This window comes from Calypte anna, chromosome 4A (genome assembly GCF_003957555.1).
Source record: "Calypte anna isolate BGI_N300 chromosome 4A, bCalAnn1_v1.p, whole genome shotgun sequence".
Lineage (NCBI taxonomy): Eukaryota > Metazoa > Chordata > Aves > Apodiformes > Trochilidae > Calypte > Calypte anna.
The window spans coordinates 3,821,911-3,938,553 of NC_044248.1; the positions used below are offsets into that span (position 1 = coordinate 3,821,911).

Below are 116,643 nucleotides of genomic sequence, written 5' to 3' on the forward strand. Positions count from 1 at the left end.
CCTTTTTTTTTGTTTCTTCTGGGAAGTTTGTCCTGCTGTAGAAGCAGGAATTCCAATCAAACAAGAGTTTTGCTAAAAAGCTGAAAATTATCACTGCTTTACACCTTCAAAGCCACAAGCTACAGAAGCATTCCACTAACTGAGATGGAATGAAGTATTCTATGCAGTATCAGCAGAGTTTTTGGGCCCTGTCATGGTTTGGGCCAGGATCAAGGTGATTCTCTGTCTTGTACTTTTGCTTTTAGCTGAGCCTCTTTAAGTAGTTGCTGAAATGAACAGCAAGCCCCTCAGACAGTGTGTGCTTCTAGGACTGATAACACTTGATGTTTAGAGTTACTGCCAGGGACTGGTGTGCAGAGCCAAGGACACTGCTCAGCTCTGAGGAAAACATTTTACCATCTAGGAGCTCTCCTTTAGGGGAGGAACAGACAAGATAGATGCCAGAATTGACCAAACAGAGGATTGCATCCCATATACATCACACTCAGTATGAATTTGATTGATTTTCTGGATTTCTCTCTCTTCCTGCTTCTCTTCCTTCACCCAGCATCCTGGAAGGATTCCATCCCTTCCTCTGCCTGTGCTCCTGATCCATCCCAGCCCATATCTGTGTGTTTCTGCCTCCAGTTCCCAACTACTGCCGACTCCAGGATTCCAGCCTGGACTTTCCCAGGGCTGCCCTGCAGCCTCGGTGGTGACGTGAGAGTTACTGGGGGAAAAGGGGGGAGGAATGTGGTTCTCATTTTCCTGTAGATTTGTATATATTTACTAATTTGTCCTATCATTACTGTTTCATTAAAGCTGTGTAGTTTAGTCTCCAACCCATCAGTCTCTCTCCCTTATTCTCTCTCCTTTCTTCATCAAGGAGGAGAGAGAGATTAATAGAGAGCATCTGTTTCGGTTTAATTGCCAGGCCAGTGTTAAACCCTGACAAGCCCATTCTGATATATTATTCTATCAGTAATCTCTAGTTTTGGGCTCCAAGCCCACAGACACTCATGACTGTGCACAACTGTGAATATTCTGTGGTTTTCCATCAGCTTACTGGTAAACACAAAGGCAAAAAAATATCCATCACCAAGATTTGTATTATTTATGAGTTGAGTAAGTAACTGTGACTATGGCAGCTGCCAGAATGGCAAAAAAAAACCCCTTTACATGACTGAAGATTAGCTCAAGGTCCTGATCTCTACAAATCTGTGTCCAGGGAAATAATTTTCAATGGACATGAGAAGCATCTGCTGGCATCAGACCCACTGGAGGGTGACTGATGAGTAAACGCCTTGGATGTTTTTCTGTTCCTAACTCTGGAGAAATCTAAAGTTAAAATTGCAAAAGAAACTTGACTACAAAGGTACCATTGCTACCAGGACTTCAGCTGTAAAGTGAAAGGCACAGAGAGTCCCAAGAAAGCTTCAGACTTTAAAAATGTGAACTCCTCTATGAAAAAGGCCCAAGGCTGAGATGCTGGGCTGCTCAGCTCAGGGTGAAGTCAATCAGTGCAGAGCCATCACTCTGACTGTTCAGCCTCATTTTCATCAGCAGGGAATTTGTTCACATCTCAAAAACAGGACTGGGGAGAAGAATACCTTCCAAATTACTCAGTTTACTGGAAAAAAAAAAAATATGTGGAATATTAACCTTCAGTTTCCTACCCTGCAAGCTATTTGGACACAGTGGCAAAAAAAAAAACCAACCCAAAAACCAACCCAAAACTTCCACTTTGAGAATCAAATGCCTGGTTTCAAGCTATTTCACTGAAGAAAAAACCATGCAAATGTGTTACTATGTGCTAAGGCAAAGTGTTTTGCTCAAGTAACAAAGCAAAGCATGCTAAAACATAATTATTTTCTTAGTAATTATTTCACCTTTAAAATGTTTTATAATCTCTTATTACTCTCTTAGTCAGTTGAAGAAAACAAGATGTTAGTATAATATTCCTAAACACCAGACTATATATATATATATATACTTCCATATATATAATTTTACCATCTGAGAAGCAATGGACATTTCTCAGTGTGAGAAGCTCCCCAAAAGGATCTGGAAATCCTCTGCTGGAGCAATATAAAAATATTTTCAGGACTAACACACATCTGATGTACTAATTGTGGACCAGTCAACACAACAGTTAAAAAAAAAAAACAACAAAAAAACATTCCCCATCCAAAAAATAACATTACAATAAAATGAAATAGGAGAGAAAAATTAGAAAGGTACATTATCTATTATGTGCTCAGAATATTCTCTTTCTTTCCTTTCTACATCTTCTAGAGTCTGGTATTCTGAATTATGGGATCCTGACATCTCAGTACTCTGGAGTCTGGAGTGAAGTTGTTTCTGTAATTCTTCAAAATCCTGAGGGAAAAAGAAAATAAATTGCTAAACAGAAAACTAAACAGAAAAAGAGACACAGTTTCTAAATTTGGGAGTGAATCTGTATCAATTGGGGCTCATGGCCAAGGAAACTCAACAAGAGTGTTCAGAAAGTTCTGTCTCTGGGTAATGGACATCCTGCAGCAAAGGAAATTAAAGGTAAATAAGGCAGCTCTAAAGCACTCAGTACAAATACAGGGATGTATTGTCCATCTCTACTCAATTAAAATTTTAGTGAACACTGTTCCTTAATGTTTAATACTAATAAGCCTCTGAATCTTTTTTATTTTAAATATTTTTATTTTAATAAGTGGCTCAAAGCACAGAGAAAGAGCCAGACATGATCAGCAGGCAGTGTTCCCTGCCAAGTGCTACCACAGAGATGAATCCACCTGTAATGCTCAGAGGGACAAATCACAGGCTACACCATTTTAGGGCTTTTTACCTTTTTTTTTTTAATTTTTTGAAGCCAGGATGCTTTTCCCTGAAAGCTGATGATGCTTGGACAGGAGCACCCTGTGCTGGGTTAGGAACTGGCTGGAGGGCCGGGCCCAGAGAGTGGTGCTGAACGGGGCTGCATCAAAATGGCGGCCGGTCACTAGTGGTGTCCCCCAGGGATCAGTGTTGGGCCCAGTTCTGTTTAATATCTTTATCGACGACTTAGACGAAGGGATTGAGTCCATCATCAGCAAATTCGCAGATGACACTAATCTGGGGGGAAGTGTGGATCAGCTGGAAGGCAGGAGGGCTCTGCAGAGGGACCTGGAGAGACTGGAGAGTTGGGCTGATCCCAACGGGATGAGGTTCAACACGGCCAAGTGCCGGGTCCTGCACTTTGGCCACAAGAACCCCATGGGGAGCTCCAGGCTGGGCACAGAGTGGCAGAAAGGGAGCTGGGAGTCTGGATTGCCAGGAAGCTGAACAGGAGCCAGCAGTGTGCCCAGGTGGCCAAGAAGGCCAATGGCATCCTGGGCTGGCTCAGGAACAGCGTGGCCAGCAGGTCCAGGGAAGGGATTCTGCCCCTGTGCTCAGCCCTGGTGAGGCCACAGCTTGAGTACTGTGTCCAGTTCTGGGCCCCTCAGGAAGTTCAGGAAGGAGATTGAGGTGCTGGAGCAGGTCCAGAGAAGAGCAAGGAGGCTGTGAAGGGATCCAGCAGAATTCCTGTGAGGAAGGGCTGAGGGAGCTGGGGGTGTTGAGGCTGGAGAAGAGGAGGCTCAGGGGAGACCTCATCACTCTCTGCAACTCCCTGAAAGGAGGTTGGAGCCAGGGGGGGGTTGGGCTCTTTTCCCAGGCAACTCTCAGCAAGACAAGAGGGCAGGGTCTCAAGTTGTGCCAGGGGAGGTTTAGGTTGGAGATGAGAAAGAATTTCTTTCTGGAGAGGGTGATCAGGCATTGGAATGGGCTGCCCAGGGAAGTAGTGGATTCTCCGTGTCTGGAGATCTTTCCAAAGAGCCTGGATGTGGCACTGAGTGCCATGGGCTGGGAACTGCAGCGGGAGTGGATCAAGGGTTGGACTTGATGATCTCTGAGGTCCCTTCCAACCCAGTCAATTCTATGATTCCATGCTGACAAACAGCAGGCTTCTGATTTACTTGGTAGCTTGGTACTGAAATGGATGATGCTTCAATAGCTGAAACATGCCTTAGATATTACACAAGTTGGTGTTGCTTCATTGGGGCCAGGAGGTCCAGGAGGAGGGATTCTCCCCCTCTGCTCTTGGGAGACCCCACCTGGAATATTGGATCCAGTTCTGGAGCCCCTAAAAGGGACGTGGAGGGGCTGGAATGTGTCCAGGAGGATGTTCAGAGGGCTGGAGCACTGAGAAGACACAGAAAGAGTTGGGGTTGTTCAGTCTGCAGAGGAGAAGGCTCTGAGGAGACCTCATTGTGGCCTTCCAGTGTCTGCAGGGGCTACAAGAAAGCTGGGGAGGGACTTTTTAGGATGTCAGGGAGTGATAGGAAATGGGGGAATGGATTCAAAATAGAGATTTAGATTGAAGTTAGGAAGAAATGCTTCACCATGGGGATGCTGAGACACTGGCACAGGTTGCCCAGAGAGGTGGTGGAAGCCCCATCCATCCCTGGAAGTTTTTATGGACAGGGCTCTGAGCAACCTGACCTGTGGGAGGTGTCCCTGCCCATGGCAGAGGGGTTGGAACTAAATGATCTTAAAAGTCCCTTCCAACCTTGAAAATTCTATGATTAATTTGCTGCCCTGTGCCTTAAGGAAACCTACCCAGATTTTGACAGGCTTCCCAAACCATTTCACTGAAATCCCATTAACTTCTTCTAGAAGGCATAAATGAAAGAGAAAAATGCAGTCTGTGATAACCCTCAGCCTACCAATGCCCTGTTGCCTGCAGTACTTCCCAGTGCTCATCCTTTTGCTTATTGCCAATCCCTCTTTTTACATGGAATCCATCATCAGCCTCATCCCTTCCCTGATATCCCAGCCCTGAGGTTGTCATATTTCCAAGGCTTTTCTCTCCAGAATATAGGACATAAGAACCCTGGAAATCCATCACAAAAAAAAAAGGGATTCACATACCAAATCTCACTGTTCCTTTAGGAAAAAACAATCAACTTTAATACTAAGCCAGAGGATTTCATGCAGAGGAGTGGGTTTAATGCAAATTCCATTCTGAAATAAATTACTAGGTCCAGGCACAGATATTCTTGATATTAATTCACCAATTGGGTGACTGAATGAAAAAAATCAATCTCAACAATGTCTAAATGTCAAATTCCATCTGGATATAAGGAAAAAAAATTATTATGAGATGAATTAAATACTGGACTAGGTTGCCCAGAGAAATGGGGGAGTCTCCTACGGTGCAGACATTCAGGAACTGACTTGGTAGGGCATTTGATATCCTCCTGTTGTTCCTTGTTTCCCACAGAAAATTGGACCAATGATCTCCAGAAGTGGCTCTCAAACCAGACTCTTCTCTGACTCTAATCTGGAAAAAAGTGGAACCAGTAGCTCTCCCATTTTGTCCAGTTGTGTAAAGCTTTTTTCCCTTCAAACAATCTTAAAAATTGTATTTTAACTCCACCTGGATTACAGAAGGACTATCAACTTCAGGAAAATGGATTTTGATCCAAGGATATGGAAAATAAAAGGATAAGGATAAAGATAACAATATTTTCCCTTTATAAAAAAAAAGCCCTGAGTTTCCTCATGGTACTTATTCCCTGCTATCTTCTCATCAGCAATGATACATGGAAAAAAACCTGATAATTAGGATTTTTTTTTCATCTGAGTGAATAAAGTTCATACTGTTGGTTCTTAACAGATCAGATACATCCCTGTCCTGAACACCTCACCCAACAAGAAGGGAGAAATGTGGGCAAGGTCATGATGAGAATCAAGTAACCAGGGAGCTCCTTTTCCTTTTATTCTCAAATGGTTTACAGGTGGCATTGCTGTTTAAAAAGAGCAGTTGAGATATAATACCAAATAATTCTTATTTCTCTTGTCTGAAACAAACATTAACCAACAAACCCACTCACATTTTCCTGAGTTAAAAGGATCTTCTTGAACAAATCATCAGCAATCTTCTTTTTATGGCAAAACTCTGTGAGGTAGATTTTGAGAACCTGAACCACCATCTATTGAAAAGGAAAGAAACAGAACCCATGTTAAGTGCTTGCTCAACATTATAAGGTCATCTTTCTGATAACTTTTCTTAATTTAAATCAATTTAATATAGAGAATCATAAGCTAAATAACAGAAACTCTACAGTACTTCCATGATGAAAAATTCTTCATTTTGGCTCCAGAAAGATGGAAGATGGTGTTACATTCTACCAAGGACATAATCTCCTATATTCTTCTGTTCAGACTGACAGATTTGAAACTCTTACTGGACAATATCACTTAAAAATAAGTGACCATATAAGCTGAAAGATATAAATGTACTCATTACTATGATTTCAACTGCAGTCAGCCAAACGAAGTACCAATCATTTTTGTACAAAAGCAACCATCTCAAGTTCTAGGTACCTTCTCCTCCACAAAATCCACCTATTTATGATTTGCTTGGTTTTTTAGAGTGCAACATCACTGCTTTCAAAAAGATGGTTTTGAACACTGGGGTAATTTTTGCTTAACCTCTTCTCTTGCCTTGATAAAAGTGCCAGTGTACAGACAACTCATTATTAACTGATTTTCCATTATTTTCCCAGGTGAGGATAAAATAGAGAAATTTAACACATAACCTGCTTATTACTCAGCTACTTGAAAACAGGTGGTGCAGAAGTCGCCCACTTTAAACATGTATAAACATAAATAAATTGACATGTGCAAATAGATTTCAAAGCTTGCATTTCAGCTGGCCAGGAAAATAGATTATCCTTAGAGATGAGGATGGAAAAGCAACCATGTTTTGGACTTCACCAGCCAGTGTTCTCAATAGGAATTTGGCAAGTTTTGAACAGACAACACTAAGATACCATATACTGTAAAAAAAACCTTTCCCCTGTTATTCAAAGTACTCAATTCAAAGTCATCTGTCTTTTATGGTAACTTCTGACAGGCCACAATGTACATTAAATCCTCATTTTCTCAGTGTTTCTGTGATTTCATCACCAGGTTGTTCTACTCATTTACAAATAGATGATTCAATTTGAGATCAAGTTCAACCTTCTTTACTCAAACTAAATCTCCTCCTTGAATACGAGCCAGCAGTGTGCCCAGGTGGCCAAGAAGGCCAATGGCATCCTGGCCTGTATCAGAAACAGCGTCACCAGCAGGTCCAAGGAAGTGATTCTGCCCCTGTACTCAGCGCTGGTTAGGCCACACCTCGAGTACTGTGTCCAGTTCTGGGCCCCTCAGTTTAAGAAGGATGTAGAGGTCCTGGAACAGGTCCAAAGGAGGGCAACCAGGCTGGTGAAGGGACTCGAGCACAGACCCTATGAGGAGAGGCTGAGAGAGCTGGGGCTGTTCAGCCTGAAGAAGAGGAGGCTCAGGGGAGACCTCATTGCTGTCTACAACTCCCTGAAAGGAGGCTGTAGCGAGGTGGGAACTGGACTCTTTTCACAGACGACCTTCAACAAGACAAGAGGACACAGTCTTAAGTTGTGCCAGGGGAGGTTTAGGTTAGATATTAGAAAGAATTTCTTCACGGAGAGGGTGATTAGGCTATGGAATGGACTGCCCGGTGAGGTGGTAGATTCTCCATCCCTGGAGACATTTAAAAAAAGACTGGATGTGGCACTCAGTGCCATGGTCTAGCAACTGCTCCGGTGGGTCAAGGGTTGGACTAGATGATCTCTGAGGTCCCTTCCAACCCGGCTAATTCTATGATTCTATGATTCTATGATCCCAAGTTCCCTTCCTCATCTGCTCAGATAGGAAGAAATCCCCCCTAGAATAGAAGCTGCTTTCCAGGTGTACTTCCACACTTTTTCTTTTGGATTGTGTAGAAATCTATTCAGAGAATCCCAGAACAGAATTACTCTCACTGCATTTAATAAACAAATAACAGAAATAACCAATCTGTTTAAAAAGAGGTTGAGAAAGAAGGGGAGGAGAAAGCTCCCTCCTTTGTGACCACATTTATATTAGCTAAAACTTAGTGATGGTGATTCCTCTATACTTGATCATATCTATATATATATATGTATATATAGATCAGATTTTTGGGTTGTGGTTGGTTTTTTTCACAGCTTTAAATGCTGTGACTTGATCTAGTTGGTCATCTATGGTTTAAATTAGTACCTTAATTCCTCTGTCATACAAAATCAGGACTATTGTATATGTGACAATGGTGCTGATTCAGTCGACCTGAGTTTGGAGCTGTAATGCAGAAATATTGTCCTTCAAACATAAACTGCTCTATTAAATACTTTTTTTTTTCTGTTTTTATGACATTCAGGTACTGCATGTTAGTCTCTGGAGGGAAGCTTAAAACCAGATTTTTAGATTATCCAATCTGACCTCCTGTATTTCTGTATATTATTCTCCTTTGTGAAGCTCATCTATATGCACAATAGAGAGGGGAAAAAAAGAGACAACTGGAGAGATGCAACTCTGCTCCACAACCTCCCAGCTAGTCAGTAATTTATGTTATTTCCTGAACTGATATTCAGCTACCAAGTTGAAAACAAATGAGGTATAAATGAGACATAGGTACCTACCACATGTTTTTCTCTTCTGAGTTCAGCATCAAGATGCATCAGATCTTTTAAAAGAAGACTGCAGAGGCAGAGCTTAACATCAAAGCTGGAAAAAAAACATTTAAAAAGTGTTAATATCCATCTAAATGAATGTCACATAAAAGAGTAACACCATACAATAGTTTCATTTAATCACTAAATTCTCCTGAAAGCATTCTCTCTAGAACAGCAGTTAAATCACTTTACTTCTGTGTTGCCTTCTCTTTCAGATAAACTATCTCTATGTGAAAGCAGGCAAATAAAATAGTGCTTTTGCCAAAGCTGGAATTGTAGTTCCTTTTAGAAAAAGACAAGGTAAAAATAAGCATGAGTGGCAGCAACAAAGCTTTAAATTAAAACAGATAAGAGTGAGCACTTTCAAAATATTCTTCATTGCTGGTACCTTCCTCTGTCCCCATAGTGGCACAAATAATATTTTCTTTATTCTTGCTAATGAGAATAAAGACACAAATGTATTCATTTAGGGCTATCTTGCTGCTGTGCAACTAAAAAAAAAAATCCAAGCTGATAATCCATTTTCATTAGCTCTACCTGCTCATTATTGGAATCTCTGGGAAAGGAAGACTTTTCCTACAATGCCATTAATAGCTCTCATTAAAAAGCAGAGGGCAGGCCTTGATGGTTCCAAGGCAGCTCTTGTGTGCCTTGATGCTCTGCTGGGGACTCCATGCCCAGCCAGACAGGGATGTGTCAACTCAGCACCCAAAAGCAAGGGATGTCCTTTTCCTAACAGTGAGAGCCCTTTCACAAGGCTGCTTTTACCCAAGTTTTGATCCCCAGAAATTCATAAAGAAGAATCTGACTTTGAATAGACAACACAATGCATTCATAGAATCCTAGAATTGGCTGGGTTGGAAGGGACCTCAGAGATCATCAAGTCCAACCCTTGATCCACTCCCGCTGCAGTTCCCAGCCCATGGCACTCAGTGCCACATCCAGGCTCTTTGGAAATATCTCCAGACACGGAGAATCCACTACTTCCCTGGGCAGCCCATTCCAATGCCTGATCACCCTCTCCAGAAAGAAATTCTAATCTCCAACCTAAACCTCCCCTGGCACAACTTGAGACCCTGCCCTCTTGTCTTGCTGAGAGTTGCCTGGGAAAAGAGCCCAACCCCCCCCTGGCTCCAACCTCCTTTCAGGGAGTTGTAGAGAGTGATGAGGTCTCCCCTGAGCCTCCTCTTCTCCAGCCTCAACACCCCCAGCTCCCTCAGCTCTTCCTCATAGGGTCTGTGCTCGAGTCCCTTCACCAGCCTGGTTGCCCTCCTTTGGACCTGCTCCAGGACCTCAATCTCCTTCCTGAACTGAGGGGCCCAGAACTGGACACAGGACTCGAGGTGTGGCCTCACCAGGACTGAGCACAGGGGCAAACATCAGTACAGGGCATTTCTTCAGCTTCCCCAACCACTTTTTAGGCTTTAAGTAAGTACAGGGTATTGACTTTTAGGGTCAATTATAGGGTGTGTGTATATATATATATATATATATATATGTATATCAATTATAGGGTCAATTGTAGGGTATTGACTGTCCCTGCGTGCTGAATGCATCTGAGCAAGTTCAGCCTTGGATTTACAGCAAACTTTCAGTGACTGTCCTGCAAAGCCCTGAGGTGTGATGCCCAAAGAGAAGGGTGGGTTACAGCTCACCTCTCACACATCAGCACTTCAGGGAAACTGGAAACCTTGAGGAAAGCTCGAGCCTGGAATCTCTCATCACTGGTGGTGGAATGAATTGTTGTGGAGGAACTGCAATCTTCTTTGTCTGCCTGGCTCAGGGAACCCAAGCTGCCTGAAGTGGAGGTCTCCATGACCTGGTTAGGCAGAACTCCCTGCTTTGGGTTCTCGTGCAAAGATGGGTTGGATGAACCATCTGCCAAAGGCTGGGGTCAAAGAAAATTCACAAGGTCCATTCATACAGCAAAATCAGGAGATAAGCATCTCATAAATTTGCAGGGTTTAATGAAAAAATTAAACAATATACACTTCAAAAGTGTTTCCACATTAATGAAGATTCCTCATCCTGGAAAAGAATTTATCTCTTGTGGTTATTGTTTGGGGCATGTTTTCTTACTGATAGATCCTTGTGGGGGTTTTCTTATGTCTCTTTGGCCAGACCAAACTTCCATTAATGTTAATGGGATGAAAAGGTCTCTTGACTTCAGTGAACACTGAACAGACCCCATGTAAAGCACTGCAGGATTCAGGAGGAACTGATAAACCCTAAGCCAATGGACTATGCACAAAGACAGATCCCTGTTAAGCACACTGGCAGTAAGTTTTCTTCCCTTATTGACTATGCAGTTTATTCTGATGCAGAATGACCATAGATAACGACAGACAGAATCTAAAACCTTACCCTAAATTTCTGATTGATGGGATAGATCACTTTTGCCTTTAATGCAAATGTTGTGATGTTGCTGTTGAGAGGAGACTCACTTTCCTGGATGGGAAAGAACAGAAAAACATTTGGGATTAGCAGCAGAGCTGATGTTTAGTTACACAACTTAGAAATCTCTATTGATAACCAACTCCATATTAATTTGGTATAAGAAGTCCTCCCATAACCCTCAGTATGAAACCCAGAAGAGAGAAGGCTCTCATACCCACTGCTTCCAAATGTTTTTACTCCTGTAAAACAGGCAATAGATGGTATTAAAGTCACAGAATCACTAAGGTTGGAAAAGACCCCTAACATCATGAAATCCAACCACCAACCCAACACCACACTGACTAAACCATGTTATGAAGCACCACACGTGGGATTTGAACATCTCCAGGGATGCTGATCCACCACTTCCCTGGGCAGCCTGTTCCAGTGCCTGACCACTCTTTCAGTAGAAAGATCTTTTCCTAGGACTCAACCTGAAGAAGAGGAGGCTCAGGGGAGACCTCATCACTCTCTACAACTCCCTGAAAGGAGGTTGGAGCCAGGGGGGGGGTGGGCTCTTTTCCCAGGCAACTCTCAGCAAGACAAGAGGGCAGGGTCTCAAGTTGTGCCAGGGGAGGTTTAGGTTGGAGATGAGAAAGAATTTCTTTCTGGAGAGGGTGATCAGGCATTGGAATGGGCTGCCCAGGGAAGTAGTGGATTCTCCGTGTCTGGAGATATTTCCAAAGAGCCTGGATGTGGCACTGAGTGCCATGGGCTGGGAACTGCAGCGGGAGTGGATCAAGGGTTGGACTTGATGATCTCTGAGGTCCCTTCCAACCCAGCCAATTCTAGGATTCTATGATCATCCCTGGTGCAACTTGAGGTCATTTCCTCTCATCCTGTCTCTGGTTACATGGGAGAAGTCACCACCCACCCTTCCTCCCTCCCCACCACAACCCCTTCCCAGGTGCTTGTAGTGAGCAATAACCATAAGGTCTCCCCTCAGCCTCCTTTTCTCCAGGCTAAACAACCCCAATTCCCTCAGCTGCTATTCTCCAGACCCCTCACCACCTTCCTTCCTCTTCTCTGGAGATGCCACAGCAGCTCAACATCCTTTGTGTTGGGGGGGACCCAAAAGTGAACACAGGACTTGACGTGCTGCCTCCCCAGAGCTGAGTACAGGGGAATAACCACCTCCCTACCCCTACTCTCCATACCATTCCTGATCCAAGCCAGGATGCTCTTGGCCTTCTTGGCCACCTGGGCACTCTGCTGGCTCATTTTCTACCAGGTATCAACCAGCAGCCCCAGGTCCTTTTCAGCTGGATGGCTTTCCAGCCATCCTAAACCTGTAGTGTAGCTTGGTGTTCTTGTGACCCAAGTGCAGGACCCAACACTTGATCTTTCAACTCTCACCCAACTGATCTCAGCCCATCCATCCTGGCTGCCCAGGTTCCACTATTCACAAGTTATCTTCATTTTGGTTTGGGTTTTTTTTTTTCCCTTTAGTAGCAACTAAAGATCTCATATGAAAGACTGGATTTATCTTAATGATAGAAACCACTAAAGGATTAGCTCCACTGGTATCATCATGGCTATAAATTCTGATTTTCTATTAGAATAAAGAAACAATAGATTAAATAAAATTAGTCATCATTTTTTCCAGGAAGAACTTTTATACAACAACCTTTACCTATGATCTAGAGAAAATATCAGTGTTCTTCCAAACAGCTTTTTCTAATGTATTCTTTTCACACAATCTGCTATATCATATAATCTGATTCTCTGCTTCTCCTCTTTCCTAACCACTGCTTTATGCACTGGAACAATGAGAAAATTGAAAAATGAAATGAAAAAAAAACCCACGAGCTTGAAAAATGAAAAAATGAGCTTTGTTTTGTGAGGTTCTGGATGGCTATAAGCAACAGATAGAATGTTTCAATCCAAGATTTAGGAGATATCCTATTCTAAATTTTGGGGCTTCTCATATGAAATGAAAAAACCTGATTTCTCAAAAGACAATTTTCTTCAGAGAGATTTCAGAGTCTGAAAATAGAGACAGGAAGAGAAGAGCAAACTAAGTCTAATGAATCTTTTACCACTGCACCTTTTCATCTCCATTTCATTTCTTTCTGATTCCAGAAGTATTTACTGATGAAGCTAAAACCATGGGGTCAGATTATAAAACAGGGAGCAGTCCCACTGTTCTAGGACAAATTCAGGGATAAAAGCAGCAAAACTCCTGCTCTGCAGTGCCTGGAGGCAGAGAAGCTCCTGTCCAAAGCCATAAAACCCTATCCCAGTGAGCCAGAACTAACAGATTCTGCCTCTCAGCAGGCATAAGTAATACACAGTTATTGTTAATATGATAATTATGATATTATTGCAGTGGGGAAGGTTTCAGAATGAAAATATCTATTTTGTCTGAAGTGCTCCAACCAAACTAAAACCATTTTCCATCTGTGTGTCTTCATGAACTGCCAATAACAGCAAAAGCCTCTGGGAATTTGAACCAATTAATAGGAAAAAAATGTTACTTCAGTAATTAAACAGGAGGGAGAAAACCCCTTCAAATAACAAGATTATTTCTTAATGTGTTATAAATGAGCTAACATGTTGAGGAAATTCATACAGTTACAAATGATCACCTTTAAGACTGTGGTCCTATTTCAAAAGGATTGGTAAGACACATGAAGTTGTATCATTTCACAAGTTCTCCCATAGGATTTACACTCCAAAACAGAATCTAATTCATGCTGTATTTTTACTGAAGCAAAATGACCAGCCATGGTTTGTCACCATTCCTAATCACAAAACTGAAATGAAGATTAATTATCTGTCAGTATCTAAACCAGCAGGAAAATGTTGGCAGTATCATCCATCTTCTCTTGGCCTTGGAAAGCTAAGGACAAGTCTGGCTGGCTTTAACCAACAATTTCTGTGTGCATTTCATTTTACAATAGATTGAAGAATTTACTTGAACTGCACATTTTTAAAATATAAAGTTTAACTCCAAACCTTCAGTTTCACAGAGCAGTCAAATCAGCTTTGGGCTAAAGGCAGGGATCTACCAACTACATGGGAGGGCTGGTTCTGAAGTTATTTTGAGATGATTACCTATTAAAAGGTGATACATTTCACTTCATTTCACTACACTTCATTTATTCCTTCTCCCTCCAACAATTTACTCAGCTTGACCAAGAACTGGAGCTTCAAAGGAGGCTCAGAAAAAATAAAATTATTACAATTTGCACCTGATGAGTGAACTTTGTTGCTGTCAGAATTTCTCTAATATATCTTTTTCTTCAGGAAAGAGTCCACTATGAGCACTGGGTTTTATACTGAAGAACTTTTTCTTGTATCAAGTGTGAAGTTTTCCCATCAGTCTTTTGAAATTAAGGTAGAGACAAAAACAAAGTAGCCCCTGGCCAAAAAGAACTCAGGATTTTGGTTGAAATAACCAAAAAGATTCTCCCAAGAGAAATGGAATCATAGAATCATAGAATAGGCTGGGTTGGAAGGGACCTCAGAGATCATCAAGTCCAACCCTTGATCAACTACCGCCACAGTCACTAGACTATGGCACTGAGTGCCATATCGAGTTGCTTTTTAAATGTCTCCAGGGACGAAGAGTCCACCACCTCCCCAGGCAGCCCATTCCAATGTCTGATCACCCTTTCCATGAAAAAATTCTTTCTAATATCCAATCTGAACTTCCCCCGGCACAATTTAAGACCCTGCCCTCTTGTCTTGCTGAGAGTTGCCTGGGAAAAGAGCCCAACCCCCCCCTGGCTCCAACCTCCTTTCAGGGAGTTGGAGAGAGTGATGAGGTCTCCCCTGAGCCTCCTCTTCTCCAGGCTGAACACCCCCAGCTCCCTCAGCCTCTCCTCACAGGATCTGTGTTCAAGTCCCTTCACCAGCCTGGTTGCCCTCCTTTGGACCTGTTCGAGGACCTCAATCTCCTTCTTGAACTGAGGGGCCCAGAACTGAACACAGTACTCAAGCTGTGGCCTCACCAGGGCTGAGTATAGGGGCAGAATCCCTTCCCTGGACCTGCTGGCCACGCTGTTCCTGAGCCAGCCCAGGATGCCATTGGCCTTCTTGGCCACCTGGGCACACTGCTGGCTCATGTTCAGCTTCTTGTCAATCCAGACTCCCAGGTCCCTTTCTGCCACTCTGTGCCCAGCCTGGAGCTCCCCATGGGGTTGTTGTGGCCAAAGTGCAGGACCCGGCACTTGGCCGTGTTGAAGCTCATCCCATTGGAGTCAGCCCATCTCTCCAGTCTGTCCAGGTCCCTCTGCAGAATCCTCCTGCCTTCCAGCTGATCAACACTTCTCCCCAGCTTGATGTCATCAGCAAACTTGCTGATGATGGACTCAATCCCCTCATCCAAGTCATCAATGAAGATATTGAACAGAACTGGGCCCAGCACTGATCCCTGGGGACACCGCTGGTGACCGGCCGCCAACTGGAAGCAGCCCCATTCAGTACCAGAATGGAATTCATAAGGGAATGAGTGTTTGAAATTAGTGTCTTTATAAGCAGCCAGCAAGTCCCACTCTCTTTGTTATGTTTTTTCTGAACTTTTTAAGGATTCAACTCCAAACTAAATAAAATTAGTAGAGGTTGCATCAGGGTGTCAATGTTCTCATGGCTCCGTGCAGCAAAATGGGAATCCCCCAACAAGAACAGTTTTACCTCCAGCAGAATCTCCTCTTTTGATGTATAGGGCTCTGCTTTACTTTTTGTGAGTGTCTGCTCCCTTTCATCAGAGTTGAAGCTTTCCAGAAGTCTCTGGGCATCATCCTTCTGAAATTCCAAGATAAAACAGAGAAAATGGCACACTGAGATCACACAGATTCACTGGAAACATCCCTGACAGCAGCCTGGATACACCCACATCTCCACCCTGAAGATGATGCCACTACCAGTTGAAAAGGATACCTTAGGAAAAACACAACACATGAAAAATTCTGCATACAAAGGAAGCATTTTTGGCCTTCAATTCTCCAACAAACACAGACACAAGCTGCTGCTATGGACACAGACTCCATGGGAGTTGCAAACACCTTCCTCCTGCTGCAAAATGCTCTTCCCAGTGCATTAAACAAAAAAAATCCTACAAATGTTGGTCAAACACAGCACTGCAAGGAATTCTTTTAGTGAAGGAAAAGAAGGCAGCCACCCTAACTTGACTATTAAATTGTTTTTCAGGTTTTCATTCCACTAACTGCTTTTTCATACATTGAAAAAAAAAAGCCATATGCTTTTTCTCAGCTTATCCAGCACATGGCTGCAGCCATTCTGCAGGTAATTATCTTAAGGAAAGATTCTCCTTGAATTATTTGGCCACTTGGTATATAAAGTAGTCCATTTTCTTAGAATCTAGAAAACTGCCCAGCCTTTGAATTCATTTCAGTCCTTATGAGTTGCTTCTGATGTCTCCCAGGAACTCAGATGCTCAATAATATACCTATACCCTTGAGTTAGTTTCCAAGAGGTGCTGAATTGCAGTTTCTGGCTCCTAAAAATCCAGTAATGACAAAAAAACAGGTAAAAATCTCCCTCAAGCAATCATGCAATCAATGCAGTCAACTATTTATCCCAGAAGCTCACAAAACTTCAGTGGAGTGATTGGGATTTGTGGAAGCAACCACAGAGGATTCAATGCTGTACCTCACACCATGGCCACTCTCAAGTTACAATCTGCTTTTCTCATCTTATTTCTCTGTTTCTATCACTTTATATTCACTTTTGCTTCTGTTTATCTCCATCACTAAAATCTGAAAAGTGTCTGGATCAATCCAGGATTCAATTCTGCTGACATTTCTAAACTTATCTCCTTCCTCTCCATTTGGTTTTTGTTATTTTTGCCACTTTAGTGCTACTGAGCTCTAGAAGAGCATTAAAGAGATGAAAAAAACAAGTGTAGCTGCAATAATTCATCAAACTAATCTGCCTATACACCAAAACAAGACAAGCTCCAGCCCAAAGGGTCACAGGAGAGTCTTATTGATAGAAATGTGTTATGTACAACCCCTACCCCAAAGGTAAAGGTTTTTTCTTAAATTTATCCCACTGCATCCTATGGACAGATCATCAAACCAGTCAGGCACTTAACTGCATGCATCCAAGGGTCAGGCTGAGATCAACAGAATATTGATGAAATTGGGACTGATTGACAAATGCCAGCAGCTTATTGAGACTCCAGGCATTTGCCCTGCTCCCACTGCAAGGAAAACTCAGCTGCCTGGGAAGTAAACTTCAGTAATTATCCCTGCTTTTTGGATTAGACCCATGGGATACAACCTACCCACCCTGCAGCAAGCCCTGGCCCTGCCAGCAGGTAGCTAATTTTTCTTGCAAAATAAACAACAACTTAAAACAGCAGCAGTGATTTTAATGGCATCTAAGCACCTTAAGAGATCTGGTCCAGTGACAAGTGACAGCTTCTATTCCCTACTGAAATAAATGATATAAAGGATCAAATTGTGCATGGCTGCATTCGAGTTGGTAGTGACAGCACAATAAAGATACCATTGATTAAGGCAGGGAAAATGAGCAATGGAATCAGAGGGGCTTGCACTGACACAGGATGCATTGGTCCAGCATTTAAAGAGCTTCTATTATGAGGCCAAAGCACAGCTTCAAACAGAGCTTCAAATCCTGTACTTAAAAGCAGTTGGGAGCTGATAAAAGGGGGGGGGTGGAAAACTAAGGCAAAGCAGAACACTCCACAGGGCTCTGACTATTCCAGCTGTGCCAGTGCCAAGCATTGCTACATCCAGCCAATCCAGCAGGACTCAGAACTAAATGTGATGGAATAAAGAACAAGAAGTTGATGGCAACTCTCAGAAAATAAATCTGCCTGGCAGCAATTCTGTGGGTGTGCAATCCTGATGTCCAAACAATCACTTGATGCAATAAAAAGAGATGAACCATCCAAAACAGTCCTTAGAACAGCAAGATAAGCATGTTACTAACAAAATAGCAACTGTGTCAGTCAGATGTGTTCTGCCTCCTTTTATCATAGAATCCTAGAACTGGCTGGGTTGGAAGGGACCTCAGAGATCATCAAGTCCAACCCTTGATCCACTCCCGCTGCAGTTCCCAGCCCATGGCACTCAGTGCCACATCCAGGCTCTTTGGAAAGATCTCCAGACACGGAGAATCCACTACTTCCCTGGGCAGCCCATTCCAATGCCTGATCACCCTCTCCAGAAAGAAATTCTTTCTCATCTCCAACCTAAACCTCCCCTGGCACAACTTGAGACCCTGCCCTCTTGTCTTGCTGAGAGTTGCCTGGGAAAAGAGCCCAACCCCCCCCTGGCTCCAACCTCCTTTCAGGGAGTTGGAGAGAGTGATGAGGTCTCCCCTGAGCCTCCTCTTCTCCAGCCTCAACACCCCCAGCTCCCTCAGCCCTTCCTCACAGCAATTCTGCTGGATCCCTTCACAGCCTCCTTGCTCTTCTCTGGACCTGCTCCACCACCTCAAGCTCCTTCCTGAGCTTCCTGAGGGGCCCAGAACTGGACACAGGACTCAAGCTGTGGCCTCACCAGGGCTGAGCACAGGGGCAGAATCCCTTCCCTGGACCTGCTGGCCACGCTGTTCCTGATCCAGCCCAGGATGCCATTGGCCTTCTTGGCCACCTGGGCACACTGCTGGCTCCTCTTCAGCTTCCTCTCAATCCAAATTTTAGACCTCCTTGTGGCCTCCAGTATCCTAAAGAGGTCTACAGGAAAGCTGGTGAGGAACTTTTTAGGATCTCAGGCAGGGGTAGGACATGGGGGAATGGATTCAAACTAGAGGAGGTAGATTCAGATGAGATGTTAGGAAAAAGCTCTTCACCATGAGGGTGCTGAGCCCCTGGCCCAGGTTGCCCAAGGAAGCTGTGGCTGCCCCATCCCTGGCAGTGTCCAAGTCCAGGTTGGTTGGGGCTTGGAGCAACCTGGGCTGGTGGGAGGTGTCCCTGCCCATGCAGGGGGTTGGGACTGGAGGAGCTTTAAGGTCCCTTCCAATCCTGACAACTCTATGAATTTATTCTATGGTTCTATTTCCTGGGGATACGTGTGCTCAGGGCAAAGTTATTGCTGTGGTTTAGTATTAATGTTCTGCTTGTGATATTTCTAAAACAAACTTTGGGAAAGTTAATAAAATACTTTGAAGATCAGATTACTCTTCCTGGTTTGGAACAGAAATTGGTGTTTACTTTCAATTATCACACCAAGTTTCTGCTACTCAGATCCATCTTTCACTGTCCCCAAAAAGCAACACAGCCTCATACAAGAGGTGATGGCTGCAAGAGGCAAGCAGTGGGGTCACTGATGTAAAAGGATACAGGCTGGTAGGGCCAATATTCAGAACAGATAAATCAGAATGGTTTGGGTTGGGGGGGACCTTAAAGCACATCCAGTTCCACCCCCCCTACACGGGCAGGGACACCTCCCCCTAAACTAGAAATCCAAATTCACATAGCAGAAAACTGAACCACAAACCAACAGTCCCTTAATTTCTTCAATGAATATTATTCAGCATATTAAAGAAGTTGTAAAATGCATATTTCAACAGACACTTTAAAATGTTCACATTTACACCCTCAGTGTGGGTGCAATTTAGCTCCTATCCAGAAGAAAATCATCTCTGCTAAGCAGTACTGTGTGGGGTGAGGTTATGCAGCTGCTAGACAGGAAGGGACTTGAATCACTAAAAATAGAATTTGTGTAAAAGTATTTCCATTTTTCTAGAGATGATGGAATCATAGCATGGTTTGGGTTGGAAGGGAACTCAAAGCTCATCCAGTCCCAACCCCTGCATGGGCAGGGACACCTCCCACCAGCCCAGGTTGCTCCAAGCCCCATCCAACCTGGACTTGGACACTGCCAGGGATGGGGCAGCCACAACCTCCCTGGAAAACCTGTGCCAGGGGCTCAGCACCCTCACAGCGAAGAATTTTCTTTTTTCGGCCGAGTAGATTTTTAAAACGAGGAAAAACACTTTTCAACTTTCTAACAGAGGGATTTCAGGAATTACGGCCGTTTCCCCACCTCCCACCGAGCTCTCCCGGACCCCACGCAGCTTCCCCGGACACTCCCTACCCTGGGGTATCCCCGACTTTCCCTACCCAGCTCCGCGGGCAGCGGGACCCCCAATCCCTTACAAACCATCCCGGACCCCTCCAAGCTCCTTATCCCCAGCCCAGACCGAGGGGGCATGCGGACTGCCAACCCCCCATCCCTTCTTTCCTCCCTCCCTTCCACCCTCCGACCCCGCGTACCTCTCTCCGCCGGCGCGGCCCCAGCGCGCAGCGGCAGAGGAGAGCGGCGGCGGCGGTGCCCAGGAGCAGCCCCAGCAGCACGGCGGGGACCAGCAGGGCGGGCAATGCCTGCAGCGAACGGACCCAGAACTGCAGCCCCACAGCCCGCAAACAACCCCCGACGGCCGCCATGCCCGGAGAAACACGGAGAGAAGGAGGGGGGAGGTCCCGTTGCTCGGGGCCCCTCCACCGCCCGCCCTCGATGGGAGGAGACCGATGGCGGATGGATGAGGAGGCTGAGGCCCGGCCTGGCTCGGGAGGAAGGCTTGGAAAATCTCCGTGGTGCCCTAAAAGCCGCCCGCCCGCCCGCCATGCGGGGGCTGCTGGCCGGGCTGCTGCTGGCGCTACTCCCGGGCGGACCCTGCGCGGCCGCTCAGCCCCTCGGAGGGGTCAGCAAACGCGCAAGGGCCGGGGGCCGTGTTCCGCCGAGCCCCGCTGAAGGGCTTGGGGTGCCGGGCAAACCCCGCAAACCTTGCGGGCAGACGGCGGCTGGGGTAAGGCGGTGTTGCCCGCTGGGCGCTGCGGGGGAAAAAGGGACAGCCCGGTATGGAGGGAGAAAGAGCGGCCCTGGCTTGAGCCGTGACCTGGTAGAGCTGCGGGAGGTTCCGAAGGGAACGGCCCCGAGGAGGAGGAGGAGATGCCCAAGGGTCGGTTTGGTGGGGTTCCGGCAGCTTGGGAGATTTTCTCCCTCCTGGCCGCATGCCCGATGTTGGGGTGGTTCCTAAGTCCTCTTTTGCCCTCCAGGAATCGGCCCGCTGTTAGGAACACCATTAGCCCTTGTGGGTACAGCTTCGTTTTTCTCTTTTTTTCCTGTTAAATCTGTGTCAGAATGTATTTTGTTTTCTGGTCGTGTGGAGAATTAGGTGAAGCTGTGAGGAGGGCAGTGGGGGGAGCCCGGGGTGGTAGTTTGGAGCTGTGATTTAAGACTCCAAGGAGTCTTCAACAGCCTTGAAGGAAAACGAAAACCACACCAAAACAACCTCATTTTTCCACCAGGAAAAACTAAATTAACCTAAAGCTTGGGAAAACACCTGCTGAGAGTATCACCTTGTTAAAGTGATTACTTTTGAAAGATGGGGTGGGTGCTGACCCCTGGAACTGGCACTGTTTGCTGATGTGGATCCCCTCCCAATGCCCCCTGCAGCAGAGTGGAAGAATTATGCTGAATATCCAGGCTATATTTGCCATTGTAGACTGCTGGGAACTGAATGTCAGAGGAGGCAGAAGGAAAAAACAAGGAGTGCTGAATTGTCATCCCTGTGTGCACGAAGAGCAGGGATTTTTGTGTGTGAGCTGTTGTAAAGACACGGATGGATGGATGGATGGATGGATGCCTGAAGTCTGTGGGAATCAGGAGCCATTTCATAGAATGGTAGAAAATTAGGGGGTTGGAAGGGACCTCTGGACATCATCTTGTCCTGCTCTGGCAGGAGGGGGGTTGAACAAGCAGGGTCACCTACAGCAGGTTGCACAGGATGGCATCCAGGTGGGTTTTGGATGGCTCTAGGGTAGGAGACTCCACAACCTCCCTGGGAAGCCTCTCCCAGTGCTAAAAATACAGAAGATGTGTAAAATCCTGGTGTCCAAGCTTTTGTAAAAATGTACATTGCATAGCCACAGAACTGCTACTGGGCAGATACAAGATATTGTAAAGTTGATGTCCTTACACTGGTTTCCTAAGATGTCTGAAATAAAGCTTGTTAGGTAGCAAGCCACATTTTCTTCATGCCTTTAGGGGTGCTTAGACCACTGTGCTTTTGTAACAGGCTCATTTACAAAGGAGCTGTTGGCATTTAGCACTCAAATTTGTGTATATGCTGGTACAATGCACAAGAGCAGTATGGAATGAACAGCAGCTGAACATGAGCCAGCAGTGTGCCCAGGTGGCCAAGAAGGCCAATGGCATCCTGGGCTGGATCTGGAACAGCGTGGCCAGCAGGTCCAGGGAAGGGATTCTGCCCCTGTGCTCAGCCCTGGTGAGGCCACAGCTTGAGTCCTGTGTCCAGTTCTGGGCCCCTCAGCTCAGGCAGGAGATTGAGGTGCTGGAGCAGGTCCAGAGAAGAGCAAGGAGGCTGTGAAGGGATCCAGCAGAATTCCTGTGAGGAAGGGCTGAGGGAGCTGGGGGTGTTGAGGCTGGAGAAGAGGAGGCTCAGGGGAGACCTCATTGCTGTCTACAACTCCCTGAAAGGAGGTTGTAACCGGGTGGACGTTGGTCTCTTTTGCCAGATGACTTTCAACAAGACAAGAGGGCAGGGTCTCAAGTTGTGCCAGGGGAGGTTTAGGTTGGAGATGAGAAAGAATTTCTTTCTGGAGAGGGTGATCAGGCATTGGAATGGGCTGCCCAGGGAAGTAGTGGATTCTCCGTGTCTGGAGATATTTCAAAAGAGCCTGGATGTGGCACTGAGTGCCATGGGCTGGGAACTGCAGCGGGAGTGGATCAAGGGTTGGACTTGATGATCTCTGAGGTCCCTTCCAACCCAGCCAATTCTAGGATTCTATGAATTAGAGAACTTTGGCATAACACAGTTTTTGTGCAAGAATTGTGGAGTACAGGGAGAGGTGTTCAATGATGTGTTTGCAAAAAGCTCCTTGTGAAGATCTCAGTGCCTGGAGTCTCCCAGAGCTGCATCCCAGAGTGCCCTGCATGTTCCTGCTTGTGTTCATTTTTCTATCATTTTATTCTTTATTCTGGAAGAGCTTCCTCCAGTCCCAGAGGTGCTTGTGCCCAATTCGAATCCAGGGCTGCTGGTACATTGTAACTTGTGAGCTGCTCATTTTCTATCATTTTGAAGGAAAGTGACCTGTCTGAAGAGAGAACTATTTTCACACAAGCTTAACTAAAGTTCCAGCTTTAGCATTAATCAAAGGGATGGTGTCCCTGAGCAGGAAAAGAAGAAAATTGCCCCCAACTTGCTGTACTTTAACAGTGGTGTTGACATAAATCAGTACTTAACATTACTCACACGCAGGGTTTGGGAGCAAACAGAAACAGCAAGTGCAGGTCATGCCTTGGCTGATTGCTGTTAATCAAGCCAGCATTCCCAGCTCTGGATTATCTGATTATCTCCTGCAAGGAAACATTTTTATTAAATGAAAACTTGTTTATATGACAATAAAAATCACTTGATTAAAAATCACTGGGCATTAACACTACTTAAAAAAACACTTTTTTTTTTTTGTTTGTTTGTGGGCATTTTGGAGCTGTGATTTCTGTGGCAAGCTCTGTGGTCTGGGCACAGGCAGGAGCCCATCAGATTTTTCTGGGAAGCTGCAGTTTTTAGCCTGTGGTCTCTTTGCAATGTGCTCTGAAGGAAAAAATGAGTATAATGGCAGGAGATTTGATCAGCCAGTACAGACACATTCTTGCTGACTCCTAGAGATCAGATTTTCCAATGTCCTCAGTTCTGCCTTTGCAAATGGCAAGAGAAATTACTGTATGAGAACAAACTAAGACTTTGCAGTAAAACTTTCTACTCCACTACTGTACAGAGGCTCAGGCTGATATTAAGTGTAGGTACAGCTTGAGCACCAAAGCATCCATAGCCATACTGGGAAATAACAGAGCCTCATTCTTCTTGACAAGCTATGGAAGCCTCTGGAGCTGTGTTGTATCTCTTCTGGTAGTGAATTTTGGGAAACTTGAAGCTTTATGGAACAGGATTCTGTCTAAATGTGAAGGATACAGCGTAAGGGCTTGATGTTAGGTGTTCATGAAAATAGTTACTGTTTTGTAATTGCTCTCTTCTGTGTTAACTTTTAGGTGGTTAAAGATAATCTGTGGCTTCCAAGAGACCTGGGAATGACAGGTATGTAACTGTTTGCTTTGTTTTCAGCCCTTTTGGGTGTCCCAGACTCCCAAGGCAGGGGTGCAAAGGTGATGGAGGGGGACTGAAGCTGTGTTTTACCAGCCCCCTGATTTGGAAAAGCAAGGGAGGGGATTTTTGATCCTGGGCTACAGTAGGAACAAGGATGCTCTCTAAACAGCTCAGCTACAGTGGGACTGCTGTGGGAAGAGCTTAGTTTTGCCCTGGTCTGAATCATTTTCAGGAGGAGCCCTCTTTCCTCATTAGCAATAACGAGGTAGCAGAGGGATCATCCTCTGATGCCCAGTTTGTCTTGCAGAAAACCTCTTAAAGCTGATCAAGATCTTGTTCCTTTTCAGAAGCTAATTTAACCTCTGCATTTCCTGACAATGTTGTGATACCTCCTCTTGAAGGTATTTTCAGAGACCTCTTCAATTACAGTAATAACAGACTTTGTCCTGCACTAAGGTGTTAAAGACTCAGAGACTTAGGGACTCTGAAAATGTTGCTGGAATGCTGCTGTTCTTTACAGAAGGTATCAAGTACCTTCTGTATATGATCTCATATATATATATGATCTCATATACACTGAATATTTCCAGGGGTAGTTGCCTCATCTGATCCAAACGGGATATTCCAAGACTTGGAGATGTCATAGCTTGGAGGAGCTGTGTCTGGGACTGCTACAGGCTCATTGTGGACCTTTCAACAAATCACTTAGTTTCTCTGAGCCTCAGGTTTTTATTTTCTTGATATTTGTATAATAAATACTGTGCTACCTCACCCAAATAAAGCAGAGATGAAGTAGATTCCCCCCTCCTTGAGATTCCCCAAGGGATGATATCATGACATGCATTTGCCAAGAAATTCCATGCTCTGAACCAGACATCTAGTCTGATACCTCTAATTTCTTTCCCCTGAGCTATGGCTAATTCACAAATGAGTTTATTGATTTAAATATGATAGCAAATAATTCAGATTTGCTGAGCTTTCTTGGTGGGTTTGGTTGTTTGGGTTTTTTTTCCCCTTTGTATTTATTCAACATAATTGCTGCTTTCTGATGGTTTGCAAATTATAGATGTACCATCCATGGAGGGGAAATGCACATGGGTTTGTAGAAGAACTTTCTGAAAAAGTGGGGTAATTAGGGAATTTTGACAAACAGCAGCTTTTTGTTAGGGGTAAAATCTTCCATTTTGTTACTAGGTAAATAAACCTGGATGCCTGAATTTCTAGCAGAACACCGTCTCTCACAGCATCCTTGTAGATAAGTTGATCAAGTATGGGTTTGGTGATCAGGTAGTGAGGTGGATCAGGAGCTGGTTGAAAGGAAGGAGTCAGAGAGTTGTAGTCAATGGGGCAGAATCTGGTTGGAGGTGTGTGACTAGTGGAGTCCCTCAGGGGTCGGTACTGGGACCGGTGTTGTTCAATATCTTCATCAACGACTTGGATGAGGGTATAGAATGTACCCTCAGCAAGTTTGCTGATGACACTAAGCTGGGAGGAGTGGCTGACACACCAGAAGGCTGTGCTGCCATTCAGAGAGACTTAGACAGGCTGGAGAGTTGGGCAGGGAGAAACATGATGAAATTCAACAAGGGGAAGTGTAGAGTTTTGCATTTGGGGAAGAACAACACGATGTCCCAGTATAGGTTGGGGGCTGACCTGCTGGAGAGCAGTGTAGGTGAAAGAGACCTGGGGGTCCTGGTAGACAAGAGGATGACCATGAGCCAGCAATGTGCCCTTGTGGCCAAGAAGGCCAATGGCATCCTGGGGTGCATTAGAAAGGGTGTGGTTAGTAGGTCAAGAGAGGTTCTCCTCCCCCTCTATTCTGCATTGGTGAGGCCGCACCTGGAGTATTGTGTCCAGTTCTGGGCCCCTCAGTTCAAGAAGGACAGGGAAGTGCTTGAAAGAGTCCAGTGCAGAGCTACTAAGATGATTAAGGGAGTGGAACATCTCCCTTCTGAGGAAAGGCTGAGGGAGCTGGGTCTCTTTAGTTTGGAGAAAAGGAGACTGAGGGGTGACCTCATCAATGTTGTCAAATATGTAAGGGGTGAGTGTCAGGGAGATGGAGTTAGGCTCTTCTCAGTGGTGACCAGTGATAGGACAAGGGGTAATGGGTGTAAATTGGAGCACAGGAGGTTCAAGTTGAATATTCGAGGGAATTTTTTTCCTGTAAGGGTGACAGAGCCCTGGAACAGGCTGCCCAGGGGGGTCGTGGAGTCTCCTTCACTGGAGACATTCAAAACCCGCCTGGACACGTTCCTATGCGAAGTGCTCTAGGTGGCCCTGCTCTGGCAGGGGGGGTTGGACTAGATGATCTTTCGAGGTCCCTTTCAACCCCTAGGATTCTGTGATTCTATGATTCTAATAAACAAGATTTTAAAAGGTTTTTAAAGCTGAGTTTTTAGTAGATTGCTTAATCAGGGTGCTAGACCACTTCTTACTGACGAAGTTATGAATTAAAGCAGTCAGATGGTAACTTTGCATAAAACCTTTGGAAATAGCAGGAAAGTGAAACAGTTTGTGACAGAACACTGGTTTTGAGTCCTTTCTGGATGAGAAAAAAAATCCCAGAATAACTCTGGGGTTGGGGTACACTGTGGATGTTTGCAAGTTATCTTCAATCTGCTCTGACTTACTCAAAACAGGTCTGGAAGTAAGATTTACTTTTTTTGTTTATGTCTTCCTGGTGCCCATGTTTTCTTTGAAACGACAAGAAAAGCTCATGGCAACATTCAAAACTGAAATACAGTAAATTACTGCCTTTGCCTGGTCGTTGTTGTGTGTCATTGAAAGGACTGAAAATGGGATTTGGATCCTGGGTGGTTGTCAGGACAGGAAATAATTCAGAACAACACCACCAATACAGTGAGCAAGGATTTTGCTCCTTTCATCTCCACTGAAATAAAGCAAAATTATTCAAAATTTAGTGATAAATTTACAAGCAAATCAGTCTGCCAGGCTGGGACCTGAAGTATGCAGCTCTTGAAAGCTGAGAATTAGAATTATAGTCTTATTCAGATGGCTTTTTTCCTTTTTGCCTTTATTTTTGTGTTGTAAAGGCAGGGGAGCCTTAAGGTCATACTGGAGTCTTTACAACAAACCTGTGATTGAGTAATGGGAGTGTTAAAATGTTGCACCAATGTTATGCCATCTGTTTCAGCTATATTATGATTTATTTTCCTATTTTTGTTTGCCATTCGATACAAAGTCATCTTTCCAGACCTGGTAATTGAAGACTGGGTTCTGGCAAATCTGTTTATATTGGCTTTAAATCCTGGGGAAACATTTTAGTAAAGTGCTAATTGAAAGTGAGACAAAGTATTTAACAGCTTAATTTGTGTCCTGAAGGAAAACAAAACAAGTTTTTTTTCCTTAAAGGTGCCTGGCATCTCAAAAGAAGGTGAAATTACTGCCTTTTGATGAGTTATTTAAGACTGGGTCCTGGTGTATCTGGTTATGGAAGTGCAGGGCATGCAGTTCTGATAATGGTTTTTCTGAAAAGAGTCAGAAAAATGGCAGAAATCCAAATTGTAAGAAGAGGGGAAGGAGCAAGGAGGTGGCAGAGTCAGTGTCAGAATGGGGATGTGGCTCTGAGGGGACTTTGGCAATGATGCCCTTGGGAGCATCAGGGTATCCAAAAGAAAGTCAGAGCTTGTTACTGAGAGACCTAGGGAGTCAAATATTAGTGCTTTCCAACCTCAGATGGATCTATTTGCTAAAAAAGAAAAAAAAGAAAAAAAAGAAGAAGAGAAAAAAGAAGAAAAAAGAAGAAAAAAGAAGAAAAAAAGAAGAAAAAAAGAAAAAAAGAAGAAAAAAAGAAAAAAAGAAGAAAAAAAGGGGGGAAGAAAAGAAGAAAAAAAAGGGGGAAAAAGAAAAAGAAGAAGAAAAAAAAGGGGGGAAAAAGAAAAGAAAAGAAAAAAAGGGGAAAAAGAAAAGGAAAGAAAAAAGGGGAAAAAGAAAAGAAGAGAAGAAGAAAAAAGGGGGAAAAAGAAAAGAAAAGAAGAAGAAAAAAAAGGGGGAAAAAGAAAAAAGAAGAAAAAAAGGGGGAAAATAAAAGAAAAGAAGAAGAAAAAAAAGGGGGAAAGAAAAGAAAAGAAGAAGAAGAAAAAGGGGAAAAGAGAAGAAAAGAAGAAGAAAAAAAAAGGGGGAAGAAATGAAGAAGAAAAAAGGGGGGAAAGAAAAGAAAAGAAAAGAAGAAGAAAAAAAAAGGGGGAAAGAAAAGAAAAGAAGAAGAAAAAAGGGGGAAAAGAAAAGAAGAAGAAAAAAAAAGGGGAAAGAAAAGAAGAAGAAGAAAAAGGGGGAAAAGAGAAGAAAAGAAGAAGGAAAAAAAAGGGGGGAAAAAAAGAAAAGAAGAAGAAGAAAAAACCCAATTTCAGAATGGAAATCTGGAGCTGACATGGAAACCACAGAATGTGTTATGCCTGTACTGTCCTTTCTCAGTTCCTTGGGGTTTTTCAAGCAATCCTCAGCCATCTACAATCCCTGTAGGTATCTTATCTGAAAAGAGACAGCAGATGAACTGAAAATGCAGTGGTGTTGTTTGAAGCTGTTCTGTTCTTGTAGGTCAGCTGGGCTGAGCTCTGTGCTACTGACAGATAAATAGATGTGAAGCCAGAAAAAGTTATTTTGTGTAGCTGAAAATCTACCCCACAAAAAGTAATGAGAGGGAAAATTGCTGCATAAGTGGCAGGGGAAAATAGGGTTTTATAGAACAGCCTAAATGGGTGGAAATTAATAGGAAGGATGGGGAGAAACCTGGAGAAAGGCAGTGGCTCATGTTGCTGTATGCACATGCATCCCACTAACTTAATCTATTTAAACAAAACCTTCCAGTGGGTGCTGGGAAGATACAAGAGACTTTGCAGGAGGCTTCTCAGCTCCTCATTCTCTTAGGAGCATCATCAACATGGAAGGAACCTGCAGAATCCCCAGGCTCCAATTCCCAGTCCTGGGAATGCCAAATGTGATCTTGGGATTGTCAGTAATGCCACAGCACAACTTGCCAACAGACTCATGTGTGTAATTAGTAATCCAGAGATGTATTCAGAGTCAGGGGACATGAGCAGTTAATTCCATTACTTACTGTGGACTTGATACTCTCCAGAGGGGAGTATCAGGATTTGCTGTCACCCAAAACGTGCAGTTAAACGTCCTGCTGGAGGTGCCATGCTGCACAGGGGACAAGAAGAGAAGGTATTTGATGGAGAAGTCACCCTCATCTTTTTTTAACTGATTTCCCTCATCCAAAATACAGAAGGAAATGATCTGCTAAACTAGAAGCACTTCCCAGGCAGTGGCTGCCCAACCCAGCTCATACCTGTTGCTGGTTGGACTTCTGACTCTTAGAAAGCTTTACATAAAAAAAAATATCTTTAATCTTCCATTAAAGAAGGTCCATGCCAAGGGTTTCTGCTGTGAAGTGCATCTCCAGTAACCTGGCAAGAAAACTAAAAGGAGAACTGGTGTTCCACCTCCAGAGAATTGGGGCAGCAAGGGCATCAATGGGTAGGAGAAACAGCAGATATAAAATAAATCTTTTTCACTGTTTGGATGGACCCATACAAAACTCAGAAGGTGCCAGAACAGGGGTTTAGAGCCATGGGAGGTGGGATGGAGTGTGATATTTGGGTTTGCCATGGCCAAGTGGGCTCCTGGCAGGGTCTGAACTGTACTTGGGGTGATCCTGAGGGATTTGGGCTGTTGCTTAGTCCTGAGACAGAAATATGCCATGCATGACTACCCTGAAAGAATTCTAACCCCAGAGATATGCAGACATTTGGTGTTGTAATTCTACATATTACTGTGGGCACCAAGTTTACCTTGTTATTTTCACACTCTGAGTCTTTTGCCTTGTTTAACAGTGGTTCAGGTATTTAAGTGAAACTTAGAGAAGTGAATGAAAGCTGACCATAAAATAGAAGCAACTAATTTTCCTGGCCCATATATCACTAATTTTGCCCAATGTAAGCCAAATAAAAAGCTTTTATTCCAGTGTGAGAAGGCAGTGAAGCTCCCCAAGGTGCTACAAGCAGCCAGGCTGCATCTCATTCATTAATAGAAATCTTTTCAGTGATTTATGTGCATCAATGCTTCAAGGCCCTTTGTAGGACCTCTTTTTAAGGGTCAGACTCTGAATGCTCAGTGAATTTCTTCTCTGTTTACAGCTACCAGTATTTCTCTATATTATCCTTTCAGCAAACCAGAGTCTTTTCAGAAAAATGCTCTTTCTCCCATTAATGAGATTTTAGTATTCTCAGCTCTTCACAGTTTGTTAACATGTAATAGGATTTCTTTATGAAGACCAGAGAAATGGAATTTGCCAAAAATCTTTGCTTTTCACTGAGAGGTTTTTCATCTGAATACATATTGCTAATTATTAAAAGAGATTGAAAATTAAGTTTTAAATGAGAACTATTATGCAAAGGGTAAAAAGAGTTCTTTAAACGTAGCCAACTATTTTTTTGAAACTTTTATGACTTTCCATTTAGTGGCTTTGCCTTTTGACAGTTTGGTAGATTAAATGATTGATTTCTAGTATAAACTCCTTTTAGTGGTGTTACAGGTGCTTTTAGTGATACGTTATGATTTCAAAACTCTTCTTGGCATTTTGTCTGATAACAGGGACTCATCTTTCAGAAAAATACAGGAGTGGAATGGGCTAGAATTGACATTGCTAATTACAAAGTTGAGGAGCAGCTGATTTGATTCAAACCAGTTAATTCAGCTGAAGTGTGACTGAGCCCCTTCCTCAGCTGAGAAGTATTTAGTTCTGAGTATGTTTGGCACTGTTAATGATTAATTAGCAGAATTTATCTTTGAAACAGAACACCCTTGGTACTCGTGGAGAGTGCCTCAGTTATTTACTCTTTGCTGAATATTTCTCTGTGCTGAAAATACCAGCAGTTGCTTTAAGGCTGAAACCTCTTAGTTCATGCATTAGATGCTTTATATTTAAATGGGAAGTTTTCTCTGGGGTAAGAAAAAGGGTTTTATTCCAACTACTGCCAGTTTTTTTAAGGCAAATCCCATCTCTGTTTGCTGCCTGGCTTTATGTCTCTTTCTTATATTGATTTTAAGTGCTTTGAGGGAGAGGATGCTGGGTGTTCACAGAGCCCTGGGTGCCACAAGCCCCATCCACCCCAAATGCAGGATGCAGCTTTAGCTCAAATGGAGTTTTTTTTCTTAATTTTGGTTTTCAGCAGTGCCCTTACCTCTGATTGTTCAAGCCAATGAAGCCCCCCAGCAACTCTTGACTTCTGCAGCCTCAGGAACCCAGTGGAGCCATTCCCTGTTTGCTTTGGTCCCCTCCTGGACCAAGAAGATTTTGTTTAAACGAGAAACTTCTGGGAAGCACCAACTGGTCAGTTTGCCACTTTTATTTGTAAGGATTGCAGCAATTACATCTAATCTTAACTCACTGTTAATGTTAATTACTACCTAATTAATATCTTTATATATCTCAGGTGATTACAGTCACTTGAGATGGCTTCAGCAACACTTAGCTGGCTGTGGGGCTTCCCAAGAATTGTGATAGATCCAGCTGTGTGCTTGCTGTGTAAATTCTGATGGACAAATTAATAAGGAAATGTGTCTATAATTTGATGAATTCTGTGGGTGGCCCATTTTGCTAGGGGGTTGGGGTATCTAAAAGATTAATAGAACAATTCAAGTGCTAGTAATTACGTGGGGGAATAAATTCATACAGTTTGGACTAGAAGGGTGGAATTAAAATAAAGCTCTGAAATTTGAGGGCAATTAATACCTCTAATTTTTTTTTATATTGTTTACATAAATAAGTTTTGTAAATGATGATATTTTCATCCCCTGTGTGGACTTTTCCCCTTCCTCCACAGCCTGAAGATGCACTCAATATGTCAGCGTCCTCTGGATTTGGAATAACCCTTCAGAAATGTGGTGCTGTAAGTTCTGTTTTTATATTTGTCTTGTTAATTTGATAGGAGTTTTATACCCCAGTGTCCTTTAAAAAATGGGGACAGAATTGTTCCCAGGATAAATATTTGGGAGAATTTCTGGAGTGATGTTAAGACAGTTGTAAGAGGCACAGATTTTCAAGGTTGATTCCAAACTGATTTTTTTTTTACATTTGTCCTGTTAATTTTATTTTTACTTTATGTAGCAAAGGTTGATAGATAGACCTAGACAGTTATTTTTCGTTTTTACTCCCCTGCTTTATTTTTCTGTGTTGTTTATTTTTTCCACTGTATGAAACAAGTCTGATTTTTTATAATTAGACACAGTTTCTCTAACCTGTCCCTTGGAGAGTGGAAGCACATACAACTTTGTGATAAGTCTGAATTCAGACACTGAAATGCTACATTTGACACCGTCTCCCACAGCATCCTCCTGAAAAAGCTGTCAGCCCACAGCTTGGACAGGAGCACCCTGTGCTGGGTTAGGAACTGGCTGGAGGGCCGGGCCCAGAGAGTGGTGCTGAACGGGGCTGCATCAAAATGGCGGCCGGTCACTAGTGGTGTCCCCCAGGGATCAGTGTTGGGCCCAGTGCTGTTCAATATCTTCATTGATGATTTAGATGAGGGGATTGAGTCCATCATCAGCAAATTCTCAGATGACACTAAGCTGGGGGGGAGTGTGGATCAGCTGGAAGGCAGGAGGGCTCTGCAGAGGGACCTGGACAGACTGGAGAGTTGGGCTGATCCCAAGGGGATGAGTTTCAACACGGCCAAGTGCCGGGTCCTGCACTTTGGCCACAACAACCCCATGGGGAGCTCCAGGCTGGGCACAGAGTGGCAGAAAGGGAGCTGGGAGTCTGGATTGCCAGGAAGCTGAAGAGGAGCCAGCAGTGTGCCCAGGTGGCCAAGAAGGCCAATGGCATCCTGGGCTGGCTCAGGAACAGCGTGGCCAGCAGGTCCAGGGAAGGGATTCTGCCCCTGTGCTCAGCCCTGGGGAGGCCACAGCTTGAGTCCTGTGTCCAGTTCTGGGCCCCTCAGGAAGTTCAGGAAGGAGATTGAGGTGCTGGAGCAGGTGCAGAGAAGAGCAAGGAGGCTGTGAAGGGATGCAGCACAAGTCCTGTGAGGAGAGGCTGAGGGAGCTGGGGGTGTTGAGGCTGGAGAAGAGGAGGCTCAGGGGAGACCTCATCACTCTCTCCAACTCCCTGAAAGGAGGTTGGAGCCAGGGGGGGGGTTGGGCTCTTTTCCCAGGCAACTCATGCAGGACAAGAGGGCAGGGTCTCAAGTTGTGCCAGGGGAGGTTTAGGTTGGAGATGAGAAAGAATTTCTTTCTGGAGAGGGTGATCAGCCATTGGAATGGGCTGCCCAGGGAAGTAGTGGATTCTCCGTGTCTGGAGATCTTTCCAAAGAGCCTGGATGTGGCACTGAGTGCCATGGGCTGGGAACTGCAGCGGGAGTGGATCAAGGGTTGGACTTGATGATCTCTGAGGTCCCTTCCAAGCCAGTCGATTCTATGATTCTATGATACGAGGGTAGAGAATTAAGCAACAGAAGAGGTGACATTATAACCTTCACCAGATCATTAGCATAGTGAGGAATGAATATGCATAACATCTCCTGGCATTAATTACCTATAATGCTGGTATTGAAATAGCTGCACATCAGAATTAACAAGGCTGAACAGTCAGCATTTCTGGCTTAAGGAAAAGATAACACTCCATCTTCTGCTTTTCTGGATGTATATTCCCAGTTTAAAAATTGGGAATAAATATCAGAGCTTCTCAGAAAGAGAATTTCAGACAGTTAGATGTTATTTTTTTCCTGCTGCTCACAGCACAGCCTCACAGAGGGTCATTAAAAACTGTGAAGTCCTGCTGACCAAACTCAGAAGATCAAAGGGAGTCTTTTGTAGGAGCTTGGATTATCAGCAAATAATTTTGCAGTGCTGTTAGTTGTAAATTACTGAAAGCTGTGATTGTGTGTGCTATCTCCCACCTTCCAATGCAATTCACATTTTATTTTCCCTTTCTTTACCTTCTCATCTACTTCAACCCTAATTCATCTGAACAGATGCTTTCTTCCTAAGAGACAGACTGGCCATATGGTACTCTTTAGCTGTTTAAATGGGAAAAAGAGGGAATTTTGCCCATTTTCCTCCTCCCTACCACGAGTGGCTCCTCAGAGCATGAAGATGGCATATGTTTGCTTCTTGGAGGGAGGATTTTCCTAACACCCTGTGCAGAAATACTTCAATATTTTTTAAATTTTACCTCTGCTTCCAGCACCCAATCCCTTCTTTCTTTCCAGAAATAAATTGGCTCCTTTAAGAGCTTCATTCCATAGCATGAGATGAACTTTTCCATGCTGGTACTTCATACTGACAGCAGAGGTGAAGTGCATCTTTAAATTTGACTCAGGCTTTTAACCCATTTTAATACATAAATAATACAGTGACAACTCGTGCAGTTTCAACCTTGAATCTTTCAAGTTATGGTGTTTGTTTGGTCTGTTTTGGTGACTAGGTCTGGGTCTCTGTGGTTTTGGATTTTCGTTATTTGGCTTTGAGGCTTTTTTTTCCTTTTTGGAAAAAGGAAAGGAAAGGAAAAAGGAAAGGAAAGGGGAAAAAAAAGGAAAGGGGAAAGGAAAGGAGAAAGGAAAGGGAAGGAGAAAGGAAAGGGGAAAGGAAAGGGGAAAGGAAAGAAAAGGGGAAAGGAAAGGGGAAAGGAAAAAGGAAAGGGAAGGGGAAAGGAAAGGGAAATGGGGAAAGGAAAAAGGAAAGGAAAGGAAAAATCATGTTGACTGCAGCATTGACTGCATCATACATGAAGGGGCTGCAGGAAAGCTGGAGAGGGACTTTTTACAAGTGTGTGGAGTGATGGGAAAAGGGGGAATGGTTTTAAGCTGGAAGAGGGAAGATATAGGTTAAACATTAGGAAGAATTCTTTAGTGGGAGGGCGCTGAGCCCCTGGCCCAGGTTGCCCAAGGAAGCTGTGGCTGCCCCATCCCTGGCAGTGTCCAAGTCCAGGTTGGATGGGGCTTGGAGCAACCTGGGCTGGTGGGAGGTGTCCCTGCCCATGCAGATATTTTGGAATGAGGTTGATCTTTAAGGTCCCTTCCAACCCAAACTGTTCTATGTTTCTATGAAAATGCCAAGAAACCTAAATCCAAAATGGTGCCCTATCAACATCTTCTTGGTTCTAGGGTTCATTCAGGGCTGCCATGTGGGGTTTGTGAACCAAAGGATCTGGGCTGGTACCTGTGGAGGAGAAGCAGCAAAGGTGGTAGTGGTGTGGCAGAAGGAACTGGGATGGGGATGAGGGTTGGGACACAGCCAAGAGATGGGAAAGGTGGGGAATGTGAGACAGATCTGGGGCAGAGAGGCTACAGAAAAGCTGGGAAGAGGCATTTTTCAAGGGCAGGGTGTGATAGGACAAGGGGGGATGGTTTTAAGCTGGAAGAGGGGAGATTTAGGTCAGACATTAGGAAGAAATTCTTCACTGTGAGGGTGCTGAGCCCCTGGCCCAGGTTGCCCAAGGAAGCTGTGGCTGCCCCATCCCTGGCAGTGTCCAAGTCCAGGTTGGATGGGGCTTGGAGCAACCTGGGCTGGTGGGAGGTGTCCCTGCCCATGCAGGGGGTTGGGACTGGATGAGATTTAAGGTCCCTTCCAACCCAACCCATTCTGTGATTCTACAATGAGCTTTATTTAGCAATCAAGGCTCTGAATTTTGATGGGAAGATGCACATACACCTTGCCCAATTAATATTCTTTTTCTGTTTTCAGGTGGATGTTGAACATGACCCTCAAACTGCATACATTACCCTGCTGATTAATAACACCAATACACTGCTCTCAGCAAACATTACAGATCTTATCCTCCTGGACAATATCACTGGTCTAGATGTTCAGAAAAACAGTGGTAACAGGACCACAGATGGTTTACAGATTTACAGGAAAAGATTCTTGCAAGGTAAGAAAATCTGCAGGGAATTCTCTCTGCTTCCACACATGGAAGAGCATCTGTTGAAAAGACAACATTTATTTCTTTATTTCGTCTTGATAATTTAAATTATGAATTTTCACGGGTGAAGAAAATCTGTGAAAGGTTTTGTGCTGCAGTTTATGTTTCTGTTAACTCAGATTTTGACTCTTACATTGGAGCTCCCAGGCACAGAAGTTGCCATCAAAATGAAACAGAATCTTTCATGGGGGGGAATGTTTCTGGGGGGGAGTGTGGATCAGCTGGAAGGCAGGAGGGCTCTGCAGAGGGACCTGGACAGACTGGAGAGTTGGGCTGATCCCAACGGGATGAGGTTCAACACGGCCAAGTGCCGGGTCCTGCACTTTGGCCACAACAACCCCATGGGGAGCTCCAGGCTGGGCACAGAGTGGCAGAAAGGGACCTGGGAGTCTGGATTGCCAGGAAGCTGAAGAGGAGCCAGCAGTGTGCCCAGGTGGCCAAGAAGGCCAATGGCATCCTGGGCTGGCTCAGGAACAGCGTGGCCAGCAGGTCCAGGGAAGGGATTCTGCCCCTGTGCTCAGCCCTGGGGAGGCCACAGCTTGAGTCCTGTGTCCAGTTCTGGGCCCCTCAGGAAGTTCAGGAAGGAGATTGAGGTGCTGGAGCAGGTGCAGAGAAGAGCAAGGAGGCTGTGAAGGGATGCAGCACAAGTCCTGTGAGGAAGGGCTGAGGGAGCTGGGGGTGTTGAGGCTGGAGAAGAGGAGGCTCAGGGGAGACCTCATCACTCTCTGCAACTCCCTGAAAGGAGGTTGGAGCCAGGGGGGGGTTGGGCTCTTTTCCCAGGCAACTCTCAGCAAGACAAGAGGGCAGGGTCTCAAGTTGTGCCAGGGGAGGTTTAGGTTGGAGATGAGAAAGAATTTCTTTCTGGAGAGGGTGATCAGGCATTGGAATGGGCTGCCCAGGGAAGTAGTGGATTCTCCGTGTCTGGAGATCTTTCCAAAGAGCCTGGATGTGGCACTGAGTGCCATGGGCTGGGAACTGCAGCGGGAGTGGATCAAGGGTTGGACTTGATGATCTCTGAGGTCCCTTCCAACCCAGCCAATTCTAGGATTCTAGGATTCTACAGTAGTGTATGTTTATTTGGGATACCTTTAAAAGCTGCTGCATGTGCCATTTTAGTCCTTCTTGAGCCAAACAAGCAGATTTGTTTGCTGAGGAGTTGAGGTTGGAGTTTCAAAAGACTGTGGGTGCTGGCAACATTATTCATTAGAAATCAGGCAGTTCTTCTCATATCTGTTCATAAACTGAGAAAATTACAAAATCAAAGCAAGTACTATGGAGATTCAGTCTTGGAGTTAGCCTGGTCCTTTGGAAGCAATTGGATCTCTGCACATTCTCCCCAAAAATCACATTTCTTCATTGTGAAGTATGAAGAAATCTCCCTTTTTCTAAAGAAAAAGGGAAGGAAAAAGGGAAAGAAAAAGAAAAGGAAAAAAGAGAGAAAAGGAAAGGAAAAGGGAAAGGGGAAAAGGAAAAAGGAAAGGGGAAAAGGAAAGGAAAAAGGAAAAGAAAAAGGAAAAAGGAAAAGAAAAAGGAAAAAGGAAAAGAAAAAGGAAAAAGGAAAAGAAAAAGGAAAAAGGAAAAGAAAAAGGAAAGGAAAAAGGAAAGGAAAAAAAAAAAAAAAGGAAAGGAAAAAGGAGAGGAAAAAGAAAAGGAAATTAAAAAGGAAAGGGTAAAAGGAAAGGGAAAAGAAAAGGAAAGGGAAGAAGGAAAAAAGAAAGGAAACAAAAAAAAGGAAAGGAAAAAGGAAAGGGAAGAAGGAAAAAGGGAAGGAAACAAAAAAAGAAAAGGTAAGGAAAAAAGAAAAGGAAAGGAAAAAGGAAAAGAAACAAAAAAAGAAAGGAAAGGAAAAAGAAAAGAAACCGGAAAGGAAAAAGGAAAGGAAAAAGGAGACGAAAAAGAAAAGGAAATTAAAAAGGAAAAAGGAAAGGAAAAATATGAATAAGAGAAATGAGATATTTGCAGAATCTGTCAGTGCAGCTGAGCACAAGAGGGTGCTGAGCTTTTCAGAGATTCACACCCATTCTTGTGTTAAAAAAAAACCCAAACTCAGAACTGTGTTGAGTTGTGTTCCAGCCAGTGTAGCTGCTGTCCTGTTTAAGGAAATGCAAATAAAATTAATTAGAGGCCATGACTGCATGGGTAGACACTTAATCTACACACTTGGGGTTTTTTCTCTGCCAGGGGGAGAGTATTTTGCTATCAACTACTCTGCACTTCTTGACACAACCGAAATGTGGGATGGCAGGGTGCTGGCACTGCCTGTGAAGCTGACTTTCAAGAGTTCATCCCAGGTACTTCCTTTGCAACTCTATTTTGCTCTTCATCAGTTTGGGAAGAAGTTTCCAAGGTGGTTTTGTCTGCCCAAGCCATGAGATGTAATGACATGAGGTCCTGATCTCTTCAATGGTTTACAATGAATTTATAAATCCACGAGTTATCCCTGCTAAGTTAGAAAATCCTGGACTTAAATGAAGTATTGTTGGGTGTTCTGTACCTTTTCTTCCTGCTTTTTGTGTCTATTTTTCTATCATATGGAAATAATGGTATTCCAGGGATTTTTGTGTGTATTCCTGTAGTCTGTGAGAGATTAAAAGTTTTGCCACCTCTTTATTGAAAAATAATTTATTTTAACCAAAAATCAAGCTGGAGCAAAGGAATTTCTTGCTCATAGTGAAGACATTTCTTAGCATGAGAGTTGTGAAGCTCTGAAAGAGATTTTTTCATAGAAACTGAGAAACCTCCATCCTTGGGGATTTTGGGGTTGTACCAGGCTCCAAGACTTTCCTAAGGATGGTTTGTTATTTTTCCTGTGGTTTTCCCAAGTGCAGGTAACCAGACCTATAGATGTCTTTCCATTCCAGCTTCTGTCTCTCCCTTGTTATGGAGGAAAAACTGTTCAGTGTGTGTGAAAGTGATGGGGGGAGAGAGTAAGACTTAAAAAACCCAGGGAATTATGAGACTAGAGCCATAGCCACTGACTTTGCTTCCTGTTCTCTGTATTTTCAGTCAGCTCAGATTGTAAAGCCACAAAAAATAGAATTCTGTGGGCACTGGATTTTGCCTCTCTGTGATTAGGAAGGGAGTGTTTCCAGCTGTCAGTGGATGTACTCTGCATTTTCTTATCAGATTTCTTTCAGCTTTAAGCTTCATGAGAAATATAACTTCCAAGGGGAAGCTTTTCTAGAGAGCCTGGGCTGCTTGCCAGTGAGTTCTGGCTCATTTTAAAAAAATACATGGAATATTTTTTTCTCTCTCTCACAGAACACAACACATCTCATATCCCTGACAGCATCCTTCACCATAACTGAAGAAGAAAAGACTGAGGTAAATTCTGGGATTTTTGAATTCTATTGACTCTGCTTGAACTTCTGGACAATCTAAACTGGATTTATGGATTTAGGGACCTACATCTTGTAACTCAGCTGTTGGCTGTTAATCATACACAAGTTCTGCCTTCTGATTTTAAGAGAAATAAACAGGGGGTCTCTTTTATCTCAAGCAGCAATACTTAGTATGGAAAATCCACATTATATTCCTAGCCATGTTTTTTTTCATTGGAAGAGTTGTCCAGACACAGAGAACTGTGGTGAGGAATATGTTCACCTGCTCCTGGGCAAAGGCACCATGAGAAAGATTTATTTTCTTTTCCAAAAGGGTGGAATTATCCTTCATCTATTGAGAAAATGTTTCTGTATAATGCTGATAAAAAAGAAAAAAAACAACCAGCTGTGTGAGAAGCCTGAGAAATGAAACTGCAGTAAGAGAAGCACAGTTTATGTTTGCCTTTAGGTTTTTTTAGCATTTTTTTAGCATTTTAGGTTTTTTTGTTTTATTTTTTTAGTCTTTTTAGGTTTTTTTATGTTTTAGTTTTTTATGTTTTCCCAATATGACTCCCTCTTCTTGGCTTCTGAATTAACGTGGCTTCAGAGAGGCCAAATAGACCTTCGAACTACATGAATTGCAGAAAACAGTTTTATTCTTCTAGATCCCAGCATGCTCAAGGTTAGATAATTTATTAGAGAACTTGCACTGCAATCCATCACTTTCCTTGCTAGAATAAGTTCTGTAATTCCTTCACTAAAGCTCTTTTTTCTCCCCCAGCCCCTCATTACCTTGCCAGACTGCTGTGCTGCCAGGGGTCTTTTTTTAATGAACTTGTGACTTGATTAACAAACCCACTGTGATTATTTTTGTTCAGACAGAAGGTAATGGTTTGCTTCACCCCAAAACATTTTTTCCATGGTTCCATCATTTAAAATTTCAAGTTTTTGTGTATGGGGCTTGCCTGAAGAGGTCATGAGGACTGAACTACCATGGATCTGTCCCATGAGTTCCTTTTCACCCTTAAAAATTAAGTTTGTTTGGAGGTTGGACACAGGGGTCTCTAATTCCAGTGTTCTCTATTGCCCTATTAGAAGTGTTTTAATCCAGACTTGGCTTTCTCATAATTGAGGATCAATTCTGTAATATTTAATATTCTATTAAAAGGAAAGCCAGAATTAAACTTGATTTAAAGTAAAATTATGCATGAACTAGAGAACTTGTTCTTGGGTAAAGATCTAATAAAAGGTTTAGGCACTTCTATAGCTAAGAATTGTTCTTGCAATTACATCAAATGTATTTTTTGGAAACTCTTGGTCTTTATAAGGCATCCAGTAGCTGACTGGGTTAGGAAAATATCTTCAGGTTTTCTGTAGAGTTCAATGAGAATTGATGGTGATGTCCAAGTGAGCTCCATGGGTCTCAGTCAGTGAAAATTCCTGGAACCTATTTTTATACTTAAAACCTTTATAGTTGGTGGTGGTTTGGGGTTTTTTCCAACTTGAGCTGGATAGTTAGACCTCAACGTGTTCTTTGGATCTATTTTATAGCCAGGTAAAATTGGCCCAGCTGCATTTGAATTTACTAAATGAACATGTTCTTTAATTAAAATGTGTGGTAAAGGTGTGTGGGGAATGCTGTTAATTTGGGGGAAATAAAGCTGAGAAATTATGGAACACATCATGTTTCACATTTGCCTTTGGGCTGTGGCCAAACATAAGGTGTTCCAGAATGTAATCAGTTTGTACAAGGAAATTATGAATCAGCTGGAAAAGGTGCCATGAAGTTAATTTCATGCCTATCTTTAGCTGTCCAAAATGCTCTCAATCTCAGATCTTATTTATTAAAAATCACTGTATAAACCTGCTGGTGGGTGTGGTGAAGCCAACACAGATGTGTGAGTAAAGTGGGTACAAAGTGTTGACTTTGGGGACAGAAAAGAATAAATTCCATAATTCCATAGTCAGGGCTCTGCTGTGCCTAAGTTGATCCCATCACTTGTCCCATGGTTTCCTTGCACACTTGGCTGCTTTGCTCTTTGAAATTTTCCAAATCCATTAGAGTTTCTCTTCTTCCCTGCTGGAAGAAAGTTATTGTTTGCCTGTGACAAGGTCATTTTGTGGGTTATGATAATTTTGGGATTATGATAATTTTGGGTTTATGATAAATGTTGGGGTTATGATCAATTTTGGGGTTATGATAAATGGGTGTTGCTCCTGTTCCTTGGAAGCAGAGGGACCAAAGGCAGAGCCTTGGTGTGGCAGAGCTCGAGAAGAACCCTGGGTCCCTCTTGGCCACTGGAGGGTCTGGGGACAGCAAATTGATTTCAGAAAAATTGCATTTTTTCCAACTCATACCCAGCTGTCTGTTGGCTCTTTTCAAAGGATATGGGCTTTTAATCTCTAGTAAAGACTGATCAGTGAGAGGAGTTACTTAATATTTATGTAGTTGTCTTTCAAGAGGAAGATATTCTGATGGGAAGTGGCATGGAGCTGGGGGGCAATGCAGGGTCAGAGGAGGAGAGAGCTGGTGGTGATGCTGCTGGAGATGTGCTGGGGGTTTGTAGTTGTTCACAGTTTAGGGGAACATGGCAGAAATAATTGGACCAAGTAGTAGTTAGGGCAACCAGGCTGGTGAAGGGACTCGAGCACAGACCCTATGAGGAAGGGCTGAGGGAGCTGGGGGTGTTGAGGCTGGAGAAGAGGAGGCTCAGGGGAGACCTCATCACTCTCTCCAACTCCCTGAAAGGAGGTTGGAGCCAGGGGGGGGTTGGGCTCTTTTCCCAGGCAACTCTCAGCAAGACAAGAGGGCAGGGTCTCAAGTTGTGCCAGGGGAGGTTTAGGTTGGAGATGAGAAAGAATTTCTTTCTGGAGAGGGTGATCAGGCATTGGAATGGGCTGCCCAGGGAAGTAGTGGATTCTCCGTGTCTGGAGATATTTCCAAAGAGCCTGGATGTGGCACTGAGTGCCATGGGCTGGGAACTGCAGCGGGAGTGGATCAAGGGTTGGACTTGATGATCTCTGAGGTCCCTTCCAACCCAGCCAGTTCTAGGATTCTGTGATTCTATGTAGGAAGCTACACAAAGTACAAATGTTCAGGCACTGAGTAGGTAGTTACACAGGGAACTGGGAAATTCATGTGTTGCTCCTCTTTTCTTGTTCCCATTTCAAAAGTTTAAAGATATTGAAAAGGATTTGAAGGAAGTCAGCACATGGCTGGCTTACTCAGATGAATGTTTAGTCCTAAAGCATTTTAGTGAACCTCAAAGTGCTTCAGTGGTTTCATTATCTTAGACTGAGGACATTAAAACAAACAAACACCCTACAAAATGAAAACAAAACCAAAAAACCCCAAAACAACAACAACAACAACAAACCCAAACAAACAAACAAGAAAAAACCCAAAAAAACCCCCAAAACCAAACCCAGCATCCCTCTGTCAGTCAGGGGAGTTGGTGATGCTGTATTTACAATGTTCTGAAATAAAGCTTGGATCTTCCTCCTGGAGCTGTGGAAGTGCCAAGGATGATTGCCTTGCCTGTGGTAATGTCTTCATGATCTCCTTGATACTGAAATAAGGAAAAAATGTTGAAATCAGGGGGTGTTGAGCATCACCAGCAACTCAAAGGAGTCAGCCTGTGGAGGACCAGTCAGATGGGAAGGATTTCCTTCCAGTTAGAGGCAGATTTTCAGGATACAAAACCATACCAGGGAGAGGAAAAAACAGGCAGTGAAAGGATAAAATTCTGCTCTTTAATTGGAATAAATCCTTTTGAACTTGTGGACCCCACTTGATTATCCCTTCCTGTGCAGAATTGATGATGACTCCATGCAATCCTCTCAGGTTTCTGCTCCAGGAGGTGACCAAACCTTGTTAATTATTTACAAGTATTTTGTAGCCCCAGCAAAGTGAGTAATTTGTGGTGAAACATTATAGGAATAGCTGTGCTATGGTTTTCAGCCAAACAGAGAACTAAACCAACACTGATTTAACTTTTTTGCTCCGTGGAGTGTGAAGTAAAAATTATTTTTTAATGCATTAATATTTAAAATTTCAATTAAGAGCTAAAATGGAAGGTCTGCAAACTCAAGAGCTGGCTCAGAGTTCTGGTGCTTCAGCTGTTCTTGGGGTGGTTTTGTCAGCTCTCAGGTACATATTTATTCTGAACTCATATTGAGGCTTTTTCTCTGTGATTAGGGACCCAGTTTTATTGAATCAAGAAATAGCCATTAATTAAAGGTACCCAACATCCATGCAACAGCAAATGCCATGGATTTTAATGAGATTTAGGAGAGTTTGGGTTCACTGGAAAAAAAAACTTAAATTCTGGAAACCCAAAAGTCACATCACCTCAAATTCAGTCTTTGGGAATTCTGTTTCTTGGTGTTACAAAGGAATTTTGAAATGTCAGGTTGGAAGGGACCTAAAGGATCATCTGGTCCAACCCTTCTAATATTATTGTTTATCTGAGATGTCTCTTTGGAGCAGGTGACTAAAATGAGCCATGCTGACTTGAAAATCTATGGAAAATAAGAGAATTGTTTGCAAAACATTAATAAAAATGTATTACTCATAACTTAATAATGAGACAGTGTGAAGTTGTATGAAAAATAGTTTTCTCTGTTGCTTGCAATTAGGATCTTTGAGCCTGTTCTTTCTATACACACGTTTAAAATGTAGTTTTAATAATGTGCTCTTTTGATTCCAGGTTTTGTACAGCCATGCCATCCATGCCTCTGGGTTCTTCATTGCTTTTTTTGTTTCCCTGGTATTGACATGTGCTGTTTTTTTCATTTTTTACCAAACCCAACTCTTCAAATGGAATTTCCACAGTAAAAACCAGGTAAGTCCTACTGTCTGCAAGGGTACTTTTATCAACTTTTTCACTGATCACATCTGATGAGATAACTTCCTAACTAATACAGCTTGGCTAAAGAGTTTTTGAAGATAAATAAAAAGCCACCAAGTGATGGATGGGATTAACAGATAATGTCACAACCTCTAATTCTTAACACAGCTTTAGAGTGGAGTGTACAACTGATAATTTAATCTTTAGAACTGCTGCCAGTACCTGGATGCTGGATTCAGACTGGAAAATTATCCTCTGGCTATTTGTTTTCATATTCATCCCATTTTCCTGGAATTGCCCATGGAGCAGACCCCTCAGCTTGAGCCCAGCAGACTTTGGTCCCAGTTGTATTTCTGATTATCAGGAACAGGGATTTGAATTGAGGTCTCTCAGTTCCTTGTACCTTAATCTCTGGGATGATTAACCAAATCAGCTGGTTTTGGGAAAGGAGCATTTTCAGTGTTCTTTTTCCAAACTGTGCTAATCTGGAGAAAATGTTTCAGTACATATTAGGCCATAGAAAGAAAATAAAATATCTGATATATATTCAATCAGAATATGTGACTATTTAGCTTCCTAGGAGGTTTTTACAAGCCTGCTGAAGTCAATGTAGAGTCTTCTGTCTTCTTCTTTCAATTTTTCATTTGTATTCAGCATGAGATATATGCAAAAACTTCAGCCTGAAACCCAAGCAGAGTATTTGATTTTAGATATGTATCTGAATTGCCCAATCTCTTTATTTATTATTTATTAGCAACTGTACAGTTTGATGCAAAGTAGGAACCTTCTCACGCAGCTACTTGCAATAAAATTAGATCAGATTCTCAGTGTAAGTTTTTTTTGTTGTTGTAATCTGGTGCTCACTTTTAATTATTATTGTTTTTAATATTTTTAGGAGGTACAGCCTGAGCTCAGTCAATATCACAAACTGGAGCACTCTCAGCTTAATTCAGGAGATTTCTTCAGCGAGGATATCATTATGAATGATCAAATCATCGATATCCTGTCCTTTGAAGACTCTGGCAACATGCTTCAGGCTTTAGAAGAGTAAGAATTCACCACTATTAAATTGTATTTCTTACATTTATCCTAACCTGGTATATATTCATTATATATAGATATATATATCTATCTGTATATATCTATATATGTAGATATATATGTATCTACCCATTGATTTTTCTTCATAGTATCTGTTCACACATGTCTGCACTACCTTGGGTATTAAATAGCCGTCTGGGGCTACTGAAAATTGCCATACTTCATATCCCTTTACCTATAAAAGTCACAGGTCCATCTTGACATCCAAATTTCCCAATCCAGATGAACATTTAGTTATGATTCCCTGCAGAAGGGAAAGGGAAATATCTCTGTACAGATAAGTTCTCAATTCTCCTGTTGCTGACCACATTCTGCTCCCAGAAGGGTGGCATTAATTCTAGAAAAGAGGGGCCATGGACTCCAGCATTGCTGTTTATCCATGAATTTTATAAACACCTGGATGAGAGGCTGAGGAGGGACATCTGGTGCCAGAAGGATGCCAGGAGCTCTGGGCAGAGCAGGGGACAGACACCTCGTGATGCTCTTCAAAGGCCATCAGGGCTGGCTGACAGACAAGCCATGGTTGAAGGTCACCTGCTCTTCAGCTGAGTTTGATAAAAAGGGAGGACAGAAAGGATTTTCCTTGTTCCCTGTTCCCATTAGCCCCTGACAAGGCAGGTTTCTGGCAGTATTATTGGAATGTGCAACAGGCAAAAAGTTGCAGGACCATGGGAGCAATTTCCTCTCTTAGAGGGGAACTAAAAGGTTTCTTGTGCTTTTCCTAGCTGGTTGGGATACCCACCTCTGCAAAATGGACATTGTTCCTTGCTTTTATAGCTATATAGCAACTCAGGTTTTGGCAAGTTTTACCCTGAACATCATAATGCACCCTTTGGGTGGGATTTTTTTTATAACAGGATTATTTCTCAACCCACAGAGCAGGATTCATTTCTTAGTGTGAGTGTGTGTCCAGGGGCTGAAGTTTTATAATATCCTTATGCAGTTAACACAAATGGCTCTCCTGCTTTTTTTCCTCACAGTTTTTATTTTCTCTGCCTCTAAGAGAGTGGAGTGTTTCCTAATCCCTCTTTATATTATCCCAGTTCTTCTCTTGAGGTCTTTAAACAGACCTTGTAATGCTTTTACTTTTAGGAGGTGATACACAGCTGTACTTACCCTAAATGATCAGGTGATCCGACTGGTGGATGAGGGGAAGGCTGTGGATGTGGTCTACCTGGACTTCAGCAAAGCCTTTGACACCGTCTCCCACAGCATCCTCCTGAAAAAGCTGTCAGCCCACAGCTTGGACAGGAGCACCCTGTGCTGGGTTAGGAACTGGCTGGAGGGCCGGGCCCAGAGAGTGGTGCTGAACGGGGCTGCATCAAAATGGCGGCCGGTCACTAGTGGTGTCCCCCAGGGATCAGTGTTGGGCCCAGTGCTGTTTAATATCTTCACTGATGATTTAGATGAGGGGATTGAGTCCATCATCAGCAAGTTTGCAGATGACACTAAGCTGGGGGGGAGTGTGGATCAGCTGGAAGGCAGGAGGGCTCTGCAGAGGGACCTGGACAGACTGGAGAGTTGGGCTGATCCCAACGGGATGAGGTTCAACACGGCCAAGTGCCGGGTCCTGCACTTTGGCCACAACAACCCCATGGGGAGCTCCAGGCTGGGCACAGAGTGGCAGAAAGGGACCTGGGAGTCTGGATTGCCAGGAAGCTGAAGAGGAGCCAGCAGTGTGCCCAGGTGGCCAAGAAGGCCAATGGCATCCTGGCCTGGCTCAGGAAGAGCGTGGCCAGCAGGTCCAGGGAAGGGATTCTGCCCCTGTGCTCAGCCCTGGGGAGGCCACAGCTTGAGTCCTGTGTCCAGTTCTGGGCCCCTCAGCTGAGGAAGGAGATTGAGGTGCTGGAGCAGGTCCAGAGAAGAGCAAGGAGGCTGTGAAGGGATCCAGCAGAATTGCTGTGAGGAAAGGCTGAGGGAGCTGGGGGTGTTGAGGCTGGAGAAGAGGAGGCTCAGGGGAGACCTCATCACTCTCTGCAACTCCCTGAAAGGAGGTTGGAGCCAGGGGGGTTTGGGCTCTTTTCCCAGGCAACTCTCAGCAAGACAAGAGGGCAGGGTCTCAAGTTGTGCCAGGGGAGGTTTAGGTTGGAGATTAGAAAGAATTTCTTTCTGGAGAGGGTGATCAGGCATTGGAATGGGCTGCCCAGGGAAGTAGTGGATTCTCCGTGTCTGGAGATCTTTCCAAAGAGCCTGGATGTGGCACTGAGTGCCATGGGCTGGCTTGATCCAGCGGGAGTGGATCAAGGGTTGGACTTGATGATCTCTGAGGTCCCTTCCAACCCAGCCAATTCTAGGATTCTATGATTCTTTATCTAATATTCTTTCCCTCTGTATCGGCACTCACTGAATATGTGTATTTAGTTACTACCAATCTCTTCCTCTCCTCTCATATTGGGGATGGATTTTCCTTGGCTGAGGGAGCAGCTCTGCCGTGTCAACTCTCACACCAAGTTGCTCTGCATTCCCTTTTTCCAAAGGGCAATTCTAGGGTGTGATTCTTCTCACCCCAAAGCAGATTTCCAAAAATCAGTCACATCTCTGCCATGCCCACTGACCCCATAGCCTGGAGCCTGAGTTGATCAGCTACTGGGTTGCTAACCTGGATTGGTACTGGGATTAGCCTGGGTTGATGGAGCTTCAGCACTGGTTTAGTGCCTCTGTTAGATACACACAGTATTTTTTCTGTTTTCTCTAATAGCTATAATACAATCTTTATTTTTCTCTCATTTCTAACCCTTCAATATTTAACTTAGGGTGCTTCCTCATCTCTTAGTTTCTTATTCATTCTACAAGTTGGGCAAAGCTCTCCTTTCATTTCTGATTTGTGTTCCTTAATGACTTCATTTTAATCTTGGACTTCACATTCTGTGGTACATTATCCAGGCTTTTAGCTGATTCCAGAGAAAAAAGGAAACATTACCATTGCTCTTGGAGCTTCTGTGACAGCAATCTAGGCTAAAAGCAAATGAAGTAATTCTTCTTTTTCCTGAATTACCTGCTTTAAGGATAGTGACCTGTAGAATGTACTGAGAAACAGAAGGGTGGCACACTTCTACTTTATTAGTGAATAATTGCAGTCAACTTGAATGGATTCACCCAGGAGAAAAGTTGGATTTTCTGTAAGGAACTGAGGAATTTTATTGTCTCATGGGGGAGCCAGTATTCTGAGTATCAGAACTGGGCTTGTATTTGCAGACAGTTTTTTCATGTCCTATGTATAGCACTGTGAATTTTAACATCATAATCCTGTTTTTTTTTTCTTCTTAGAGAGCTTTTGATAGTTGAGATACTTTCAACTGAGCAGCAGCATCTTGCTTGTGTGCTGGTTTGATGATACCTTCTGATTCTCTTCCCTGGCACATATTTAAGCTTCCTGCCATAACTGATCCATTAATTTTAAACTGCAAACATATCAGGAATCAGTTCTGGTGGTGTTCTTTTGTCCAGACATGAATGAGAAAAACGATGCAGAAAAGTAAGAGCCACGGGATTTATTTTTTCTGTCCTTTTTTGACAGAAAGCTGTGTTAATGGTAATGTCATTTATGAGGTGGCAGTGCCAAACTGTTTAGCAAATGCCTTAGGAACATGTCTTCAATATTTATGGACAGGGACATCTTGAGAGTGTAGGCAGTTTGCAGTGTCAGGAGGATTGGCTAAAGAAAATACTTTTAATATTTCATAAGGAAGCTTCTCAGTTATTAATTTTGTGAGTTTTGTCTTAAATCCTCTCCTTGATGTACATTAAGAAGCAAAATAGTTTGGTTTTTATACTCAGTAATTTCCTTGCTGTGTATATTGCTGAATATTGACCTATTGGCATTGAATATTAATTAGAAGAAGCTCCATGATTTGACAAAACTGTTCCAGAATGTTGTGGTTCCCTTTTTCTGTTTGTTTAGAGCACAATATGAAGAGAGCTGAGCAAGTGAGTCCAAGGTGATAAATTGTGGCCATGCTCACAGTCTCAGAAGATGCAGATGTGTTAAAAGCAACTTATTTTCTCTAAATGTCTTTCCACCTCTACATCTTTTCTTTTTCACCTTCCTTGAGCTTCTCAAAGCTGAACTTGAGCCTGCTTCCTGCTACACCATACAGACTGTCAATTATTTTGGGAATTCATTAGGAATACACTTCAATTGCTACTGTTTTATTTTTTTTTCCTTGATAGGAAAGTCAAAACCACTTGTGAGGTTCACTTTTTTCCTGCTAAATGAACATTTCTTGCTGTGCTGTGATTTAATTTGCTACGGAGCAAATGTGGGAGGTTTTTGTAGCCTTGAATTCAAATGAAAAGTAAAATATCACCCTGGTACAGCAGCTGGATATGAATATTCCTACATAGAAACCACAGAGAAATAGTTACACTGCTAGTACAAAGGAAAAAAAGGAGGTGCTAAAGTTCTGTATGTCATAACTTTATCAAAATGTAATCAGAATTTCAGAATTGGTGAGGGGAGGGCATATTCATTGCTCTGTTCTTCTGCAGTGTGTAGAGTGCTGGAATAAATATATAAATAATATCAATAATAATCACATGGATGTAAGAGAGTGAATACACATGGAGTGTACTCCAGACACTACAAAGTTCTCTGTTGTTAATGCTGAAATAAAGCTGACAAGTGTGTAAAATCTACATTTTTCTCCATCAGAGAAGCTCAATTGTTTAATAGTTGATAGGAGTCCATAAGATGGGAGAACTGAAGAAAACAAGTAATTAGAAATAAATAAATACATTGTTTTTCATCTAAAAAAAAGGCACTTGTCTTTGATGTTGGCTACCTATGATGAAATTGTGTTCAGATCATAGAATCATAGAATCATAGAATCATAGAATCCTAGGGGTTGGAAGGGACCTCGAAAGATCATCTAGTCCAACCCCCCCTGCCAGAGCAGGGCCACCTAGAGTACATCGCGCAGGAACGTGTCCAAGCGGGTTTTGAATGTCTCCAGTGAAGGAGACTCCACGACCCCCCTGGGCAGCCTGTTCCAGGGCTCTGTCACCCTTACAGTAAAAAAATTCCCTCGAATATTCAACTTGAACCTCCTGTGCTCCAATTTACACCCATTACCCCTTGTCCTATCACTGGTAATCACTGAGAAAAGCCTAACTCCATCTCCCTGACACTCGCTCCTTACATATTTGAAAACATTGATGAGGTCACCCCTCAGTCTCCTTTTCTCCAAACTAAAGAGACCCAGCTCCCTCAGCCTTTCCTCATAAGGGAGATGTTCCACTCCCTTAATCATCTTCGTAGCTCTGCGCTGGACTCTTTCAAGCACTTCCCTGTCCTTCTTGAACTGAGGGGCCCAGAACTGGACACAATACTCCAGGTGTGGCCTCACTAATGCAGAATAGAGGGGGAGGAGAACCTCTCTTGACCTACTAACCACACCCTTCCTAATGCACCCCAGGATGCCATTGGCCTTCTTGGCCACAAGGGCACATTGCTGGCTCATGGTCATTCTCTTGTCTACCAGGACCCCCAGGTCTCTTTCACCTACACTGCTCTCCAGCAGGTCAGCCCCCAACCTATACTGGGACATCGTGTTGTTCTTCCCCAAATGCAAAACTGTACACTTCCCCTTGTTGAACTTCATCATGTTTCTCTCTGCCCAACTCTCCAGCCTGTCTAAGTCTCTCTGAATGGCCGCACGGCCTTCCGGTGTGTCAGCCACTCCTCCCAGCTTAGTGTCATCAGCAAACTTGCTGAGGGTACACTCTATACCCTCATCCAAGTCGTTGATGAAGATATTGAACAACACCGGTCCCAGTACCGACCCCTGAGGGACTCCACTAGTCACACACCTCCAACCAGATTCTGCCCCATTGACTACAACTCTCTGCCTCCTTCCTTTCAACCAGTTCCTGATCCACCTCACTACCTGATCACCAAACCCATACTTGGTCAACTTATCTACAAGGATGCTGTGAGAGACGGTGTCAAATGCTTTACTGAAATCAAGATAAACCACATCTACCGCTCTTCCATCATCTATCCACCTAGTAATTTCCTCATAGAAGGCTATGAGGTTAGTCAAACATGATTTACCCTTGATAAAACCATGCTGACTGCTCTTGATGACCCCCATGTCCTTGATATGCCTGGAGATAGCGACAAGAACAAGTTGTTCCATCACCTTTCCAGGGATGGAGGTGAGGCTGACCGATCTATAGTTACCCGAGTCCTCCTTCTTGCCCTTCTTGTAGACTGGAGTGACATTTGCTATTCTCCAGTCCTCAGGCACCTCTCCTGTTACCCATGACTTACTGAAGATGATGGAGAGTGGCCTAGCAATGACCTCCACCAGTTCCCTCAGCACCCTTGGATGCATTCCATCTGGACCCATCGACTTATGGATGTCCAGATTACTCAGCTGATCCCTAACCCAATCCTCATCTACTATGTCAAGCTCCTCATCTATCTCGACTACTTCTGGGGCTAAATGAATCTGGGGCTCATGCGGAAACCCTGCAGGAGTAAAGACAGAGGCAAAGAAGGTGTTCAGCACCTCTGCCTTCTTTATATCCTCTGTCACCAGGGCTCCCATCTCATCCCTTAGTGGGCCAATATTGCCTCTAGTGTTAGTTTTACTAGCTATGTATTTGAAAAAGCCCTTTCTATTATCCTTAACCTGACTTGCAAGGTTAAGTTCCAAGGAGGCCTTAGCTTTCCGAATTGCCTCCCTACATCCTCTGACGACAGTCCTGTATTCCTCCCAAGTGACCAGCCCCCCCTTCCATGATCTGTAGATTTTCCTTTTCCACTTAAGTTTTCCCAGCAGTTCCTTTTTTAACCATGCAGGCCTCCTAGCTCCCTTACTGGATTTCCTAACCATAGGGATGCTTTGATCCTGTGCTTGCAGATAGTGGTCTTTGAATATTGACCAGCTATCTTGAGCCCCTTTATCTTCTAACACCCTGTCCCATGGGATTTCTCTTAACAGTTGATTGAGGAGGCCAAAGTTTGCCCTGCGGAAGTCCAGGGTTCTGGTCCTACTGGGCATTCTGGTCCTTCCACACAGGATCCTGAACTCAACCATCTCATGATCACTGCAGCCAAGGCTGCCATTGACCACCACTGCTTCAACAAGGCCCTCCTTGTTGGTTAGTACAAGATCCAGCAGCGCTCCTCTTCTAGTCGGCTTGTCCACCATTTGCATTAAGAAGTTATCGTCAATGCACTGGAGGAACCTCTTAGACTGTGAAAGGCTGGCTGTGTGAGTCAACCAGCAGATATCAGGGTAGTTAAAATCACCCATGAGGACTAGGGATTGAAGTTGTGAGGCTACTTTCAGCTGCCTGTAGAAGGCCTCATCAACTTTCTCGCCTTGATCAGGAGGTCTGTAGTAGACCCCCACAACTGTATCACCCACACCAGCCTGCCCCTTAATTCTTACCCACAAACTTTCAACTTGCCCCTCATCAGCCCCTGCACAAAACTCAGCACATTCTAGTTGCTCCCTCACATAAAGAGCAACTCCACCACCTCGCTTCCCTACCCTATCTTTCCGAAAAAGCACATAACCATCCATGGCCACATTCCAGTCGTGTGACCTATCCCACCATGTCTCTGTTATCGCTACCAGATCATAACCCTTAGCCCGTACACAGACCTCTAACTCTTCTTGCTTATTCCCCATGCTGCGTGCATTAGCATACAGACATTTCAGGAAACAAGCAGAGCACACTGGTGGGACTAAATCCTCCCTAGACCACCTGCCTTCGGACACTGGTTCATTCTTGTGTTTGTCCCTAACAGACCCAGTTTTCTCCCCTTCCCCCTTCACATCTAGTTTAAAGCCCTCTCAATGAGCCCTGCTAAGTCCTGCCCCAAAAGCCTCTTCCCCCTCTGGGACAGGTGCATCCCACCTGCCACCACCAGGCCAGGTGTCTCATACAGCATTCCATGATCAAAAAAACCAAAACCCTGTCTTTCTATAGATTTCTATAGTTCATTCCTGCTGTCCAGCCTGTATTCTGCAGGACTTTAAAGAAAAAAGCCTTAAAACCCCCTTAAGACTTCAGAAAGTTGTGTCAGAGCAGATTCTTATATTTGCAAATCCTGATTTAGTTTTAAAAAAGTTGTCAGAAAGCCACTGCTTCGTTGTAGGCCAGTTGAATTCAGCAGCTGTTAATTATCCTCTTAAAAAATTCCCTCTGTGGCCCTGTAATTTGAATAACAGGACATAAAGACAATTATTTTGTAGGTAATTAGAGGTTGTTTGGGGTTTTTTTGTGGTGTGTTGTTTGTTTGTTTGTTATTTTAATTAATTATGATTTCATCTTTCCTGACCCCAGCTGCTTTCCTGTATTTTTTTAATAGGTCTGTGGAGCACATCAGATTCTCAGCCACTCTCTCTGCTTCTCTGTGTTTGGCATCTGGGATTCTGCCCTCCCAGAGCTACTCTGATAGCTCTTTAAATCTTCTTCCTCTTCAAGTGAGTGGAAAATCTGTACTCTTGCTGTTTGCATTGCATTTTCTATATCTCTGTCCACCTTCCCCCCCTTGACTTTTGTACCCCCTGCCTTCTGGACTGTCCCCATCCTTTCTCTGCATGCTTTGTCCTACAGAACCTGATCTTTTTCATCAATAGGTTGCCATCTGCTACCTCTGCTTCTTTGGCTTTCATCTTCCTGGGACACTGAATATGCTCAGGAAGGGATCTGAGACCTTTTAATCAGGAATTGCTGGAGCACGCAGAGTGCAGAACATTTAAAGCAATTTATTAAATCTGCTTTGGGTTGAGTGTCAAGTCAGGATTTGATTTTATTTTTTTCCCCTAGGTGTCACAAAACAGTGGCTATTTAATCTGGATGGTTGCTGGACTGGTGTCTGAAAGCATTTGGTGCATTTATTATGTGCACAAGATCCCTGTTTTGTACTGACTGCTGGCACCTATGACTCTAAGACCATATGATGGGGCTTTTTAAGGCTGTCCCCAAATTCTCATTTGGAATAAGAGCTTGAAGCAAGGGTTTTGGTGCATGTGATGAACTTGCCTGGCTGCTGTGTGGAGGAGGCAGATCAGAACCAGAGCAAGTCACATGGAAAGAAGATTTCAAATTTTTTTAACCTTTCTTCAGCTGCCACTGGATAAAGGTCATGGTCTGATCATGCCAAGATGTCACCTGAAAGAACTGTGGTTGTAATGACTTTTTCTCCCTGCTGTTCCCCTTGGGCTGGTGGAGCAATTCATCCATCTGCTTTTTCTGCTTCCTTGGCTTCTTCACAGGTGGGATCTCATCAGAGTGGGAGATTAAATCCAAGTGGGATTTTAGCAGCTTCATCACTCACTTCACATCAGGGGAATCTATTCCTCCTCCTGCATTTGGCACCAAGATCTTGGGGATTGGGGTTATTTGGGTTCCATACTTCTTTTTATGGGCAAGAAGGAGCATGGGAGTCTTGCTCCAAGTGCAGTCAGGTTTAGTTGTTGATATTTGCTGTGAATAGGGAGAAATATTCCATTTAGGAATATTTCCCTAATATTCCATTAGGGAAATATCCCTTAGGAAAGGTGATGGTGTTTGGTTTTGGCTTTTATCCATGGGATCATTGCTGAAGACAACTTGGGAAGCAGCAAGGAAGTGGGTGAGGAATTCATTAATCTGTTTTCAAAGCATGGTGAAAAATATCCTGCTTTTGTGGGGAGAAATAAATGTTGTGTTATGAGCTGTAAAATGGACAGGAGCTGCAAATTGTTGCCTTCCAGAGAAAGATGAGGAATTAATTCTTAGGAAAAAAGGGTAAGTAGGGGCTCTGACCACCATCTAATAGTGCACACATCATAAAAAGAGTAAGTGAGGAACTTCTTATTCCAGCAAACAAAGCAAGTTGGAAATTAAAACTGGTGAAATACAAGCTGAGAATAAGGTGACCATTTTTAGGTCTTAAAGGAATTATCAAGTGGAACAATTAATTAAAATGTTTAGTTCCCTCTTAGGGCATATTTGAAAATCAAGATGAGATGTCTCTCTCCAAACATAGATATGCTTCAATTAAATTGGGGTTACTGGTGTGTCTTGGGGATATTAAAGAAAATATTAGCACTTACAGGGTCTGAAAATTACTGTGAAAAATGTTTGGGGCAATGTCAGGGATCTGGCCCCATCCAGCAGTGATTTCTGCTCCTCTATGGAACAAAGGATTAGGATTGGGTTAGGAACTGGCTGGAGGGCCGGGCCCAGAGAGTGGTGCTGAACGGGGCTGCATCCAGTTGGCGGCCGGTCACTAGTGGTGTCCCCCAGGGATCAGTGTTGGGCCCAGTTCTGTTCAATATCTTCATTGATGATTTAGATGAGGGGATTGAGTCCATCATCAGCAAGTTTGCAGATGACACTAAGCTGGGGGGGAGTGTGGATCAGCTGGAAGGCAGGAGGGCTCTGCAGAGGGACCTGGACAGACTGGAGAGTTGGGCTGATCCCAACGGGATGAGGTTCAACACGGCCAAGTGCCGGGTCCTGCACTTTGGCCACAACAACCCCATGGGGAGCTCCAGGCTGGGCACAGAGTGGCAGAAAGGGACCTGGGAGTCTGGATTGCCAGGAAGCTGAACAGGAGCCAGCAGTGTGCCCAGGTGGCCAAGAAGGCCAATGGCATCCTGGGCTGGCTCAGGAAGAGCGTGGCCAGCAGGTCCAGGGAAGGGATTCTGCCCCTGTGCTCAGCCCTGGTGAGGCCACAGCTTGAGTCCTGTGTCCAGTTCTGGGCCCCTCAGCTGAGGAAGGAGATTGAGGTGCTGGAGCAGGTCCAGAGAAGAGCAAGGAGGCTGTGAAGGGATCCAGCAGAATTGCTGTGAGGAAGGGCTGAGGGAGCTGGGGGTGTTGAGGCTGGAGAAGAGGAGGCTCAGGGGAGACCTCATCACTCTCTCCAACTCCCTGAAAGGAGGTTGGAGCTGGGGGGGGTTGGGCTCTTTTCCCAGGCAACTCTCAGCAAGACAAGAGGGCAGGGTCTCAAGTTGTGCCACGGGAGGTTTAGGTTGGAGATGAGAAAGAATTTCTTTATGGAGAGGGTGATCAGGCATTGGAATGGGCTGCCCAGGGAAGTAGTGGATTCTCCGTGTCTGGAGATATTTCCAAAGAGCCTGGATGTGGCACTGAGTGCCATGGGCTGGGAACTGCAGCAGGAGTGGATCAAGGGTTGGACTTGATGATCTCTGAGGTCCCTTCCAACCCAGCCAATTTTAGGATTCTAGGATTCTAAGAAGGGGAAATGGAGGAAGCTTTGTAGCTGGCAGCAACCATAGAAAGATTTGCCACAGAAAAATCTTTTTGCCACAGAAAAATCTCTCTGCCTCTTTGGGACAGATTGTCATAGCTGAAAATGTCTCCTAAATACTTCAAGTCTGAGTAAATTAACTCCACCCCACTGATTTCTAAAAATGTATCTCCTGTGTTGAACAGAGACAATAATATATCACTGATGGGGTTAAACTTTATTTCCTTACATAAGGAAAGGAAAAAGGTGAAGTGGTTATAGGTTTGCATGCTTTGATATGTAACATTCTGAATGTAGCATCATTCTGTTGTCTTGCCAAGATCTTTGTTAGGGATTTAAAATTCAGTCTAATATTTAACTGTGGAGCAATTCCAACCAATAATTAAGTCTAACTAAAAAGAGAATGGATTTAAGCTCTTAAAAGTGTATTTTGTAGGTCACAAAGGGATTCTTGTATATTTAATCCTCCCACAGAAGTGTAGAGTGCTGTGGGTTCATGTGAACTGACATGAAGGTGCAAAACCCAGCTAATTCTGCAATCCTGAACTCAGCGTAGAACAGGCAAAGCTTTAAAATGTACAGGTTTTTACTCAGTATACGAAATAAGAATAATTATAATTCCAATTTAATTAGCTCTAAAGTTAAATGAGAATGTATTCCTCTGCAACATGATGTATTGCCTTTAGTAAAAAAAAAAAACAAACCAAAAAACCAAAGAAATTTGTGTTTCCCTCTGGTTTTAATTCCTTTTCTAGAATTCTAATAATGTTCAAAACAGATGCCAGCTACTTTAATTTATCTATATCAGCACATAATCAAAACTCACTCTCCTGTTCTCTTTACTTTACCAAGTCAGTAAAATTTATGGTCTACTCAAACACTCTTCGTCTGCTTCCCAACTGAGATGGTGGGGTTTTCTTTTGAGGTTTTTTTTCTTTTTTTTCTGTGAAAGGTTTGATTTGCTTTTAATCTGAGGGAATGTTTTGAGTTTCCTTTCTCAAATGGAAGAGCAAAGATGTTTCATTCAAGTTGCTGTAGCAGTTGTCTCCCCTTTTTTAGTGATTCCTCTGATGACGAGTAAACTCCCCCGCTGCCACAGCCCTGCACTTCTCCCACTGCCACTTGGTTATCCAAGCACTGAATAAATCCAGATATCCCTGTTTTCTGATGGGGAATTTTCCTGTCAGATGCCATTCCAACCACTTTTCCTTGAATTTTCCCAGCTTGGAGGTTGCCAGCCTGATGAGGGCAGATGCTGACCTGGAGGCACAGCGGACCCAGATCTTCAGAGAGGTGGTTGCTCTGCTGCTGAAGAAGATGATCTGGAGTCACAGCATCTTCCCTCACCTGGAGAAGAGGCTGAGTTCAGTTTTCAACAAGCAGTTTCTGGCCCTGGAGAAGGAGATTCAAGAGGAATATGAAAGGAAAGTGGTGGCTTTAACAGCTGAGTGTGATCTGGAAACCAGGAAGAAAGTGGAGGCTCAGAGGCAAAAAGCAAGAGCTGCAAATGAAGAGGCTGAGGAATTGATGAAGAAAATGAATGAAAAGGTAAATCTGGGACAGAATCAAAGTATTATCCATGATACATAGTTTTTTATAAATTGTTTCTCTTCTAGACCATGCTGGTGGAGTTGTCCTTACAGAAGAGTAGGAAGAAAAGCTGTAAAATTTTAATGCCTTCAAAAGAAAAACCCCCACAATAATTGTAATTAAGGTTGTTATTAAGAAACTGTCCTACTTCACCAGAAAATCTCTCAAGAGAATCTGCGACACCTGAAAACAAAAGGTTGTCATTGCCCTGATTTATTTTTGTTTTAATAGGCACTTAAGCCCTTGCAAAATGTTATAATTTTATTTACTGTGCTTTACTGCAGCAGTTCCTGAGACCTCCAGTCAGACACCACTTTGCACATTCAGAGCAGAACAAACTCTCTGCATCATAAACCTTCCCACCTAGATAAAAAGCCTCCAATATTTATATTCTTATTTTGAAGAAAATGACAATATAAGCACAACCCAAGGCTGTTTTTCTCCAAACTGAGTGAGGCAAGCAGAACAATCTGTATGGTAGGCAGAGCAGAGAGTGGAATTCTCTTGGAAATAGCCTCAGGATAAGTAGAGATAAATAATTTAAGGCAAGGAATGATTTGTTCCAAGTTTAGAGCCTCCCTTTAAGTAAAAACTTAATGTTTCTGTGAGTTACTTTTCTTTGAAGAACTCTGTCCAAATGGGTAAATTTCATTACCCAGGAGCTCATAGGTGGTCACTAGGTGGAAATAAAGCCCAGGTCAACATCCAGTGTACAAAATTATTTTGGGTTGGTTTGTTTTGGGGTTTTTGTTGCTGTGGTTTGGGTTTGGTGGGGGTTTTTTTATTTATTTATTTTTTATTTTTACTTGATGAGTGGAAAGAATCCCCTTGTGTTTTGAATATTTCCCCTCTGTAAAGTGAAACCACTGAAAAAGGCAAATGAATGTTTTGTGCTGGTTTAATGTTGGGCATTGGTATTGGTTCAGGGTGGTTGATCCTGGAACTTCTGAATGGTTGGAATCAGAGAATGAAGGCCAACCCAATGCTTCTCCTGATTTATTTCTTGCAGATTAACAAAACTCAGAATGTGTAATTCCTGCCTTTCTGATGAGTTATTTGCTGTCTGCACTCTCTCTCTTGGGAATGGCGGGAATAAAATAAACAGCAGGAACCAGTGGTGTTCCCCAGGGATCAGTGTTGGGCCCAGTTCTGTTCAATAACTTAATTGATGATTTAGATGAGGGGATTGAGTTCATCATCAGCAAATTCTCAGATGACACTAAGCTGGGGGGAGTGTGGATCAGCTGGAAGGCAGGAGGGCTCTGCAGAGGGACCTGGACAGACTGGAGAGCTGGGCTGATCCCAACAGGATGAGGTTCAACACGGCCAAGTGCCGGGTCCTGCACTTTTGGCCACAACAACCCCATGGGGAGCTCCAGGCTGGGCACAGAGTGGCAGAAAGGGACCTGGGAGTCTGGATTGCCAGGAAGCTGAACAGGAGCCAGCAGTGTGCCCAGGTGGCCAAGAAGGCCAATGGCATCCTGGGCTGGCTCAGGAACAGCGTGGCCAGCAGGTCCAGGGAAGGGATTCTGCCCCTGTGCTCAGCCCTGGGGAGGCCACAGCTTGAGTCCTGTGTCCAGTTCTGGGCCCCTCAGGAAGTTCAGGAAGGAGATTGAGGTGCTGGAGCAGGTCCAGAGAAGAGCAAGGAGGCTGTGAAGGGATCCAGCAGAATTGCTGTGAGGAAGGGCTGAGGGAGCTGGGGGTGTTGAGGCTGGAGAAGAGGAGGCTCAGGGGAGACCTCATCACTCTCTGCAACTCCCTGAAAGGAGGTTGGAGCCAGGGGGGGGTTGGGCTCTTTTCCCAGGCAACTCTCAGCAAGACAAGAAGGCAGGGTCTCAAGTTGTGCCAGGGGAGGTTTAGGTTGGAGATGAGAAAGAATTTCTTTCTGGAGAGGGTGATCAGGCATTGGAATGGGCTGCCCAGGGAAGTAGTGGATTCTCCGTGTCTGGAGATATTTCCAAAGAGCCTGGATGTGGCACTGAGTGCCATGGGCTGGGAACTGCAGCGGGAGTGGATCAAGGGTTGGACTTGATGATCTCTGAGGTCCCTTCCAACCCAGCCAATTCTAGGATTCTATGAAGCAAGACCAAGATAGCTGCTGTTAGGTGGCTCTGCTGGCATCAGAGGGATCCTTTGCTCTGTGAAACATTTAAGTTTGGATTCTATCATGACTTGATGCCCTTTGAGATTAAAGCTATGAATATGTAAGTCTTCCTGGAGAGCTAGGAGAAAGTAGTTCTTGCAAAGAGGCTGTTAAATTATTTGCCATTTCATTCTACTTCAGTGTTGTTACTCTACAGCAATGCTCTTGGACTCATTTTTAGAAAGCTGTAGATAAAATAGTTCACCAGTAAGAAGAATTTTTAGGGTTTTCTAATAGAGAAGTCTCCTATAATTTATATTGTTCTTAAAATGGATGCTTGCTATTATTTCATTGTTCTGTCTTATATGAATTTATTCAATTTTAATAACATTTCAGGTTTGAAACCTAAGAAATTAATCTCATATATAGCCTTTGTGTTTAATGTCATGCTTTGTTATCTTGTTATCTAAAACCCTATATTATTGTCTTCATTAGAATGCTTCTAAATTCTAGAAAGTCTTATCTGGATTAGAGATTGACAGCTGTACAACCCTTGGCATTCCAAAGTAGTTCTTGCAAAGAGGCTTTTAAATTATTTGCCATTTCATCCTACTTCAGTGTTGTTACTCTAAAGCAATGCTCTTGACTCATTTTTAGAAAGCTGTAGATAAAACAGTTCACCAGTAAGAAGAATTTTTAGAGTTTTCTAATAGAGAAGTCTCTTATAATTTATATTGTTCTTAAAATGGATGCTTGCTATTATTTCGTTGTTCTGTCTTATATGAGTTTATTCAATTTTAATAACATTTCAGGTTTGAAACCTAAGAAATTAATCTCGTATATAGCCTTTGTGCTTAATGTCATGCTTTGTTATCTTGCTATCTAAAACCCTATATTATTGTCTTTATTAGAATGCTTCTAAATTCTAGAAAGTCTTATCTGGATTAGAGATTGACAGCTGTACAACCCTTGGCATTCCAAAGTAGTTCTTGCAAAGAGGCTTTTAAATTATTTGCCATTTCATTCTACTTCAGTGTTGTTACTCTAAAGCAATGCTCTTGGACTCATTTTTGGAAAGCTGTAGATAAAACAGTTCACCAGTAATAAGAATTTTTAGTTTTCTAATAGAGTAGTCTCTTATAATTTATATTGTTCTTAAAATGGATGCTTACTGTTATTTCATTGTTCTGTCTTATATGAATCTATTCAACTTTAATAGGATTTCAGGTTTGAAACTTAAGAAATTAATCTCATCTATAGTTGAATGTCATGCTGTTTTATCTTGTTATCTAAAACTCTATATTATTGTCTTTATTAGAATGCTTCTAAATTCTAGGAAGTCTTATCTGGATTAGAGTTTGACAGCTGTACAACCCTTGGCATTCCAAACAGGTGAAAACCATGGGAAGTGTAGGCTTCTCAGTGTAAAATATGCATCACCTGCTAGCACTGATACTTTAAACTATGTTGAATACTGAATATCAGTAATTTTTTTTTTATTTTCCTCTTCTCTGCAGCCTGCTGTAGAGTACAGAAATCTCCTGGACAGACTTCACAGGCTGGAGCAGGACAGCTTGAAGAGATTCCTTTTGGTAAAGCAGGAGGAGTATTTTGCAAAGGCTTCTAGGCAGCTGGCTCTTACCCAGAGAAAAGAGCTCCATAATATCTTTTTTACACAGATAACAAATGCTGCTTTCAAGGGAGAACTGAAGTTGGAAGCAGCTAAAGCATTAGTGGATGATTACTCTACAATACAGGTAATAAAGCCAGAACACCAGAGTGCAAACCCACAGTAACTTCTGAGAAAAGTTTCAGGGAAAATGTTGCAGTTTTTAGAACTAATTTTCTTAAGGAGAATTCAAGAAAATATAATACCATCACTCTGCACATCCAGACACCTGCCCAACTGAATATTGATGCATGTGCACAGCCTTTTTCTACAATGCTGACTGAGGTGTATTTGCAATAATTTGTAATATTTCCAAAATGCCCAAGTGCATAAATCTTATTTTTGCTGCTCAGGGAAAATAAAACTCGTAGCTCATCCAAATCATCCAGGAGAAAGAAGCTTGAAAAGTTTTCTACACCACGCAGTGGGAAATTGTGTAGTATAAATCCCCAGTTTTGCAGTGAGTGTTTTGATAAATCTGCAGATTTTAGGGCTCTGCTTAGCTCCTGAAAGCTCTGTTGATGCAGCTCTGCCCCAAGTCCTTCCCCAGAGGATGCTCTAAGAGCAGATTTTTGGCTCATGCAGCAAACTTCTGGTTCCAGGTCTACCCTTCCTGGTGTTAATGGGGCCCTCAGCATGGTCCAGAAATGCCCCAGTGTCATTTTCAGAAATAATTTCAGCCCAAATAATGGGCTTGGGCAACTAAGAGAACACTTATTTTATGAATGTGTTTTATGAATGATGTTTTCTAAAGGGCATCAGATGCTGTCTTATAAATGATGGGGATCTCTGGAGATCTGTCTCTACAGGGATTTTCTGGGTACAGGGAGCTTGGCTTTCCCCAGGCTCTACTGGATGCATCTGGAAGACTTGGCTTTAGCTTTTAATTCAATTTAGACACCTATTAAAGTGTTCCCCCCCTTTTTTTTAAATCATATAACACACCACAATGGAAAAAAAAAGAAAAAGCTTGATGCTTCTTACTGTCTTTGGATCACAGGGCAAGAAAACCTTCAGCCTGTGGACCCGATGAAGTATTTCTGTTCTTGTTCTTTCCTCTAGGGAAACATTGAAGAGCTAATGGATTTTTTGCAAGCTAACAAGAAATACCACCTGAATAGAAGATTTGCTTACAGAGAGTATCTTCTAAGTAAGATACAGCTAAGGGATTCTCAAGCCTCTGCTCTTGTAGATGTGGCAGCATCCCAGATATCAAGTCTCATTAATAGGATGGAAAGGTAAATATATCCATTCTTTTCTTGGCACTTGTTTGACTGCTTTATCTCAAATAGCCTTTAAAAATCCTCACCTGTGTTAGCTAGCAGGAAAGGTGCATAAAATATTATCTTTTAATTCTAAGAAAGTATTTTGGAACTGATGACTGTTGGTTAATATCCAGCAGACACCAAGGTGAGGCTTTGTAGTCTGCTGATGTCTCTTGTCTCTGTAATTTGGCTGGGAACCAAATGTAATTGGTGGGAACCAAACTTCATGGAAGAATCTCAGTGTCTTTCTGCAGAAGCATGAGAAAAGTCCTGCCAGTGTCTATTGCAACCAGTTAATGACATTTGGGGTCTTTCTGTGTAAACATTGGGATTTAACAGAAAAAAAAAAAAAAATGGGTTCACTTGTGATCCACAAGGTATTTTAAAATGCAGAACTGTTTGTAAGGAGAAGAGAAACTGAGAAAATAAATAATCATATCAATAAATTAAAAAAATACACAAACCAGCACATGAATGATGAGGGGAGGGAAGTCTTTTAAAAATGGACTTTAATAGGATGCTTTTATCAGATAGTGAGGCATTTCAGGTTAATATGGGGAAGATTCTGTATGGCCAGAGAGAAAGGTTATGAAAAACAAAATAAAACCACACCAATTCTAGGGAAGAGCTGTGAACATTTTAAATTAAATAGAGCAGCCAAAGGCTTTGCTAAAGATAGTATCTAAATAAGATGCTCCATTTGTCAGGACTGGCTGTGGGTAATCAGTGACTTTTGAAATGGACTGCAGTGCCAAAAAGGCAGGAAAGGAAGTTTTAAAACATAATCCATAGTGATAGGTTTCAGGGATAGATTTTTGTCTTTTCCCTTTAAGAATAAATGGGCAGGAAAGTGATACTTGAAGCAGTATTTATCCTGGGTTGTTCAGGCTGTCCCCAGAGGCTCAAGGTTCTCAGTGGTTTTGAACCACAGCAGCTGGAAGATGTTGGGTTGTTCTTTTGCCAGCATCTGCTCATTTACAAGATGTTTCCTTCCTTCTGTGGTCTCTTAAAAACTGGATCCAGTTCTCCTGACTCCCTAGGTACGAAGGACCCAAAATTGAAATTATTACAAGAGCATTTCTTGTGAGCTGTGGTTTTAAAGCAGGCAATTGATTATCTTTGACAGAAAAGTTTGAAGCAATACATACCACGGTGGTTTCCTACTCTTCTGAATAATCTCCATTTAAATGGACCTTATTATTACAAGTAAATTTCAGCAGTGTCCTGCTGGCCCTTCCAGTGAGTTGGGTTTGGAAAATGAATGCTTCCAGCAGTAAGGCATTAGTATAAAGTTCTCCAATAATAACCTCTTCAAACCTTTTCTGCTTGTAGCAGGTTCTCTCTCTGGAGCTTTTATTGCTCTGAATTATTTGCCTGAATTTTCAGCTGAGTACAGGCAAGGTGTGAGTTCAGCAGGTGGAATCCTGAAGCAGCTTAACATGAGCATCATCTTGCAGACTCTCTCTGGATGGTCTCTGTCTAGTGCTGTGATTCAGCCTCCCTGTCCATCCAGGCTGGTCCAATTTTTCTGCTTCATGTCCATCCCCCTTATGTCCTGAGGATGCTCCATCACCTCCCTGTTCATTTGCTGGACTCCAGCATCATGCAAGTAGTTCTCCAGGGCATTAAAAACAAGCTACAACTTTTTACTTTTAGTAAATTTTCTCCTAATTGTCTTAACTTTTGTTCAGTATAAAACAGTTGAGTTCTGCCTCTGACAGTGCTGCTGTTGGCCCCATATTTCATCTCTGTTCCTTCAATGCATTTGAGAGGATCCCCCTGTAAACATCCTTCTTATTCCTGCAGTTTTTCTTCCTTAAGATTCTCCTTGTTCAAAAGTGTTAAATATCTGCCTGCAGGATGTCTGAGACCAAGGAGTTCATCACACAGTCTATACTGTGTCATTATCTTCCTCCTTTCTTATTTTTTTTGTTTCATTTCAGAGTCCTTTAGAAACAGGACATCTTTTCATTCTAAGACTGCAATTGTTTCTGTTGAAACTCTGCTTGTATGAAACCAGAAATGAAGGTCTCCTGGCAAAACTGAGCCTTCTAGGATTTACTGCAATACTGATTTCTATCACAGCCTTCTCTGGTGGTAGGGAGTTTACCCATTATTTTCTTATCTGAGATTTCTAAATAAGTAGATTCCAGAAAAAAGAAAAAAAACACAAAACCTACCCCAAACTAGATAGATTTTACAACACTGCATCACTTTCTGTTTGAGCTATGGACATAATGGATCTCTAAATAAATCAACAACCTGAAACAATGTAGGTTTTTCTATTTCATCCTAAGAATAGGTAGGAATATATCATCTTGCAGGCATTCTGGGTTGCATGACTTTTTCTGTATTTTTCATTTGCTGGCTGGTCCCAGCACATTTATCTTTCTCTAATGCTCTGGAGAGGGATTTTAATTAGGTGCAGCAAGCCTGGGTTTATTTCCTAAATACAAGATAGGATAAAGGTGTTGAAAAGAATATTTTGGTGATGATCTTGCCTCACTTCCTCACTGTAATAATCCTAACTTTTATTCACTAATCATAGAATCCTAGAATCCTAGAATCCTAGAATCCTAAAACTGGCTGGGTTGGAAGGGACCTCAGAGATCATCAAGTCCAACCCTTGATCCACTCCCGCTGCAGTTCCCAGCCCATGGCACTCAGTGCCACATCCAGGCTCTTTGGAAAGATCTCCAGACATGGAGAATCCACTACTTCCCTGGGCAGCCCATTCCAATGCCTGATCACCCTCTCCAGAAAGAAATTCTTTCTCATCTCCAACCTGAACCTCCCCTGGCACAACTTGAGACCCTGCCCTCTTGTCTTGCTGAGAGTTGCCTGGGAAAAGAGCCCAACCCCCCCCTGGCTCCAACCTCCTTTCAGGGAGTTGGAGAGAGTGATGAGGTCTCCCCTGAGCCTCCTCTTCTCCAGCCTCAACACCCCCAGCTCCCTCAGCCCTTCCTCATAGGGTTTGTGCTTGAGTCCCTTCACAAGCCTGGTTGCCCTCCTTTGGACCTGCTCCAGGACCAAATCTAATCTTTTGGGTTTGATCAAAATGGGGAGCAAGATTCAGAGTTACCAAGTCAGGGTAGGAAAATCAGGTGCTATTGTAGGGTTTTTTTTCACATAACACTAAAATTTATCAGATTGGTTTCAAGAAAAAAAAAAAAAAAAAAAAAAAAATTGGCCAAAAGATCCAAGGATGATGGTGGGTGGACTTGTCTCAAGGATTTTAACCCCCTTTGCAGATGGTTAAAGAAATACAATAAATAGAAGAAAAGCTCTGCAAAAGGTGACTTTGGTTCACATAAATCCATGATCCAGCAGTTTCATTATGTAGGGAAGATTTTGTGGCTTGCTCAGATCCTGTGGATGCAAAGTTGTGACCTGTGGACTCTGTCCCCCATGGTCCAGTGCAGTGTCTGCAAACAAGCTAATACATTAATTTTCTGGTTTATTTCTTCTATTTTGAGGATTTTATGTGGAATTAAGCTGTTACAGTATCAACAAATCTCAATAAAGCAGAATAAGAATGTTCTTTCTGAAGAAGGGCTTGCTGTAGTTTATTAATTGAGCCAGGGATCAGGTTGGAACAAGCCCTGGATTCATCTGAATCCAGATTCTGGGTTTACATTCACAGCTTCTAAAAAATGGGGATTTCAGAAATAAAGCAGAAGGTGTTTGGACAACATCCAAGTTCTATTTTCTACTCAAAGATCCATCTTGACCTTTTCAGCCCCACAATTTGGAAGTCTACAGTGTTTAATTTTGGAAGTTACAACACAAATGTCCAGCAGCCTGCTCTGAATTAATATGTTCTTTTATTTTTCTCATGTCTGAGAAGGATTTGGGGGATTTCTGGTGTAAATATAATGGCAGTGAATTTTTGAGATTGAATGGTTAGGGCTGGAAGGGACCTTAAAGCTCATCAAGATCTGAGTCCCCTGCATGGGCAGGGACACCTCCCACTAGCCCAGGTTGCTCAAAGCAATTTGAGTTTATTCAGTTCAGTTTGAGAGAGGTTTTTCTAGCTGTGGGATCTTCCTTACTCTATGAAATGAAATCCTGTAGCAACAGAAGATAAACCACAGTCTTAAGCTTTCATTTGTGTGCTTCAGACTGAGAATTTACAGTGTGAAGAGTATTTCACCAAGCTGAAATCTTGATTTTTTTCTGAGGATGCAAATGTACCAGGAGTATTTCATATAAATCTTCATGGCTATGATTGCTTTGGATCCTTAAAATAATTGTGATGGGTTTGACTTAGATTAGATTGCATCCTTTAAAGGGAAAATTGTTTCTAATGAGGAGGAGTTATAAAAGACACCTAGCATTGCATGCCAGGGGTATTAAGTGAAAAATGTAAATATTATGAATAATCTATAAGCTTTAAAAGGTCTCATTTGAATATCACTTGACTAATTCATACATAGCTGGTTTTGATTTGTCTTCCCTTCTTCCTGTTCCTTCTTCAGACACTTTCCCAAACTGCTTCAAGCCTACACTCATCTCTGAAATCATTTTTCCATTATCCACTTGCTTGTTTGATCCCACCACATGTCTGAAACCCCCAATATCATTCTGTGTCTTCTGAGCCTTCTTTATGGTTCTGACTGCCTCCAATATCCTTTTATCCTTAAGAATTTGGGATGACAGGCTTCCAACACTGTTGTTACAGAGCAGGTCACCTACCTGAAAGTCATCTGGGAGTGCTGCTGGACAGAGCTGAGGCTGAAATTAATTCTGTTAAGCAGAAATTTAATCATGACTTAAAACAAAAGAAGCAAAAGCTTCGCCAGAAACTCATTACCAAGCGGAGGCGAGAAATGCTGCAGAAGGTAATTATTTTCAGGATGTTTATTTTTCACAGGGCTTATCGTACATTAAAAAATGGCAATTAAATGGAAGAAAGAATAAATGAAATTAAGAATTGCAAAATAAAGTCTAGTTCTTAGGACAGGGGTCAACACACTGCCTGGATCGTGGGTGAAAAAGAAGTGTCCGATGGTTTTCGTTGTGGGTTTCTATGTGCCATGTTAATTATGGAGTAATTACTTCTTTTAGAAAAGCCTGAAAGGAGATAATATAACTGGAGAAACTAGTGAAGACCCTCTGCTTGGTCCTACATGCCCAAAGGGTTATGAGAAACCTCTGTAATGTGCAAACAGGCAAAAGCCAGCTGAGGTTCTGGAGTCGGTGAGGAAGATGCCACAGAGCTGTGACATTGTCATTTTCTGTGGGCTTCCTGACTATGTGTGACTTGAATGACTTCCAAAACAGTTAAAATTCAGTTGCAAAACTCTTTAAAAAAGGCTTGTGGTGCCACCTAACCTCAGCCATCTTAAAAATCAAGGCAAACTCCAAGAGCTCCATCTCATAAGGTGACTTGTGGTTGGTGTGAGATAAATGGAAAGGAGCTGCTACCCAAGGTCCATGGCTTTCTGTGGTCCCTGGCTTTCTCTGCCTAAAGGATGTAGAAAAAATTATCTTGAATTAGGTGATATTTCTTTAAATGACCAAAATCAAGTGAGATTACTTCTACCTTTTGCTCTGTATGTGTTTTCAGTGTTTTCTGCTCTCTACCAGCTAGCAAGAGACAGCAGGTATAACTTCAGGAGACTTCAGCAGTTGTATTTATTCTCAGTATAGGTAGCTTGGGTTTAGCTTTCCAGTGAGATTTCTGCAACCTGTAAGATGGAAAAAATAAAATAAATTAAAAAAAAAAGTAAAAAAGAAAAAACCAACCTTTTTCCCCCTACACTCTTTTTTTTCTTCCTTTGTATTTGATTCAGATTCACTTCTGGGATGCTGCCAGGGCATTACAGTTCAGACAGTTGGGATGATGGCAAACCACAAGTTCATGGATTTGTTTGTTAGCCCTACTAGCTAGCAACAACCTGAATTATCATGGGTTGGTGTTAACCTTTCCATTTAACAGTAATCTGAATTATTTCAGGCCTGCTTGATGCATAGTAAGCCATCATGTTGAGGGCTAAATAAGTCTCTGGGTGCTGAAAAGCAGTTCTGAGAAGACTGAAAAGCAAAAGTATGAAATTTTGCATTGCTAAGAAGTGTGTGTTTGGAGATCTAGAGTATGAGATGTTCCTTCTCTTAACCTTTTCCTTCCTTTTGGCAAATGACTCAGCAGAAGGAGCACTGGAAGGAGCAGCTGTCACTTGGAGACCCTTTCAAAACCACCAAGGAGGTCACCCACTATCTGAGCCACTGGAAGAATCTGCTGAGTGATTACACCCTGGAATTTGAAGAACTTACTGAAAAGCTTGACAGCGAGGCCAGTGAAGAGCTGCAAGAGCTTCTGTTCAGTCTGGCAGAGAAAGCTGCTGAAGAGCTTAAACGTGTTCAGTATGGAGGATTTGTGCAGGAACTGGTTAAGCTCAGTGTTCCAAAGATGTTCCTGCTGGAAGCTGTGGAGGAGCATAAAAAAGAGATGGTTGTTAAACATGAGCAGCTGGAAAGGGAAGAGTGGGAGAAGAACACAGCAGCTGAAGAGCTGCTGCAGCTCACCAGGCAGAAGCTGAGCCAAGAACTGGAAATGAGCCTTTTGGAACAAAAAAAATCAAGGAGCTGGGAACAATCAGTGTTCATGCAAGTATCTCTCTGTACCTCTTTTCCTTAGTTTTTCATGGAAATATAGATGAAGTAGCAGCTATGACACCTGGCTGGGATAATTCCTTATGGGACCTTTAGGAATTGATTTTCCACCAGTGCTGTGATGGAAATCCCTGGGAAACAGCAGTTTGGAAACCCAAAGGGTGGAGGTTTTTTATCCTTCTGTTCATCCCATGCCAGGTTTCCCTTCTACATCTCTCATTACTATTCTCAGCCTGTCCTCAGAGCTTCAGCAGCTTTGGAAATGTTATTTAGTCCATCAGGCTTCATTAGCCCTGTATTCAATTTTGATCTATTCCTCCTAGCCACAAGTCAAGCCTTGCTCATCAGGTGCTTGCTTTTAAGCTCTGCCAGAGCATTTCTTCAAATAAACTTCTGAGTATGACTATTACCTGAAGATTTACACCTCTGCTTTTGCTGTGCAGTGTCCATTTCATAACAGATACTGTTAGAGACATGGGAAGAGGAAAAAAATACTCTGCTCTCAAACTTGCAGCTTTAGGGGAAGCAGCTAGAACAGGAAACCTGTATTTATTTCTTAGGTCTGCTATTTTTTTATTAAATACCCTTTCAGAAAATATTTGAGTCACAAGATGATCAATGTAGTGCAAGGTTGGTCACAACTGGAAAATTAAATTAATCTTTAGCTTGCTTTATTTTTAAGTCAACTTCATGGTGACCTGAAGATCAGTTCTCCAGATTTCTGAACATTCTTTCTACAAAACAGGAACTCTTGAGTGATTCAAATTGCTGCTAAAAGGTATTCTGTATTGTTCAGGCTTCTACAGGTTGGTTTTTTTAACAAAGAACAGCCAGAACCCTTGTGACTTGGTGATGGGGAGGATGACATACAGGAGTTAAATAAAAAAGTATCTCTTTGTTGTATTTTTTTTTCACCTCTCAGTGGCTGTGACTGCTAAGTGCTGGGAAACAACACAAAGAGGCTTTACAGGCAATTTTTATCTCCATTTCAGCCCTAAGCTCCCTTTTTTATTGTCTGATTAGGCAGAAGGATTCTGTGCATAGAAAATGTATTAAACTATTTGTTTATTAAATATTTAAAACTTGTTTCCTCTTGAAAATGAAGCTTTACAGTCCAGGAGGTTCCCTGTGCAGAACTTAAAGCATTGTCAAGGATATTTGGAAGAGCTTGGTCCTATGTCTGGAACCTTTAGCTGATGTTTAAATAAAATGGAAAAGGATGGTCTAGTATTTTTCATGTCTAGTATTTTTTTCTCACATTTTATGCAATATTGCCCATGTCACTAAACAGTAAATGGATTATGTTGTGGGTTTTTTTGTTTGTTTGTTTAACAGGCATCTTCTACATTTACCCCTCTCATTCTCAGAAGAGGAATTGCTTAGAATGAGGCAAGAGCTGCACTGCTGCTTCTCCCAGCTAGACAGCAGCTTGGCTTGGCCCAAAATAAGAGCAAGAACCTTGCTTCAGGCTTTCGAGGTGGAGAGGAGGGAGGCAGAGATGCTGAAAGTTGATCAGAATTTGGCAGTGATCAATAAACAGGTGGGAATGATGTGGGATCAATGCGGGGATGGGTGTTCTCTGTGGGTTGTGTCTGCCTTGGTTGCAGAGAAGAGTCCATCACTTCTTCATAGGGGCCACCTTGAAGATAAAAGTTTGGGTTAAAAAAATTGGATAAATAAGAGGTTGTTTTCCTAGACCTGCATCATTTGCAGATGACACTAAGCTGGGGGGAGTGTGGATCAGCTGGAAGGCAGGAGGGCTCTGCAGAGGGACCTGGACAGACTGGAGAGTTGGGCTGATCCCAACGGGATGAGGTTCAACACGGCCAAGTGCCGGGTCCTGCACTTTGGCCACAACAACCCCATGGGGAGCTCCAGGCTGGGCACAGAGTGGCAGAAAGGGACCTGGGAGTCTGGATTGACAGGAAGCTGAACAGGAGCCAGCAGTGTGCCCAGGTGGCCAAGAAGGCCAATGGCATCCTGGGCTGGCTCAGGAACAGCGTGGCCAGCAGGTCCAGGGAAGGGATTCTGCCCCTGTGCTCAGCCCTGGGGAGGCCACAGCTTGAGTCCTGTGTCCAGTTCTGGGCCCCTCAGCTCAGGCAGGAGATTGAGGTGGTGGAGCAGGTCCAGAGAAGAGCAAGGAGGCTGTGAAGGGATCCAGCAGAATTCCTGTGAGGAAGGGCTGAGGGAGCTGGGGGTGTTGAGGCTGGAGAAGAGGAGGCTCAGGGGAGACCTCATCACTCTCTCCAACTCCCTGAAAGGAGGTTGGAGCCAGGGGGGGGTTGGGCTCTTTTCCCAGGCAACTCTCAGCAAGACAAGAGGGCAGGGTCTCAAGTTGTGCCAGGGGAGGTTTAGGTTGGAGATGAGAAAGAATTTCTTTCTGGAGAGGGTGATCAGGCATTGGAATGGGCTGCCCAGGGAAGTAGTGGATTCTCCGTGTCTGGAGATCTTTCCAAAGAGCCTGGATGTGGCACTGAGTGCCATGGGCTGGGAACTGCAGCGGGAGTGGATCAAGGGTTGGACTTGATGATCTCTGAGGTCCCTTCCAACCCAGCCAATTCTATGATTCTAGGATTCTATGATCTTTCTGCTGGTAGCCTGTCCTCTGGCTTTCCCAAGAAGAAAATGTAATTCCAAAGAAGCAGATGAGTGGCCAAAAGAGGTTGCACCTCTGAAGAGAATCAATGAAATGCCAAAATTTTGAGCAATGCTGGGGGAACCTGGTGGGGCCTTTCCAGCCCAACCTGAGATTTTTTTGGCAGCCCCTCCATATTATTAAGTTTGACACCAAATCAAGGAAAGCTTTAGGGAGTTTTTGTAGGAGAATGTTCTCTGTTGTCTTGTCCATTTAGGAAAGTAGTTTCTGAATTAGTTTTTTGCAGGAATTTGTGCATGGTTTCTGTTTCTTCTATCCAAAAGAATCGAGTGTATGCAGAGGGTTGGGTTTTCTGTTTATTGGGGTTTTTTCCAAATCTAAATACCTAAAAGATGAAGCATTTTCACTCAAAGTTAAGCATTCCCAACAGGGAGTCTGTCTTATTAATTGTCTAAATTATTATTATTAAATTCCTTCAATGGAATGTAAAACCTATGGGATCATAATTTTCCTTCCCCCTCCTCTTTAAGAACTGAAAATGACTTGCTGTATAAATTGTATCTGATAAAATACAAGACAAGAGGATGACCATGAGCCAGCAATGTGCCCTTGTGGCCAAGAAGGCCAATGGCATCCTGGGGTGCATTAGAAAGGGTGTGGTTAGTAGGTCAAGAGAGGTTCTCCTCCCCCTCTATTCTGCATTGGTGAGGCCGCACCTGGAGTATTGTGTCCAGTTCTGGGCCCCTCAGTTCAAGAAGGACAGGGAAGTGCTTGAAAGAGTCCAGCGCAGAGCTACTAAGATGATTAAGGGAGTGGAACATCTCCCTTATGAGGAAAGGCTGAGGGAGCTGGGTCTCTTTAGTTTGGAGAAAAGGAGACTGAGGGGTGACCTCATCAATGTTGTCAAATATGTAAGGGGTGAGTGTCAGGGAGATGGAGTTAGGCTCTTCTCAGTGGTGACCAGTGATAGGACAAGGGGTAATGGGTGTAAATTGGAGCACAGGAGGTTCAAGTTGAATATTCGAGGGAATTTTTTTCCTGTAAGGGTGACAGAGCCCTGGAACAGGCTGCCCAGGGGGGTCGTGGAGTCTCCTTCACTGGAGACATTCAAAACCCGCCTGGACACGTTCCTGCACGATGTACTCTAGGTGGCCCTGCTCTGGCAGGGGGGGTTGGACTAGATGATCTTTCGAGGTCCCTTCTAACCCCTATGATTCTATGATTCTATGATTCTATGATTATTTTCTATGAAAATAAAAAGAAGGGTTTTCTTCTGCTTTATTTAGGTTATTTTTCCTAAACTAAAACTACCTTGGCTTAATTGTACCAGGTTCAAAACCTTAATAATTTCTAAAGTAGTAAAGAAGGAAAATGACTTTGCAAAGCCTTATAGGTGAGCAGGTCTGCTCATTTCCCCAGGAGTACATTCCATGTAGTTGATATTCTTGTAAAGAAATATAAAGGTCAAGGATAATTTGATTACATGGAATGGTGCCTCTTAATGCTCTCATGGTTCATTTGTGATTCATATAATGTGGCTTGAAAACAATGTACTTCTTAAATTAATATTCTTTGTTCATGTTGAAGCATGCTGAGGAGGAGAGTTAAAATACCAGTTAAAAATCTTCTCTTATTGTCACTGCTAAGGGTCATTTAAAATCAGATTTATGTGCTAGAAGTTCTCATGGAAAGGGTGAGGAAAAAAAAAAAAAAGTCTAACTATGTGTCACGGTTTAACACTGGCCCGGCAATTAAACCGAATAACAGACACTCTCTATTAATCTCTCTCTCCTTGATAGAGAAAGGAGAGAGAATAAGGGAGAGAGACTTATGGGTTGGAAACTAAACTACACAACTTTAATGAAACAGTAGTGATAAATAGGTAAAATTACTAAATCTATACAAATATACAGGAAAATGGAAACCACGTTCCTCCCTCCTTTCCCCCAGTAACTCTCACGTCACCACCGAGGCTGTAGGGCAGCCCTGAGAAAGTCCAGGCTGGACTCCTGGAGTCGGCAGCAGTCGGGAACTGGAGGCAGGAACACACAGATATGGGCTGGCACGGATCAGGACCACAGGCAGATGAACAGACAGGATCCTTCCAGGATGCCGGGTGAAGGAAGGGAAGCAGAAAAAGATCTGGCTCGGCCCATGTGATGCCTCAAATTTATACTGAGTGTGACGTATATGGGATGGAATCCTCTGTTTGGTCAATTCTGGTATCTATCTTGTCCGTTCCTCCCTAAAGGAGGGTTCAGGTGGGGCCTCTGTGTCCTTGGCTCTGCATACCAGTCTCTAGCAGTAACTATAAACATCAAGTGTTATCAGTCCTAAAAGCACACACTGTCTGAGAAACTTGCTGTTAATTTCAGCAAATGCAACTACTTACAAGGGACTTAGCTAAAAGCAAAAGTACAGAAACAGAAAACCACCTTTATCCTGGCCCAAACCAGGACACTATGCATGTCTGAAAGGAATCTTCTGAATGAATAGGCAGCACTTTCATTTCAGAAATATAATCTCAGTGAAAGTGGTTTATTAGTTGGTGGATCTGCCAATAATAGCAAGTGATAATCGTAATATTAGCATCCTACTATAACTCTTACAAAGAAACTATTTTGTGCTCATCTTCTTACTGCAGCATTCTAAACTTAAAAAAACAGGATCCAGGAATAGGAATAAGATAGATATTCTGAAGAAATCTTTAAAGGACAAAATTGACATTTATGAAGACTCAGTGAAAGATGAAAATTTGAATAAGGTGAGTGGAAATTTTTTCTGTACTGAGGTAAAACCCTGGCTGTTGAGTAACTGAAGAATTCTCTTTTTCTATCAGTGTAAGAACCAGATAAAAAAGGTATTGGGATGAGCCATCTCTCTACTCATGCCTGTGTTTGTCAAGATGTTGTATTTCAAGTTTGGTTTGGTTTTCTTTTAATTTTTAAGTTAGTTGCACCTTAGAACTGCTTTCATGACCCACCCTGGGTTCTTCATGAGGTTCTGGAGCTTGGTGCATGCAAGACTCCCCTGCATCCTGCAAGTTCTTAGGAAGTCTTTCAAAACATGGAAGGAGCTTCCCTGCCTACTTCACTTGAGTGAAACTTCATTCTTGGAGCTGTCCTAATGCTTTTGTAACCTCAGAAATAGGTTTTCAGATCCAAAGGCTTCTTGGAGAGGGGGTGAGTTTATTTGTAGAGAGCATATTGAAAGGGAGCCTTGATTCTGATGGATATCTCTTAAGAGGCTCAGAGCCCCAGTGTAAAATTAATCCTTAAGGAATGGTATTAAGGGCTATCTTGTTGAGCACCCAATCTTTTAAAGTGAGAGCAGAAGCTTGGACAAGAATGCAACAAGTGGGCACCTGTGTTCTGGCAGCCTAGTAATCTAAGAATGCCCCTAATCCTTCACTGGATTCATTTATACTTTTGGCTTCAATACCTAATGCCTTGAGCTCCAAAATTTGGAATTTATCTTTTGTGTTGTCACTTGAAGCAGAGGCTCAGCTCTTACATTACAAACAATACTTGTGCAGTGTGAATATTTAGTTGGAATCTTGTTTTAAAATTGGGAAGCCAGCTTCTCTAAGCCTCTTTATTTCAGTTTTAGATTCACCATCTGACATTTTCTGCCCCTATACTCAGCCCTGGTGAGGCCACATCTCCAGTTCTGGGCCCCCCAGTTCAGGAAGGATATCGAGGTCCTGGAGCAGGTCCAAAGGAGGGCAACCAGGCTGGTGAAGGGACTCGAGCACAGACCCTATGAGGAGAGGCTGAGGGAGCTGGGGCTGTTCAGCCTGGAGAAGAGGAGGCTCAGGGGAGACCTCATCACTCTCTCCAACTCCCTGAAAGGAGGTTGTAACCGGGTGGATGTTGGTCTCTTTTGCCAGACGACTTTCAACAAGACAAGAGGGCAGGGTCTCAAGTTGTGCCAGGGGAGGTTTAGGTTGGAGATGAGAAAGAATTTCTTTCTGGAGAGGGTGATCAGGCATTGGAATGGGCTGCCCAGGGAAGTAGTGGATTCTCCGTGTCTGGAGATCTTTCCAAAGAGCCTGGATGTGGCACTGAGTGCCATGGGCTGGGAACTGCAGCGGGAGTGGATCAAGGGTTGGACTTGATGATCTCTGAGGTCCCTTCCAACCCAGCCAATTCTAGGATTCGATGATAACTGGGGTCATTCCAGTGGTGTGGCAGCACAGGAGTTATAAAAAGCCAAATCCTTTGGGCTTTTCCCAATAAGGAAGCCAAAGTGTTATTAAGGAAAATCACAATATCACAGGAGACAAAAGTATTGCAGTAAACCCTACATTCATCACAGAAATAGGATTATTCTTTGACCCCTTGCAGCCTGCTACCTCCTTACTCATTAGAATCTTAAAATTCTAAATATTTTTTTTTTTTTTATGTTTAATGTGAATACTTTTATCAGCTGACCCAAAATTAGCTACCTGAACTACAGGAAATTCCAGATGAGGAGGAAGGATGCTCTGCTCTCTTTCTCCTGCAGCCTTCACCTGGTGCCTTGGGTTCTGTTGTGCACCAGGGTGGTTGGAAAGTGGTTTCCACCTCAATGCTTATGAAATCAGAATATTTTCTGATACTGTAAATGAGCTTTACATGAGAAATGTCTGGGGTTGAAGGTACCCAACTATGTTTTTAGGTGGTTCCCTTTATTTGTGATATACTTGGAAAATGCCTGTTAGCAATTAGTCTGAACTAAATATGGAATTTAGAAGCCAGTTCTTCCAAGCAATGGAATAATTTAAAGCTTTGGCAATTTTTGTGTAGTTTGGATGTTTCTGTGGTGGAACCAGTAGCAAATGTCCAGTCCTACAAGAGCTGATTTGTCATAACACTGATAATATTACATCAAATAATACAATGTCAAGCAGTATTTTACAGTCTCCTTGGTATGATCCAAGACTAATATCCAAGTATATTAGTTTTTAACCATATAAACTGGTGATCAATATTTGACCCAGCTAGGGCTGAGGTCACCTTCCATGTCACACTGAAGCCAGGTCTGCTTTTGGGCTGGGATTTTGCACAGTATTTCTGTTTGCAAAACTCTGAGTTCAGAAGTCACAGGAGGCAGAAAGAAATTTCTGGTGGGGTAGGGGCAAATAGTAATACCAGTTGAGTAATATACAACGTTTTGTTTGGGTTAAGAGGAGCTAATTAGCTGTAAAATGTTGAATATATGAATCTGTCATTCCCATGTATTTGGGCATGCTTAACATATGGCTTTGCACTTAGTAATCTGCAAATAATACCTAGTTTTACAGTTTGGATCCAAAATATTATGATTAGTGTAATATAGTGAATATATCAGATAAAACTCCTGTTATTTGGAGTGGCTGACAAAATTTTAAGTGTTCCTGTCATCAGTTTCATCTCTTTTGGCTTTGAGTTGAGTGAGGATTAAAATCCACATTATTATTTTTTCTTAGAAGTGAACTTGAGTTGTCAAACTGCATTTCATTATTCATTATTCACCTTAATGGGGTCAAACCCCCATGAAAGGTGATCACTCATTTACTTATTCATCTATTAATAATCCAATCCTCCCCCCATTTCAGGTATGTTTAATACATTTTAAAATCCCTCAGCCTGAAACTGAGCCTCCTGTGAAGAAGCAAACTTTAAATTCAGTTCTGTGCACACACCTTTCAAAACACTGCTGTCCAATTTCTTTCTATCTGCAGTTTTTAAAGGTTTTTTGCATATTCTGTTCCTAAACCACAAGGGCAGCCTTCAGCTCTTACTAATTTTGAGATGGATAAAACAAATCTTACCCCCAAGATTTTCCCATTTTTTGAGATATTGTATAAATGTGTCTGTTTGGGATGGCAGTGCCTTAGACATTAGATAAAAGCTGGAGGAAAAGAAGGCTGAGCTCTTCAGTGTCTGCATAAAGTCACAATTCATTCAAACACTGGTCCTCTAAAACTTTCTGTTAGTCAAAAAGCTGTCCTAATCCATTGGTTAGGGAGCATCACAGGCTGTAAAGAAATAGTCCTTTAAAAAATGAACCTGTTTACTTCTAGCCAGGTAGATCTGGATTGCCAGGAAGCTGAACATGAGCCAGCAGTGTGCCCAGGTGGCCAAGAAGACCAATGGCATCCTGGGCTGGCTCAGGAACAGCGTGGCCAGCAGGTCCAGGGAAGGGATTCTGCCCCTGTGCTCAGCCCTGGGGTGGCCACAGCTTGAGTCCTGTGTCCAGTTCTGGGCCCCTCAGGAAGTTCAGGAAGGAGATTGAGGTGCTGGAGCAGGTCCAGAGAAGAGCAAGGAGGCTGTGAAGGGATCCAGCAGAATTGCTGTGAGGAAGGGCTGAGGGAGCTGGGGGTGTTGAGGCTGGAGAAGAGGAGGCTCAGGGGAGACCTCATCACTCTCTCCAACTCCCTGAAAGGAGGTTGGAGCCAGGGGGGGGTTGGGCTCTTTTCCCAGGCAACTCTCAGCAAGACAAGAGGGCAGGGTCTCAAGTTGTGCCAGGGGAGGTTCAGGTTGGAGATGAGAAAGAATTTCTTTCTGGAGAGGGTGATCAGGCATTGGAATGGGCTGCCCAGGGAAGTAGTGGATTCTCCGTGTCTGGAGATCTTTCCAAAGAGCCTGGATGTGGCACTGAGTGCCATGGGCTGGGAACTGCAGCGGGAGTGGATCAAGGGTTGGACTTGATGATCTCTGAGGTCCCTTCCAACCCAGCCAATTCTAGGATTCTATGATCTGCTTGAATATTTTTTCCCTGTTCCTTGAATTGATGCTATTTTAATGAAAATTGTGATATAAATCATTTAGTCCCCTGCAACAACAACAAAAAATTGTTTGTTCTCATCCATCTTCATTTTTCTGCTTTTAAGTGAACTCAAAGCTTGACATTGCCAAGGTTTTGAAAGGTGACTTGTGGTGTTAGATGTCCCCCTGATCACCTTGGTGGTGTTAGCAAAGTGTTATGTGTCTACTGGAATTGGACATGAATTCCTTGCCTTCCTTTAAAAACTCTTTCTTGTGGTATTTGTTCAAGTATCTGTTTATAACCTTTCTCTTTAAAAAGCTCAACAACCCTCACCACTGAAAACAAGGGTGAGGGCAAATCAATGGAAACTTCACAACTAATAGCTGAAAAAATTGGGCTTTCAGGCCCTATGGCTCTGAAAATTATAGTGGTTTTTGTCCCAGTGATCCCAGTAGTATAACAATTAACTCAACAAGCATTTCCATGAGCTCCCAACTTTAGCCACCTCTTCTGTGCTTCACTTGGAGAACTCTGCCTCCCATGTTCACAAATCACAGCAGAGTTTTTAGCATTTTATCTGAAGATTTCTCCTTGCCACTCACACCCCCCATGGCTTTATTTGCAGCCCCTAAGCTTATGAAACTCTTTAGTGTTGCACACCTGCATTATCCAAGATAGATTTGTTAGATCAAGGGTAATGTTGAGGGGCAATGGCTGTGGTAAAGGAGGGAAATTTGTTAAAGATACCAAGAAAATTAATCTTGCCTCTGTTTTGTGTCTGTAGGATGATTTCTTGCTCGTGTCTTGTAGTTGGCTTAATTCATACGAATAGGGAATGTTTCCTGAAGGTAACCTTGATTCAGGGACATTCCAGATGATGTAACGGAGACTTTGGAGAAGTCATGTGAGCCCAAAGGAGAATATCAGAAGCCTATACACTTCCAAATCACATTTTTAATTTAGTTCCATCTTCTGGTTAATGAAATTTGGGTGATACAGAGTCACTCTTAGCAGGTCTTCTATCAATAACATTTCCAGTGAGAATTCGTGGGCACCATGTTACATGTTGATCATTTTAGAGACCTAAAAACTTGGTGGTAGCCTCCTTCCATGCTGCTTTATAGCCAATCATGATTAGAGTCAATCAAATATAATTCTGATGAGGATGAATGGAATGAGTTTTCAATGCCTTCTGTACATACCATCTCTATTTGTGCAGAGATATTCTCAGGGACATCTGTCTTGTGCCAGATTAAATTTGCATGGCTTGTGGGAAGTCCTCCAGTGTCTGAAGATTCTGGTTGACCTTGTCACCAGTTCCTGCTTGCAGGGCAAATACTCCTGGGCTTAATTCTTCTTGTTTTAGAGACCAGTGAAAAAGTAGAGTTCAAGACTGCGTGTGTAGCACAGGATGCCTGCCATGCATACAGTAACCATGTGGACATCCCACTGAAATGGGGTTGGGCAGCTCTGCCTGTCCTTTGGGAGAGGCCAAAGTTGGTGGGATAACTCTAGGATGCTCTCAGGTGCCACAGGGATGATGAACTGAAGTGAAATTCTGATTGGACACAAAAGGGAAATTTTTCCCCCTGAGGACAGTCAGACCTTGGGATGGTCTCCCACGGGAAGGGGGGGATTCCCCCACTTTGGGAAGTTTGAAGTCTCAGCTCTCTGGGGTGCTGAGAGATCTCAGAGAAACAATAATATCAGAAGGGTTGGAGCAGGGGATCCTTGAGGTCCCTTCCAAGCTGGCACTCTGGGATTCTGTGAAAATGTACATGTTTTTGAGATGCCTCCTTTGATGGTTCTTCCATCTGTCACGGGCAGTAATCTTGAGCATTGTTGACAAAATAAAGAATACCAGGAACTTCTGAAAATACTAATTTCTGAATCTCTGTGTGTGTGTGTGTGTGTGCTGTGAAACCCATCAGATTACATTTGTCAGGAACAAAAGGGAATTTAGTGAGGAAAAAACACTGCCCTGTGCTACTGAGCATGGTCCAGATGGGCTGGTTCTGTGCTCAGATTTGTTTGAAATCTACTCTGCAGGGCAGCAGGTGATAGCATCACCATGTAGCCAACCTCTTTTGTCACTTTTTGTCACTAAAGCTTGGATTTTAATATTAAAAGCACTCCTTAAAGGAATGTATCACTTTATAAGAGAACAACATTGAATGTTTTGCAGCTTTACAGGGTAGTAGTCATGCTCGTGCAGGTAATTATTTCCTGTTATTTGTGTTCCCTTTTGTGTTTTGGTATTTTTTAGGTTAAGTGTGAATTGCTGCTGGAGAGAGAGCATCAGCTGCGTGACCTGGAAGATAAACTTGGAGAGCACATTGCTGCTTTAGCCTTTCAGAAGGCTATTAAGAAATCCCAAATGTTGGAGCTGTACACAGCTATTATGAGTCTACAAGCCTTGCTCTTTGAACAACTCAGCACATCAAAAACCCTGTCAAAATTGGAATGTGTTCAGATTTTAGAAGCACATCACCCTGTAAGTAATGATGTTGGGAAAAGGAAAAATTCCTGTGAGGAGAAAGCAACTTTCACAAGAGCTTTTTTGCCTTGGATTTAACTGGGCTGTTTGCAGCTCCTGGTGGTCCAGCCTCTCATTTCTGTCATGATATCAACTTTAGTGCACTTGGTAAAAGAAACAAACAGAAAAAAAAATCATTAGAGACAGGGCAGATTGTGCAGTATCAGTATTATTTATTTTTATTATAATACTATGCTTAGAGATCTAAAGTCAGAAAAATTTTAGTGGCTAATTACTACTAAAATGTTATTGATTGCTGTAGAGAAACAAGATAAACCAGGAGCCTCCAGTTGCCAAAGAGTGGGTGTGAGTCCACCTGTGCCTGGTTAGGACAGGCCCCCTATTACCAGGAGGCCAATAAAGGTGGGACACACACCCACAGAGAGAAGCTCACTCTGGTGTGAGGCAATGGAGAGCCCAGCAGCTCATCGAGCCTCAGGAGCAAGAAAGGCTCTTCTGCTACATTTGGTGGAGAATGCGGGCAACTTGCAGAAAATTTGAGTTGAGAAAAGTGTCTGGGCTGACATTGAAGATGCAGCAGTGTGAGAAGCTAGGGTTAAATCCCGTAAGCTATAAGTGTATGTTTGTGTCAGTCAAAAAAAATATGTAAAAATCCTGTAATCAGTGTTGTATCAGTTGAAAAAAAAATGTTTGTAAGCTAAGGCAGACCGGGAAAGCTTTGCTGTATAACAAAGGGTTAAATCCCGTAAGGAAAAAAAAAAGAAAAAAAAAAAAAAAAAAAAAAAAAAAAAAAAAGGTGGAAATGTAGAGAAACAAGATAAACCAGGTGCCTCGAGTTGCCAAAGAGTGGGTGTGAGTCTACCTGTGCCTGGTTAGGGCAGGCCCCCTATTACCAGGGGGCCAATAGAGGTGGGACACACACCCAGAGAGGAAGCTCACTCTTCATAGAATCATAGAATAGGCTGGGTTGGAAGGGGCCTCAGAGATCATCGAGTCCAACCCTTGATCAACTACCGCCACAGTCACTAGACTATGGCACTGAGTGCCATATCGAGTCGCTTTTTAAATGTCTCCAGGGACGAAGAGTCCACCACCTCCCCAGGCAGCCCGTTCCAATCTCTGATCACCCTTTCCGTGAAAAAATTCTTTCTAATATCCAATCTGAACTTCCCCTGGCACAACTTGAGACCCTGCCCTCTTGTCTTACTGAGAGTTGCCTGGGAAAAGAGCCCAACCCCCCCCTGGCTCCAACCTCCTTTCAGGGAGTTGGAGAGAGTGATGAGGTCTCCCCTGAGCCTCCTCCACTTCTTCAGGCTGAACACCCCCAGCTCCCTCAGCCTCTCCTCATAGGATCTGTGTTCGGGTCCCTTCACCAGCTTGGTTGCCTCCTCTGGACCTGTTCAAGGACCTCAATATCCTTCTTGAACTGAGGGGCCCAGAACTGGACACAGGACTCAAGGTGCGAGGCAATGGAGAGGCCAGCAGCTCGCCGAGCCTCAGGAGCAAGAAAGGCTCCTCCTGCTACAGATTGCAGTGATGAAAATTGGGAAGTGATGATGAACCATGATTGGTGTGTAAATTGTCATATCTTGGTTAAAAAAATATCCATATTACAGTGCTATTTTGTACAGTAAAATCCATAACCATCCAATCTGCCTCAATCATCAGTTTTTTCATACACTTTAAATAACACACAGGTTTAAACTTTGGAAAAGCCTCTTGCCTTCATTGTAGCTATTTCATACTTGGTCTGTGCCAGTGTCCTAATCCTTTTTTAATACCTCAATGCTCTGTATTCAGGAGGATTTTTATTAAATATTTTTACATCTGCTGTTTGCAGCCATCCAAGTGAGGCTCTGGGAGAGCACTGGAGTAGAACAAACAAAATGGGTTTTAGAAGAGCAAAAGCTCTTTGCTAGAGGGCATCATGAGAAGCTGTGGCTGTGAAAATCCTGGGTTAAAGTTTAATGCTCTCATCCCTCCAGAGTTTCTCTTGGGAGTGGGAGTTGGAATGTTTGTGTGCTCCCAGTTTTGCTTCAGTTTCATTGGATTTGTAGCAAGTAGTGGGAGCTGGATTTGCTTGGAGTATTAAAAATAATTTAGTGTGGAGTTATTGCCATTTATACAGTGTGAAGGGACTCTGGAAAGAGGTGGCTTTTAGCTCTCTTTTTTTTTTTTCTATTTTTCCTTTTTTTCCTCCTTTCTTTTTTCTTCTTTTTTTTTTTTCTTTTTTATTTTTCTTTTCTTTCTTTTTTTTCTTTTTCCTCTCTTTTTTCTTTTTTCTTTTTTTCCTTTTTCCTTTTTCTTTTTTTTATTTTTAACCTGTTTTCTTTTTTCTTTTCTCCTTTCTTCTTGTCTTTTCTTTTTCTTTCCTTTTCTTGTTTTTTACCTTTTTTCTCCTTTTTTCCTTTTTATTTCCTTTTTTCTTTTTCCTTTTTTATTTCCTCCTTTTTCCTTTTTTCCTTTTTCCTTTTTTTCCTTTTTTTCCTTTTTTTCCTTTTTTTCCTTTTTTCCTTTTTTCCTTTTTTCCTTTTTTCCTTTTTTCCTTTTTTTCCTTTTTTTCCTTTTTTTCCTTTTTTCCTTTTTTTCCTTTTTTTCCTTTTTCCTTTTTCCTTTTTCCTTTTTCTCCTTTTCCTTTTTCTCCTTTTCCTTTTTCTCCTTTTCCTTTTTCTCCTTTTCCTTTTCCCTTCTTCCCTTCTTCCCTTCTTCCCTCTTTTTTTTTTTTCTTTCTGTTTTCTTCTTCACCCTGACTGAATTTTTTCCAGGTCCCATTATATCCTTCTCATCATTCCTTGTATTTTAACCTCTAGGAAACTGAAGAGCTTGCCAGGAAGCTGGACTATGAGATGCTGCAGAAGCAGTCAGCTCAGCAGCATCACCTGATGACCAGGCAGAGCTGGACTTCAGCTAAATTGGGGCTTTCAAATGAAGCTGTGGAAACAAATGCAGACAGACAGGTGACAACTCTGCTGAGACAGGCCATGAAGAAATGCAGGGGGTTTATAAACCTTCACCAGCAAAGGTGAGTGCTTTTATTCCAGTGCTTTTATTTTATTTTATTTTATTTTATTTTATTTTATTTTATTTTATTTTCTAACTTTGACAAAGTTACTGCAGCCCTTAGAAAGTGTTAAATACCACAGAGGAACAGCAAGCTGAACATTCTGCTCTCTTGGGAAGGGACTGGAAATCTGTGCTTTACCAGTGGGTTTTTGGGAAGTGGCCCAGAGCATCACTGAGGAGTTTGGGGAGTGTTGGAATAAGAACCAGGAAATTAATAATAACTTAGTTATGTTTGGTTGGTGATGTATTGAATGCCAATCACCATTTCTTGATGGGACTAAATATAAACTATTAATATTTATTAACTAAATTCACAATATTAATATTAATTAATATATTTATTATTTTATATATTTATAGAATACATATATTGTATGTATTATATATTTATCTATAATTTTATTATATATTTATATAATATTAATTAATTGATAATGTTAATTAATATTAATATTAAGTAATATTAATTAAATATGAACTAAATATTAACTAAATACTTGTAGTAACTAAATATGAACTAAATATTAACTAAATATTAACTAATATTTATTAGTTAATAACCAAATATCACATATTTAACTAAATATAGTAACTAAATATTAACTAAATATTACATTATTTAGTAATGATTAATATATTATTATTAATAATAATATTAACTAAATACTAACTAAATTAATATTGACTAAATATTAATATTTAGCTAATAGTAGCTAAATATTAACTAGATATTAATATATTGTTATATAATATAATATATTAATAACTACTAATCACTTAACATATTAAGTGATAATATTACTTATGTCAACTAAAATCACAACATTAGTTAATATTAACTAAATATTAACTAAATCACAATTCTTATTAGTTGTATATTAACTAAATATTAACTAAAAATATTAATTTTATTAATTTATATTAATTTTAACTAAAATCACAATAATACTCCTTAGCAGCAAGGAAGAAAAGGGTTTTCATCTTGTTGCCCTCTCTGCCAAGAAGATAGGTAGGGACTTGAATAAAACCTGATCTGCTGGAGTCAGAGGAAGTAGCTGAGACAATATAAATTGAATTTCCATCTCCACTGGCTGCAGCCTGAGTTCCCTTTCATGGATTCCTTTTGGATGAGATCTGTAAAGCTTTCTTCAGAGACAAGACTCAATTTCACTTTTCCCTTCTCAGTTTTTAAGATATCAGTGAGACAAAACGCTTCTTACATCTTCTGAAGGTAACCTGCCAAAAATGGGTGACAATTTGGACATTTTTGAAGTGTTTTATTTCATTCATTAGAGTTACAGGAGTTAGAAATTCAACTTTTCATGTGTTTTGCACAGTATCAAAACCTTACACACTTCAAGGCTCATGTAAGTTTCTTTCCATTCCAGAGAGGAAACTGTTGATATATTAAAAACTATTTATTTTATTGAAACTCTTGATATATTCTCAATATTGATATATTAAAAATGGCTTTGATATGGCTTTTTGAGTGGAGCTGCTGCACTTTTAAATCTGTTTTAATTCTGAAAGAGATGGAGCTCCACTTGCTGGAGATCAATGACCTGGGTTGTAGAATTAAGGAGTCACTAGAAGAGCAGATGGGTCACTAGCTTGGGGATGCTGCTCTAGAGATGGATCAGTGAAGAAACTGCACCAAATCCTCAGTATTTACCTGCAAAAAGAATGGAAGAAAAAAGTTTTGTGCTTTTCCCAAACGACCTAAGGATGGCTTCATGATTGGGTCCAAAACCAAGCAAAACAATCACTGGTTGGTGAGGAAGTTGAGCTGTTTATTGCTATATCCCAGCAACAAAAAGATCACAGAACTCACAGAATCACAGAACTGTCTGAGTTGGAAGGGACCTCTAGAGATCATCTAGTCCAACTCTCCCACTAAAGCAGGAGCACCTAGAGCACATTAGACAGGATTTCATCTAGGCAGAAGAGGATACCAGTGCCTTGTCACCCTCATAAAGAAGAAAAGAAGTCCACAACTTCTCTAAGTATGGTGATGGAATCTAAATAAGGGGCTGGGGACAGGTTGAGTAATGTGGCTTTGGAGTGAATTCTGTGCAAAAGCATGGCCTGAGATTCTGCTTGATGGTTCAGGGTATAAAAGATTATTTTAGAAGTTTTTCTGCTCACCCAACTTGGCTGACAGCAAGATAGGCTTCCTGAAAGGATGACTTTCAGCTGTTGTTTCTTATCATTGCACCTGGGAAGAGTTCAATATTAATTCTGTCTTTCCCTTCAGCTTGAGAGATGAGCAATGGAACTGTGCTGTGCTTGAAGATCTCCTGGAAAATATAGAAATGGATGCATTTTTGGCACTTTATAGTCAGGTGAGCATGAAACTGAACAAAGCTTCTGAGCTGAAATTACAGCTGTTTCTGGAAATCAGTTTTTCTTGCTTTTTTTGCCAACTGTTTGAGAAGTATTTGAACACAGTTCTGCTAATAGTCACTCCCAGTTCTGGGGTTTGTAGCCTGTACTAGCATTCACTTCAGTTAATTCTGACCTACTTTCAGCCTTTTGCAGTTTACTTCTATACTTTTTGTTCACTCCTGGATCTTTTTCAGGGATTGTCCAGTTGCATTTCATTCCGTGGAGAGTTCATAGAATCATAGAATCATAGAATCATAGAATCCTAGGGGTTGGAAGGGACCTCGAAAGATCATCTAGTCCAACCCCCCCTGCCAGAGCAGGGCCACCTAGAGCACTTCGCATAGGAACGTGTCCAGGCGGGTTTTGAATGTCTCCAGTGAAGGAGACTCCACGACCCCCCTGGGCAGCCTGTTCCAGGGCTCTGTCACCCTTACAGTTTTTTTACTTTTAGAAACAAATTCCCATTCTGATTTTCCTGTGATGAGACAAGGCTTTTGTTTAGGCTTTAATCAGTGTTAGGGAGGGTTTGCACTGATTGTGTTACAAAGAGAAAGGACTGATATCCTTGCTATCATTACTCATATTTTGATAAGGAGCATCACCTCTTCAGGTAATCTGCAGTCTATTGACTGCCTGGCAGTGCCACACGAGGCTTGAAAAATGAATCCTTGGTGTCTCCAAACTCTACATTGGTGAAGGTACATAAGAATCCTAGAATCCTAGAATTGGCTGGGTTGGAAGGGACCTCAGAGATCATCAAGTCCAACCCTTGATCCACTCCCGCTGCAGTTCCCAGCCCATGGCACTCAGTGCCACATCCAGGCTCTTTGGAAAGATCTCCAGACACGGAGAATCCACTACTTCCCTGGGCAGCCCATTCCAATGCCTGATCACCCTCTCCAGAAAGAAATTCTTTCTCATCTCCAACCTAAACCTCCCCTGGCACAACTTGAGACCCTGCCCTCTTGTCTTGCTGAGAGTTGCCTGGGAAAAGAGCCCAACCCCCCCCTGGCTCCAACCTCCTTTCAGGGAGTTGCAGAGAGTGATGAGGTCTCCCCTGAGCCTCCTCTTCTCCAGCCTCAACACCCCCAGCTCCCTCAGCCCTTCCTCACAGCAATTCTGCTGGATCCCTTCACAGCCTCCTTGCTCTTCTCTGGACCTGCTCCAGCACCTCAATCTCCTTCCTGAGCTGAGGGGCCCAGAACTGGACACAGGACTCAAGCTGTGGCCTCCCCAGGGCTGAGCACAGGGGCAGAATCCCTTCCCTGGACCTGCTGGCCACGCTGTTCCTGAGCCAGCCCAGGATGCCATTGGCCTTCTTGGCCACCTGGGCACACTGCTGGCTCCTGTTCAGCTTCCTGGCAATCCAGACTCCCAGGTCCCTTTCTGCCACTCTGTGCCCAGCCTGGAGCTCCCCATGGGGTTGTTGTGGCCAAAGTGCAGGACCCGGCACTTGGCCGTGTTGAACCTCATCCCGTTGGGATCAGCCCAACTCTCCAGTCTGTCCAGGTCCCTCTGCAGAGCCCTCCTGCCTTCCAGCTGATCCACACTCCCCCCCAGTTGTCTGTGAATTTGCTGGTGATGGACTCAATCCCCTCATCTAAATCATCTATAAAGATATTAAACAGAGCTGGGCCCAACACTGATCCCTGGGGGGCACCAGAGACCTGGTGTTGCAGCTTTTCACATCCAAGGATCTTTTCTCTCAGGATCAGGAATGGTTTGCATTCACCTGCATCACAAACTGAGAGCTCCAGCAAGCCAAGGAGGGACCACTTCAATTTTCCTGTGGCTCAGCTTGCTCAGTTTTCTGACCTCTTTATCCCCTCCTTAGTTAAATATCTATTGGAGGTCAGCTTCTCTCATGAAGAATCGCAGTGAGGCTCCTCTCTTAGGAGTTTCACCTGGAAGGCAGCACCTCTGTTCAGATCCTGACTCTGATTTGGGTGAGGAACTGGGAGTCAAGAACTCCTAAAGCTGACAGGAGTGGGATGATCACTTCTGGCTCTGTTTCTGGAGGGAACAGCTGGGCTCCATCAACAGCCTCCCTAGGAATCCTGTGCCAGGGTCTTAGCACCCTCATAATGATGATTTTTTCCCTAATATCTAACCTAAATCTCCCATTTTTAACTTAAAACCATTACCCCTTGTCCTGTCCCAATTGAGAGGTTAAAATCATTGTTTCACGGATCACAGGTGCTTGCAAAAAGGATATATAATAATTTTCACAGTAGCCACTTCTCTTGGCACATCAGCAGGAGAACAATGACCCTTAACATTACAGGTTTTGACATCTTGAAGGAAGAGATCTCAGACCATCACCGCTGCCTCCCTGGGCTTGAAATCCTGGACACACGCTGTTCAGTGTATGCTTGAGGGACTGGGGTTGATGGGGTTTGTAAGATTCCATGAAGAAATAATCAATTTGTGTAAATATGCACTAGATATGCTATTGAGATTTTTGTATTGCTGTATTTATTCATATAAAATGTATTCTGGGACATACTTGAATGAAATTCCATAAAACCTTTGCATATTTACCCTACTGATAAACAAACCAAACCCTCTTTTCTCACCAAGTAATAATAAGTCCAAACTATAATTCCAAACCTGCCTACTCTTAATTCAACTCTGAAGTGATATGTGCTTAGCAGAACAGAAATTTAGGAATTTATTAAGGTTCATAGTGTTATATGTTCCTACTTTCAGATGTGATCAGCTCTTGGGAGCTGATGCAGGAATTGATTTTTAAATCTTTTCTCCCCCCTGTTTTTGTACTACAGCTGCTGTACCTCTGTATCTTCCACTTAGTCTTGTGTCCAGTTCTGGGCCCCTCAGTTCAAGAAGGACAGGGAAGTGCTTGAAAGAGTCCAGCGCAGAGCTACTAAGATGATTAAGGGAGTGGAACATCTCCCTTATGAGGAAAGGCTGAGGGAGCTGGGTCTCTTTAGTTTGGAGAAAAGGAGACTGAGGGGTGACCTCATCAATGTTGTCAAATATGTAAGGGGTGAGTGTCAGGGAGATGGAGTTAGGCTCTTCTCAGTGGTGACCAGTGATAGGACAAGGGGTAATGGGTGTAAATTGGAGCACAGGAGGTTCAAGTTGAATATTCGAGGGAATTTTTTTCCTGTAAGTGTGACAGAGCCCTGGAACAGGCTGCCCAGGGGGGTCGTGGAGTCTCCTTCACTGGAGACATTCAAAACCCGCCTGGACACGTTCCTATGCGAAGTGCTCTAGGTGGCCCTGCTCTGGCAGGGGGGGTTGGACTAGATGATCTTTCGAGGTCCCTTCCAACCCCAAGGATTCTATGATTCTATGATTCTATGATCTAAAGAGGATTTTCCCTTTAAGTTTTCAGAACTGTGAGTGCAGCCTTCTCTGGAAAACCAGAGTTGTTTTTTCTTACATTTAGGATTTCACCTGACATCCTTGCAGAGGCAGCTCTGGGTCAATAAGAGATGTGCTTGAATGATGTTGACTTCGGGATCCTAAGCCTCTGGCTGAGAAGTTTCTTTTAAATAAGCTCCCAGCTGCAGCCCCAGGTTCACCAGTTGCATTTTAGAGATGCTGATGCAGGCAGTGACACGTGGGAACAGCCCAGGGAGCCTGAAACTCAGCATGGATGGAGCTCATTGATTCTTGCCTTGCTTGTTTAAACACAAAATGATCAATCCAAACATTTCAGGGTAATTCTGCTCTTTGTAAGCTATGACTCATCCATTCCTGCTTTTACCCAATTCAGAAAATCCAAACTAGGTGATACTGGTGGTGGAAGCAGCATTTGTATCCATTAAATGTTGGGAAAAAAAGGGAATGCCTAATCTCTGGGGTACCTCATCATTTAGTATAGCAGGAAGATCACACTCATCCCACCCTCCAGGGCTTTTGGTCTGACTGGGGTGACCATTCCTGTCTGCATTCACCTTCACTTCTCCTTCCCCCTCCTGCAAGGAGGTCTGGGGGGCACCTGAAGAGATGTGCTGGGGCATGATCAGCATCAAGCTCTACCCATGCTGGGTACCTGGCCTTTAAATGGTTTTAAAGTAGTAGATGGCAGATTTAGGTTAGATATTAGGAAAAAAATTGGCACTATGAGGATGGTGAGACCCTGGCACAGATTTTCCAGGGAAGCTGTGGCTGCCCCATCCCTGGCAGTGTCCAAGTCCAGGTTGGATGGGGCTTGGAGCAACCTGGGCTGGTGGGAGGTGTCCCTGCCCATGCAGAGGGTTGGGACTGGATGAGCTTTGAGGTCCCTTCCAACCCAAACCATTCCATGATTCTATGAATCTGGCATGTTGCAGGAATATTTCATTGGGAATTCTGCTGGGATAAGAAGCATTAAGGGGTTGCCTTTCAGACTGATTCATACTTGATGCAGAAAGTTAAGGGTCAGAGTGGGGAAAGGAACATCTTAAAGAGGAAACTGTTACAGAGGAAAGCAGCACTGAAGTTATAAAGTTTTGATTGTGCATAAATTACAGATTGAAGGTCCTCAGGCCATTTAGCCAGAGAAGGCAGAGTAGGTCACATAGATCTGTCATTTTTATTCTCACTTAATGTTGCTAGAAAAACAGTTTTTAAAGGCCAGAAGTACAACGTGGTCTGTATACCACTATAAATTAAAGCCAGGTGTCTGTATTAAGATTTAAGCTCTTATTTACCTTCTCCAGAGAAGAATCAGATAATTTCTTGCCCTAAGTGGCCTGGGCAGAAATTTCTCTTACATAATTAGGCTAAAAATACTGGATGTTTCATCAATTTTCTATTCTCTTATCAATCTTAGGATTTTTTCTCCCTTTCATTCTTAATATCTTAGTGGTTGCCATGGAAAACCTGGAACAACACTGAAGAGCCCAGGATGCTCTGGGAAGTGGGTAGTTTTCCTGGCTTGTGGAGAGGAGTTTGTGCTTGGAGAGTGGTTATGAGAAAAATAATTTTTAATTTATTTATTTATTCCATCTAAATTTGGGTTAGGGCTGCTTTGGGGGTGATTGCTTTGCTTGTTTTTACATGGGTTTAGCAGAAAAAAATTTCCTTTACAGAGCATCCTTTCTGTGAAATGGCTTCTTTCAAAGATGTTTCACTTTAGAGAGGGATTTTCTAGATGTGTGCCCTTCTCTCAAGTTTTGTCATGCAAAAAAGAGAGTTCAAACATTTGCTGAAATGTTTTCAATCCACTCTGGACAGTGGATTGAGACAGAAATCAGCTGTATTCCTGCATCACTAAATTGGGCAATTTAACCTAATACAGCTGCCTGAGATCCGCATGGTTTGAACAGGCTACAGCAGCACTTTTCTGGCATCCTTTGAGATAGTTTGCTCTACTTTGTCCTTTTTTTCCTTTTTTTCCTTTTTTTCCTTTTTTTTTCCTTTTTTTCCCCTTTTTCCCTTTTTTTCCCTTTTTTTCCCTTTTTTTCCCTTTTTTTCCCTTTTTTCCTTTTTTTCCTTTTTTCCTTTTTCCCTTTTTCCTTTTTCCTTTTTCCCTTTTTCCCTTTTTCCCTTTTTCCCTTTTTCCTTTTTTCCTTTTTTCCTTTTTTTCCCTTTTTTCCTTTTTTCCCTTTTTTCCCTTTTTTCCCTTTTTTTCCTTTTTTCCTTTTTTCCTTTTTTCCTTTTTCCTTTTTTCCTTTTTTCCTGTTTTCCTGTTTTCCTGTTTTCCTGTTTTTCCTTTTTTTCCTTTTTCCTTTTTCTTTTTTCCTTTTTCCTTTTTCCTTTCCCTTTTCCTTTTCCCTTTTCCCTTTTCCCTTTTCCCTTTTTCCCTTTTTCCCTTTTCCCTTTTCCCTTTTTCCCGTTTTTCCCGTTTTCCCGTTTTCCCTTTTTTTTCCTTTTTCCTTTTTCCTTTTTCCTTTTCCTTTTTCCTTTTTCCTTTTTCCTTTTCCCTTTTTCCCTTTTTCCCTTTTTCCCTTTTTCCCTTTTTCCCTTTTCCCTTTTTCCCTTTCTTCTTTTTTCTTTTTTCTTTTTCTTTTTTCTTTTTTTCTTTTTTCTTTTTTCTTTTTTTTTTCTGTTTTCTGTTTTTCTTTTTCTCTTTTCTCTTTTTCTCTTCCTTCCTTTCTTCCTTTCTTCCTGTTTTTCCTCGTTTTTCCTTTTTTCTGTGGAGTTTTCAGTAAATTGTGGACTTTTCTTATTTTATTTGCATGAGGAATCTGCAGAAGCATCCCTTGGGACAAGGCAGTTTGGAGAGCAGAAGACAACACCAGGGTTTTGCTGTTTGGAATTGGTGCTGGTGGATTACCTGGGGAAGAAATAGATTTGAACTTAGTTTATCTGAATGCTCTATAAATATACTTTACCACTGTGGGATGGAAAAGAGAGGGCATTGAGAAACAAAGAAAGAAAAAAAAAAACCCCACCAAAACCTTTACCTCTTTACAAATGTCCCAAGCTGTTCTCTGAGCTTCTCACAGCCTCTGGTATTATGAGAGGGTAAAAAATGAAGTGCTGAACCTTGGCAACATGGCAATGCCATTAGGTTTCAGAGGCTTTTTTTTTCCCCCTCTTAATTTGACAGGACAAGGATTTCCATCTCCCTGCACTGCTACCTTGAAAGGGTTTCTTTAGTACAATCCATCAATTCATTAAACCTCACATGTTGCAATTCTGTTTTTTTTTTTCAGCCTGAAAGGCATTGTGTACATACCCTGAGCACATAAACTAAATGTTTAACATTGCCTATATCCAGAATGAAGTGAAGAACCAAAATATATAATTATACATAATGTGAAGGAACAGTGAACATGGGAGCTGCAAGTACTTGGCAGCCAAACGATCCCCACTCACATGAGTTTCAGTGATATTTTTTGTTTCTCTAATAAACATTTCTTTGCTTACAGTAATGAAAATTGATTTACACCATATTCAGTGTAAGATTTAACTCTCTTCTACTTATGGATCCCCTAGGAGCTCCGACTGGCAGGGTACTTAGCCAGGCTGGCAAGCATACCCATGGGGATGCTGCACAGGATCCTGAACTTACTGCTTCCCTCCAGCTCCCAGAGTGAAGTTCTGTCTGTCCTTGATTCCATCAGTAAATACTTGGATGGGGATGCTGAAAGTGCCAGTAATGCAGAGGAGTCTGGCAGGTGTAAGAAAAGGTAAGTGGGGCACTTTTTAAAAGGTCATTGCAAGAGAAGTTCATTGCTTTACATGGAGCTGTATTTCATAGAATCCTAGAGTCATAGAATTGGCTGGGTTGGAAGGGACCTCAGAGATCATCAAGTCCAACCCTTGATCCACTCCCGCTGCAGTTCCCAGCCCATGGCACTCAGTGCCACATCCAGGCTCTTTGGAAATATCTCCAGACACGGAGAATCCACTACTTTCCTGGGCAGCCCATTCCAATGCCTGATCACCCTCTCCAGAAAGAAATTCTTTCTCATCTCCAACCTAAACCTCCCCTGGCACAACTTGAGACCTTTTGTGCCCTCTTGTCTTGCTGAGAGTTGCCTGGGAAAAGAGCCCAACCCCCCCCTGGCTCCAACCTCCTTTCAGGGAGTTGGAGAGAGTGATGAGGTCTCCCCTGAGCCTCCTCTTCTTTAGGCTGAACACCCCCAGCTCTCTCAGCCTCTCCTCATAGGGTCTGTGCTCGAGTCCCTTCACCAGCCTGGATGCCCTCCTTTGGACCTGCACCTCGATATCCATCCTGAACTTCCTGAGGGGCCCAGAACTGGACACAGGACTCAAGCTGTGGCCTCCCCAGGGCTGAGCAGAGGGGCAGAATCCCTTCCCTGGACCTGCTGGCCACGCTGTTCCTGAGCCAGCCCAGGATGCCATTGGCCTTCTTGGCCACCTGGGCACACTGCTGGCTCCTCTTCAGCTTCCTGGCAATCCAGACTCCCAGGTCCCTTTCTGCCACTCTGTGCCCAGCCTGGAGCTCCCCATGGGGTTGTTGTGGCCAAAGTGCAGGACCCGGCACTTGGCCGTGTTGAACCTCATCCCGTTGGAATCAGCCCAACTCTCCAGTCTGTCCAGGTCCCTCTGCAGAGCCCTCCTGCCTTCCAGCTGATCCACACTCCCCCCAGCTTAGTGTCATCTGCAAACTTGCTGATGACGGGCTCTGGACAATAAAAAAAAAAAAAACAAAACCCACAGGTGCATAAATTTCCTCTTTGAATTATTTTTCTGAGCAAAAATGCTTCCAAACTGCTATATTTTGTTGTGAGATATTTGAGCTTGATAAAGAGTTAATACATTTTGTTACTTCATCAATTAAAGAGTTACTCTATAGCTTTGTATCCTGCTCTGATCCTTTTCTTCCTGTTGACTTCAATCAGGCTTTCTGAAAATATTTTCCTGCCCATTTTTTTCCATTTAAAATATTTGTAGTAAACCAAATGGACCTATAAATGAGGTCCTGCTTTCTCATAAGGGAAGTTTCAGCCTTGCAGGTGCCTGTCCCTTTTTGTAGTTTATTATTAAAGTCACTGCTGGCCACTGGTTTTCCCTTTCCGTAGTCTCCCAGACTCCCAGTTTGCCCCAGTCAACACCAGCTGAACAACTGACAACAACAAAGAGGTGCTCCAGGACCCTCTCTCCCAGCTCCCAACTAAATGGGAAAGGGGAGAAAAGTGGGAATTGGCTGCTGGGAATTTTATGTGTTTGTTTTTTCTGCTGCTTCAGAAGGAACCAAGAGCTGTGGCAAGCACTGGAGAACAAAGTAAGGGAAGATCTGATAAACAGAAGTTTGGACAAGATCCCTTCTCTAACCAAGAGAAAAGACAGGTAAGGAGAAAACAGGAAGAAACATAAGATTTTTTTTTTTTATGCTTTATTTCATCTCCAGAGATTCACCCATTAGAAATCAGAACATAAGTTAATAAATGTGAATTTTCTGGCACTGTCTGGTGTTTGATGCTTGTGTTTGCTACAACAGATTGACACACAACAAACAATAGTAGCAGTAGTCTAAAAAGTCTTTCCACACATATCCACAAAATTCAAACATTTTCCTTGTTAGCAGTTACCTTCCCTTTGGTTATTTATTACAACATTATTTTTCCTGTTGAGATAGAAAATTGGAAGTCATTCTATGATATTTAAGTTATTGGGATTGGAACATGATTTCCTTTTTCTTCTGAAGTCACTGCTGCTATGTCAGGATGTGACATGGGAAGTGATGCTTTTATCTGACCACATTTTCATGTTTTAATTCAGGGGGTTTTTTTTGTTTGTTTTTCATTTATGTAGCTTGCTAAAGAAGAAGCAACTTTCCCTCCTGGAAAAAGCATCCTTCATCCAGCTTGCTTGTTCCCCTGCACACCCTCCTGGGGAACACTTGGATCCTCCTGTTCCTTTCAGCTCTGCAGCTGCTGAAGCCCTCGAGGTGGCAGGCACAGGGGAGAAGGTGTTTTTATTCCGGGATCCAATCCTTTCTGGGCATCATTCTCCAAGGAAAAAGAAAAAGAACTTTCTTAATTCCAAAAAGGCTGCTCATGCAAACACAGACTCATGAGGGTGACGTCCGTCCCAAGTATCAACTGGGGAAAAGGAAGCTATTTAAGACTTAGGAAAATAATGAGAACTAAGTATTAAATAACACATGCCTGATTTTAATCTGATTTGTTGTAAGGTCTTGTAATTTTAAAATGGCACAGAGAGCACTGTGTGTTGTGTGTTGGTTTGTTTTTTTTTAATTTCAGCATGTGATGCAGTAGATGAAATACGAGTGTTTTGTGATGCACGTTCTGGCAGGCAGGACTCTCTGTTCCTTCCCTACATTTTGTTCATTTTTGCACTGATTTTGCTGTATTTTCATAATTTATATAGGAAGGATATTTATTCTATAAAACAAGTCTTGTTTTCCTATTCTTGTATTTCTGTGTTCTTTTAATAAGCTATGGTATAAGAGAAGACATGAAGTAGATGACCCACAAGTCCTTTGTTCTCTGATTTTTTTGTCCACATCCTAAGCATATACCTATTTATTGAGCCTTACAACCCTGAGGAACTTTAGCTTATTTTTTTTTTTACCTTTTCTTTCTGAACTCCAGTTGAGCAGTGAATGTGGCTGCAGTTCAATTTGTGTTCAGTATTTGCAACCTCTTCTTATCCTTGGCAAAGCAGTACCAGCTCCTTGCTCATTAGACAAGGGAAAAATGTAAATGGGCATGGTAATAACTTCCAAAGCTTTTTTTATCACAGTGTTGCAAAGTGCCACAATTTTAGGTGGGTATTTTTGAAGTCTTTATACCCAAGTTTCTCTAAATTGATGAGAATATCGTTCAAAAAGAGAGAATTTTCAAACCTTTCAGGTTAGCAGAAAAAAACCCCTGAAACTATGAGCCCCAAAAGCAGCAATAGGAAAAGAGACATTAAAAGAAAAGCAATTATTTGTTAATATTTCATGAGCTGCAAGCCAGCTTAGAGAGGTATTTGAATGGGTACTGTGATCATATTTTTTTCAATATTTCATGTATGGAGTTTCTCTGTGTTAATAGTATGCAAATTTCATTTTAAAAATTAAAATGTTCCAGTGTACATATATCTCTAGTTGGCATCTAGTCCAAGTGGGGAAAAAAAAAAACCCATTTATTTTTTTTTCCCTCCAGCTCTCTTGTCAACTTTAAATATTCATCCCCCAGTAAACAACAATTAGTGTTTCGTATCACTATTAGCAGTAATTAGCCTGGTAATCCTAATTAATTTTTAATTGCATTCTTCAGTCTTTTTAGAGGAGCTGTCACTCTCCCAGAAAGAGCTTGGATGCATCTGAGGTGTTGTCCCCAAAGCCTGGGTCTGTCCTACCTCAAAGGAGGGGGAGAGGAGCACAGGGGGAGCCTCAGGTATTTAAGAAAGGACTTTGGCCTTATGCTAAAAAAACCCAAATACCCCCAAAATAAACAAACAAACAAACAAAAACCACCCAAACCCCAAACAAACAAACAAAAAAAACCCCCCAAAAACCAGTATGAAAATCTGAGCTGGACTCAGAGCTGCAAAGAGCACCTGGAAGCTGAAATGCCCTCTCCTGAATGTGAGTTTTTCCCCCAAGATTCATTCACAACCCCCCATGCTGTTGTTATTTAAAAGGGGAGACACCAGTATTGATCACAGGTAAGAATAACTTTAATAAGTGATGATAATGCAATGCCAGAGCTGAATATTGATTCCAATATCCATTTGTTATCCTTAACAGTTCATGGATGTGTCTAATAATAAAGAGCCAAGGTTTGCAGAGCTCATCCCAAATCTGGAGCAGGTCAGTGATTGGGATTATTCTGGTGGGGAAAGCCATGCCCTGCTGAGGATAAGTTCCATTGATTGCACTACAAATTCCCAGAAATATCCAAATCTGCAGCTCTCAGGTGCTTTATGGAAGAGGCACTACCTAGGTGATAGCTCACATCACTAAGGAGTTGACTTGTCTTCAGCTTTGGGTTGTTCAGAGGATGGGGAAGGGCTCTTTGTGTGTACCTCAGGTATTTGTATCTGTTCCACAGCTGAAGCCTTCCAAGGATTTTGTGCCAGGTTTTGTGGACAAGCCTTTCAAATGAAGCTCATTTGGCTTCCCAGTCATCAATAAAATAACTAAAACAAGGCCAAGTCTGTCAAGATTTTGACATTATCCACAGATTATTCTTCATTCTCATTAAATTAACACCAGAAGGGGACACCTTAGAGTTTGGCTGAACCCTCTGTTTTAAACTGGTGTAGCCAAATGAAAAGGATAGATGGACCTTGTCCAGGATAGATGTACCTTGTCCTGGTGCTAAAATCAAATTATTTGCAGTGGGGTAAGGACTTATTCAGAAGATTATCTGCTGGGTCATAGCAGGATCCTGTTGTTCATGTTCTGTGCTGTGGCCTCCTCATGAATACATTGTCTCAACTCTTAATTCAAGCAGTGAAGTTCTTTGCTACATCTCAATAGGGGCTGAAACAGAAAATCCAAGTGTCATAGCTAAGGGTGTGAAGCCAGCACAGTTCCCTTGACAAAGAATAAGATTCTAAAAGATGGGTTTTTTTAATTATTCTTGACTTTTTAGCAGAGATAAATACACTGGATTAGAATCCAAGACGTGGCTCACTTGGTTGTTTAGTTAAAAATCAAGCTTTTATTTAAAAGATTTCATTTTTAAGTGGTTTTTTTTTTTTAATTTAGAGATCCCACGTGGTGAAAACCATCTTAGGCAAGAGCTGCAAAATGTTTGTTCTGAAGTGAGTGAGCTGAAAATGTTTCCATGGAACAAGTGAGTTGAGATTTCCTACAGTAAGTTCCTGTTTCATGTCCCACACCTCAGTATTTATATATAAATATAATTATATATATTTATAATATATATATTATATTACATTATATATTCATTATACATTCTTAGATTATATTATGTATTATTATATCATGTATTATGTTATATATTATATATTATTATATATTACATATTATATAATTATATATTACATATTATATGTAAGTATATAAATATTTTTATATATTTGCATGTATGTTTTTATATATTTGCATATATATACTTATATAATTAATATTTATATTAATTTCTTAGAAAATAGAATACACATGCTAAGCCTAATGAAGAATAATTAGTACCAAGAATAAATGACTGGATATTCTGGTAGAGACTTTCAACACTGTGACAAAAATTCAGTCAGCTGTAAAGGAAGTGAAAATAGACACAGTACAGAAATATCTAAAAAAGAAAATTAAAAGATTGGCATTTTTTTTTTAATTAACTGATGTGTTTAACAGATAGCTTTTCCTATTCCAAGAGTTGGGTTTCAGGTTAATTTCTCAAGTGCCAATGTCTTTTTAATAAGGCCAATTCTGCAAAATACTCCTCTGCTTTAATTGAACCTGTGGATCCCATGCTGCTTTCTTTCATTATCTTCTCTTTACCCAGCTGCTGGTTTTTCACCTTTATTTCCATTGGGGAATGTTAAGTTTTTATGCTATTATCTTAATACAGCCCTCTGCCAAGAATTCCACTGCTTTTCACCAACATCTTTGAAGTTCCCCAGAAACTGCCAGCAGGATTTTCCACCCTCTCAGCTGAACCAGTTCCCCCTCTGCCGTGTACTGATGGAACTGGTCCAGACTGGTGCAGCATAAAGCTGATTTTCCATCCTGAATTACAGGAGCTGTGTTGTCACAGGCTGCCAAGTTCTGGTGTCAGAGTTCCTGCCAACATTTGTACCAGTGTCATGCAGTGATGAACATTTTCTGCCCCAAAAGTGTTGCAGGTGAGATCCCCCCTTTCCCACCTTCTGCTTCTCCACTCAAATCCTCTTCTGCAGAATTCATGGAAGCCCAGGATGTCAGCTTGGAAGGGTACAGCTGTGTACAGCTCCAACATTTGGGATTTCTTAATAGCCTTCTGAAAGGCTAAAGCAGCAATGTGCTCCCCAAGTTTATCTTCCAGGTCACGCAGCTGATGCTCTCTCTCCAGCAGCAATTCACACTTAACCTAAAAAATACCAAAACACAAAAGGGAACACAAATAACAGGAAATAATTACCTGCACGAGCATGACTACTACCCTGTAAAGCTGCAAAACATTCAATGTTGTTCTCTTATAAAGTGATACATTCCTTTAAGGACTGCTTTTAATATTAAAATCCAAGCTTTAGTGACAAAAAGTGACAAAAGAGGTTGGCTACATGGTGATGCTATCACCTGCTGCCCTGCAGAGTAGATTTCAAACAAATCTGAGCACAGAACCAGCCCATCTGGACCATGCTCAGTAGCACAGGGCAGTGTTTTTTCCTCATTAAAGTCTCTTTTGTTCCTGACAAATGTAATCTGATGGGTTTCACAGCACACACACACACACACAGAGATTCAGAAATTAGTATTTTCAGAAGTTCCTGGTATTCTTTATTTTGACAGCAATGCTCAAGATTACTGCCCGTGACAGATGGAAGAACCATCAAAGGAGGCATCTCAAAAACATGTACATTTTCACAGAATCCCAGAGTGCCAGCTTGGAAGGGACCTCAAGGATCCCCTGCTCCAACCCTTCTGATATTATTGTTTCTCTGAGATCTCTCAGCACCCCAGAGAGCTGAGACTTCAAACTTCCCAAAGTGGGGGAATCCCCCCCTTCCCCTGGGAGACCATCCCAAGGTCTGACTGTCCTCAGGGGGAAAAATTTCCCTCTTGTGTCCACTGGGAATCTGCCCAGGAGCACCTTGTGCCCATTGCCCCTTGTCCTGTCCAGGTGACTCCTTGGGGAGGCTCCAGCTGATTTGTAGCCCCCTTAAGTACTGGAACATCATAATAAGGTCTCCCTTAAACCTCCTCTTCCCAAGGCTGAACAAACCCAATTTTTCAGCCTCTCCTCATATTCCAGGTCCTCTAATCCTCTGATCATCCTCATGGCTCTCCTCTGGATCCTCCCCAGCCTGTCTGCATCCTTACAGCTTTGTTATTAAATCAAAGTCGAGAAGAGGAGGATCTGGGAATTTGACTCCATGCTACCAAGCAGGAAAAAAATAAAAATATTCAGCTGAAAATTTATTTCTCCTTCTCTGGGACTGTTCTGGGGATGGGGTTTGCAAAGCTGAGGTGCAGTTTCACTGTGGGTCTTTATAGGAAAGGTGCTGAGTGGCACACAGCATGGTTGGGAGGAAGAATTCTTACCTTTTTATCCAACTAAGGAGCTTTGCAGCATCTTAGGCTCTCTTCAAACCAAAACAAGAGCTTTTCAGTTCCTGGCTGCAGCTGCTGTGGGAAGAATTTCAACCAAATCCATGGTTAGGTCTGGTTAATATTTTTAATGAGGGAATGGCTTTCATTTCAGAAGCAAACTTGTTTCACATGTATTAAATGGTACTGGAAATCAAAACATTTAGTCTGGGTTGTTTCCACCTTCCTTTTTCCTCCTTGGTTAATCCTTTTAAATGGCTGCAAATCTGATCTTTCTCCATTTTCCTTGTATTTATGAGCACAATCTTTTTTTAATAGAGGCAAAGCATATTATACTTGGATAAAAGAGTTGGTCATTTAAAACCAGCCACTTAGGGCTAAATCCACAGTCTTGGGACTCTTATTGGTGCCTATAATAGGGTAAGTATTTTAAGTATCCAATATCCAAAATGTGATCTTCAGTGGTTTCTTCTCCACAGTTTCAGAAGACTTAAACCTTTATTTTCCACAATTACCTCAATTTTTATTGGTATTTATGTGCCAGAGTAGTCTGGCCCCCTCAATGGGGCTGCATAGACTGGTGTTTTATTTATCCTAAAAACGTGTTTGTCATCTAGAAATTAGCTGGGGGGGCTCAGTTGAGGCTCTAGAGCATTTTAATGCCATGGTGATGAGCTGGCAGGGCTTTAAAAGGTAAGATTTGGGGATTTTTTTAAATGTTTTAATGTGTTTCATCCTCAGGAAACAGTTAAATCAGCTGAAAGGCAGGAGGGCTCTGCAGAGGGACCTGGACAGACTGGAGAGTTGGGCTGATCCCAATGGGATGAGGTTCAACACGGCCAAGTGCCGGGTCCTGCACTTTGGCCACAACAACCCCATGGGGAGCTCCAGGCTGGGCACAGAGTGGCAGAAAGGGAGCTGGGAGTCTGGATTGACAGGAAGCTGAACAGGAGCCAGCAGTGTGCCCAGGTGGCCAAGAAGGCCAATGGCATCCTGGCCTGGCTCAGGAACAGCGTGGCCAGCAGGTCCAGGGAAGGGATTCTGCCCCTGTGCTCAGCCCTGGGGAGGCCACAGCTTGAGTCCTGTGTCCAGTTCTGGGCCCCTCAGGAAGTTCAGGAAGGAGATTGAGGTGCTGGAGCAGGTCCAGAGAAGAGCAAGGAGGCTGTGAAGGGATCCAGCAGAATTGCTGTGAGGAAGGGCTGAGGGAGCTGGGGGTGTTGAGGCTGGAGAAGAGGAGGCTCAGGGGAGACCTCATCACTCTCTGCAACTCCCTGAAAGGAGGTTGGAGCCAGGGGGCGGTTGGGCTCTTTTCCCAGGCAACTCTCAGCAAGACAAGAGGGCAGGGTCTCAAGTTGTGCCAGGGGAGGTTTAGGTTGGAGATGAGAAAGAATTTCTTTCTGGAGAGGGTGATCAGGCATTGGAATGGGCTGCCCAGGGAAGTAGTGGATTCTCCGTGTCTGGAGATATTTCCAAAGAGCCTGGATGTGGCACTGAGTGCCATGGGCTGGGAACTGCAGCGGGAGTGGATCAAGGGTTGGACTTGATGATCTCTGAGGTCCCTTCCAACCCAGACAATTCAATTATTCTATGATTCTATGAAATGTATAAAACCCAGCCCTACAAGTCCCACAGAGATCCAACTTGAGGGCCTTTCCCTGGTTTTATGAATGGGGGGAAGTGGGAGCTGGAAAGCAGAAGTGGAGCAGCCAGGTGGAGTTCTGGGACTGCTTCTGCTATAGGTACAGCCTTGAAACTGCCTTAAATTCTTTAAATATAGTGTATGAATATAATACTGATAATACAATAAGGGATCATAATAATCATAATTATTACATTGTAGTAATATAATGATATAATAAGAATGTAATCCTCCCAAATCAATCCTGTAATCCTGAAAAAATCAATCATTCAGATAACTTCAGGGACAAGTTTAGTGCAGATTAGAGGCAACCAAGTCACCCAGCCCCAGAGTTCTAGGAGCAGTTTATAGGGAATCAGAGTGACCTCGTTGCTCTTTAACCAAGACTTTCCATCCCCACTTCACAACCAGCACTGGAAGATTTTTTGGGAATGAATAAACCAATTCTAGCACTATCCTAGCATTTTGGAGGCTGATCCCTGGGGGAAGAGGGGGGGTTTGGTATGGATCATCTCCAGGAGACCAAAGGATGTTATGAGGCCAATCTGCTGAGGATGCTGCTGTGCTCAGCTCCAGCTCCCTGGCTTTTATCCCTGCACGTTGCATTTATCAAAATGAGGAAAATCTTTAAGGCTCCTTTCATGACAGTTAATATCTACAGAGCTTAAAAAGGCTGTCTTGGAGATGTATTGGAGGTATATTTGCCTGGATTGCTGACAGAAGGAAGCTGCTAATTCTTCTTGTTGCAGATGATGCCCTCGTGCCCAGGAACTGCTGCTGGGGTCAGCTGAATCACAGCAGGTGCTCACTCATCTTCCACATAATTGAGTTACAGAAATTAAAATTGTTGATCATATCTTTCCATCCGTCCTGAGAGGAAATGTTATGGGTTGGTTTTGTTGTTTTCTTTTGGGGTTTTTTTGGTTTTTTTTTTCCTTAGTTCTTCCTGAGGCTGCAATGAAATAACCAGCAAGCTAAGTCTGTGTATGTGGTTTATGAAAGGGGGGTGGTACAGCACTAATCTGTGAGAATTTCTCTTGGAGCACAGATCCATGTGGATAAAAGCTTTGGTCATTTAAAACCAGTCACTTAGGGCTAAATCCACAGTCCTGGGACTCCGATTGGTGCCTATAATAGGGTAAGTATTTTAAGTATCCAGTATCCATAATGTGATCTTCAGTGGTTTCTTCTCCACTGTGGTACATTTCAGAAGACTTAAACCTTTATTTTCCACAATTACCTGAATTTTTATTTATGTGCCAATGGTCCCAGAGTAGTCTGGTCTCTATGTTGATGTATCTGTAGATATCTGTATCTGTATCTTTAGGTACATCAGCAGATGCATCCTAATTCCTAGAATCCTAGAATTGTCTGGGTTGGAAGGGACCTCAGAGATCATCAAGTCCAACCCTTGATCCACTCCCGCTGCAGTTCCCAGCCCATGGCACTCAGTGCCACATCCAGGCTCTTTGGAAATATCTCCAGACACGGAGAATCCACTACTTCCCTGGGCAGCCCATTCCAATGCCTGATCACCCTCTCCAGAAAGAAATTCTTTCTCATCTCCAACCTAAACCTCCCCTGGCACAACTTGAGACCCTGCCCTCTTGTCTTGCTGAGAGTTGCCTGGGAAAAGAGCCCAACCCCCCCCTGGCTCCAACCTCCTTTCAGGGAGTTGGAGAGAGTGATGAGGTCTCCCCTGAGCCTCCTCTTCTCCAGCCTCAACACCCCCAGCTCCCTCAGCCCTTCCTCACAGGAATTCTGCTGGATCCCTTCACAGCCTCCTTGCTCTTCTCTGGACCTGCTCCAGCACCTCAATCTCCTTCCTGAGCTGAGGGGCCCAGAACTGGACACAGGACTCAAGCTGTGGCCTCCCCAGGGCTGAGCACAGGGGCAGAATCCCTTCCCTGGACCTGCTGGCCACGCTGTTCCTGAGCCAGGCCAGGATGCCATTGGCCTTCTTGGCCACCTGGGCACACTGCTGGCTCCTGTTCAGCTTCCTGGCAATCCAGACTCCCAGGTCTCTTTCTGCCTGGCTGCTCTCTAGCCACTCTGTCCCCAGCCTGTAGCACTGCATGGGGTTGTACCATGGGGTTGTAATTGATACCTCTTGAAGCTCTGTTGATGATTCTCATGTTTCTGCTCTATTGGTGGGTTCCTTGTTGTTTTTTTTTTTAAATTTCTCTTTTTTCTTTAGCATAAACACGTAACAGAAGCACTAAGTAGATCTCTTTATGATTTCTGCAAACAAATTCTTAGACCTTAAATCCATCCCTGCTTTATGCATCCTTGGGTATCTTCCCATTGATTGAAGAATTTTAATTGCATATGATTCCCACCACAGTTAAACTGAATAATTCTTACTCCTCTTTTGTTTTTTTTTTTCTTATTTTCCTCTTTTTGGGCTGTCTGGTACTAGTGAGCATCTTTGCAGGGTATGGGGACTTGCAGATGGGATGACAATCACCCCCCTGGGGTTGCACACTGTGGGCACTTACATTAAAATATCATTTGCATCTATTCACTTAATTTGAGTGATTTTTAATTCTTTTGAAAAGCAATTCTTTCTAGTGGGACAGGCTTCAAGTATTCCATTCTTCCAGGATTCCAATCTTCCAGGATTTCTTCTGAATAAACACAGTGGAGAAGTTTTGCTATTCCAAATAATAATAGAATAAATAGATTCAAGGGAAGAGAGAGGGCTCTTCCCAGCAAGTAGGATTTATCCCATGGATCTCAGTTATGCCATCCCTTCCCAGAGCATCTGACAGCCCTTCAGGGCCTGTGAGAGCAGCTGGGGGAGAAAGAGTAAGAAAAGTACTTTTTGAGGCTGGAGGCAGCTGAATGAAAGGCTGAGATTCTTTCACTCCAGATGACACAGGGTGGTCATGAAAAAGAACATTTTTCTTGCTGGCATAATTTCATTCCCCCTTTGATAAGTGATGAGCATTTCCAAAGTGCTTTGGTTTCTGTGCCCATCCTATTTTTTAAAAAAGGGAATTGCAAAGAGGTTGGTGGGGAATTAAGGGCTGTTAAACCACTTTTACCACTCCTATTTCAGTGGAATAGGTGTGGAGGAAGAGAAGGGGATAGGATGTGAGATTCTTTCTTTTCAGGGCTGATGGTGTCATGAAGGGAAATTAATATAATGTCAGATAAAAACGTATGGGCAGACTCATCAGGAAGGGTTACAATTAGCATGCAGAGAGTAGGAAAGCTTTAAAAAGATTTGCCTGGTTCCAACCCTTCTGAAACTCCCATTTCAGGTGGGAATTCTGGAATGCCAATGAATTGCCTGGTCTAGCAAAGGAAGCACTAAGCCAGGAGTAATCACTGGCTTCAGTCCCAGCTTACATTGTCCTGGATTAGTCACTGCATGTTGGGTCTGAAATGCTGATGTTATTAATAGCATGAAATAATTATCTTTAAATCACCATAATCATAACTGTTGATTGTGGTTGATTGGAAAATAGCTATTCTGGTTGCTTTTTCTTGGAGAAAATTCTGATTCTGACACAAAAAGCAGTGTTTTGCTCAGACTTCAACTGATTTGATTAAAAAATGGGCTCCTTCCTCCCTTGGGATTGGAGTTCAGGGTTGTTTTCCTCATCCTGGGGTATGGCCAGGGCTCACTACCTGGGCAGTAAGGAAAAACATCTAAAATTCTGATTATTTCCATTGCATTTCAGACCACAACACTTATAGTTCCTTAAAACCCAAGGTGGCCAAAGTACAAGTCCTTATATCTATATGTACCTTTATCACATCATGGAACAGAAATCAAGCTTTGGTTTGGGTTTAACTGGGAGATAAATGCAGAAAATAGGTTCCCTGCCTCAGTTCCTTCCCTTGCTCTGTGATTTTTCAGGTGATGTGGAGGAGGACAGGAGAGGAGGGAGTTCATCTCTGAGGTCCCCACTGTGCTACATCCCCACATCATCATTCTACTTCTCAGGGAGAGGGCATCTGAGGTTGTGCCTGCCAGGATCTGTGTCCTGGACCTCCCACGAGGACTCTGCTCATCCCTCTTTTATGTCCCATCGCTTCCTTTCATTGTCCCCTGGGTGCAGCATCCATCTCCTCTTGAGTCCTGCTAGGGAAGGAAAAAATAAAAAAGAGAGAGAAGGAAAGAAATAAAGAGGAAAATAATGTAAAGGGAAGGAAGGAAGGAAGGAAACAAGGAAGGAAACAAAGAAGGAAACAAGGAAACAAGGAAGGAAGGAAGAAAGGAAACAAAGAAGGAAACAAAGAAGGAGACAAAGAAGGAGACAAAGAAGGAAACAAGGAAGGAAGGAATGAAACAAGGAAGGAAACAAGGAAGGAAGGAATGAAAGAAGGAAACAAGGAAAGGAAGGAAGGAAACAAGGAAAGGAAGGAAACAAGGAAAGGAAGGAAACAAGGAAAGGAAGGAAACAAGGAAGGAAACAAGGAAGGAAGGAAGGAAACAAGGAAATAAGGAAGGAAACAAGGAAACAAGGAAACAAGGAAACAAGGAAGGAAGGAAGGAAGGAAGGAGACAAGGAAGGGAGGAATGAAACAAGGAAGGAAGGAAACAAGGAAGGAAGGAAGGAAGGAAGGAAGGAAGGAAGGAAACAAGGAAACAAGAAAACAAGGAAGGAAACAAGGAAGGAAACAAGGAAGGAAGGAAGGAAAATAATGGAGGAAAAAAAAAAAAAAAGGATAAGGAGAAAAAAAAAGCCCAGGAGATACAGCAACTGCAGTTCTCTATGTACTGCTTCCCCAGTCTGAGATTTTCCAGATCTGGACAAGAACTGAGAATCTCTGTTATTCTTTTGTCCCCTCTCATTTTGCCTTTTGGGAAGCAAAATCAGCCTCAAAGAGCAACAACAATTGTAGTGCTTCTCCTTTTCCACCATAAATGCCATTAAAAACCCTGACAAATCAATGGGGTCTTTTTTTGTTGTTATTTAAGAAGAAGTCCTTTCTGCAGGTGAAGAGAAAGAAGTAAATAGCATCATTAAACTGAATTTTACTTTCTTCCCCTTTTCAAATGCTTTAACAGTTTTCTTCTCCCTTTATATACCTTTATGATAGGGTTAAAGAAAAGATTTCCTGGAGGCTGTTGCTATGGTGCTCATACCAAGGTGTCTGCATTCATTCCCCTGAACCTTGGTAAGTGCTTGTGCATGTTTACAGCTTTGGCTGTCTGGATCTATTTGTTCTATCCAAATTAACACAGTGCACCCCAGCTGGCAGAGAATTTCTCCTTGGTTTTGTCTTGAGAAGATGCAGAGTGAATGCAGTAGGAAAGAAATGTCCACAGGCCTTTTTTTTTAACACTTCTCAAGTGTTTTTATGGACTCAGGATGTGCGTGTGTGCAGAAGCAGGGCTGAGAGATCCTATATTTGGCAGTGATTAAGAGGACAAAGTATTTAGGTTTTTATAAAATAGTTTTACAAAACATTGCAACTGATTGTGCAGCCCTTGCCAGGTGACATCATAAAGGGGGATTGCTGAATGGCATCATCAGTGGAGCCTTGGAGAGGGAAGGGAAAAAACCTACATAAAAACCCCAAAACACGTAGTGTGAAGCTGCTCCTGGCTCTAATATCTGTGAAGATCCTTTTTTAATTTTTTTTAAAATTGGTTTAATCCTCTGTGATTCAGACATCACCCAAGCATTTGGGGCCTAGGTTAAAACTGGAGAGGGAATTTTTAGTGATAGGACAAGGGGCAATGGCTTTAAATTATGAGGGAAGATTTAGGTCAGACTTTAGGAAGAAATTTAGTGTGAGGGTGCTGAGCCCCTGACACACGTTTCCCAGGGAGGTTGTGGTTGCTCCATCCCTGGCAGTGTCCAAGTCCAGGTTGGATGGGGCTTGGAGCAACCTGGGCTGGTGGGAGGTGTCCCTGCCCATGGGACTGGATGAGCTTTAAGGTCCCTTCCAACCCAACCCATTCCATGATCCTATGATAAATATTAGCATGCCAAGTCCCTTCAGAGCAGGTCTTGCAATCTGTCCTCCTTCATCTCCAGCTCTGGCTGAAGCCACATTCCTGCTCAGCACCCATGGGTGCTGAAGGAAGAGGGCTGAATGGAGACCTCATCACCCCATGGCATCACTCAGGTTCCATGTGTGCACTCCCTGCCCATGGGACTGGATGAGCTTTAAGGTCCCTTCCAACCAAAACTATTCCATGATCTTATGATAAATAGTAGCATGGCAATTCCCTTCAGAGCAGGTCTTGCAATCTGTCCTCCTTCATCTCCAGCTCTGGCTGAAGCCACATTCCTGCTCAGCACCCATGGGTGCTGAAGGAAGAGGGCTGAATGGAGACCTCAGCATCCCATGGCATCACTCAGGTTCCATGTGTGCACTCCCTGCCCATGGAACTGGATGAGCTTTAAGGTCCCTTCCAACTCAAAAGCATTCCATGATCCTATGATAAATAGTAGCATGCCAAGTCCCTTCAGAGCAGGTCTTGCAATCTGTCCTCCTTCATCTCCAGCTCTGGCTGAAGCCACATTCCTGCTCAGCACCCCTGGGTGCTGAAGGGAGAGGGCTGAATGGAGACCTCAGCATCCCATGGCATCACTCAGGTTCCATGTGTGCACTTGGCTGTCTTAATTCTAAACTCTGTGCTTCCTCTGCTATCCAGGCCAACTGGCAGCACAAGTGAACATTTCCCCTCTTTCCAATAAATGATATTAAAAAATGGCACTTTGAACAATGTCTCCTAGCAGGTTGGTGACCAACAGGAGAAGCTTTATCTCCCCATACTTTTGTAGGATGCTTTGCCCAGAGCATCCCCACAGTTGCCTTCCAGGAAAGGTTTGTGTTTGGCTTCTGAAGGGGGAGCTGTGCTGTTCTAGGGCTGGTTTAGCACCTGGGAAAGCTGGAGACAAACCTGGTTGCTACTGGGCAAACCAAGAACCTGTGGCAAAGCTGACAACAGAGTACTTTAACTCAGTACTGTGGCTGCTGGACCATTTTTCTCCCCATCTTCCCAGGTTTTTGAGTCTTTTCACTTGTCACAAGCCACTCCTCCATGTCCAGCTCTAAGGTTCTGCATTTTTTAAATGATTTGGTACCTGTTATGGATTTTTCTCCTAAATATTTACAGTCAGTTAGAAAGTGGAGTATCCAAAGTGATCGACCAAGCATTGATAAAATATCATCTTTTTCCTAGGGATCTCAAGCATTGGTGACATCAGTCTCATTTTCTCCTGAAGGAGATCCAGTAGGGTAAGGTACTGTATTTTGTGACCACTTACACCTCTTTTGGTTGTTAAAGGTTTTTCTCCAGTGATAAATAATCCTCTAATAATCTGTTTTCTGTGGCAACAGACCATGTAAAATTGAGTTTTACGTGTAATTGAGGAAAGTCATATAGTTGTTATCTTCTTGTTCTTACTTTAGCTCCTATTTTGGTTTTGCAAACAGAGGAAGGTGCAGTCTCAAAGCTCTTATCTTGGTTTATTTTCTCTTCAGGGCAATCAACTTATTTTTTCTAGGATGCTGAATAAGATTTCATTTCTAAGGTGTCATGCTATTTCCCCAAAATAACCTCCAACAAAACTGTGCTTTTTTGGTTGTTTGTTTCCTTCTTCCATTGACTAACTCCATTGCTTTGGATATAATCGGTGAAGAAGTTTTTAGACATTTTTCTGAACTCGTTTTCAAAGCTGAACAGAGTTCTAGAGGAGGACAAATGATGTGGGATATGAGCAAGGATAATGAACAGGATGAGTATTGCTAAAACAGCCATGAGAGACACTTAGAAATTGCTAGCAACAAAAGCAATCATAGAAAGAGATCATAATTCTCAGCAGAAAAGTTTATTCTGTTAAATGTTAATGTGGATTTAGATGCTGCTACCCACAGACTTGCAAACAAGTAGAGGAGTAGGATAGAACTAATTTGGGGAATTTTTTTTTTAGCTACTAGTTGGTTGTGCTGAAATGGTTGTGCTGAGTGAATCCTGAACAAAAATGTGCTTGAGAAAAAAATATAAATCAGTGTTTACCAAGACTTGCTGCCTTCTGAAACCTGTCAGACCACAGCCACGAAAGCCTGAAATTTAATAGTGAAACAAAGAGGCTGCTTCAGGACTCCCCAATGACATCATGGAGGCTTTTTGTTCCATTTAGAACATTTGGGGTCATTGCTTTGAAAGCCATTTTGCTCAGGCAGTCTGAAATTCCTGGCATGGCCAGGTCTCCTAACAGCTATCCCTGTTCTTGGAAAGATGCAAACCTCTCTATTTATACAGCTAGCAGCTGAAACCCAAAGTTTTTCTCTCTGCTTTGGTCTCACTCGAGCACAGACCCTATGAGGAGAGGCTGAGGGAGCTGGGGTTGTTCAGCCTAAAGAAGAGGAGGCTCAGGGGAGACCTCATCACTCTCTCCAACTCCCTGAAAGGAGGTTGGAGCCAGGGGGGGGTTGGGCTCTTTTCCCAGGCAACTCTCAGCAAGACAAGAGGGCACAAAAGGTCTCAAGTTGTGCCAGGGGAGGTTTAGGTTGGAGATGAGAAAGAATTTCTTTCTGGAGAGGGTGATCAGGCATTGGAATGGGCTGCCCAGGGAAGTAGTGGATTCTCCGTGTCTGGAGATCTTTCCAAAGAGCCTGGATGTGGCACTGAGTGCCATGGGCTGGGAACTGCAGCGGGAGTGGATCAAGGGTTGGACTTGATGATCTCTGAGGTCCCTTCCAACCCAGCCAATTCTAGGATTCTAGGATTCTATGAGTGCTGAATTATTTGGCCCTCAAAACAGTCAGGAACTACAGATATTTATTAAGGAGCTGCAAACCTGAATTCACAAATCAATCAACTGCATAAAAGCCTCAGAGAGAGCAAATATTTTGTTGGGTGGAAACTATTATGAAATCTGTTACAGCAGGAAGTTCATTTCAGTGTTGCAGTTTATTTAATTAAGTGGCTAATTCAATGAGTCCAGGCTGCTTTCAAAACACTGACCAAGGACTGAGTTTCCAGGTCCTTATTTTTTATTTCTGTCATGCTTTACTTCTTCCAGGTCTGCAATTCCCAGACTTCTCATAGCTTTAAGTCTCTTTTTTTTTTTTTTTTTTTTTTTTTTGACTACTAAGTCTAAGTCTGGAATTACTGTTATATTTTACTCCATATAGGCTTAATTTCCCAGGTTGAACCATCAAGATTTTCTGGTTTACTCTGCAACTAAAGCTTAATTTTTTTTTCTCTTGTTCTAAGCCCCCATCCATTAGAACATGGATGCCATGGAGTGGCATTGAACACCAAGGTGTTCTTGGAGGATCAAATGGGGACAACTTGCAGATGAACCCCAGATGCAAAGGTTGGCCTCCTGCAGTAAGATTCCTGTTTTGGGGGACCCACTCCTCCTGTTTTAGGGCCTGATAGCATCACCCAACCCAGCACCCATCAGAGCAGGTTGGCTTAAGATCTCCTGCCTAGGGATGGACCCAGGGCTGCTGTGATGCTGTGATGGTTTCTTTGCAGCTGTGTAGTGGGATCAGCAGACAAGAAAGATGTTAGTGATTGAGGGGAGTAAAGCAGAACACAGCTCTTTATCTTCATTTTCAGGGAGGAGGGAATGGAGGCAGCTGAAATTATCTTTAGAATTAATCAACATGAGTCACGATACACCAGACTCTGATGGAATATTAACCACTGAGTGGTTAAAAATGGACAAAGAAATGAGCTGTGGAAGGTATGATGTAGAGAAACAAGATAAACCAGGTGCCTCAAGTTGCCAAAGAGTGGGTGTGAGTCCACCTGTGCCTGGTTAGGGCAGGCCCCCTATTACCAGGGGGCCAATAAAGGTGGGACACACACCCACAAGGAGGAAGCTCAGCTCATTCCTGTGTGAGGCAATGGAGAGGCCAGCAGCTCGTTGAGCCTCAGGACCAAGAAAGGCTCTTCCTGCTACAGTATGAAATGGTAGGTGAGGGACCAAGACCTATTTAGAGTAGAAATTGTGTTTGTCTATGAATCTCTTCATGTTTAGTAGTAAGGAAGAGACTTTTCAATTATTTGCCATCTTTTTTTTGGATGGATTGTGGGGAGGGACTTGGTTCTGTACTTCCCCAGCAGACACTGCTGGCTCTATACTCAGGCTAAGATCAGGCATGATAATTGCCATTGACATGTCAGGAGAAACATTTTGATAGATTTCTGTTCAGCAGCTCTTACCTTTTCCACTGAAAGCCCGAAGACTTCAGCTGATGCTTGCTTTTATGTCACCTCTTTGATCTCCCAGTGGAAATGGATATATAATAGCACTATGTTCCTCCTCTTACATCCTTTAAATGGAGGAGACCATTGCAGGTGCCACGTTTTCTTGCTGAAAGAACAAGGGACATATTTCTCCTTCTCTGCACATTCCTCTCTTCCCTCTGCAATTTGTTGCTGATGGGCTGAGTACCTTGCAGGCTGCCTGAGTTGGGCACACTTGGCAATTTGTTTTTGCAGAAAACAGAATAATTCCCTTAACCTCACGTGCCCCTGTGGCCCTCCCTTCTGTCCTCTAGACAAAATAGAGCTCTTCAGGAGTGTTCATGAGGAGCTCTTGCCAATTCTCTTTTGTGCTTTAAAAACATTCCCCTCTCACCCCACACCACCCCGTGCCAAAAGGCCTCAAAGAACAGAAAGAATCATTCAGTGGGGCTGGGATTTGAATAATGTCAATTCAAAAGCCAACCTCATTTCCTGTATGGCTTAAAACCAGGAGATGGATGGTTTTCAATGTGCTTTCCTAAAATGAAAAATAAATGTTTGTCATCTAAGAAACAGCATAGTGAAAGGAAAAAAACCCCAAAATATAGACATTAAGATTGGTCTGTAGGTTTCAATGTCATTACTGTAAGCTTTAGCAGAGACTTTTATCTTGAAGAAAATAATGAGGTGAGGAACAGGAAGAGCTTGGGGGGGAAACTGGTGTGGGATGGGTTCACTGGTGAAAGAATGAGTTGTGTCTGTGGGTGGTGGACTTCAGGAGGACAGTGACTGGGCTGGGTCAATCAAATGATGCTCAGCAGGGATTGATTTTTGTTTGCATGTGGATGTTTGCACTCCCCAGCCAGAGGTTGTGAATTTATTGATATGATCTGGTCAGAAAATAACTAAGTGCCTTCTGGGAAGGTTATAGTGCTCAGGCATGGGTGTTTGGATGAGTTAGGGGAGAGGGAGAAGGAGGAAAAGGAGAAGGGGAAGGAGGAAAAGGAAAAGAAGAAGGAGAAGGAGGGGAAGTGGAAAGAGAAGAAGGGGAAGGAAAAGGAGGAAAAGGAGAAGGAGAAGAAAGAAGGAAGGAGAAGGAGAAAGGGAAAGGGAAGGAGAGGAAGGAGAAGGGGAAGGAGTGGACGGGGAATGGGAAGGAGAAGGGAAAGGAGAAGAAGGAAAAGGGGAACAGGAAAGAGAAGGGGAAGGAAAAGGAGGAAAAGGAGAAGAAGGAGGAAAGGGAGAAGAAGAAGGAAAAGGAGAAGGAGAAGAAGAAAGAAGAAAGGAGAAGGGGAAAGAGAAGGAGAAAGGGAAGGGGAAGGAAAAGGAGAAAGGTAAGGAGAAGGAGAGAAGGAGAAGGAGTGATTGAAGGTGCAAAGGAAAATAAAACCTGAAGCAATGACCCTCCATCAGGAGTACTTCCCTGCTGAAGGTGACCTGCTCTGCTGGTTGTGTTGTTCTGTTGAGGTGGTGCAGAAACAAGAAGCCAAGAGTGATGGCAGCTCTCATCCTCTTTGCATGCTTCTTCCTTGCAGAGATTTTCCTCTCCATGAAATCAGCCTCTTAAGGCCCAGGAAGCCAAAGCTGGGCAAAGGACAAGGCTTGTTCGACCTCCACTCCCTTTCTCAGCTCTCTGACATTATATACCCTGAGCTTTCAAATATAAGTAGGACATTTATGGCCTTAAAGGAGATGTTGCAAACAATGTAATGCAGAAAAAAATCCATAGATCTGTATGATATGGTTGTTCATTACATTTAATAAGCTAATTTCACTGTTACCTGCTTCTCTGAATGCTTCCTTTGTTCATCTTTGTTCATCTTTGGTTTCTACTTATATCTCACAGCTGATTCAAGCTGTGAATTCTTTGCAGTAGTGTCTGACTTACCTCAATGTGTGGATATAATGTTTATCAGGGTAGAAATCAAGCCCAAGCATTCTCTCACTACTAATTAACCACGCCAAAATTGCCTCAGAATCTCAGCACATTGTCTGGAGAATATTATCCTTGCTATAGAATCCCATACAAAAGTGATAACTACTAATTAAATTGTAGGATGGGATTGCAGGAGGGATTTTTCAAAAGTATCATTGTGGAAAAAATCTGGGGCTGTAGCATAGCACACAGCAAAACAGGGAAAATGTAAGATGCAAGAAAAGTCTCCAGAATGCTATTTCCAACATATTTTTGCCCATTAAAGTGTCAAGGAATAGTTTTATGTTGTTTAGAGGGGGCTTAAAGAAAACCCCAAACATCAAACAACAAAACTTGCTGTCCTCCAGTATGACTTTGAGTCTCTGGAGGGACTCATGAGGATGCTTTGGCTATTTGGTACAAAATAGGCTAATATATTAGCTACGTTTTTCCTTCCCAATTAAAAATGACAGGAAAAGGGAGTTGGTGACTCTGAGCCAAGTTCACTGATGTATAGAGCAGAGCTAATATCAGTCATTATTAAGGCCCTGATTGTACTGAGTGTTTTCTCACAAACACAATTATAGCAATCTAATTTGCATTGCTAAATGAATGCTAAAAATATCAAAATGGTTTTTCCCTGCTGGCCAGTGAGTGGTTGATCCAATCATTAAAATACAGATAAAAAGAAGCAGCTACTCTGATGGAGGCTAAGATGATGAAGCACAAAATGCAGAAGGAATTCAGTTGTTTAGGAAAAGAACTGCAAAGCTCTTCTTTCAGAAACTCCCCAACCTCTCTTGGAGGTTTTTTGCAGGGCACCAGAAGGATCTAGAAAAATCCTTCAACATTCACCACAAGGCTTGCTGGCAGCATCTGCTGAGGGACTGAACTGCAGCTGCTGTGCAGGAAAAAATAAGTTCTGCTTTTCCTAGCAGGGCTGATGACTTGGGCTCCATTGCCAAAGTTCTTCCTCTTGCTGTACCAGCAAAAACCTGAGCAGGTCAGCAATGCAACCAGGTGAGGTCTTGCCCTTGCCCACTTCTTCCCCAGCCCCATAGGATGAACCTATTTTGCCATGGATGAAGTCTGGGCCAGATATAGATCCAATGGGATTTATTTCCAGGGCAGTGGTTTGTTCCAGCTGTCTCCTTGAGGCAACTGCTAGAGGCTGAAGAGCTTAGTTCTGTTGTTTTTTTCCTTTAAATCACTTTGGATATCTATTTGTTTTCCATCTCCCACCAACTGTAGATGCACCTGTCCCAAACTTAAAGCTTGATGGGGTGCTGAGACATCTCAGATAAAAAATAATATTAGGAGGGTTGGACCAGGTGATCC

At 42.8% G+C, this 116,643-nt stretch overlaps 1 protein-coding gene across 1 annotated transcript; it reads left to right on the top strand.

Annotated features, from left to right (window-relative positions):
- Window positions 1–20,270: 20,270 nt before the first annotated feature.
- On the top strand, window positions 20,271–96,782 carry EVC2 (EvC ciliary complex subunit 2). The gene is made up of 22 exons (XM_030450265.1): window positions 20,271–20,732; window positions 23,999–24,044; window positions 31,247–31,407; window positions 31,901–31,966; window positions 35,757–35,943; window positions 38,176–38,285; window positions 39,256–39,318; window positions 44,024–44,158; window positions 45,060–45,211; window positions 57,707–58,031; window positions 61,674–61,913; window positions 62,888–63,063; window positions 67,772–67,931; window positions 69,239–69,699; window positions 71,041–71,245; window positions 74,946–75,065; window positions 81,300–81,527; window positions 84,341–84,552; window positions 86,848–86,935; window positions 93,873–94,066; window positions 95,592–95,693; window positions 96,159–96,782. Exons 1-22 carry the CDS (start codon window positions 20,304–20,306, stop codon window positions 96,421–96,423), a joined length of 4,125 nt encoding a protein of 1,374 aa, XP_030306125.1. The 5' UTR covers window positions 20,271–20,303; the 3' UTR covers window positions 96,424–96,782.
- Window positions 96,783–116,643: the final 19,861 nt, after the last annotated feature.

Excerpts from the sequence above, each read along its gene's own strand:
- EVC2 (XM_030450265.1), top strand. The coding sequence starts at position 20,304 with ATGCCTGCAGCGAACGGACCCAGAACTGCAGCCCCACAGCCCGCAAAC. Across the intron at positions 58,032-61,673 it reads TGAAGAAAATGAATGAAAAG|CCTGCTGTAGAGTACAGAAA; the intron begins GTAAATCTGGGA and ends TCTTCTCTGCAG. Across the intron at positions 67,932-69,238 it reads GGCGAGAAATGCTGCAGAAG|CAGAAGGAGCACTGGAAGGA; the intron begins GTAATTATTTTC and ends CAAATGACTCAG.